The sequence below is a fragment of the Gorilla gorilla genome, chromosome 12 (genome assembly GCF_029281585.2).
Source record: "Gorilla gorilla gorilla isolate KB3781 chromosome 12, NHGRI_mGorGor1-v2.1_pri, whole genome shotgun sequence".
NCBI lineage: Eukaryota > Metazoa > Chordata > Mammalia > Primates > Hominidae > Gorilla > Gorilla gorilla.
This window is the reverse complement of record NC_073236.2, coordinates 42,392,718-42,536,896: the sequence shown is the minus strand read 5'-3', so window position 1 is coordinate 42,536,896 and position 144,179 is coordinate 42,392,718. Positions and strand designations below refer to the sequence as shown.

The 144,179-nt window shown below is 40.4% G+C and overlaps 2 long non-coding RNA genes across 2 annotated transcripts; both read right to left on the bottom strand.

Moving 5' to 3' along the window:
• Positions 1–8,613: 8,613 nt before the first annotated feature.
• Positions 8,614–14,324, bottom strand: LOC129531736 (uncharacterized). Its single transcript, XR_008677119.2, has 4 exons — positions 14,192–14,324; positions 12,946–13,098; positions 9,946–10,122; positions 8,614–9,180 (listed from the first exon to the last, which is right to left on the bottom strand). It is a non-coding gene; the product is annotated as an uncharacterized lncRNA (long non-coding RNA).
• Positions 14,325–53,993: 39,669 nt separating this feature from the next.
• Positions 53,994–92,448, bottom strand: LOC134756707 (uncharacterized). Its single transcript, XR_010129797.1, has 3 exons — positions 92,220–92,448; positions 90,341–90,473; positions 53,994–55,447 (listed from the first exon to the last, which is right to left on the bottom strand). It is a non-coding gene; the product is annotated as an uncharacterized lncRNA (long non-coding RNA).
• Between the last annotated feature and the right edge of the window lie 51,731 nt (positions 92,449–144,179).

Genomic DNA, 144,179 nt, shown 5'->3' with positions numbered 1-144,179 from the left:
AACCTATCCATCTTCAGCCAGACATCCCATCTTCCACCCACCATGCAAGTGCTCGCAAACCTGGAGGCTTCTCCCTGTTCATGTGTCCTTTGTCATCATCATTAAAAACCATAATATTCCATCCTTTATTTACTTCTTATTGTTCACATCATGGCAATTATTTCAGATCTTTTACTCTCCATAATTTTAATTTCCACCCCTGCTCGACTCACTCCTAGAAGCTTACCTTACCTTCTATTAGGAAGATTGAAGACACCTAGAAAATCCATGTCTGTATTTTTACTTATCTTTTAAGAAATCCCCACTTCAGTTCTCCCCTTCTGCTTCACAAAATGCCATATTAAGCATAAAAGTGCCAAAACTTATGAAAGGCAAAGCAAGTGGTACATTTTCAGAATCTAAATAATTAATGAATAGAGTTAAAAAAAAACAAAACTGTTTTCTGCTTTTAACAAATCAAAAATACCCTGTTCATTTCAGTTAAGAATATGAATTTAATTTCAGTACTTATGCTAATCACTCTCACTTTGCACACTATTAAGAACCTTTTAAAAACTGGTTATAAAAGTAATATGTTTATTGAAAAAATTGGAAAAATACACAAATAACGCAAGGGAGAAAATAACCCATAGAACAACACAATGGATAGTGTTATGTAGGACAGATCGTCTAGGATCAAACACTGGCTACCCAATGTATTAGCTGAGTGATCTTTGACAACTTAATCTCTCTTTGCTCTGGTTTTCTCACTGTCAAAATAGAGATCAAAATAGTTCATTCTGTGAATTATTATGATGAGTGAATAAAATAATTATGTAAAGGTTTTATTGCATTCCTTGGCACTTAGTAAACTTCAATGTAGTTTCTCTTTCTTCCAAATTTTATATACACATATTACATGTCATATGCATATGTAATATTTATAAAACTGGGGTCACGTTGCATTTAACATGCAGTAGCCTACTTTTTTAACTTAACATTATCTTGTCAGCATTTCCCTGAGCCATTTTGCATTCTTTGAACACATGGTTTTTAATGCCTGAATAGCATTCTGTTCTATGGATTTACTATAATTTACTTAACTAAATCCCTATTGTTGCTTAATTAGGCAGTGGCAATTTTTTGCTATTATAAATAGCATTGCAATGAACATCCTTGTACATAATTCTTTGTTTGCTTCTCTGATAATTTCCTTGGGATAAATTCCAAGAACTGTAATTATTAGGTCAAAGGATAAGAACATTTGTAAGAATCTTGATCTATGTGGTCAATCTACTCTCCAGAAAGTTTGCCCTCATTTATATTCTCTGCTTCAATATGGGAGAGAGTTTTTGTTTCACCAGACCTTGGCCACTGGTGGATAATGTATAAGAGCTTGTTTTGGAAACTGCTGGTTTCTTAGATGAAGGAGACCTTACGCACTTTTCATTGGCAGGTTTTGGTTGCATGAGTGATTTGTGGGCGATGTTAGGAGAGTAAACCTGAAGAGCAGATTTCCCTTAGGCAGCTACCCCAGAGTATGGAAATGAACTTGAAACTTCAAGATACAAATATGAAAGGTGAAATGCAGCTCTCGACCATCATTTTATAGACAAATATTATACCTCCTTGAAAATATTTATAAAAATAATGCCATTTATTTAAGGTAATTAATCTGGAGTCCTCGGCCACCCAGTAATCGTTTAGCAGCCTCACCTTTCCTGTAATGAGGGTGATGACAGTGTGTCACCTGGAAGTGAAAGGGGTCCACGGCTTTTTCCACACCAAGACCTTCTTCTAATCTCTTTCATGTTTGGGCACCAACTCTGGGTACCGACTACTGGGTACTTATAAGGGCTTACTCTTGACATTTAAAAAGGGATCAAAGGGAGGCCTTTTTTGTTTAAAATGCACTGCTTCCCAACAGTCAGTGGCGGAGAAAAAGGTTGGTTGTAGGATCAGATGAGAAAACAGAGTTCAGGAATGCTGACCCCCATCTGAAGTGTTGGACTTACCCTGATGCTCTAACTCGTATTTTTGAATCCCTTTTACCACTTACTCTTTAGCTAGTAAGGTCAATGTAATAAGTTATATCCATCATTGCAATGGTGCGCTTCCTATGTTTGTATGTTAATTGTGTATGTGCATGTTTAAGCTGTGGGGATTTTTTGTTTGAAAGAATGTGTGCTGTTTAGAGAAGAGGGGGCTTGTCCTTGGGTGAGATGGAGATTGTAGTTTGTGTTGCATCCAGGCGGGTGGACTGAGGAGGGTAAAAAGACAGTCCTTCATTCTGCCTGTGAGTGTGATGGCAATTAACATGTTTGTCTGTAAAAACAAGAAGTAGTCTCTGTGCTATGGAGAACTGATTAGAGCCCTGCATGCTCAGAGTAAAAAGCAGATGGGGTGAGGGGGGTAGGGAGGTGGTCGGTATTAGTGAGTTCTGCGAGCACTTGTGCAGGGCCAGACAGCTGAGAACAGACTGGAATAGAAAGCAAATCATTCCGGATGGTGAGAGTCCACAAGACAATCCATAGCTGAACTACGGAGAAAGAGAAAAAGGCAAAGCTGATATAAACAGAGCTTAGTAACAGTTTGCTCTAGTAAAATGGTGGTTTCATATCAGATTTAACTGGTTCTCCTCATAGCTTGATTAACTGGTTTATCACTTTGTTTTTGGTTAGAAGTTTGAGTTTGTTCAGTCTACGTATTTCTTTTTTTTTTTTTTCTTAAAAAAAGGCTCCAGTTTGATATTGTCTTCTATATTGACAGGGATTAATTTTAACTTAGATCCTTTGCTGATGAGCATGATGACTTGTAAAGCATAATAACTGGTGTTTTCATATCACACTGTCATCATTTAGGTGTAAGGGGTGACTAGATTAAGACTGCAGTTTTTAAAGTTTTTGGTAGCTTTGTTCAGCAAATCCGCTGGAAGTTGTGATGCTTTGCCAGACACAGTCTTTGATTTTGGTTTAGACTGTGCTTTGATTCACTGGCTGCTTGAGATAATCGTCTCTGTTAGCACAGAGTATATCACTGACTCAGATGAGAGCCCGGTGTGGAGATGGCTCTGTCACTACAATCATCTAGTAAGTCATTCCAAGTTGGGGCTTAGGACTCTGATTTCCTCTCCCAGGCTTGAATGTGTGCTTTTGGCACATGAATCCTTCTTGATTCTTATCTTAGTCTGTAAATAGCATAGAAATTACACATGGAAAAATGGAACAAATCATACTTTCTTTCAAAGGGCAAATTAAACATTCCATAGAATAAGGAAAGAGTTGTTAGTGAGGGGAAAAAAATGCAACCTTGCTAGCTCCAGTGTGAAAAAAGAACAGCATAAATTGGACTCAAACGCAACCTTAAAGAACATTTTGAGCATTTGCACTTTTTTTCTTTAACCGCCCTCTTAGCCCTCCTGCCAAATACCAAATCCTAAGTTTTCCAAAGGTTTGAAAATATTCCCATTAATTTTTTTTTTCTCTTATAGCCCTGTATTTACCAGGGCTTGAAATGGAAATACTGAAACCTAGTAATGAAGGGCACTATAGAATTCCTGGTCCGTCGGAGGCCAAGTGCTCCTGGCAAAATGCTCAGGAAGTCCCCTTCCTACCAGGCTACAGTGCGGTTTTCAGTTACAGACTTTTGAAAATTCAGGTAAATTAGGAATAAGCAGTTTACCTAAAAAAAAAATGAAGTGAGCTGTTTCTTTGATTCAATAAATAAATAAATTTGCAGATGAAATTATGAAACCATCTTCCTGAAAAGGGAGAGGATGAATGTCCTGTGAGAATGACACAGAATGGTAAGATTCTGCCCATCTTCTGGAGGAGACACTGGGTATGTCAACTCTGAGTTGGACAGAGTTCAACAACACACGTGGATTGTCATTCATTCGTGGAATTCTGGAATGCAACATCTCTTATTCCATCCATACTGCTTTCAAGAGGCAGCTGTTATGTGAGCACCTCTAGGACAGTGAGGGGGGATCCTGATTCATTCAATTACAATTGTTCAAGGGATGACCGGACAAATTTGAACAAGGGCAAGAAGTGAGTAAAAAGTGAGTGAGAACAAGGCAGGCTCTCTCATTTATTAGAGAGCTACTGGCTCTGGCTCTGAAGAGGCTGCAGGCAGGGAGGACTGTCTTGATCACATTTGCACAGTTGGTGAATGGCCTGTTAGGACTAGAATCCGGATGCTGCTTTCCAATTCTGCATCCGTTGGCCAACCATGCTGGCCCAAGGCACAACCAGCTCCATCACGTTACATCCTGGCCCCGAATATTAAACTCATGCTCTCTCCTGGTTCAATTTTTCATTTATAACTGTGGCACCACTCAAGTTTCCACTCTGCCCTTCTCTGTCTCCTGGCTCAGGTGCATATTTATTCAGCTTCCCCACTCTGCACCTCTAGGCAGAGCATCTTCACCCATCTGTCCTCTCTCTCTCTCTGGGAAGGCCATCACTATTCCTTTATCGGAGAGATACCTTCAGCTAGGCTCTCAATCCCATCCTCTTCCAGCCGTCAAAGGTGATGGATCTTTCCATCCCTTGTGACGCTGAGACTGAGCCATTCTCTGGGCAGGCTGTACCCCGTGCTGTGCCAAGGCTGCTCCAGCCTCCATCCTCTGCCTGGATAGCTCTGCTGGGGCTTCCCTCTTCTTTTGTGTGTCTATTGTCATTCATTGACATTTGCTCTTAATATGTTAATGTACATATAGTCAATTTTAGGAATGGTAAAATCTCCTTTTAGAAAACACAAGAAAATAGGCCAGGCACGGTGGCTTATGCCTGTAATCCCAGCTCTTTGGGAGGCCGAGGTGGGAGGATCACCTGAGGTCAGGAGACCAGCCTGGCCAACATGGTGAGACCCTGTCTCTACTAAAAATACAAAACATTAGCCGGGCGTGGTGGCGCGTGCCTGTAATCCCAGCTACTTTGGAGGCTGAGGCAAGAGAATCGCTTGATTCAGGGAGGCAGAGGTTGCAGTGAACTGAGAAGGTGCCACTGTACTACTGTACCCCAGCCTGGGACACAGAGTGAGACTCCATCTCAAAAAAAAAAAAAAAAGAAAAAAGAAAGGAAAGAAAATACGAGAAAACAAATCATGCAATAAAGCAGAAATCACTATAGTTCCCAATGTATCTTAGGCTGCTATCCCTCCCCCCACCCAGGTTTTTAAAAAGCAAAATCGTAATCCTATAGTTTTTTTTTTTTTTTTTTTTTTTTTTGTTAGATGGACTCTCGCTCTGTCACCCAGGCTGGAGTGCAGTGGTGCGATCTCGGCTCACTGCAATCTCCACCTCCTGAGTTCAAATAATTCTCTGCCTCAGCCTCCTGAGTAGCTGGGATTACAGGCATGTGCCACCATGCCCAGCTAATTTTTTTGCATTTTTAGTAGAGATGGGGTTTCACCATCTTGGCCAGGCTGATCTTGAACTCCTCACCCCATGATCCACCTGCCTCGGCCTCCCAAAGTGGTGGGATTACAGGCATGAGCCACCACACCCGGCCGTAATCCTACAGAATTTTTAAAAATCCCCAACTGCATATGATATTTCTTTGATTGATTTTAAAAGTATTTTCTTGGTAGAATATTTAAAATATATAGAAAGGTCCAAAGGAAAACATTTCCTAGAGTTTCACCCTAAATTTCAATGTACTTCCTTAGGACATTTTTTTCCAAGCTCATCTAAAGGGCATACTTTCGGCATGATTTTTGGGAATACCTGGCACAAGAATAGTCACAGCTTCTATATGGAAGAGCATGTAAAGGGGGAGTTTAGCAGTAGATAACAGCTGCTTCTGGGTGCCTTAGTAGTCTTTATTGATTAAAAGAAAACAATCCTAAATGGTTTAGATCATTCCTCTAAAGATGCAGTAAAACATTAGCCAAGTTTTTGGCAATAAAAATGCCATAATGCCAAAAATATCATATTATTTTATTTACATACTTCTTGGAAGAAAAAATGCTTTTTTAATTTAATAGTTCTCTTAGTGTCTCAATTGTGTAATAAGCTTAGCTGGAACAGGATGCTATCATTTATTAGACTGAGGCAGCTTAGTTTCCTGGTTAAAAGTAGGATGCCCCGGCCGGGCGCGGTGGCTCACGCCTGTAATCCCGGCACTTTGGGAGGCCAAGGCGGGCGGATCATGAGGTCAGGAGATCAAGACCATCCTGGCTAACACGGTGAAACCTCGTCTCTACTAAAAATACAAAAAAATTAGCCAGGCGTGGTGGCGGGCGCCTGTAGTCCCAGATGCTCAGGAGGCTGAGGCAGGAGAATGGCGTGAACTCGGAAAGCGGAGCTTGCAGTAAGCCGAGATCGCACCACTGCACTCCAGCCTGGGCGACAGAGCGAGACTCCGTTCCCCCCTCCCCCCGCCAAAAAAAGTAGGATGATCCTGGCTTGATGGGCTCTGCAACTTACTATCTGTAACTTATTAGCTGGTGATAGTATGAATTCTTGTCTTCTCCATCTTCATAATTATCTTAGCAAGAAGCTGGGTGAATCAAGGCTAGCAGCCACTACTAGTCAAATGCCTGACCGCTTTTTCCTCTTTCAGAATCCTCTCAGGCTTCCCCAACTTGCACCCACCCTCCCAGGAGTAAAATTAGTTTCTCCATTTCTTGTGCTCTCATAGAATACGTACTCAAGTCTCTCACAGTATTGATTGAAATGTGTACTGTATTTTTTAAATGTCCATCATCTCTCACTTCCCTCTTGCCAATACTGTAAGCCTGTGAGCTTATTACGTATTGGGACTTTTAAAAAAAATCTTTGTGTCATCAGAGCCCAGCCTGGACCTTGTGGGTGCTTAATACAAATGCCTCTCAGATGTATAAATAATGTACTCTGGAACTGATTTTCAAACTAAAATGCATCGCCTCCTATTTATTTCTACTGCATTTGGGCCTCAACATCCCAGTGGTGTTTATTTTTACTTGGTTGTAAGATACAACCAAAAAAAAAAAAAATCAAAACAAAACATAACAAAACTGTGCATCAGCAGAATGCAGTGATATAACTTCCTTGTCTGAATATTCCATGTGCATTTAGTCATTTACGCAAAAATTACTCGTGAGTGTAGGAGGTGCAGTGGAATTTACAAAAGTAATAATGGCCAAACAACAAGGAAGATGTTACTTATTATTATAATGTATTCATGTTTTACAAATGAGCAAACTGAGGCTCAGAAAGACCACATGATGAAGGGCAACACAGATTTACTGGCAGAAATAAGACTACAACATGTTATTCAGGGGAAATGATAGCTGTCCTTGAAATGCAGTGGTTAAGTATGGGATAATAGACAAGGCAGCCCCGATGGAGGAGGTATCTCTAACTGAGTCTTGTAGGGAACGGACTAGAGAATAGAAAGATTCCAGGGTAGAGAGCCATAGTCACTGAGGACGTCATGGTGCAAGCACCAAAGCAGAGTAAGACCCTCCAGAGTGACCAGATGTGCGGCAGAGTAGCACACAGTCATTTTTTCTGTGTAACTTGTAATTCCTTTTCCTCCAAAAGGCAGCAACTGGCTCTTGTGTTGAAGCAGCCTACCATTTTACTCACTTTCCCTGCAAAACCTATCGCCTTCCTCAAATACCTCCAAATTCAGAGGGACCAGAATACAGTTGAAGGAATAACAGATGTGATAAAGAAACAGTCTGAAAAGAAATTGAGTTGTCTATGGATACTATGGTCTGAGTTTTAATAATTCATAATCCCATTAAAATACTAATTCATAATCCAGTTAACATGTGCAGAAACATGAAACATTACTTAAACTATTTTTAAAAGATCTGGGAAAATATTATACATTATTTTAAGTTATTTACTTTGAAGGTATTTAGCATACTAGATATGACAGAACTTTTGACTTTTTCAATGAGACAGAATATGAGAAGACAAAGGTTTTATTAAGAGTGCAGCAATACTCATTATCAGAACAATTTCAAAGTTAGTATAATAAAAGGAATTTGGAGAAATTGAATATTGTAAATGAAAAAACTTTTAAGGCTTGTGTTCAAGAATTGTGCATGTCGTGTGTTTTTGGCATGCTTTAAATTCATGAGCCACAGTCTGCTATAAAAATTCTGCAAACTTTTTAAGGCTTTTGCATCCCTAATCAGTTTCTAAGTGTTATCAATTAATAAAATATATTTCATAACAAACGTTTGGTAAATATTTAGCATCATTATTGATTTGCACTTACCGCAGGTTTTTTATTCTTTTTTCCTCCACTTCTAAAAAAGCATGCTACAGATTTCAGTAGAAGTTGGCAGCCACACAGATGTTGAAGTGTGAATTTGGGATGTTTGCAGGTTGTAAATATGTGGAATTTTGATCGTGAATGGGAATTTAACATTACAACCTTACATGGTTGGAAAGATTCTGCAATAGCAACAATTTCACATTTGCATAAACAGCTTTATTATAGTTGGAGTAATATATAGAAAGAACACAAATTACTCTGACCAGAGTTAAACCTATAAAGCAATCACATTTGAATGAGGATTTTACTTAAAATCATAGACTCATCAACTTTAAAGTGTTTTTATCTTTCACAAGAGACAAATTTAGCCTGTTATGAATAAAATCCCTTAATATCTGCATTTTCTGCCTGGCATATGTATATTGCCTCAGTGGAACTTTAAAATAAAACCATACATAAGAAAAAATTAAAAAGAGGCAAAGAACTAAAGCACTAGACAAAAAAATCTATTTTTTACATCAAATAGTAAAATAATTGTCAAAGTGTTTGCTTTAATTGAATTTTAAGCCTAGAATCTTTTTCAGCGCTTGATTTCACTGTAAGAGTACAGAGAGTACAGAAACAGCTAGAACCTTTTGAAATTTACCATTCTCTTACCTTTTTGTTGATGTTAGTACCATCTCTGTCACTTTGCTCGGTGGAGGTATAGTTTTGATTGTGTAATTTTACAGGTATTTTATTAAAATATTCAGGAAGTTAGGTTGCTACATTCCAAATGCAACAAATTACAACGTGTTCTTGATAAATCAGAATGCTTTATGACACATATTTTCAAGCCTCAGGTTGAAACAATTTGTATATCCCCATCGAAGGTGTGATATTCATTTGAAGAATTATGCAAGTTAGTTCAGCATTTCAGATAAATGTTGGATTAATTATTTGGCTCCTAGGAAACTTCACTCAGGCATGTCTTAGTTGCATACTGTTTGAAAATAAAAAGCAATTGAACTGAGAAATACAAATATAGCATTGCATGATATTGCTATTTTTATTGTAACTCTAAGTCAGTTTTAGATAGCAAAGCTCCGACCTTCAATTGCGGAAGACTTTATAGTTTTTAACTGGTTATTAACTCCATCTCTTAAAAATATTAATTTGTAAATTTGAAGGGAATGAAACAAAATTGTCTGATCACTTGAAAGTTGGTAAGACGATTTAGAAGAAAAGCACTCATGTACAGAATGTTATTTCTCTAGTCTCATTCACATTGATGCTAACTTGTCAAAGCTATTCTCATTTCTATATATTTTACCCACTCTTAAAACACTGAATGGAGTTTTGCTGCCTTAAATTCAGAAGTGGAGTATTAATTCAGGAGAGAGAGCAGCAAAAATGTGAAAGTATTTCTATTTCTCTCCTGGCAAATCAATGGCTTGTACAGATATGAGGGAAATAAATGCATGTTCCCAGTTAGAGTTCTTTAAAAGGAGGGGATGAAGAAAGACGAAGGGAATACTACTAATGCTTCTCCAAACATTAGCTGGAGATTGCAGTATATCTCAGCTGATTTTAGTCTTTACTTTAAATTTGAAAACTGAAAGAAAGCTAGAATTTAATAATAATAGGTAGCATTTATGGAAAGGTTTCTGTGGGTTCTCACTTCTTTACACCTATAATCTCATGAGATTTTTACGCACAACCCTATGAGGGAGGAGCAGATATTACCCCATTTTACAGGTTGATTAACCTGGGAAGAGATAAGTTATGGAAGCTGTCAATGGTTATACTGCAAGCATTTTGATCCCACGCAGTCTGCCTCTAGAGTACACACTCCATTGAAATCTGTGCGACTGCATCTTGTTTTCAGCCCCAAGCAAAGGGCATGACAAGTAATTCTGAACATCATTCATGTCTTGTAGATGATCTGAAAATAAAGATAAGGAAAAAGAATTTAAAATCACATGGGATTCCGGTATCCAGTGACAATGATGGTGTAGTTTTTGGAGTGTGTATTTCAGGGTTTTCAATACTTACGGACATACCTGCACATTTGCGTACATTTGCCGACCTCTCAGCTTTTCTCAGGAGAACAATACTCATTGACTGATCAATCAATAAATCCCTGTTGCTTCTCACCACGGAGTGTACTACACAGAGTAGCCCAGATAAGAAGCAGCTCAATAGCAAATCAAAGTGTGCGAATGTCTGCCTGTGTATGTGTGTGTGTGCGTGTGTGTGTGTGTTTGTATGTGTGTGTGTGTATTTGTATGTGTATGTGTGTATTTTGCCCAAATATTTGCTTGGTATCCTAGAGTGTACTATGTAGAATTGCCCAGATAAGAAGCAGCTCAATAGCAAACCAAAGTTAGCGAATGTCTGTCTTTGTGTGTGTATGTGTGTATGTATTTTGCCCAGATTTTTGCTGATCTTCTTCATTGTCCACACTATTGTGATATGCGAGACATTTCTTTCTCCACAAGCTGTTATAGGGCAGTCTCATGACTCCATTTTATTAATGGTTGATTTAGAGGTTGACTGCTTAGATCCTGGAGGTATTCTCAAGGGCTTTCCAAGTAAATTTTTGGATGTCAGGTAACATGTATTTAACCCAGATGATCTTAAATATACTTTCCAAAATTTGTTCTGGCCTCTGCCGGCCCCCTGCCTCTTTCTCTTTCTGTGGCATTTCTTAGGACTTCTCAGCATTGATTTCCAGTTAGCTGTCTTCCAGCTGCATTGTGGGATTGCATTTTCTGGCCTTCCTGAGATTGGGTGTGGTCATGTGACTGATTCTAGCCAATGAGGTGCAGCATTCAATTGCCAGTGCAAGACCCTCTACAGCACTGTGGCTCCCACAGACTTAAGTCAGATGTGTAATTTTCAAGTTTCTAGTAACACATTAAAAATGTACAAGAAACAGGTGAAATTAATTTTAACAATATATCTTCTTTAACATAAGATATTTAAAATACAATTTCAACATGAAATCAATATAAAATTATTGAGGTTATTTTATATCCTTTTATAATTACTATTGTTATTTGGACAAAGTCTTGGCAATCAGATATGTATTTAGCACTTATAGCAATCTCAATTCACCCAAGCCCCATTCCAAGTACTCAATAGCAACATGCGCCAAGTGGCTACTGGGTTAGGGAGGCCAGCTTGGAGCGCTCTTTGACTCTGCTGCAGTGCAGCCTTGTTTGAGATGGTGGCTGTTGTATTCTTGGGTCACACAGTGAGGGGATGCGGAGCAGAGCTCCCTGCTGCCAAGAGGGACCTGGAATATGATGAGCACTAAACCTTGGTTGTTATAAGCCTCTAACATTTTTGTGTTTTTGTTATGTTACAGCATACGCTACCCTAGCCTGCCTGACATTTCATTCCTCTCCATCACAGCATCTTTTCTATCAGCTTTATAACATTGCATGGTATACATATATCATAGTGTATTTAACCAACTGCTCCAGTGTCGCACACTTAGAATTGTTCCCATTTGCTCAATTTAATGATGCTGTAATATTTATCCCTATAGTTAAATCTTAGGGTACAATAATAATAATAATAATGATTTTTTAAACCACAAATTCCAAGAAATGAAGTGGTTGAGATAAAGGCACAGCACTTTTTATAGTGTATGATAGTTACTTCTGGTTGTTTCTTCAGAAAGTATCAATGTATTCATCTACTACCTGATGTATCGCTTAGAGTATTTATGTTAGTTTATTATTTAGATTAAATACTTTTTCATGTGAGTTAGACATTGTATTTATTATTTTTTCTAATTGCTTGTTCATTCCAACTGTCTTTTCCTACTGACTTGTTTGTCTTATTGATTTGTAATAATTCTGTCTGTGTGTAGGTTATTAAACTTTTGCTGTCATATTATATGCTCTTCATTTGTCATTTTTTCATCTTTGAGATTCAATTAAAGAGAATATATGACTGTATACGACTTTAAGTGTGCTTTTAGATATAACTTGTTTTTAAAACTGAAAATTTTGATTCTTCAGAAGTAAATGTGGATGCAAAAGCATAGGTTATTGCATGTCAAGTATTCAATTTTATTAAAAAATACAGTACAAATAAACACTGCTCCACTTAGGTCCAAACTAAAGTAAAGCATTACTGAATACTTTTAGTTAATCATTACATGTTCTTTCATTCTTTTAAAAAGCTACCTGTGAAATCTTCCTGCATTACAGAACAAGATACGCATTATAAATCCTAAACAAGACATCCTGGTTGTTTTTTACATGAAATACCTTCTCTAAGTTGTGTATTTGCTTTCCACATAGAAAACATGTAACGCTCAATCAATATTTCTAGAAGAATTTTAGACTAACTCAAACTAAGTATATGTTATGGTTTGTTACCCCAACATTACTTCTGATAATAATTTAAATTAAAAAATGAGAGTTAATTCTCCTTTCCCACTTGGCCATTTTGGTCCAGTGACTCAAGAATTTTTTCTAAAGGATTCCCTTGGTTGTAACTGGCTTGGTGGTCCCTAATTCTTGTTATCATTCTATGCTTGCAACATCTGCCTGTTGTTTCTGGAAAAGTGTATTGTGAACTACAAGCTTATGCTATTTCTTAGCACTTGTATGTCATTCTTAACACACACAAGATGATTTGCATTCATTTGTAATCATTGTTCTTTGCAAAATACTGGTAAGAGGGTTATTATAATAACCACCATTTTGCCCATGGGGAAACTGAGACCCAGAAAGGTTAAGTGACTTACCCAAAGGCATACAGTGAATTGATGGCAGAGCCGGAATTGCAGGCGAGCATCCTTAGAGGTTGTCTATTGTTCAGCACACTCAGCAACAAGGCCTCTCGGCAGTGTGTTTTTTCTTCCAAGCATCACATTTTCTTATTCCTTCGCTAAACAATTCTTTAAGAACATGTGACATGCTTATAATACAAGGTTAGAATAATAATATCTTTTCTTCTATTTTTTTCCTTCTCTTACTTAAATGTATTATTCCAACAACTTGGAAATAGGTGGGAAACAGAGAAATCACTCAAGTTTTTACATGGAAAACAATTGAATGGCATCATTGAAGAATCCAAAAGTGTATCTTGTCTTTTCCCTTAAGGGATGGGAAATGCACTCAAGTGAAAAGGAAAACTATGTACTTTTGTACACTCACTTATATTTACATAATAAGAGGTGAAGAAGAAATATTAGTAGTATCACAAATAAGTGCTGTGATTTCAAAGTCTTTGTAATTGTTGAGAGTGACTAAACAGTATACAGTGCAAAGTCTGTAGGGATATTAATTCCAGGTGATCCTTCAAATTTATTTTGGCACTACGATTTTTTTAACTACCCCAGGTACTACAAAACTATTAAATAGTATAACACTATACTAATTCAACTGTTGAAATAACAGGTTATTAGTGGAAAAGGATTTTCCAGCTTTAAGTAATCAAACAACAGAATGAATTATCCTTTGCAATGTTTTCTTAAAGTGTAGACTAGTATTGCTTTCAAGATAAGATTTTGGGGGGAGTTTGGGAACTTTGCATGTGTGTATGTTTCCATATTGATTTTGTGGATGTCAAAATCAGTACTGTATTCAGAAAGAATAACATGCTGTAACTTAGAAATTCCTATCTCCTCCTTCTCTCATGCCCCCATTTTCCATTTTAAAGAAATTTTGTATTTGTCCTATTTAGAATACTGTTTGTGGATAGTTTCCCTACATTTTAAAATATATAGTTTTAGCTTCTCTTTTATGTAAATTATTTAAAAATGTAATTTTAATAGGGATCTTTGGAAAGAACATGAAGGATATGAACAGAATTGTTGTTCAACTTAATTTAGGACCCTAATTTAGAACATATACCATGTTCTTTTTGCCTCCGAATGGTTTTTTAGTAACTCTCTGCTCCAAGAAGTTATCAATTCTTACCCACCCTCAGAAGCAAGTCACGTGTATTCAAACGTAATCAGATTAACAGAGAAACTTAATCCGACTTACCTTAGAAGTAAGATTTCTTTCTCCAGCTTTCAGGAATAACACTTAAATACATATTTATCTAATTTTGTGGTTTTGTATAAAAAGTATTCAGTCACATTCTTCCTGGAGAGGCTACTTGTATCTCCTTTCTCCTTATTCCATGGTGTTCTTCCTACCTCAGGAAAAATTGGAGATAAGAAGAACTCACCATCTTTTAGGCAACCCTAGACTTCAGATTTCAGAGAATAATCAAAAAGGAAAATCAATCAGACAAACAAAAGATCCTTCAGATTACCCTAAGTCGAGTGGCTCATGCCTTTTATATGAAAGCATAACTTTTCTCTCTCGCATCATGTCCTCTCTGCCTTTCTAGCCACCTCTTTGGATTATTTATAGTTCCCCCTTCCCTACCTACCCACCACCCCTTTTTTTGTGTGTGGCTACCTCCTCTCTACCCAACAAAGGAGGAAGCCTGAGAGATGTTATCACTGTGGGTTGGTGGGGGATGGGGGTTCTGCTGCCTCTGGGAGGGTGGAGGGAATCAGGTTGAACAAGCAACATCACAGAGCATCCCTTCTGCTCACTTCTTGTCACTGAGGCTGGGGACCAATCAACCACCTTAACTCTTGCACCTTGTACCTTGGAGCTGTGGAAATCGAACTATCCAGCCCCAGTGGGGTAGACCAGGAAGGCAGGCTTTATAAACACTGTCTTTCTTCTCTCTCTCTCTTTTTTTTTTTTTTTTTTTTGAGATGGAGTCTCCCTCTATTGCCCAGGCTGGAGTGCAGTGGTGCAATCTCGGCTCACTGCAACCTCTGCCTCCTCGGTTCAAGTGATTCTCCTGCCACAGCCTCCTGAGTAGCTGGTACTATAGGCGTGCACCACCATGCCTGGCTAATTTTTGTATTTTTAGTAGAGACAGGGTTTCACCATGTTGACCAGGATGATCTCGAACTCCTGACCTCATGATGCGCCCACCTCGGCCTCCCAAAGTGCCGGGATTACAGGCGTGAGCCACCGCGCCCGGCTCTTCTCATTTTTAACAGCATAGCTTGGGCCTTGTGCGAGTCCTTGTGTGATGTGATTTGGAAATCTAAAAGAGGATATGGGGCGCGGGGTGCCCTCAAAGGCTCAGCACCCAGCAGAATGTGTTCTTGCTTAGGGTAGTAGTAAATCACCCACACTGTCATCACCTGTCCTGTGTTCAACTCTTTGTCCTCTACATGGTCATATTCTGACTTCCAAAATAATTAAGAAAAAGAGAACTTCCTTCAACCTCAGCATGTGCAAACACAATTTCAGAGGTAAATAATTACCATGTCTAGCAATCAACTCTTTGGGCTCATTTGATTGAAATTCATGAGTTTGGGGAGAACATGACTGGCTAAGGAGTTTGGCAGCTCCAAGCCTGCAATAAACAGAAACTCCTGAATCACCCTATGAAAACCAGATATCTGGCTACGTTTATCGATATTATTTTGTCTAACTCTTTTTAACATACATTTTTTCCAGTTAAAAGCTCTCTGAAAGCCTCATATAAGAATCCCTGTCTCTCCAGCCCTCCCTCTCCCTCTATTTCTCTGTCTGTTCCCTGGAGAAATTAAAAAAAAAAAAAAAAGAGCATATTGACGCTAAATAAAAACCAGAAAGAGCAACCTTATGTCATTTATTTCTCTGAAATTGAAAAAAAAAATCATTTTTCCCCTTAGAAAACTGTTCTGGTTTAAAATAAAAACACTTCAAAAGGTACTTTGCATTATATGTATGTCTTCCATGAGAAACAACACCCACATCTAGTGATTTTCTCATCTTGTCCCCGTCTGACAAGATCTGTACTAAAATATATTAAAAAAGAAAAAAAAGATAAAGAAGAAAGAAACAAAGTGGGGGAAAAGCTGACTGGGAGCAGCAGAAATCTCTCCCTCAGGCCGGGGGCCTTTCCTTTCTCTCCTGGGCATGGGTGGGGGCCTCGACCTGGGCTTCCTGGGGCTCCAGCTCTGAGACCCCGCGACCTTCTGACTCTGGGGCCCCCCCTGGGTTCCCCGACTTCAGCTCCCACCCCATTCATTCAGCTCGACCTGGGAGCCGGGCTCAGCTTCCCTCCTGGAATTCACCCAGGGACCCTGCTATTGTCCCTGTCGTCTGACCTCTGCTACGCTAAGTTCCAACAAGGTGATCTGGAAAACGCGCCACTCGCTCCCTGGCGGGCTCCCGGACTCGCCTTTTCGCGCCCTCGGCGGCGGCTCTTTTCTCCAGGGGGGACCACCTAGCGCTCGGCTTTGCACGGCCAATTTATGGCGCTGTCAGGGGCTCGGGCGCCGCGCCCATTGTGCGGAACGCCGCGCCTGACCCCGCCGCCAGCGCTGTGTAGCCCGATTGTTCCCTCATTAGGGCGGCCGGGAGCGGCGGAAAGGCTCGCGGCCCTTTCCCACAATCGCTGACAATGTGCGGCCGCAGGCTTGTCACAGTCGCAGGCGAGGAGAAATGGAGAGGATGTGCCACCGAGTGGGGCGCAAGGGACATCGCATTCCCACGCGAGGAAGTGGGAGAAAGCCACCACTCAAACAGCCAAACCCAAACTCCAGACCCTGCACCGCCTGGGGTAGTTTCTTCTGGGGTTTTGGTGGCGGCTGTCAAGACCCATAGGAAATACGCTGGGGGAAGACTCCACAGCGCCTTACAGAGAACTAAAACAACGCTTGAGCCCAGGAGTTCGAGGCTCCAGTGAGCTGTGATCGAGCCACTGCACCCAGGCCTGGGCCACAGAGTGAGACCCTGTCTCAAAACAACAAGGACAACAAAAAACAAACCAAACCAACACACACACACACACACACACACACACACACACACACACACACACACACACACTCCTAAATCAAGAGTTACAAAGAGCCAGACAGCCGGCGAACTTGGGCACAGGAGAGCTCTGCGCATAGGGGCAAGAAGCGCCCTGATGCAAGCGGGGCTGAACTGTGCACTCCCGGGGGCCAGGGCTGCGGCCACGTGGAGAAAGCGGGAAGGAAGCGGGCGGGGCTGTCAAGCAGGCCTAGGGCGATCAGCCCTGGCACAGGCTGCCTTCATAAGCAGGAGCCATCCGCAGTGTGGCAATCTCTTCTCCAGCCTGGCTCCTAGAAGGAGCCAGCTGATCTTTTTCCCTTTCGTGTTCTTTGCCCCACTGTGCCTGTTGCTGCTATTCTTTCCCAGTGAAAATGCCTCCCAGAGAGGTGAGGCAGCCTGAACACCACACTTCCACGCTCTCACTTTTCCTCCTGGCCAACAAAGTGAGGACACTGCCCAGACAGCCCTTCTCTCTCCCCCTCCTCCACCGGCCTGTTGCGTTGAAAGGGCCTTCTCTAAAACTGCAAATAAAGAGCACAGCTTCAGAGAAACCGGGCAAAGGCTCAAGGGGAAGGCACAAAAAGGACTATCTCTGTCCTGACGCTTAGATGTATACAAAAAGCTACGCTCAGATTCTTAGGTCTGTGAAATGCTATTTGAGTTGAAACACAATACCCGCCTACAGGGCATGCATAGAAAGTGATTTTAGGCGGCAATAACTTAGGGTAATTCTCTCTATTTTATAAACATCATTAACTCCTCTTATGAGATGATGCAAAAAGATTCAACGTTTCTTTGCACTTTCTCAAAAAAGTGAATTCTGGGGCTAAGGCCGTAAGCGACCACATTTATTAGCAGGTGATTCAAAATTGCGCACCCAAAGGGAAACTTCAAGAAGTTTCAGGGATACTATACACAGACTTTTAACTTGAAAACTCTTCTCAAAACAGTGTTTTTGAATTGAAAATGTGTTTAATCCTTTAATAGAATATAAAGCTAGAATTGAAAAGAAAGTTTACATTCCAATATATGATTTGTATAAAATATGTTGAAAGATATTAATTGTCTATATTTAAACTACATTTGAAAAATTCTAAGTACTCCAGAATTTTAAATTATTCTTAAAACAGAACTAAAGATATTTTCATGATGGAAAAATAATGTGAATTAAGCTTCTTAAAAAAAGAACAAGTCTCATCTTTGGGGTGCATGTTGTCCTATTATTTTGTCCAAAGCTTTCTTGACAGGCTAAAAAGGACTTTAGGTTCTTGTGTTTAATATTTTAACAAGAACTAGGATACAGTTCGTATTCGTTTCTAAAATCCATTGCAAAGTTGATTTTGGTTGTGGTAGTTTTCCTTTCATGTTTTTAGCAGATGGCTTTCTATTGACTGTTAACCTTAAAATCAAATGTGTAAAGCTTTTTATTTAAAAGAAAATAGTAATCTTAATTTGAGGTACATTGTATGTAGTCTTAAAGTTTGTGATGGCTGGTTTATGGTGGTGGGGAGTGTTTCTTTGTAACTTTTAGTTTTCTCTGAGTCTTTAAATTTCACTGTTCTCGTAGTTATGAGCTAGTATATCTGCACTTGATCTGGGCCCAGACATATTTTGATTGTAAATAAAAAGTCTTCTTTTATGAGGATGTTCACTTCACAGCTTGAGCAGTGTAATTTTTATACAGGTCTCAGCAATCAATAAAAAAGCCACAGGAGGAATGATTTATCTTGTTGGTTACAGAGACTGTCACCGAGAGAAATTGTAAAAGATCAATTTACACAACCTGGTGTGAGAATGTTATTGATATAACACGGTTGATCGGTTTCTGGTTGTCTGTGCGCAGGCACTGCGGAGGGAGCACCACCACCACTCGCCAAGGTCTTAATAGACTCCGCGCTCCATAAAGTGGACACCGAGCCAGTGACGGCGGAGATGGCCCGGCGGGCGCCCACCGGCATTGGCTGCGCTCCGATTACTTCGTTAAGCAGTGTCATGCTTCTTCTTCTTTTTTTCTTTTTCTTTTTTTTTTTTTTTTAATTTTTCCCTCCTACTGTGAGAACTGTTCACTTGGAGACTCCCTGTGTTAATTACAAAGAGCCCTTTTAACCATAGGTCACAGGACTTGGCTGTCTTGACAGGAAATAAGGAAACAAGCTACCTTCCTGGAAAAAAAAAATTCAAACTTCTACTTCTCAAATTAGTTAAATGAAGCTTGTCGACGGTTGGGAGTTGAGCCTTATGACAGTTGGCTAATTGCAGTTGGTACATTAACTATGTTTTAACCAGAGCTGTTTGGGATCTAAGTAGATTAAAAAAATAAAGCAAGCCTGGGCATTTCCAACGAAAAACGCTTAAAATAACCACAAAGTTAATATTGGTTTTACTTGCTATGTGTATTACAATACAAAATGGATTCCTGTATCTTTAACATTGTAATTAAGTAAATTTACAAATATTAACATTTTTTAAATGACACTAAAGCTACTTTAAATCCTAGGAAGGCCTCTCTCTCTCTCTCTCTGCTCTTTCTTTTTTGATTCTGCCTTCAAAATGTCCTCTGTCTGTATTTTTTATATTAAATATTCTCTGCAAAGTCTATCTAGTAAATATCTGGTTCCAAGTCTGTGTACACCATTCTCAAATATAAAACTTTTCAAATGAAGATAAACCTTTAGTTGAATTGGTTTATTTTCTGATTTGATTCTTTAATGTTATTATAGAAGATGGAATATCATTTACAGTAACATTAAAAAAACTCTAGTGGTTTTCTTATTGAAAGGCTTATAATAACAAGCAGAAATAAAGCAACCAAGATTTAGAAAAATATCATAGTGTTTTTGCGTGTTTAATTTATTATTTACACTAACATATAATGTCAGAATGATAATTATAATGTGGCCTGAGTTACAAGAATATAAAAGAATAAAAAGTCTAAGAAGAAAAACTTACAGTGTAGACTTTCAGTTATAATTTTAGTCAATTTTTTCATGTTGGTTGTCTTTCTAACAGATTCCACATTTCTGTGTGTGTGCGTGTGCATGTGTGTGTGTGTGCACACACACCAAGTCTTTTATATTTAAACCCTGTTGTTGCCATTTTCATTTCCTTGGGAAACACACACACATACACAAAAACACACACATCTTTTACTTGGAAAATGGATGAATCCCGTGCTTTCTGAACACCTACTTAAAAGGTAAGAATCAACTAGTTTTATGCATGCTGTTAGATTGAATTTTAATTGCTAAATGTCCAATTAGTATTTATTTGCTTTTGTTTACAGAAGAGTGAATAAATGTGATTTTGCTTTCATATTTCTGTATATTAAAATTACCTAATAGCTCTCATTGTCTTTTCATTAGCTAAAATTAGTCCTCAAATCTCTCACCACATTCATTATAAACTGAACACAAACAAAAGACTGCTCACAAAATATGCTTTCCTTTCATTTTCCCCCTACCCAGGCTCTTTCATGGCATGTAGATATTCCTATCTCAATATCAATGATGCCTGTAATCTGGCATCAGAAAACTTTGCACTTATTTCCTCTTCAGGGCTTTAACTGAATCAGCACTTATATTATGTAGCTGGGAAGGATGCTACAACTCTATAGTGGGAGCAATGTTCCCACCAGATCAGAGAAATAACTCCTCGATTTTTTTCACATCTGGAAAAGACAAACTTGCTCTTATCTTCAACTCGTGTCTTTTTTTCTCCCTAAATGCAGTTTCCATTCTGGCCAATCTCCTTATGGCCGCGGGCCCTATGATGGTCTAGTACTGACTGTTCTCTGCCCCTGTCCTCCTCCCAGCTCCACCCTCCTAACCAGATCAGCCCCTCCCCAGCATCCTACAGATCCAAGTTAAAATGCAATTTCCTGCTTTTGATAAGTAGACACTATCCAGCCAGAACAAAACAGAACACTCTGATACAATTGTCTCATGGCCAAAGGCGAGGGCAACTCCCACCCTTCAAGTTTCCCCTCATTTAATCCAGGCAGAAAATGCAATTCTGATTTTTATTCTGGTATTTTTTAGAATTTTTTTTTTTTTTTTTTTTTTACTATACTCTCTGGGAACATATTGACAGGGTCTGCGCATGCAAATCATCAAGGGATGCGAGGCCAAGATCCTAATTACAGGAACATTTCCAACAATCCCACCCACCCTATCAATGCAAATATTTATAGATACTTCTGATCTTGAATTCGCAAATAATCAGAAGTACCCTACTTCCAAGCTTCAAAAATGTGTTTTCATTACGGATGATAGTCTACCAGAGTGCACCTTATTTTGGGAGAGTGCCAAACTTCCTAGAAATATGGCCAAATGACTTTCCGTGGGAGCTAGCTGGCTGCATTCTCTCTCCTTAAGACAATCGGTTCCTATTCAATAACCATTAACCTTATTTGTTTGTCTCCGCTTTTCTTGAAGTAGCTAAAGTACATATAGTTATGAATAAAGCCCTCTAGGTTGTTTCATAGTGCATACAGTAGGCAGATGGAAGGGAGCTATGTAATTAATCAACGAACATGTTTCTTCAGCATGTAAAGCACTCTAATCACCCCCAAAGGGGTAACAGAAGAATGGAAGATATGGACTTTCACTGGAAAGAGCTCATAAATTGGTAGGCAAGAAATTGTGCTCAAGAGTAAAGAGTAAATATGAAATTGGATGAACTGACTATATGTTTTTCAGGAGAGTTGTTGATGTCGAAGACAGAAATAATTTTGTCTGAAGGAAATCAGAATGGAGAGGATTAGAGATGAAGAAAGAGCATAGGAGATGGTGTGAATGAAGGAATGATTCTGCCATGGTCATGGGATGGACCCATATTATGCACTGTGTAGTGATGGGAACAGGGTGGAAGGATAGGCAGCCAGCTTGTGAAGAGTCTTAATGGGTATATCAGATGTTTAATAAATGTCTAGTGATTAAGTAAATGAGCTGAGATTTGAGGCAGTAGAATGTAAACCAATGAGTATTTCTGGGCAGCAGCATGGTTTAATGAAGGAGACCTTTTCAAGATACTGCTTAGACAGCTGTGGGCTTGCTGTCTATTGGGGTGTATATATGTGGCCAGAAGGAGCAGGGGCTGGAGAGTGCAAAAAAGTCAATGGTTGCAGTTATCAGGTGACAGATAATGAGAACCTGAAATAGAATAACAGCAGAAATGAGAAAAAGGAATGTTTCAGAAATTTCAGAGACAAAAAGAGCCTGGCTCTCAGTGGGCAGTCAAAACAAGGTTAATGACAGACTAACGTGAGTACTGGAGATGAGATGGCCCCAGATGTGGAGACTAGCATCATGGTTGTGCCACTGGCAGGGAGGGATTTTCTGATTTGGTTGGGGAAGAAGTACACAATTTGGGGCAAGTATGAGGAAGAAATTGTAAACATTTCAAGTAAAACATCCGATAGAAAGTTAGACATTGACTAGATTTTGGTTAAAAGAGTAGAATTGGAGATAACTGTGTGAAGTCATGAAGATCTTATATTGGCTGGGCGTGGTGGCTCATGCCTGTAATCCCAGCACTTTGGGAGGCCAAGGCGGGTGGATCACCTGAGACTGGGAGTTCAAAACCAACCTGACCAACATGGAGAAACCCGCCTCTACTAAAAATACCAAATTAGCTGGGCAAGGTCGCACATGCCTGTAATCCCAGCTACTTAGGAGGCTGAGGCAGGAGAGTCACTTGAACCTGGGAGGCAGAGGTTGAAGTGAGCTGAGATCACAACATTGCACTCCAGCCTGGGCAACAAGAGTGAAACTCCGTCTCAAAAAAAAAAAAAAAAAAAAAAATAGAAGATCTTATATTAATCAGTAAATCCTGTAAGCCATGCATGTAGCCTGTATCTACATGCATTTAATCTGGGTTTGAAGAGGAACAGGCTATATTTAGTCACATAACTTTTTATTTTTAATTATGAAAGTAGTATATGCAGATTAAAGTAGCATAGAAATAGCATACAAATATAATGTATGTAATCTAAAATAAGCAAAATGAAATCTTTTTAGACTGAAGTAGGTTCTATTATTATATTTTTGGGAGTAAAAGACTCATCCCATTTTAGCATTTTTAAAATAAACCATAAAGATATGTGGACAGAGAAATGTGAAAAATGCAACGTCTCATCCTGCTAAACAAAGTGCCCTATAATGAAAGTTCTCCACACTCACTCGTGTTTCACAACTAGGAATTTATGAACACTGAAAAAAATCTTTTGAGGAAAAAAGGAGTTGAGTGAGTGATTGATGTAATAAAAGCAGGACTCAGGGTCAAATGACCAGGCAACAAATTTCAGGCATGTAACTAGGCACCATGGTGCTTCTCAAAGCCTGGCTTGTTTAGGAGAGCTATGTTGTTTCAAACAGTACCTTTACTTCAGTCTTTGCCAAAATTAACAGTAGGAAATGAAGAAAAAAAAAGAAGTTATTTATGTGACAAACATTCTAATGACAATGAAAATTTAACTATTGACAGCATCACCAGCTCAATTGTGAAGAGCATTTCATATAAAGAATATTTTAATTTTAATTTGAACTGACACCACTTAATACTGAAATAATTGATATTGAGTAAAACTGAAAAATAGCAACAAACTAGTTATAATAATAACACCTTGAAACTCTTTTAAAGGCAAATGCATAGAGTCGTAAGTGACAGTTCTCTCCTTTCCAGAAGGCCTGATCTGATCTTGGGTGAAAGAACTCTAAATTATTTGTGAATTAATGATAGGAAAACTAAAGTTATAATAGGCGGGACCTACCAGAAAGAGACACAAGAACAAAATAAAAAGGAAAGAAAAATATATTTGTGACAAAATGCTCATGGCTCATTTAAAATTCTACGACACAGTAAATGAGGACATCCGACCTGCTGAGATTAATTGAAAACACTTTCAAATTATTAAACCTCGAGCTTATTTTAAGTGTGAGATCATACGAATATCCTAAAAATCTTTGTAATCAAAAAACAAAGTTATATGAAGCCAAAGAATACTGATATCCTCAAAGAAAAACAAACAAATTTGATCCATGAATGTAATAGAAGAAACTATTCATGCTTAATAAGAATTCATAGGAAATTAAGAATAGAAGAAAATGTCCCAGACATAAGGGGGAGCTTATTAGAAACCGGTCCCTGTGAACTTCTAGACACATCTGTTTCAGAGTCAAGAACAAGACTAGAAGCCCTCTCTCACTGCTAGGTCTAGGCAAAACAATAGGATGAACACAACAGAAAAGAGAATACAAAACAGAAGATAAGGCAGCAATAGTATTAAATAAGGCTTATCATTTTGGGTGCACTTTTATTAACATGAATGGAAAGATCTGCTCATATTGGATTTATGGATTTTTTATCAGGAGATTCCAGTGAGTAGTGGTACTGGTCCTTATTTTTAAAATGTGGTTATGTACACATAACACAAAATTTACATTTTTAGCTATTTTTAAGTTCACAGTTCAGTGGCATTCACATTGTACATTCAAATTGTTGGGCAACCATCGCCATCATCTATCTCTAGAACTATTTCATCTTTCCAAACCAAACTCTACCTGTTAAATACTAACTCCCCATTCCTTCCTCCTTCCCTCCCTCCCTTCGCAAACCCTGTTCTATTTTCTGTCTCTACGAATCTGACTACTCTAGGAACTTCATATAAGTGGAATCATATGGTATTTCTCTTTTTGTGACTGTCTTATTTCACTTAGAATAATGTCTCAAAGATTTATCCATGTTGTAGCCTGTGTCAGAATCTTCCTTTTTACGGATAACATTTGATTGTATGTATAGCCCACGTTTTGTTTATCCATTCAGCTGTCGACATATGGGTTACTTCCACCTTTTGGTTATTGCAAATAATGCTGTTATGAGCACGGGTGTGTAAATATCTTTTTGAGGTCCTGCTTTCAATTTCTGGCGTATGTACCAGAAGTGGGATTGTTGGATCATATGGTAGTTCTATGGTGAATTTTTTGAGGCTGCCATACTGTTTTCCACATTAGCTGTACCATTTTACATTCACATCAGCAATAAAAAGGGTCCTGATTTTTCTACAGCCTCACATCTTTCTTTCTTTCTTTTTCTTTCTTTCTTTCTTTCTCTTTCTTTCTCTTTCTCTCTCTTTCTTTCTTTCCTTCTTTTCCTTTCTCTTTCTTCTCTTTCTTTCCTTCTTTCTCTTTCGTTCCTTCTTTCTCTCTTTCTTTCTTTCTTCTTTCTCTTTCTTTCCTTCATTCTCTTTCTTCTTTCTCTCTTTCTTTCTTTCTTTCTCTTTCTTCTTTCTCTTTCTTTCCTTCCTTCCTTCTCTCTTTCTTTCTTACTTCTCTCTCTCTCTGTCTCTCTCTGTCTCTCTCCCCTTCTATCCTCATTCCCTCCTCTCCTGCCCTTCCCTCCCCTCCCCTCCTGTCCCTCCTCTCCCTTCCCCTCCCCTTCCCTTCTCTTCCTTATTTCCTTTTTTCCTTTCTTTCTTTCTTTTTTTTTTAAATAACAGCCATCCTCATCTGTATAGGTCCCAGTCCTTTAGAATCCTCTTTTCTGTGTGAATCAGGGAACACATCATTTATTTTCAGCCAATTGCTTCCTAAAGATAAAAATCTAAATATATGTTGAGGAAGCACAAATCCCAATTGGTGAAGACTAGCCCTGATTCTTTCCTTTTGCAAGAGAGTAAGATGTAGTCATGCAAGCATGATGTCATATGTGCCCGTGCATGGAGAAAAGAGCCCATAGGCAGGACTTTCCACTGCCTTGAAGGTACTAACACACTAGATTAGCATGGTCTTGTTTCATTTCAGAGCTTCTCTGAGCAGCTTTTTGAAATCTAGGGAAATGAGGATATTTATTATTAAGGACAATTGCATTACCTGGTGCTTGGTGAATTCTCCTTTCTTCAGACACTGAGATATACACTCACTTTTTTTTTCAGCGATTTCTCTTCCTCCCTCTCAAACCCTCCACTTTCATACTAAGTTGAGAAACAGAGAAGTTACTTCTCTTATTTATACACACGATATTTTATACATACTTTTTTTTGCATCAATTCTATACCAACCTCCCAATACTCTTGAGTCAGGTGGCTTCCAAATCAAGCTGAAGGACTAGGTCATTATCAACTGCCACTTGTGTTTCACCACTTCAAGATAAGAACTCTTTCCCCATCTTTTGGGAACTCCATATCTATGTCTTTATCCAAAAGCCCTGAGAATCCAGCCCCTGTGATTGGCCATAGTGCCCAGTACATGTGGAAGGAAAGAAGGCTACTCAGAAGGGAGCACACAGGCTTGTGATGTGACTGAGAGGAGGCAGAGGGAGTGGATGGGGTGTCATGGGGATGGAACTCATGGAAACAAAGAAATCTGGAGTGTGGGGTTCCTAGTAAGAGAATGTTGAAAAGTAGGATCAAGAATTATGGGAAATTTACTTTCCCATAATTAGGAAATGGTTTACTTGGGAGGGGCTTTATAAGCATCACTAGTCATGTCTGATGTTTGAGTCAGGGTAACGTTTTCTAACAATGAATACTTTTAATCATCTATTGGGCACAAAGGGTGAATTGGCTTCCTAGGAAACACGATAAAGATCAGATATAACCGTTTACCTTCACAAGCCTACAGTGCAATAAAGTAATGCCCAAATGCAAGTGAGGCTATGCTAGATACACACACACACACACACACACACACACACACGGATAGTAGAGACATAATTTCAATGTATGCTCTTAAGACACAGAATTTATAACGTGCTCATAAAAATCCTCTTACCTGAGCTAGATTATTTGAACACATTATCTTAGGTAAATATAACAATAGAGATGAATTTTTCCCAGAGTTTCATCATAAAAATATCGTAGAGAGCTGTGTTTTCAAGTATGTCCTAATGATTTTGATAATAATGTTACAAAATGTAAATCCTTTGTATTGCTTGTACATTTTTTTAACATAGAGAGACATACTGGGGAACATTCACTATGCTATGCTTTTATTATAAAATAGATTTGGCCAATAAAATTATTTAATAAGTATATTTGAAAACAAATTCAAAAAAACAAACACTTTAAATAATATCTTGCTCTTTTCTCTATGAAACTTCAGAAGAATTGCACTAAACACAGCAGATAAAAGACACAGCTCTTATCTAAAATGAAATGTCTTACATTAATAGGATATGCTGATTCACTGTTCCTTTATTTTAACCGCGTGAACATTTAAACCTTCTTTCAAAACAAAATGAAGAAAGAGAGAGAGAGACTTTGGATGGGGGAAGGTAGTCAAGAAAAGGGGCTACCAAAAAAATCCTTTTGCTTCCAATAGGTCTTAATGTTTAAAACCTCTGAAGTTTTCCAGTATGTTATGAAAAACTACAGATTTATCTTTTGCCATTTTCCCAAAGGAGGCTGACCCAAATCCAGCAGCAGCAGTTGAAAAATTTCTCTAAGCTTTATCAAATGGCCCCTACAGAGTCCAGCTTAAAATTAAAAGCTCCCCCACCAGAGGGAATATATGTGACTTTAATAACTGAAATGTGTTTTTACTTTCTATTACAGAGGTCAAAAGGTTTCTAAACAAACCAAATTTATCAATTATTTAGAGCTGATTTCTTCTGAAGTGGTATTTCTGAGATATTATTTGGTGGATAAATTCAATGTTCTAGGGCCAACAGCAGCATTTTATTCATAACAAATTTCCACTAAACTGAATTTTCTGGGGCAACTTAATTTCCACTATCGTGTTTGCACTGTAGAAATATCAACTGAACTGTTATAATGCCTAACTAGTGGGCTTTTCAAGAGAAAAATTCCGTATGAGAATGCTTGTTCAGCACCCCCCACCCCGGCTTTCTGTTTATTGCCTAAGAAATGAACTGGCTTCTCTATCTACTGGGATTTAATTTTTTTTAAACAATTTTTTTTAGCTCCTGGAACATTTTTCAAAACCACAGAGACACCTTTAAAGTTAAAAACAATATCTAAAACTACGTTGTCATCCTAGCGGCCGAGGAAAATGAGATTGTTGTCAAGATTTTGATTAAAGAGATATTTTTAAATGAAAGAGGCATAGGTTTGCACAACCACGTATATGTGCCAACAAACACACATGTGCGTGTGTGCACTGGGAGGAGGTCAGGGCCTCTTCTCAAGAATTCTTCTAGAATCTTGATGGACCCCTTGGTTTAGGGCTGTATGTTAGAGAATTCAATAACAGTTTATAGAGCAACTGCTCTTGATTCTTCACACAGTGCATAGCCCATGTAAATATTATGTTTATTATATACTAACTAAACATATATTGGGTTTCTGCCTAAAGTCTGCCATTTGGTGTATGCAGAAAACATTATAGAACAGTTCATAAATTCATTTGAAGCTGTGTTAAATGAAAGCAGCCATCCAGAAGCTGAAATTTTTTCATCTTTAAAATAGCAGCCTTCCCAGCTCTAACGCGGTAGGTTTATTTACGCCGGTGAATGCAACGCACCAAAGTAGTCAAGGAGCTGGGCTGCATATTCTGTTTAAATGAAAGCAAATTTTGTTAAGGTGAAAGACTGAGTTATATTTCCCTTATCAATATGGGCTTTTATCGTATTGTTGTTGTTATTATTATTATTATTATTATAAATTCAGAAGAAAAAAAAGCCTTTCCTTCTCTGACTCTCTGATACCTATTAGCCTGTTCAAGATGGAAATAACAGCAATTAGGTTTTCCAGACGTCCGCTGATAAAGACAAATGAAAAATGAAGGAGGAAGACAGGAACGGGGCAGGCACAGGCAAGCCATTTACCTTGCAGGGAGTTGGATGGCTGTGGGTTGTCAGAGCCGGACAACTTTTACTCTGAGTGACTGGCTGACATCCAACCAGAACCTGCAAAGCCCCCCAAGAGACACTTTTCACCCTTGCATGGGTGTGGACTGTGAGGTGAGTTGGTGGGCTCAGGTCGAATTCCCAAGGGGACAGACTTCTCCTTCAGGACTGTGACCCATGTGAGGACTGACTGAAGGGTTTTGAACTCTGACCTGTACACTTCATTCCTAGAATTGGTCCAAGGTAGGATTGGCTGAATACAACTACAAACATAACACTGGGATTTTTACTAGTTCACTGCATCAACAATTTCAACCCTGCAGAAACAGATGACTTTAGTGTTCTATGCCACTGCTCCCATTTTTATTACCTCATCAAAGTGTATGTATTAAAGTGTCTTTGATTGTAAGTGAAGCTTAGAAATTAATACTCCACAAAAACAAAATTGGGTTGTCTTGGTAACACTCTTTGTGGGGATATTTGAGGGTGGGGATGTTTTTATCAAATCAATACACGACATTTTTTGCTCCATGAAGGCAGAGATTTTTGTCTGTTTTGTTTACTGACGTATCTTTAAATCCCAGAACAGTAGCAGGCACATGGTATATGCTCAACAAAGATCTGTTGGCTGAAGGGAAGGATCAGTTGTTTGAACAGTGATTTTAAACCTAAAATGTGCATTGCTTTTCCCAAGCAACCATCATTGAGCTGGAAATTGGAGGCTTCTGGTTCAATACTTTAAAGCAGTTGAGCCTTTACTCCTTGTCCATAAAAAGAAACTTGAGGCTACATAGGCAGATCCTATTTTGACTCTTTGACCCTGCTTATGTAAAATATTCTTTTTTTAAAGTTTTTTATTATACTTTAAGCTTTAGGGTTCATGTGCACAACGTGCAGGTTAGTTACATATGTATACATGTGCCATGTTGGTGTGCTGCACCCATTAACTCATCATTTAACCTTAGGTATATCTCCTAATGCTATCCTTCCCCCATCCCCCCACCCCACAACAGGCCCTGGTTTGTGATGTTCCCCTTCCTGTGTCCATGTGTTCTCATTGTCCAATTCCCACCTATGACTGAGAACATGTGGTGTTTGGTTTTTTGTCCTTGCGACAGTTTGCTGAGAATGATGGCTTCCAGCTTCATCCATGTCCCTACAAAGGACATGAACTCATCATTTTTTGTGGCTGCATAGTATTCCATGGTGTATATGTGCCACATTTTCTTAATCCAGTCTATCATTGATGGACATTTGGGTTGGTTCCAAGTCTTTGTTATTGTGAATAGTGCCTCAATAAACATACATGTGCATGTGTCTTTATAGCAGTATGTTTTATAATCCTTTGGGTATATACCCAGTAACGGGATGGCTGGGTCAAATGGTATTTCTAGTTCTAGATCCCTGAGGTATCGCCACACTGACTTCCACAAGGGTTGAACTAGTTTACAGTCCCACCAACAGTGTAAAAGTGTTCCTATTTCTCCACATCCTCTCCAGCACCTGTTGTTTCCTGACTTTTTAATGATCACCGTTCTAACTGGTGTGAGATGGTATCTCATTGTGGTTTTGATTTACATTTCTCTGATGGCCAGTGATGATGAGCATTTTTTCATGTGCCTTTGGCTGCATAAATGTCTTCTTTTGAGAAGTGTCTGTTCATATCCTTTGCCCACTTTTTGATGAGGTTGTTAGATTTTTTCTTGTAAATTTATTTGAGTTCATTGTAGATTCTGGATATTAGCCCTTTGTCAGATGAGTAGACTGAAAAAATTTGCTCCCATTCTGTAGGTTGCCTGTTCACTCTGATGATTTTTTCTTTTGCTGTGCAGAAGCTCTTTAGTTTAATTAGATCCCATTTGTCAATTTTGGCTTTTGTTGCCATTGCTTTTGGTGTTTTAGACATGAAGTCCTTGCCCATGCCTATGTCCTGAATGTTATTGCCTAGGTTTTCTTCTAGGGTATTTATGGTTTTAGGTCTAACACTTAAGTATTAAAATATTCTTTTGAGAGCAGCAGGTTCCTTCGGTTGCTCAAACATCAGGTCAATGTTTGATAAATTCTCCCTATGAAGAATCAAGTGCTAACACAAGGAAGGCTTCTTTTCTTTCTGGTTGTAAACTTTTTAGGAATTGGTATTTGCAGCTGCTTAGGTATCTTGGAGCCCCATGGTGACATTTCATTATGAGGTTATAGCAATCAGGTCCATAAAAATATTGACTAAAACTCAGAGATGCCAGAATGTTTACTTCTTTCACTGATGCTCTTTCTACACATCATTTGAATGGCTTGGCTAGACTGAAATTCCTGCTGAAGCCTGTAGACTTTAGGTCTCTAGCTGGGTACTTAGTGAGTAAAGAATGCACCCTCTCACCCTCAGAAGGTATACCCAAGGCCTGGATCTTAATGCTGTTAAAATATCATGTGACCCCATGTCCTTTCTTTTTCCAGTCTGTTTTCAATGGCTGCACTATGCGGGTGTTTGATTTTGGAGATGTAAACACAGATCATGGATATAATGATTTTTTTCCATCCTCAGCTGCTCTTATATCTGTGGTTGACAATCACATGCAGGGTATGGGTCGTGCCAGTGCTTTGGAAATCTCAGTAGAAAGGTGAGGTGTCGGATCAATGCCTGCCTTCTTTTGCTGCCTAGCAGGAAAAGCTACATTCCAAACAAGGACAAATGGGGACTGAGCACCCACCTTGGTTTCTGAACCTAACCAAAGGACCCTCTTGCCAAGCACGTGATTCGAAAAGGCAGAAGAAAGTTTAAGTGTGGCTGGCAAGTAGGATTCTGCCCAGGCTCTTCCCCTGCCCACCAAGTTTGTCCTGGGGTAAAGCATAGTCTGAGAAGTAGTTTTGAATATTGTCAACTGCTAAGGCAGCACCTCTGATTTAAATCCCCTGGAGCTTCCATATGCTGCCCTTCACCTTTGGAAGTCTCAGCCAGGCTCTGGTAGAAAGCACAAAGGAAAACAGAACCTGAAAACTAGAGGGTGTTATAAGTTCCTGCCTGGTCAATCAGTCAGTTCTTATGGTCCATCTTGATTCTGGGTAAGGAGAGAATGGAACCCTTTAGGCTTTGGCTAAACCGTACCATTTACCAAGCTGGATAAAAATTTGAAACTATGTATGACCCACTTTTAAGAAATTTGACTGTAATAGAACATGACATTATGTAAAGATAAAATTAAGATGTCAGCTTTTGGAATGATGCTTATTATTTTTATTATTACTGTTAATGTAATTTTCCACTTAGAGAACAGTTTTCCTAAGTAGAGGAAAAAAGTCAATAATATGTGGCCAATTGGGCTTTAAACATCATCTTTCGTTGTCTAATCAATAAATAATTAGCCAATTAGCATACTCGTGTCTTTGCATGAATAACACATACTCTTCTCTTCCTTCTCTCTCTGTCCCTCTCACACACACACCCCCCTACTGACAGGACAAATATATTGTCACATCAGTATATATAAAGAGGTTCACAGAAACATACAGAACCTATGAATGTGCCGGGCCCTGGCAGTGCTGTCTCTGTCCATGTGAATTCTTTCTCTCTATTTTTGTCTTCAGATCCAACATAGCAACCTAGTCTCCAATATTTATCATGTAGGATGCTGTCACCATTAGCGGAGGTCTTACACCTAGTTTCGACTGGCTTGTAAAATTTAGTCAGTGAATTTTTTAGTGTATTTGGATTCAAGTTTCTATTGATAAATATTTTACCTGGTTGTCATGATTATCTTAGCATAGAGACAAATAGATACTAGATTAATCCACGTGTTATTAGAGACAAGCCAATAACTTCTAGAGAGAAGTGTTAATTTTACTTGCAAACATAGAACTAGTAAGCCATTCAGCATCCTAAGACTTAGATGGTGGAAACAATAAGGACTTCTCTTTCAACACAAATGGCAGCCAAGAGCCCCTGGGCCACTCTCTGTTTTGCACATACTTTAAAAAATAATAGAAGTTATGAGGTCATGTAACTCTATCTTTCATTATTGCCAATCCTTTCATGGCATACAAAATTTATTCAAAAAATCAAAAACTCCCCAATGTGAGACAACCGTGGAGTGAGGTGGGGCAGCTTCACCGAGGACCACCACCTACATATCCCTGTGTTGCAGTCCTGAGGGTCACCCTCATTTAGTCACTCGGAAGGGATGAATTCTTTGTAGTCCATTTTCTTTGGAAAACCTTCTGTTATAAGATCATCGTGGGCTGGGTGTGGTGGCTCACACCTGTAATCCCAGCACTTTGGGAGGCTGAGGCAGGCAGATCACTTGAGGTTAGGAGTTGAAGATCAGCCTGGCTAACATGGTGAAACCCCATCTCTACTAAAAATACAAAAAATTAGCCAGGCGTGGTGGTGCGTGCCTGTAGTCCCAGCTACTTGGGAGGCTGAGGTGGGAGAATCGCTTGAACCTGGGGGGCAGAGGTTGAAGTGAGCTGAGATTGTGCCACTGCACTCCAGCCTGGGTGACAGAGCAATACTTAGTCTTATAAAAGAAACACACACACACACACACACACACACACACACAAAGATCATTACGGTCATAGTCACTGTTGGATCCTGAGTACCTAGTAGGTGTCAGGTGCTCCAGACCCACTTCTGCATCTAGTCTCCCAGCCCCCAACTTACCACCTCTGAGGAGTTGTTATTTGTTGGTTTTACTGCAGAATGCTATTTTTCCAGTGGGTAAAGCTACTGTAAGTTCAAATTAGGCTCCTAGGTTTGCTTCCCTCTGGTACTGTATTCATCCTTTCCTGCTGGCTGCAGAAGGGGTAATCAGACTGCTGGTCTACCTCTCCCTCCAACAGCCCCATCGCCACTCCATCACACGCAACCCCTGGCCCTGTCTCCATCTCCTGTGGCTGGTGTGATGTCAAGCAGGGAACTCTGCCTTCTCTTCTCTTGGTTGTGCCCAGACACTCTTGTCTCTTTTATCCACTGCTCTACTTGGAGGAAGTCTAAACCAACAGATGGTTTTGGGGCCTTGCCACTGTTCCAGACTCATGGTGGGGGCGGCTGCTTTCATTTTATTTGCCATTGCCATTGAGGTTTATCTGCCCCACAGGGATCTGTGTGTAAGACTTCCTATGTTTTGGGCAGGATTCAGGTGTTCTTGGGGCCCTTGGCCTGGTACTGTCAAGGGCTCATCTTAGCCTGTATCTGATTCTTTACCTTTCCTATCTTCTAGTGGTCCTGCTGGGTCTCAGCATCTTTATTTGACAGGTGAGGCAGCAGGTTCAAGATTTGCTGGATTTCCCTAAATGGGAAAAGAAAAAACAAAAATGTAAACAAAACAAAATATGTAATTTCAGCATTTATCAGCACTATAACAACTATGAGGCGGCCTGGGGCAGAGTTAATGATGCGGCAGGGTTGTGAGTTTGGATTGTTGGGGGAGGCTTAGAAGCAGCAAAGATCATTCTGGCTCCAAGTTTATTGCATCCTGTGTTGAGGGCACAACAAACTGATTTAACTCTCAGCAGTGTGATTCAATCGAGGAATATTTCTAAGAAATTGTATCCACCCACTATACAAACCATGCTTGCACTTATGAAAACCTTCTCATTCCAAGGACATTTATATTCTTGTGAATTAAAAATTCAGGCTACATTTGCATGGGCTAAATAAAAAAGAATCATGTCGTTTACCCAAGGTGTAGTTTTGCAAGATATTACAGCTTGATGTCAGAGCCCAGTGTAGATTGTAATAGGAGCAAGTGGAGGCCTGAGCACTTACAGCTTACGGAAATGCTCAGTGATGGAATGGCTCCAAGAATTGCTTTGACATACTTTGCACATTTGCACACACTGTTACTAGCCCATTTGGTGCCTTTGCGCAAATTAGGAAAACATGCTCCTTTCTCCAGTGACGTCCCAGGCCCATGCCCAATCACAGGGTTTGATGAGCCCAGAGTGGGCTGTATTTCAGGTGTCCTTGGACAGGGCATGTCCACAACTCTATGACAACCTCTTACCTTCCAGGCAATAATAATAATTCCCTATCTTCCCATGGTGCATCAAAGCAATTGCACAAATGCCATGTCATTAGTTCCCGGAGCAATCTTGAGTGATGAATGGAGCAAAGATCCTTATCCTCATTTTAGAGTTATGGGAGCAAGGTATAGAGAAATTGAGTGACTTCCCCAAAGCCACACCCATCCTAGGTGCTTCTGACTAGAAACAGAGGCTTCTTGACCTTTCACTGTATTTTTCTAATACACTGAGCATTGTGCAGGCCAGAGGCATGCATCCATTCATTCATTTAGTCATTAGCCATTCAGGATTGCAAGTTCTTAAGGGAAGGAGCTTTGCCTCATTCATCTGTGTGTTCTGCAAACCTATCATAGTATTTGACATATACTAAGCATGCAATGAGTGTTTGTTACATGAATGACAGAAAGCATTGGTTGTTCTGCTTGTGTTGTTACAAAACGTGTCCTGTTAATACATGTGGCTGCAAATGAGGACTGTAATGCTTCGCCACGTTTTTTGCTGCCAGAGCTGTGGGTGTGGTCAGCATCATCTAAGCCCATTTGTTGTGCTGCAAAAGCCAGTTCCCGGCTGAACTGGTCAAAGCTCCATGGAAAAGGGAAGAAGGCAGGTGAGCGCCTAGACTGCTAAATAGACCTGCAGTTCTGAGAGGCTGCTTGGAAAGTAATGAATTACACTTTCTGCCACCTTCAGAAAACTGATGTTATTGAAAGAATGAAACCACGGAGGCAGTATCTGAGAACTTGGGCTCCTTTTATTGAAGATGTATGATCACTGAGGTTTTAGGCAGCATTCCCCACTGCTTATTGCCTGATAATTTACCTATCATATCTGTCAGGTCCTTCAGAAAACAGAAAAATAACCTTAGAAGTCTCAGAATAAGACCTCTCAGAACCCTCCCCCTGCCATTGGTTGGGTTATTAATAATGTTTAGTTAGAATCTTTGGAGTTTCAAAGAGGAGGAGACTTGACTTTTCCGAGTGTCCTCAACAGTATGAGTTCTTCTCTGAAGATGCTTGCAAGATCAAAGGTGAAGCATCAGAGTTCGTTAGCCAAATGGGTGCAGTCAGTTCTTCCAAAAATGAAGGGCCTTTTGTGACTAAGTCGCAGTCAAAATAGCGAAAATCGCACCCAAGTTTATTTTCCATAGGTCTAAAAATATGGGGAACCAGTGAGTTACTCTTATGCAGCTCATAATAATGTCATAATTGAACGATCTATAAACGGCATTATGCAAAGGAACATGGAACAAATGCAGCTGAATGCTCTTCTATTGGAATCTTTTCTTTCTCACAATTAAATGTCATTATGAGGGATTCTACTCTATTTTATACGTAATCAGGACTTGTAAAGTCTCAATATAAACAACATTTTTATTTGATCAGAGTTCATTATGAGAAGCACTACTGTATAGAAAAATGTCTGAAATTACACTCTGGACTAGAAGTCGGAATTCACTAAATGGAAGGGAAAAAAATGGCTGCCTTGCCAAGCATGCATACCTTTGCAATCTGGTGCATTTCCTTATGTGGCCTTGCTCAGGCTTATAAACTACTGGAATCAATTTCTTTTAAAAACACGTTTTTCAGAAACTTATTACGCACTTTAGAGATATATTATATACCTTCAGCAGCAAAAGAAGAAAAATTACAGGTGGAAAAGCAGCTCATTTTTCTAGCAGCTGAAAATGATGCTGTGTACTAGTCACAGGGGAACAGTAAAAATTACACTCCGACAGCAACAGGGCAGAAGCCCACAAAGGCACAGCCAAGCGAGTGGCACAGCTAGGGAGTGCACTAATAAATCAAGATAATTCTCTGCCTGCCTTGAACTTAGACCCGGCTACAATTCACTGGTACAGCTGGAAAAAAAAAAAAAAAAGTCTGTTAGTGGAATTCAGCTTTACTGGGGGGACGTGATTAGTCACTGGGCAGATTGAGCCTCGATTGCATCTAAATGGTCCACTTTATGAACCATTTATCTTCTGCTCAGACCATTTTCATTACACCAAAAACTGATGCTGAGCCACCAGCTGTAAGATACAGCCTGGTGAAAATTAATAACCTTTTTTTTCCCCCCCTTCTGCAGGACTCCTGCATATGTGAGCAGGAGCATTTATCCCTGTTTTGTTGCTATTTGCATCCCAGCATCCTGGCAGTCTTTCAATTTTCTCAAGTCTCTTAGCCTTTGCCCCCTGTTTCGCTTTTGCAACACAAACAATCCATCCTGTGCATTTAAAATTCTCTTAGCGCCCTGACATCACGATATAGCCTTAGAGCAGGGAGCAGTTTACACAGAAAGGGCTCTTATTAATTCCTCTGTCCTGCCTTCCTGCTAAAATATAGGGATCTTGAGATTACTGCTGGGTCCCTTAAAGACCATTTAGAGCTGTGCAATTTAAAAAAGGAGACCTTTATTAATACCTGCTTAGGCTACTGACTGCGGGGAGGGCAAAGGAGGTCTGGCTGTGATGGAAGATAGTCTCTTAGTGAAGCAGAGTCATGTGACTGATAATTCAAGGCAGCCTATTGAGCTTTGCGTAGCCACTGAGATATACGCTGATATGATTACAATAACATACAATGAAATTATGGAGTATTAATGGTGCTTAACCACTGTTAGGCATTAAGCAGAATTAACATGAATCTTTTTCTGGGCAGACATAGTTTTGATAGGACTGATTAAGAATTTGGCTATCTAAGGAAACTCATTATAGTATTAATTAGGATACAATGAGCCCAAACTGTGTTGTTTTGGCATATTTCTGCAGGGGCCCACATGTTTGGTGAGAAGCTTGGAGCTCATCGCATCAGCCCTGGAGTTGTTGGATGCCATACAACTTTTGTTTTCTCAAACAGATTTTGAAGTGTCGTCTGTCTTTTTCCTCTTTTGAAACATGCTGAAACTATTTTGATAACTAGTTTTCTTTATTCATCATGAAGGCCAGCCTGTCACTAGAAGTGCTAATAAGTTTATAGAAAAATATTTTATGTCTGCAGGCTGATTATGTGCTGTTTTTAACTCTTCAAAAGAGATTTTTTTTTTAAATCTTGTAAATTTTAGGCAGTAGAGGGAATGGGCACCTTAGTTGTTTTAGAGGGAATGGGCACCTTGATTGTTCTACATGTGTGACTGTATTATGTTTTACAAGTTTTTTTCTTCAATATTTAACATGTGATGGAGCAAATAGGGTAAATACTCCTTTTCCACTACAGCCTGCATTTGGTAAGGAAAGAGACTCAAGGTCTCTTGAAATCTCTCTGGAGTCTCGAGTTGGTTTCCTCTGCTGGACCAGATGCTCAGCAATGACATTTTAGGAAATGCTTCTTGAGAGAGACTTTGGTGGTGGGGACTTGAGGTCACAATGAGTCCCTGACTAAAAGGAAGATGAACAACAACAGTTGTGGAGCAGGTCTTCCCCTTTCTCAGCACAGGTGTGTGGAGACTGCCCTGCAGCCAGGACTGTGGTGTGGCTGTCTGCTTCACTTTGATGAGCTCCAGGCTCCCTCGCTCATCTCTGTAGTTGCAATGAGCCCAGCTGATCTGCATCAATTGCTGTGATGGCCAAATGGAACTGATGGGCTGTGTCCATTCATTTTGTCTAAACATGGCTTCAATTGACCAGCTGGGTGTGCGCGGCCTGTTCACCTGACAGCTGCTAACTGTCAATGGGCCATATGTAGCCATGGGAAGTTGCAGCCTTTGGAATGCTCAAAGGCACAGACCAAACTCCTTAGGGAGAGAGTTCTTCCACAAGGATGAGTGGAGGCTCTGATGAACCCACTCTCAGCAGTCTTCCTTTTCAAAAACTTCTGGCCGAAAGGGCAGTGGCTAACTCCAGTTAAATACCTTTGTGGCCAAACATCCATTGTCAAAACTCTACGAAGTATTAATATCTCACAGCGAAGGAAAGCCCAGGAGACTTGACATGCGTTCCTAAAATCCTTGGTGCCTCTTGCCTCGGAGGCCTCTCCTCAAGTGTCTGGATCTGGCTTTAAGTTTAGAAGTTGAAAGAGTGAAAGACAGCTTCCTGGCCTCTTAACACAATAAGCTACTTGAAGTTGTCCCCAGGGAGAGAATGTAAAAGTACAGCCATTCTTTAAAAAATAGATAATTACAGCATGAAATTTGGGGATGCGAAGTAAGCATTAACATTGATCTTGCTTTTTTGTGCTGATATTTTTCTTTAGATAAACTTGACGAAACATGAGGGCACTTCCAAAGAATGCCTCCTCTTTGTATCATAAAATATGGCGATTGAGGAATTGTCTTTGAGGAGAAATGTTTATCACGTTTTAATATTTGTATTAAAATAGTGCATAGTTATGATGTGGCATTTAGAAATCTATATAGCAGCAACACTAGAGGTGCCAGAAAATAATGCTTTTTCAGGTAATGACTTTCTTTGCTCCCGCCACCAATAGGAGATTTCTACCCATGCTAGGAGCAGTTAGCTGGTAGTAATTTTGGTAGCCAGACCTTGGTGAATACCTTGGTGAATAACAAAGTGATAAGAAGGACCCAGGGAGATATAGTAGAAGCAAATTAAAAACAATAAATTGAGCCCAGTGTGGTGGCTCACGCCTGTAATCCCAGTACTTTGGGAGGCTAAGGTGGGCGGATCACTTGAGGTCAGGAGTTTGAGACCAGCCTGGCCAAAATGGCAAAACCCTATCTCTACTAAAAAAAAAAAACAACACACAAAAATTAGCCAGTCGTGGTGGTGGGCACCTGTAGTCCCAGCTATTCAGGAGGCTAAGGCAGGAAAATCACTTGAACCCAGGAGGCAGAGATTGCAGTGAGCCGAGGTCGCACCACTGCACTCCAGCCTGGGCAACAGAGAAGGACTCCATCTCAAAAAAAAAAAAAAAAAAAAACAACCAACCAACGAACAAAAAAAAAAAACCCAAATGAACTGGACATGGCTTCATCTGACACAGAATATGTAGATAACAAAAGCAGGCTGGGGATGGTAGGTGGGGCAGGATGGTGGTGTTTTCCTCTTTCCGTATTTATGCATGGGTGTTCCACTTGTTCTTCCACAGAGGCATATGCCATTTCAGCAGGGTCCAGGGGCCATCATGAGCAAGGGCTGGACTACTAGAGACATCACGGAAGGTGACCAAACACTCCCTCAGAGGCGTGGCCGGTTCAACATAGAAGCTGCAAGTAAAGCAAAGTTCTTTGCTGGGGAAATGTTGGGGGTGGCCAAGAGCACTTAAAGGGGGTGAAGTAGGAGAAGTTTCTTCCTTTTGCTTCTGGAAAAGTGTCATTTTATTCCCTCCATGCAAGCATTAGGGTGAGGGCTCCTACCTGTTATTTATAGAAGTCCATTTGAGAACTAGATCTTTACAGTCATTCTTGGAAACCGTGTGTGAGTTAGAGGCGACTCTCTGAGATTATGAATCAAATAAAATTAAAGCCTTCCTATGACAGGCATCAACTCAGTAGCTCGGTAGGCAAATGCCACTTTGGTCAATGTTTACTGAGTTCTTGCTACATTTCAGACACAAGGCTATGGTCTGGAGATACAGAGAACAGGCAAAAAATTTATTGTTCTCAAAGTGATCAGTCTAATAGGAGAAGAGATCCCTGTATCACTAATCACTACACAATAGAGAAAGTACCACAAGAGAGTTAAGTAGAGGGGCTCCCTGAGCACACCTGGCAGACAATCGGTGAGGCCGTAGGGTCAGGATGGGCTTCCAGGAGGCCGCAGGTGGGCTGAGGCAGAATCTGTTAGGATTACTAAGAAGGACCCAGGCAGAAGGACCAGCATGTGCACAGGCAGAGTGCTGGGGCTCTGTCACCCTGATAGGAGCCAACAGTTCTGGGTTGTGGAGGGAAGCAAAGCTCATAAACGGTGTTCACCCAGAGGAGATGGGAGTCATGAGGAATTTTACAAAGTGGAGAGACATGCTGAGATGAACGTGTTAGCTTTCTGGGAGCTGCGGGCTAGAGAAGGCAGTGCGCTGGAAGGATGCAGTTGCATTTCTTAACTCCCTGTTGCCACCAGGACTCCTGTAAAATGCTGTCCTTTGAAAATCATGCTATCAGCTCAGCCCTCTCCATCCCTTAGCTTTTACGTCCTCCTCCCCTTGTCCATTGACGGCTTTCATCCCTGCTCTCAGCCTTCTTTTCATCTCTGTTTCTCCCAGCATACTGGGGGACTATAATAGTCATACTATTTAACATTCCTTCCATCAACCCAAGCTTCTGTCCGATCTCATGATCCTCCTGCTCAAACCTTTCAGTGGATCCCACAGTTTGCAGAATGGCACTGGCAGGATATCCACAGATGTTCATGATTTCGTCCCTACCAACCTCTCTGATGGTGTCTTCTGCTTCCCCAGTGCAGCAGGTCAAGATGCTGGGACCCTGGGTCAGGTGGAAGCAAGAGTCATGGCTGAGCAGAGGCTTTCTGTTGTGTACATTATCTGATAATAAACACGTATGGGTTAGTAGGTTTTTAGGCAGAGTCAAAATGTTCTTGAATCTAAATTATCCTCATCAAAATTTTAGATACTCATGCCTAGGAAATACAGGGTCAACAGATTAAAAAAAAAAAGCAGTGTGAATAAATAAATGATGGCAACATTGCTCTTAAAAAATAAATGTTGAATGAATGAGTAAATAAATGAGGTCCTTAATAAAAGAGGGGAGTCCAGTTAAGAGTCATTTAATAGCCTAAGAGAGAAAGAACGAGGACCTGAATTTAATTTGTGTCAATAAAGTGACATGAAATTAAAGTGGGGATTAATTTGGATTTGAAAATTTCTTGTAGATCATTCTGGGCATGGCTCTATCACTGTGAATTTTTTTTGCTTATCCATACTGATACTGGACTCGATGGGCTGGTGGTGTGGACTTCTTATCATCATGTACTATATTGCTATGAGACCGTCTGGAAGATTTCTGCCCCTTGTGCAAAGCACACTGTTTCAGTCTAGGCAGGCTCTCTGGCCTGTGGAACACAGAAGCAGTGCTCTGCAGAGGTTACAGTTGAGTTTGTGGAAGGCCAAGGCTGCTGAAGGAAAGAACCATTTCCCATTGCTTTTAAAATTTAAGCATCATGTCTGCAAGAGCATAGGCTATACATCAGCTCTAAAGATGGAATAGAGTATATTACAAAAACTAACCTTGAAAGGAAAAGGAAAAAAATAGAAGTTGAGAAGACAGTTACATTTACACAGACAAGAGGGGAAAAGCAATTTTGGTTTCCAAAAGCCTGAGGATTTCTGAAAGTTCTTTGAGACCAGAGACCATCTCCCACTTGGTATTTGGCATACTGTAGGTACTTGGTAAATGTGTGTGTGTGTGTTTTGTTTTTAAAGAAAAACATTTAAAAGAATCGAGAAATTAAGATATAAAAAGTTCAGAAAATCAACCAGGCGCATGGCTTACTGCCCTGCCCAAATTTTGGGAGGCAAAGGTGGGTGGATCACTTAAGGCCAGGAGTTCAAGATTAGCCTGGGCAACATGTCAAAACCTGTCTCTATTAAAAGTTCAAAAATTAGTTACGCATGGTGGTGCGTGCCTGTAGTCCCAGCCACTTGGGAGGCTGAGGTGGGAGAATTGCTTGAACACAAGAGGCAGAGGTTGCAGTAAGCCAATATCGTGCCATTGCACTCCAGCCTGGGTGACACAGCAAGACTCTATCTCAAAAAAAAAAAAAAACCAGAAAATTATACATTATTTAACTTGTAGGTAATTTTTAGATTAGTCTGACACAAAGTATGCCTCCTTCTTCAAAATCTAAATTGAATAGTTTTACATTTTAAGTTTATTCCATAATATAAGGAAAATAAAAATATTTGTGGCCATTCACTTATCAAACATTAATGTGCCAAGTAGTGTTTTGGACACTGGGTGGAGAGAAAGCAAATAACAGATCAGCATAGGCCTGAGGCCTGTCCCTCTAAAGTTCACCATCCATCACATCTATGGTGACGGTGAATGTGAAGAAGCTAATATCCCCCTTGAAGCCAAAGCATAGCGTGAGGAAGGTGGTTTAATACAGGAGCACGGCATATATTTTGCTTACTCTACTGTTTACTTCTCCTTAGGTTTATAACTGCAACAGTCTACCCTTGTAGATCATACCAGCATTTATTTCAAATCAATGTTGAAAATTAAATGGTAATCCTCAAGGGGAGGGGGGGCTCCTCCGTAACTATCACTTCCTATTGGAAATCTTTCTTTCATGTTTCTGCTTAGTACTCAATCCAGGGTTTGAAATTAATTAAAAGATATCCTTTCTCTAATCTTTAGATAATTAGCTTCAAAGATTTTCCTCAAAATGTTGTAATAACTTCATCTTTTATGTGTAAATTCAGAACTGTTCCTATCTGGACAATAATAATTCAGTAGTAGTTAGCCATTGAAGGAAAGGAGTGTTTTGTCAGTAATTTGAGTGGTTGGGTTTCAGTCATGAAAAATAACTGTTTATTGTGAAACATTTTTAGACTCTTTGTACAAGACTAAAGTTTGGGTAAAGAGCTCCATATAAATAGGAATGTGCCATATAATTTCTAGATGCCCATACTATGGAAGGAAAACTCCAGTCCCAGATAGGATATAAATGTCTTAAATTATAGAAATTATTGCTACCAAAGGAAAGCTTTCTAGTTATCTCTTGTCTATCTTTAAGAAGACAAAATAAGAAAAATAGCTTATGATTACAAGAAAGATTTCACAGAGGTATAAGTTCAGCCTCTACAAGGCATTTTTTCTTAGGGGAGAAATGAGGAACTAAATATGGCTCAAAATTCTTTGACATTCCTTCCCTTGAGAGGCAGAGTGTAATTCCTTCCCCTTGAATCTGCCCTGGCCTGATGGACCAAATAGAATGTGGTAGAGGTGACACTTTGGAACTTCTGAGGCTAAGTCATAAGAAACCTGCCTGCTTCTGCTTGGGTCTCTGAGAACAGTCATTTTTGGAGCTTGAGTTTTCAAAAGCCTGGTTCTCCCAACAGCAACATGCTGTGAAGAAGCCCAAGCTAGCCTTGGAGAGAAATTGTGTGGAGAGATGCCAGACTGTGAGAAAGAAGCCTTCAGATGATCCTCCCTGATATGGTCTGGCTCTGTGTGTCCCCACACAAATCTCATCTCAAATCGTAATCCACATAATCCCCGTGTGTCAAGGGAGGGATCTGGTGGGAGGTGATTGGATCATGGTGAAGGTTTCCCCCATGCTGTTCTCGTGATAGTGGGTGCGTTCTCACGAGATATGATGGTTTTATAAGTGTTTGACAGTTCCTCCTTCACATGTTCTCTCTCACCTGCCACCATGTAAGACATGCCTGCTTTCCCTTTCACCATATTGTAAGTTTCCTGAGGCTTCCCCAGCCATGCAGAACTGTGAGTGAGTGAGGACATTAAACCTCTTTCCTTTATAAATTTACCAGTCTTGGGTATTTCTTTAGAGCAGTGTGAAAATGGACTGATCCCCTCCCCCAGTCACATCTACCTACAACTGTATGGGACCCAAGTGAGAATCACCTAATTGAGCTGGTCAGAGCTGAGAGATAACAGCTAATTGATGGCTCATACCACCAAATTTTGTGGTGATTAGTTATACAATGATAGATAACTGGAATAGTAGGTACTTAAAAAACTTGGAAAAATTCTCTTGGCAGTGGCATTGTAAAATATTATTATCTGGAGATTATGAATATGAGAAACAATATCTGACTCAAATAGTTAACATAATTTTTCTTATCTGGGGTCACTTGGATAGAGTGCTCATGACCTAAGGTGACAGCCAGCCCTCATTCTTGCTCTTCTGTGCTATTTTTCTCCAGCTGACTGAGTTCCTCTCCTCCATTCTCAGATCATTAATTTGTTATGTTTATTTTGATTTTATGAGAACTATTTCTGAAAAAAGTGTACTACAGACTTATTCATATTAAGTCAAATGCTTGCTTGGGCTTATTGCTTTGATCTCTGTTCATCTGTTGTGTCACTAGGAAAATTTTTATTTATTGTCTGCCAGGTGCTAATCACATGTGAATCACTATCAGAATACAACAATACACAAGGCAGTCAGAGTTTCTGCCAGTCTTATAGGGACTTGCAGTCTAGAAGGGATAGAGCTAGTTAAATAGGCAGATGGCTTTTGCCCAGGTTAAAGTCTAAAGCCAAAGGAATGTATATGTAGCTGTGGAAGTTTAGATACTTGAAACTTAGACACTAAAAATTTTATTTTGGACCCAGACAGCTATCCTAAAATCTGAATATTGCACCTCCTCCTAATATTTGCTCTGTGGAAAGGCTCCTACTTTTCTTAAATTTCTTCCCAACCTGAGATGCTATAGTTTTGCTTCTGAAACCCATTCTATAGCCCCCAAGGAGAGAAAAGCTGGAAGGCTTTGATTCTCCCACCTCATCCAGTCTACTTAGCTCTTTGACTGTCAGTGGGGTCTAGAATTGTCACCTAGTCATCAAAACCTGTTTAACAGCTGCTGCGGAACCACCACCATAATGGATCCAGAACAAAAAGAAAATCAGAAAGCTCAGAATCTAATAGGAGACAAAGAAAAAGCAAATGGTTATAATATAGAACAACAAATGCTGTGGTAGAAATCAGGTAAAAATGCTAAGGTAACATCTGATATAACAACAATAGGATGGCAAATCATGCAGCCATTAAGGTGACATTTACATATAAAGATTTGATAAGTGACAAAGATGGTCTTCTAAGTCAAGGGGAAAGGAAGGTTAATAAAAGATACTAGGAAGATGGCCGAATAGGAACAGCTCCAGTATGCAGCTCCCAGCGAGATCAAGGCAGAAGGTGGGTGATTTCTTTCTTTCCAACTAAGGTACACGGCTAATCACATAATCACATTGGGACTGGTTAGGCAGTGGGAGCAGCCCACAGAGGGGGAGCCAAAGCAGGTGGGGTGTTGCTTCACCTGGGAAGTGCAAGGAGTCAGGGAACTCCCTCCTCTACCCAAGGGAAGCCATAAGGGGCTGTGCCATGAGAAATGGTGCGCTCTAGTCCAGATACTATGCTTTTCCCAAGGTCTTCACAACCCACAGACCAGGAGATTCCCTCGGGAGCCTACACCACCAGGGCCCTGGGTTTCAAGCACAAAACTGAGCAGCTGTTTGGGCAGACACTGCCCACATCAAGCTAGCTGCAGGAGTTTTTTTTCATACCCCAGTGGCACATGGAATGCCAGCAAGAGAGAACATTTCATGCCCCTGGAAAAGGGGCTGAAGGCAGGGAGCCAAGTGATCTAGCTCAGCAGATCCTACCCCCACGGATCCTAGCAAGCTAAGATCCACTGGCTTGAAATTCTCGCTGCCAGCACAGAAGTCTGAAATTGACTTGAGACACTCTAGCTTGGTGGGGGGAGGGGAGTCTGCCATTACTGAGACTTGAGTAGGCAGTTTTCCCCTCACAGTGTAAACAAAGCCACCAGGAAGTTGGAACTGGGCAGAGCCAACTGCAGCTTGGCAAAGCCGCTGTAGCCAGACTGCCTCTCTAGATTTCTCCTCTCTGGGCAGAGCATCTCTGAAAGAAGGCCAGCAGCCCCAGTCAGGGGTTTACAGATACAACTTCCATCTCCCTGGGACAGAGCACCTGGGGGAAAGGGTGGCTATGGGTGCAGCTTCAGTGGACTTACACATTCCTGCCTGCTGGCTCTGAAGAGAACAGCAGATCTCCCAGCACAGCACTCGAGTTCTGCTAAGGGACAGACTGCCTCTTCAAGTGGGTCCCTGACCCCTGTGCCTCCTGACTGGGAGACACCTCCCAGCAGTGGTTGACAGATACCTCATACAGGAGAGCTCTGGCTTGCATCTGGTGGGTGTCCCTCTGGGATGAAGCTTCCAGAGGAAGGAACAGGCAGTGATCTTTGTTGTTCTGCAGCTTCCACTGGTGATACTCAGGCAAACAGGGTCTGGAGTGGACCTCCATCAAACTCCAGCAGATCTGCAGCACAGGGGCCTGACTATTGAAAGGAAAACTAACAAACAGAAGGGAATAGCATCAACATCAACAAAAAGGACGTCCACACAGAAACCCCATCTGAAGGTCACCAACATCAAAGACCAAAGGTAGATAAATCCATGAAGATGAGGAAAAACCAGCACAAAAAGGCTGAAAATTCCAAAAACCAGAACGCCTTTTCTCCTTCAAAGGATCACAACTCCTCACCAGCAAGAGAACAAAACTGGACAGAGAATGAGTTTGACGAATTGACAGCAGTAGGCTTCAGAAGGTGGGTAATAACAAGCTCTTCTGAGCTAAAGGAGCATGTTCTAACCCAATGCAAGGAAGCTAAGAACCTTGAAAAAATGTTAGACAAATTGCTAACTAGAATAATCAGTTTAGAGAAGAACATGAATGACCTGATGGAGCTAAAAAACACAGCACGAGAACTTCGTGAAGCATACACAAGCATCAGTAGCCAAATTGATCAAGTGGAAGAAAGGATATCAAGAGATTGAAGATCAACTCAATGAAATAAAGTGTGAAGACAAGATTAGAGAAAAAAGAACGAAGAGGAATGAACAAAGCATCCAAGAAATATGGGACTATGTGAAAAGACCAAACCTATGTTTGATTGGTGTACCTGAAAGTGATGGGGAAAATGGAACCAAGTTGGAAAACACTCTTCAGGATATTATCCAGGAGAATTTCCCCAACCTAGCAAGACAGCCCAACATTCAAATTCAGGAAATACAGAGAATACCACAAAGATACTCCTCAAGAAGAGCAACCCCAAGACACATAATTGTCGGATTCACCAAGGTTGAAATGAAGGAAAAAATGGGCATCCACAGAGAAAGGTCAGGTTACCACAAAGGGAAGCCAATCAGACTAACAGTGGATCTCTCTGCAGAAACCCTATGCCAGAAGACAGTGGGGGCCAATATTCAACATTCTTAAAGAAAAGAATTTTCAACCCAGAATTTCATATCCAGCCAAACTAAGCTTCGTAAGTAAAGGAGAAAAAAAATCCTTTACAGACAAGCAAATGCTGAGAGATTTTGTCACCACCAGGCCTGCCTTACAAGAGCTCCTGAAGGAAGCACTAAACATGGGAAGGAACAACCAGTACCAGCCACTGCAAAAACATACCAAATTGTAAAGACCGTCAACACTATGAGGAAACTACATCAACTAACAGGCAAAATAACCAGCTAGCATCATAATGACAGCATCAAATTCACACATAACAATATTAACCTTAAATGTAAATGGGCTAAATGCCCCAATTAAAAGATGCAGACTGGCAAATTGGATAGAGTCAAGATCTATCGGTGTGCTGTATTCAGGAGACTCATCTCATTTGCAAAGACACACATAAAGGAATGGCGGAATATGTACCAAGCAAAAGGAAAGCAAAAAGAAAAAAAGACAGGGGTTGCAACCCTAAACAGACGTTAAACCAACAAAGATCAAAAAAGACGACAAAGATGGGCATTACATAATGGTAGAGGGATCAATGCAACAAGAAGAGCTAACTATCCTAAATACGTATGCACCCAATACAGGAGCACCCAGATTTATAAAGCAAGTTCTTAGAGACCTACAGAGAGACTTAGGCTCCCAAACAATAATAGTGGGAGACTTTAACACCCTACTATCAATATTAGACAGATCAATGAGACAGAAAATTAACAACGATATTCAGGACTTGAACTCAGCTCCGGACCAACTGGACCTAATAGACATCTACAGAACTCTCTACCCCAAATCCACAGAATATACATTCTTCTCAGCACCACATTGCACTTATTATAAAGTTGACCACATAATTGCAAGTAAAGCACTCCTCAGCAAACGCAAAAGAATAGAAATCATAACAAACAGTCTCTCAGACCACAGTGCAATCACCTTAGAATTCAGGATTAAGAAACTCATTCTAAATTGCACAACTACGTGGAAACTGAACAACCTGCTCCTGAATGACTAGTGGGTAAATAACGAAATGAAGGCAGAAATAAATAAATTCTTTGAAACCAATGAGAACAAAGACACAACGTACCAGAATCTCTGGAACACAGCTAAAGTAGTGTTTAGAGGGAAATTTATAGCACTAAATGCCCACAGGAGAAAGTGGGAAACATCTAAAATCAACACCCTAACATCACAATTAAGAGAACTAGAGAAGCAAGAGCAAACAAATTCAAAAGCTAGCAGAAGACAAGAAATAACTAAGATCAGAGCAGAATTGAAGGAGACAGAGACAAAAAACCCTTCAAAAAATCAATGAATCCAGGAGGTGGTTTTTTGAAAAGATTAACAAAATAGACTGCTAGCCAGACAAATAAAGAAAACAGAGAAGAATCCAATAGATACAATAAAAAATGATAAAGGGGATATCACCTCTGATCCCACAGAAATACAAACTACCATCAGAGAATACTATAAACACTTCTACGCAAATAAACTAGAGAATCGAGAAGAAATGGACAAATTCCTGGACACAAACACCTTCCCAAGACTAAACCACGAAGAAGTCGAATTTCTGAATAGACCAATGACAAGTTCTGAAATTGAGGCAGTAATTACTAGCCTACCAAACAAAAAAAGCCCAGGACCAGACAGATTCACAGCTGAATTCTACCAGAGGTACAAAGAGGAGTTGGTACCATTCCTTCTGAAATTATTCCAAACAATAGAAAAAAAGGGACTCCTCCCTAACTCATTTTATGAGGCCAGTATCACCCTGATACCAAAACCTGGCAGAGACACAACAAAAAAAGATAATTTCAGGCCAATATCCCTGATGAACATCGCTGCAAAAATCCTTAATAAAATACTGGCAAACCAAATCCAGCAGCACATCAAAAAGTTTATCCACCACGATCAAGTCAGCTTCTTCATCCCTGGGATGCAAGCCAGGTTCAACATACACAAATCAATAAACGCAATCCATCACATAAACAGAACCAATGACAAAAACCACGTGATTATCTCAATAGATGCAGAAAAGGACTTTGATAAAATTCAACACTTCTTTATGCTAAAAACTCTCAATAAACTAGGTATTGATGGAATGTATCTCAAAATAATAAGAGCTATTTATGACAAACCCATGGCTAATGTCACACTGAACTGGCAAAATCTGGAAGCATTCCCTTTGAAAATCAGCAAAAGACAAGCATGCCCTCTCTCACCACTCCTATTCAACATAGTATTGGAAGTTCTGACCAGGGCAATCAGGCAAGAGAAAGAAATAAAGGTATTTAAATAGGAAGAGAGGAAGTTAAATTGTCTCTGTTTGCAGATGTCATTATTGTATATTTAGAAAACCCCATCATCTGCTTAAGCTGATAAGCAACTTCAGCAAAGTCTCAGGATACAAAATCAATGTGCAAAAATCACAAGCATTCCTATACACCAATAATAGACAAACAGCCAAATCATGAGTGAACTCCCATTCATGAATGCTACGAAGAGAGTAAAATACCTAGGAATACAACTTACAAGGGATGTGAAGGACCTCTTCAAGGAGAACTACAAACCACTGCTCAAGGAAATAAGAGAGAACACAAACAAATGGAAAAACATTCCATGCTCATGGATAGGAATAATCAATATCATGAAAATGGCCATTCTGCCCAAAGTAATTTATAGATTCAGTGCTATCCCCATCAAGCTACCATTGACTTTCTTCATAGAATTAGAAAGAACTACTTTAAATTTCATATGGAACCAAAAAAGAGCCTGTATAGCCAAGACAATCCTGGGCAAGAAGAACAAAGCTGGAGGCATCAAGCTACCTGACTTCAAACTATGCTACAGGACTGCAGTAACCAAAACAGCATGGTACTTGTACCAAAGCAGATATATAGACCAATGGAACAGAACAGGGGCCCCAGAAATAATACCACACATCTACAACCATCTGATCTTTGACAAAACTGACAAAAACAAGCAATGGAGAAAGGATTCCCTATTTAATAAATGGTTTTGGGAAAATTGGCTAGCCATGTGCAGAAAAATGAAACTAGACCCCTTCCTTACACCTTATACAAAAATTAACTCAAGATGTATTAAAGACTTAAACCTAAGACCTAAAACCATAAAAACCCTAGAAGAAAACTTAGGTAATACCATTCAAGACATGGGCATAGGCAAAGACTTCATGACTAAAACACCAAAAGCAATTGCAGCAAAACCCAAAACAGACAAACGGGATCTAATTAAACTAAAGAGCTTCTGCACAGCAAAAGAAACTATCATCATAGTGAACAGGCAACCTACAGAATGGGAGGAGACTTCTTTAATCTATCCATCTGACAAAGGGCTAATATCCAGAATCTACAAAGAACTTAAACAAATTTACAAGAAAAAAACAAACAACCCCATCAAAATTGGGTGAAGGATATGAACAGACACTTCTCAAAAGGAGACATTTATGTGGCCATCAAACATATGAAAAAAAGCTCATCATCACTGGTCATTAGAGAAATGCAAATCAAAACCACAATGAGATACCATCTCATGCCAGTTAGAATGGTGATCATTAAAAAGTCAGGAAACAACAGATGCTGGAGAGGATGTGGAGAAATCGGAACACTTTTACACTGTTAGTGGGAGTGTAAATTAGTTCAACCATTGTGGAAGACAGTGTGGCAATTCCTCAAGGATCCAGAACCAGAAATACCACTTGACCCAGCAATTCCATTACAGGGTATATACCCAAAAGATTATAAATCATTCTACTATGAAGACACATGCATACATGTATTTACAGCAGCACTTTTCACAATAGCAAAGACTTGGAACTAACCCAAATGCCCATCAATGATAGACAGGATAAAGAAAATGTGGCATATATACACCATGGAATATTACGCAGCCATTAAAAAGGATGAGTTCATGTCGTTTGCAGGGACATGGTTGAAGCTGGAAATCATCATTCGCAGCAAACTAACACAGGAACAGAAAACCAAACACTGCATGTTCTCACTCATAAGTGGGAGTTGAACAATGAGAACACATGGACACAGGGAGGGGAACATCACACACTGGAGCCTGTCAGTGGGGTGAGCTAGGGGAGGGATAGTATTAGGAGAAACACCTAACACAGATGACAGGTTGATGGGTGCCACAAACCACCATGGCACATGTATACCTATGTAACAAACCTGCACGTTCATGCATGTATCCCAGAACTTACAGTATAATTTATTTAAAAAAAAAGATACTATGATAATTAGGTACTCTTTTTGGGAAAAATCACATTGAAGTCTCAAGTCACATTATATCAACAGACAAATTCTGGAGGAATTAAACAGTGGAACTTACACAAATATCATTATGAACATCTACTTGATCTTTGAATGGAGAAGGGCTTAAAAACAAAAAGGATCACTAAGGAAAATATTAATAAATTTAGCTACATAAAGACTGAATAATTGCATGGCAAAAATATATCTTAAGAAAAGAAAACACTGGAAAATCTTTGTAACAAATATAAAAGGTGAAAGTTTAGTACCTCTAATATATGAAGAGCTCATTGAAATGAAAAAAGAAAACTTCAGTAGATGATTGGCAAAGAAAATGGAAAGATAACACTCAAAAGAAAAATATAAAGAGTTAATAGCAAGTAATGTTCAGTTTTACTGGAAATCAGGCAATCATGAGATTATAGTTTTAATTATCTAAAGTTAGCAAAGTTAGTAAACATCAAATAATTTATTTTTTAAGAGACAGGGTCTCACTCTCGCCCAGGCTGGAGTGCAGTGGTGGGATCATACTCACCGAAATCTCAAACTCCTGGCATCCAGCAATCCTCTTGCCTCAGCCTCTGGAGTAAGTGGGACTACGAGCATGCACTGTTTCCATGGCTAATTTTTAAATTTTTATGTAGAGATGAGGTCACTTGGTTGCCTGTGCTAGTCTTGAACTCCTGGCCTCAAGCAATCCTCCCACTTCAGCCTCCCAAAGTACTGGGATTACAAGTGTGAGCCACCGTGCCCACCCTATAGAATATTTTTTAAAAATTTATTTGTAAGTATAGTAAAAACACATAAAATTGATCATCTTAATCAGTAATTGATCAGTAGTGTTAAGTATCTTTACATTTTTTGTGAAACAGATCTCCAGAACATTTTCATCTTGCAAAACTGAAACACTATACCCATTAAACAGCTCCCCCTTCTCCTCTTTCCCAGTCTCTGGTAATCACTATTCTAATATCTGCTCCTATGAATTTCAGTACTTTAGGTGCCTCATGTAAGTGGAATAATACAGTATTTGTCTTATTGTGGATTGGCCTATTTCACTTAGCATAATGTCATTGATGTTCATCTATGTTGTTGCATGTGAGAGATTTTTCTTCCTTTTTAAGGCTGAATAATATTCCATTGCAGGTATATATCACATTTTGTTTATCTTCTTATCCATCAGTGGACATATGGTTACTTTCACCTCTTGGCTATTGTGAATAATGCTGCTGTGAACATGGTTATGCATATATCTCTTGGAGATACTGCTTTCAAGTCTTTTGGATATATACCTAGAAGTGGGATTATTGGAATATATGGAAATTCTATTTATAATTTTTTGAGGAAAAAAGTAAGGAATTTTATGATGTTTAATTCTATTATAACCTCTCATTGGTACAGATATGCTGCTGGTGGAAGTACAAATTTGCATCCCCTTTCTGAAAGGCAAATTAGCTGCATATATAAATATCCTTAAAACTATTCATGCCATTTGTCTCCCTTCTCAATGAATTAGTCACAAGGAAAAATCATATATGTGGATAAGGACTCTCCACAACAATGTTCAGTGCAACTGCAAATAATATGAAATACATGAAAACAATCTAAATGACTACAGTTAAATGAAACATCGTAACGTGCCTGATGGGATATTACACAGCTATTTGGAAAAGATGTTTTGATACATTCTTCATGTAATGGAAATGATTCTGATATAATATTTAACAAAAGAGTAATATATATAACAGTGTTTACAATATGATCTAAACATTTATAGAAAAATGGACTAAAAAGTTAACTTTTTTAACTGATTGTTGAACTTATTGATGATTTTTATTTATATCTTCTTTACATTAATGTGTGATGCATTTTCAAAAATTTCCAAATGGATTTGTATTACTTTAATTGTCAGGGAAATACAAAATAAAAGTTTCATATTTACAAATAATTGTTATGGATGGTGAAATGCTTAGTGTAAGCATTTATTATAAAACATTTATTCACTTCCATTATATATCAGACATTGTTCCATGTGCTTAGGGTTTGTCAATGAACAAACTAAAGCCCCCCCCACCCCACCCCCCACCAATGTGGGGCTTATATTGTAGCAGTGGGAGACAGAAAATTAACAGTAAGCATATCAAATAAGTGAGTTATATAGTATATTAGGATGATAAGAGTGTTATAGTAAAAAGAAAAATAGGATAAGAAGGATCAAAAATCAAATAAAGCAGGGGTGTAGGGGTAAGGGAGACAGGTTGAGGTGTTAAGTGGTTGCAATTGGCCTCACTGGGAAAGTGACATAGGAGCAACGACTTGCCAGTGCGGAAATTAACCATGTGGATATCTGGGGAAAAGGGCCTCTTTTTACTGCCAGAAAGAACTGCCAGAGCAAAAGCCCTCGGACTAGGGGTTGCAGCTGGGGGAGAACAGGGAAGCCGGGAGGGGTAGTGCAGGGTGAGTGATGGACAGTGTAGTAGACAAGATCAGAGCGACCCTTGCAGGGGCCTGGGATAGGTATTAGCAAGGTTTGGTGGCCATTGCAAGCACTTTGGTTTTTACTCTGAATAGAAATAGGACCCAGGAAAGGGTTTTGAACAGATGATTGACTTCTGCTTTTAAAGGCTTCCTGCAGCCATTGAGGGGCTTTTAGATGGCAGTGGCAGGGACAGACACCGGATGTCTAGCAGGAAGCCCGATGTGGTGATGTGGGCAAGTGTATGGCAGCTCTGCCATGGGGGAAGACGTAGAAGCTATGAGAAACTGGGTCATGAATACATTTTAAAGGCAGTGTGGCAGAATCCCTGATGGGTTGGATGTGGATGTGAGAGAAAGGGAAGAGTCAAGGATAGCTAAGAGTTGAGCAGTTGGGAGGACAGAGTTGATGTCACATGTAATAGGGAGAACAGCATTTGGGCAAGTGCTGCCCAGGTCACCCCAGAAGTGAGAGTAGAAGCAGAAAAAGGGAAATGACTGTGCCTGGAGAAGTCACACATGGAGACATCTGGGGAAAGAGATGAAGAAGTGTGTGACTGAGAAAGAGTCACAGGGAGGTGGAAACCCAAGAGAGGGCAGGGAAGCATGTGTATCAAGGAGGAGTGAGTGATCCACTGTGCTCCACGCAGTTACACCAAGTACAGTTGGATTTAACCATCTGGAGAGCATCTATGGTGGTAGGAATCTGTGGAAGCTCTCCTCTGACAGCTTCAGTTTTCTCAGGGAAGTAGGATGGGGAAGCAGGGAGTGCCGGCTGCAGTGATTTTCTTCTCAGGCGTTCCAGTTAGCATGGTGAGAAGAGCCATCAAACAACTTTTTGTGTCTTAATTCAATGGAAGTAACATGTCTTAGGGATTGCCATGGGCTGAATCACCATGTAACATTCTTCAGATGTGGAGAGGCACTGATACGTTGCTTGGCTTGAAGCTGGACAGTAAACAAAATGGAAAGTCATAAACTCCTTTCTCTAAGTTTAAACTTAGTTTTCATGTAAGTGTCCTGTTATTTCTTTGTTTGTTTAGTTTGTTTGTTTTTGTTTTTTTTAAGACCAGGTCTCACTCTATCACCCAATCTGGAGTGCAGTGGAATGATCATAGCTCACTGCAGCCCCGATCTCCTGGGCTCAAGCAATCCTCCCACCTCTGCCTCCCAAGTACCTGGGTCTACTTGTAGCTGGGACTACAAGCACGTGCTACTGTGATTGACTATTTTTTGTGGAGATGGGGTCTTGCTGTATTGCCCAGGCTGTTCTTGAAATCCTGGCCTCAAGTGATTCTCTTGCCTCAGCCTCCCAAAGTGTTAGTATTACAGGTAAGTGCCAGCATGCCTGGGCCATCCCTTTGTATTAACCCAAAGTTGTCCCAGAGTAATAACATTCTTGACTTCATTCCTAAGAGACAGGGAACACAGGCCACCAAATATCTCCTTTATCATTAATCTGACATAGGGGGATAAATGATATCAACCATTCAATATAAGCAAAACCACAATTTTCTCATACTTAATAAAAATAAGATATTTATAGTACATTAGTTTAAACCAAATTTGCTAATCTGATTGGTAGAAAGGAACTGTGTAAGAGATTAATATAATGGACTAACGCCTCTAATATAATTGAAGACTAGGATTTCCACGTCATATTAGTGACTTCCATGCTCTTTGTGCAGTTTTCTGATGGAATTAATGTCAAACGCAACACACAAACTGCTTCCCTGTACTGGCCGGAGGAACTTTCGTAAAATATTAATACGTAATGAGTTTATCATCTTTAAACATTGTTTCAACACATTAAGTGTTCTGTTTTCCCATGTTTAAAAGAAGTCACTCCACAAAAGACAATGATTTTGCCTTTTTCTTCACCAACAACGTTGATGTCCCTTCAAAGTTGAGAGCACATGCAGTTTGAAGACCCCTGTCATTTTCCACCAGCCAGGAACGGTGCTCACTGTGCTGGCTCTCACATTCCTTTACCCCGCCCTCTGACAGTCAGACCTGTGAGCCTGCGAGCTTTATGGCCAGGGTCATGATGGAATTTTTGGTCTTCAAAAAGTATTGCTTTTTAAGAACAGAGCTTATTTGTCCAAATAGTGGTGAAAGCTCTGTTTGGGGAATTTGATGGGTTTGCTCAATGAGTGGCTTCCTATTATCGTTAGGCTCAAGCCTCAAGTCCCCGGCAGAGCCCAGGAGGCAACTGGTATGCTGGGCGTGGCTCATCATCCAGTCTCTTTTTTTTTTTTTTTTTTGAGACAGAATCTCGCTCTGTTGCCCAGGCTGGAGTGCAGTGGCGTGACCTTGGCTCACTGCAACCTCCGCCTCCCCGGTCCAAGCAATCTCCTTCCTCAGCCTCCCGAGTACCTGGAACTACTAGCCTACCACCACGCCCGGCTAATATTTTGTATTTTTAGTAGAGACAGGATTTCACCATGTTGGCCAGGCTAATCTCAAACTCCTGACCTCAGGTGATCCACCTGCCTCAGCCTCCCAAAGTGCTGGGATTACAGGCATGAGCCACCGTGCCCAGCCTGAGTTTCCTATCTGGTCACCCTTCTTCTACCATGCTTCCCCACTCCCCACCCCCTGTCTATGTCTTCCCTGAACTATCTGCAGAACAACCTCAGGCTGTTTCAGAACTCTGTGAGTTTGCCATGCTGTTCTTTTAGGCTGTGAGAGGTTTTTTTAAAAAACTCACCTTCATCTCCCTAGCAATCCACCTTCTCTGATTCTCACTCTCGTGTTCCATGTGAGTCTCACTCCCAGGACCCACTGTCTCACTGTGGCCATCATCATGCTCACCACATTGCAAGATAATTATACTCTTGCATATCTTTCTCCCATTCTCGATCGCGAGCTACTTGAAGACAGGGACTAAGTCTTACATCCCTGAATTCCTCTTCAGTTTCTGATACAATAAATGTGTGACAAATAAATGAATGTATGGATGAATGCCAGGGTCACTAGAATTAAACTCTGTCAACTGAGAAGTTCCTTTCTCATTGGTATAAGTCCGCCTTGATCTATGCATATCGAGTTAGGACAACTTCCATTTTGTGCAGTTAAAAACAATGAAAGTTCTTCCACTTATCTATTTCTACCTATTATCTCTATCTATGTATCTATCTATCTTTATCTATCTATCTATCTATCATCTATCTATATTGTAGTTCAATTTGATAGTTATCTTGACTTTTCTGCTTGTTGCAGATAAACTTTGAAAAATTATAGAAATGATCTTTCAGGTTACTTCCCTGTCTCTTTTCTTTCTTCACCTTAGAAAGGCCATTGTAATTAACTCCTATATGAATGGGTCCTGGTATGGAAAACAATTAAAGGAAATATCCTGGTAACCAGATGGTGAGACACTTCCATTCTGTGCGGGTCTTTTAATAACTGTGTGATAAAAACAAGGTGGTCTAGCCTACCTTCAGTCTAAAGCAGCCTCCATGTGGTTGAATATCTGGAGCAATGGTGTGTACTTGTACACATAAGACTGATAGAGTATTTAAGACCTTCCAAACAAATGGATATTCACCGAGGGGTACATGGTAATATATGTTACATTTAGTGAGTGTGTCAAAATCTCACGGTCGTGTTTCTTTGACCAGCTCTTCTAGAAGAAGTGGCCTGAGGGGACTTTCTTTTACACAAAGCACGTGCCCATAAAGGCAAAACATGCTTTTGCATAGACAGCAAGATTCTACAAGGTGATTTGTATTGCATTTCAGATCAATTTCCCAAGAGTATTCAAATCAGAAATTATAATGGAAATCAAGGTGAGAATATATTTGTCTCTCTATATTTTGCTTTACATACGAATCCCTTACTATTGTGACATTTTCAGCTGTATGGCATCTAAGAATGATGATCTCACTTTTGCTCCTGGAATAGATTCCTTTTTCTATGCCGAGCAGCTCCATGAAGACTTTAAACATATAAAACTAAAAAAAGGTATTACATAATTAAATAAAGCTGTCTTCTAGCTTCTCCTGAAATGGGCAAGAAAGGGAATCAAAAGATAACAGAAATAAGGTTTGGTTTTGTGTTTTTCCCCCTCAGGCAGACCACTCTTCTTAGCTTAAGGTAGCAGCATGAATGAGAGTGATGGACTACTTGGCTGCAGTAATTTATGGTTTTCTATGTGACAGCCTATTTTTGAATGCTTCGGCTTTTTATAGTTTCCAGGATTAGTACTTGCTGCCAAAACAAGAGATCACTCTCCTTGGACAGACTGTAATTCAATAGCACAACCTGGGAGCAAGCCACCTTCCCCTGTGTTCTACCACCCACTTTGGTCACCCTGTGATACACAGAGGCGCCATATCACCTGTCCAGTGGGCACTGTGTATCCTGCTTGGATGCAGATAAAATGAGCCTGAAAAAGAATTGAAACCCTGTGAAATGTAACCAAGATTCACATTTACTTGCACTCTCCATACTACATTTGGGTGATTTGAGTAGAGAAGCATGTTCCGTTTTGTAAAAGAAAAGTCAAAATTTCAAAAATAGGCAAGGTGGGAGAATTTGGTCTGTATAAAGCTACGGAATTAGCATGTGTATTTCTGCTGGGTTTTCAAAGTACTTTCATGTCATCTTAAGCATCCCTCACTGTCTACTTGTGTGAGTGGGTAATATTATTTTTGCTTGAGGACAAATGACTTGTTTGTGATTACACAATCATTAAGTGTAAAAATTAAAGATTCAAACTTGGAGCTTATGATTCCAGATCACCGATTTTTCTCTTCTACATGTTTAACATGAAGTATACGAACGTAAATGTGTATATATACACAGTGCTAAATTCTCTGTTATTAAAGTGGCAGATTCAAAAGTGAAGGCTCCAGTGGACAACATCTTCTGTTACCCACACTCCTGTGCAGTGGTACCAATGAGGATCCTGAAAGATACAATCCTGGATGCCAAAATCCCAAATGCTGAAATCCCTAAAGATCAAAATCCCTGAAGTCTACAGTCTAAAATCCCTAATGTCCAGTTGAATCCCAAACTACAATGACAGATTTGGAATTAGGCATGATCAAGGCTTCTAAAAGTGAATATCAAGTTGCCACCAATGAAGTTTGTTTTTTTCCATTCAGTCCCATGCATTTGGTGGAAAATTCAGATGAGTGGCTTAGCCACAAGATATGGCAATGATGAAAACTTCACTTTAAAAATTCATCATTTGTCTACATTGGCATTCCTTCCACCTGATGAAATTCCAGACTTTTTAAATAAATTAAAGCTGCATTTGCTGGAAGAAGGCAGAGAAGTTATTGACTAGTTCAAAAATAATTATGGGCATGGTAGGATAAGAAGACACTTAAGCAATGGTGGTGCTTTTCAATCACGAGGATTGTTTCTGCCAAATTTGTGGTCTACACAGGCGTGCATGCAAAATGGATCTCCGCATGCCCAAAACAACTTAGAAGCACGGCACAGAAGATAGGAAAATTTAATAGGGAATGCTCATGTCGGTGTATATTGAATCATAAAAGAATTTCAGCCAGAGCAGAGCCACATAGAAAATGAATGTGAACATATTCTCCAAGGAGAGCCACGCCCTAAAAGAAGAAAAAAAGCAGCTGGCCAGGCATGGTGGCTCACTCCTTAATCCCAGCACTTTAGGAGGCCGAGGTGGGTGGATCACCTGAGGTCAGGAGTTCGAGACCAGCCTGACCAACATGGCAAACCCCATCTCTACTAAAAATACAAAAAAATTAGCTGGGGATGGTGGCATGTACCTGTAGTCCCAGCTACTTGGGAAGCTGAGGCAGGAGAATCGCTTGAACCCAGGAAGCAGAGGTTGCAGTGAGCCAAGAATCTTTCACTCCAGCCTGGGTGACAGAGCAAGAACAAGGCTCAGTCTCAAAAAAAAAAAAAAAAAAAAGCAGCTTTTCATCAAGATATAAAACTTCAAAATACAGTTAATGATAGTGAGAGTCAGCCAGCTCTTGTGGACTATCTCCATGCAATTGCCCATAATCTATCCCCATAACATACTCTTTCATATGTTAAATTTTCTTTTTCTTGTTCTTTTTTTCCCCACTATTTTAAATTATCAGCATTATTGTTTACAATTCACTGTCCCATATATTTTGTCTTTTCATCATTTCCAATACTAGAGGTACAAATTGTATAAAGACTTTTAGAGAGTTCTAGTTCGTTTTATGCATTTTTTTTGCAAACTTGACTCTGCATTGTCACAATGTTGACTTTGTAAGTGTTTTGTGTGTGCATGTAAAAATGTTGAAAATTCCCCAATAAATGAAGAGATGTCCTTTTTGTACATTTGCTTTTGTGAAAATTAAAATTTCTCAAAGACTCAGACCTTTGGGCAACTTACATATGCAGTGGTGACCCACTTCATTTTGGATCAATCTTTTAACTGTTATTAGTATGTTATTACTGTCTGTTTTATTGTATTAAGTGGCTTATAAAGTGTTCTGTTGTGTTTTTATGTTTCTCAAATAAATCCTCTTTTAAAATGTAAATAAACATCTTTTAAAGAATTTTAAAAATTATTTCTTCCAGAATTATATTTTTGGGATTTTGATCTTTCATAATTTTGATTTTCAGGATTTCGTTCTGTCAAGATTTCAAAATTTGGGATTATGGTGTTCAGGACTGTGTCTTTCAGGATTAAGACCTATCCCTTCCCAACCCTATGCAGCTTCCTCTTATCAAGAATTAGGCTGCCCTCTGTCACTAACCAAAGGAGATGGAAGTAATGCCACGTGACTTTCCTAGGCTAAATTCTAAGGATACTTGGCAGGTTGGGCCTTGCTCCTATGGAACTCTCATTGTTTAGTGAGCCAGCTACCATTCAGAAGTTTGACCACACTGAGATTACCATGCTGGGAGGAAGCCCAGCCACTTGAGTGGCCACAGATAGAGATGGCTGACAGGCCTCAGCTGTTCCAGTCATCTCAGGCCAGGTGTCAGAAATGGTGGTGAAGAAGCTTCCAGAAAACTCAGGCTTTGCCACTGTGTAATAGCAGCCACATGAGAGACCTCGAGCAACACCCACCCAGCCAAGCCAAGCTCTGTGAGAGAGCATAATACATTATTGTTTGAAATCATTAAGCTTTGGGTAGTGTGATAGGCAGCCATAGATAACTAGAATAGGGATGTATAAAGCTTTCTCTGTTTTCCTTTGAAAACATCATTACATTTCTATCTTATGTAATCTCAAAAGCTAAACAAATAAACAAACACCAAAACTGAAGTGATCATTTTCCTGGGCTCTCTTTTTCCTTTCCTTCCTTTTTCTTTCTTTTTTCTTTCTTTCTTCTTTCTTTCTTTCTTAAAAAACAATAACAACAATGACAACAACAACAACAACAACAAAACACCTTTCCACCCATAAAAGGTAAATAATTTGAACAATGTTTCAGAGCACAAGGAAACTTTAAGTTTCTGTATTCAGAATACCAGTGTTAGGATCAGTTCTCCACAGGTCTCTCATGCTTCTAAGCATCTTGTGAGCAGAGGCACTGGCTGCTTTTGTTCTGCACCATCTTTTCAAGGACATTGGATAGCAAAGCAGCTTTGGAAGACAGAGAGAGAAAAGAAGGAGATTTTACCCTACTTGCAAGCGGGCAAGTTAGTTTGCCATAGTTTCATGGATGTGGGTAGTATAATGAAGATCAGGACAGGCAGGCTTAGTGCCTGTTAAAAAAAGATTTACATTCCCTAAGCTCAGAGGTCCTCTCTTGTAGCAGTCCATGATGCATACAGGTGTTATGTTGTAGAAATTGAGGCTTAGAGAATCTGTCCAAATGCTGATAATCTGGCTACTTCTACCGTTGTGAGTAACACATTGCCCTTTGTTGCTGATCCAGGAATCTCATGTCTTATACTGGCATCCACGAAACTAAGGCAAACTAAGCAATGTATTTATGATCCAGTTTCTCTGCATCCTTATCAGCATTTGGTGTTGTCACTACTTTTTGTTTTAGCCATTTTGATAGCTGTATAGTGGTATCTCATTGTGGTTGTAATTGGAATTTCCTTAATAATTAATGATGCTGAAGATGCTTTCATGTGCTTATTTGCCATCTGTATACAGTCATGAGTTACTTAACAACATGGATACATTCTGAGGAATGCATCATTAGGTGATTTTGTCATTATGGGATTATTATAATGTACTTACACGAACCTAGATGGTATAGCCTACTACATACCTAGGCTATAAGTCTGGTACAGTCTAATTGTTCCTAGGCTACAAACCCATATATCACGTTACTCTACTGAATACTGTAAACAATTGTAACACAATGGCATTTGTGAATCTAAACATAGGAAATGTACAGCAAAAATATGGTATAGATTGGTGCAAAAGTAATTGCGGGTTTTGCCATTACTTTTAATGGCAAAAATTGGGAGTATATTAATATTATACTCTTATGGGAGCACCATCATATATGTGATCCAACATTGCCCCAAACATCTTTATGCAACACATGACTGTATCTTCTTTGGTAAAATGTCTTTTCACGTCTTTTGTTCATGACCTAATTGTTTCTTTTTAAATTGTTGAGTTTTGAGGGTTTTTTTAAAAAAAATTTCTAGATGTTTATTTTTTGTTATGTATGCAGTTTGCAAACAGTTTCTCCCACTCTGTAGTTTATCTTTTTATCTTCTTAAAAAATCTCTCACAGAGCAAAAGTTATAAATTTTGATGAAATCCAATTTTTCCAATGTTTCTTTCTTAGCTTGTGCTTTTGGTGTCAAGTCCAAGTACATTTTGCCTAGTCCTAGATCCTAAAGATTTCCTCTTATCTTTTTTCTAAAAGTTTTATATTTTTACATGTGACATTTAAGTCTATGATCCCCTAGTACCTCAGAATGTAATCATACTTTAAGATAATATAATCATACTTTGAGATAAGATCTTTAAAGGGGCAATTAAGTTAAAATGATGCTGTTAGGGTGGGATCCTAATCGGACTGATCCCTTCATAAGAGGAAGAGACATCAAGGATGAACACAAATAAATGAATGACCATGGGAAAAGGCAGGAAGAGGGTGGCCATCTGCAAACCAAGGAGAGAGGTGTCAGAGGAATTCAATCCTGCTGGCACCTTGATCTTGAATTTTTAGCCTTCAAAACTCTGAGAAAATAAATTTCTATGGTTTAAGCTATCCAGCCTGTGGTGTTTTGTTTTGGCAGCCCTATCCAACTATTATGGCTGTGTATCAATTTGGAAAGAATTGATACCTTCACCTGGTTCAGTCTTCCAATCCGTGAACTAAGTATATCTCTCCATTTTATGCAGATCTTTGTTTTCCATCATCAGCATTTGCAGTTTTCAGCATGCAAGATCTATACATGTTTCGTTAGGTTTATACCTAAGTATTTCATTTTAAGTAATCACTAATGGTCTTACATTTTTAACTTCTATTTTTAGTATTTATTACTAGTGGATTAAAATATAATTGATTTTTGTGTATTTATCTTGTATTCTGTGACCAAGCTTAGTTCACTTATTTGTTCTAGAAGTTTTTTGAGGGTGGATTCCTTGGGGTAGTCTACATAGGCAACCATGTTTCTACATATAGAGACAGTTTTATTTCTTCTTTTCTGATCAATATGCCTATTATTTCCTTTTCATGCCATACTGCACTGTTGAGATCTTTCAACATTATGTTCAATAGCAATGGTTAGACACATCCTTGCTGTGTTTCCAGTCTTTGCAGAAATAATTCAGTCTTTCACCTTTACGTGTAATGTTAACCATATATATTTTGTAGATGCTTTTTACTTGGCTTAGGAAATCCTCATCTATTTCTATTTTTTTCTGAGAGATTTTATCACAGGTGGATATTCAATTTTGTTGAATATTTTTTCTACATTAATTGGTGTGATCATGTGTTTTTTCTTCTTTACCCTGTTAATATATGGTAGACTACACTGATTAATATTCAAATACTAAACCAGTCTTGCATCCCTGGAATAAACCCACTTAATTGCCTTTTACAATATTAACAAATATTGTTTCGTTAATATTTGTTAAGATTAGTTAATATTTTGTTTGTTAATTATTTGTTAATATTTTATTAAGAACTTCTGCATCTACATTCATAAGGAATATTGGTCTATAATTTTTTGGTTTGTCTTTTTTTGGTACTGTCTTTATCTGGATTTGTTATCAGAGTAATATTAGTTTCATAAAGTGAATTAGGAAGCATTTTCTCAAATTCTGTTTTCTGGAAGAAATTGTGCAAAATCAATAGTCATCTTTTTCTTTTTTTTTTTTTTGAGATAGGGCCTTACTTTATTGCCCAGGCTGGAGTGCAATGTCTCCCTGCAGCCTCAATCTCCCGGGCTCAAGTGATCCTCCCATCTCAACCTGCCAGGTGGGCACCACCATGCCTGGCATTTTAAAAACTTTTTTTTTTTTTATAGAGATGGGAGTCTCACTATGTTGCCCAGGCTGGTCTCGAACTCCTGGGTTCAAGTGATCCTCCTATCTTGGCCACCCAAAATGTCGGGATTATAGGCGTGAGCCACTGTGCCCAGTGTTAATTCTTTAAATATTTGAAACAAAATCCCCAGTGAAACCATCTGGGCCTAGAGATTACTTTTTACAGAATTTAACATACAAATTTAATTTTCTTGAAAATTTTAAGGTTTTTAAAATTATGTATTTTATATAGGCAAGTTGTGATAATATGTAATTTTTGAAGAACTGTTCTATTTCATCTAAGTTGTCAAATTTACATATGTACAGTTTTTCTTACTGTTCCCACATTATCCTTTTTACATGGCAGTCTCTGTAGTGATATCACATTTTATTCTTAATGCTAGTAATTTGTATCTTCTCTCTTTGTTTTTGTCAGTCTTGTTAGAAGATTGATTGTATTGATCTTTTCAATTAACCAGCTCTTTGTTTCATTGATTCGTTTTATTGTTTTTCTGTTTTCAGTCTCATTGATTTCTGCTTTAATCTTTATTTTTTCTTCCTACTGCTTGCTTTGGATTTATTTTGCTCTCTTTTTCCAAGGTTCTTGAAGTGAGGAGTTGAATTGTTGATTTGAGACACTATATCTTTCCTAGTGGATGAAAATACAATTGATTTTTGTGTATTTATCTTGTATTCTGTGACCAAGTTTAGTTCACTTATTAGTTCTAGAAGTTTTTTGAGGGTGGATTCCTTGGGGTAGTCTACATAGGCAACCATGTTTCTGCATATAGAGACAGTTTTATTTCTTCTATAAATTTCCTTTTGAAAAGTACTTTACCTTTATTCTATAAATCTTGCTATATATTTTTTTATTTCAGTTTCTTGTATTTTTCAAGTACTGGATAGCCTTGTTAACCTTCTGTCTTGTTCATCTGTCTAATATTGACAGGGGGGTGTTAAAGTCTCCCATTATTATTGTGTGGGAGTCTAAGTCTCCTTGTAGGTCTCTAAGGGCTTGCTTTATGAATCTGGTTGCTCTGGTATTGGGTGCATATATATTTAGGATAGTTAGCCCTTCTTGTTGAATTGCTCCCTTTACCATTATGTAATGGCCTTCTTTGACTCTTTTGATCTTTGTTGGTTTAAAGTCTGTTTTATCAGAGACTAGGATTGCAACCCCTGCATTTTTTTGCTTTCCATTTGCTTGGTAGATCTTCCTCCATCCCTTTATTTTGAGCCTATGTGTGTCTCTGCATGTCAGATGGGTCTCCTGAATACCCTGATGGGTCTTGACTGTTTATCTGATTTGCCAGTCTGTGTCTTTTATTTGGGGCATTTAGCCCATTTACATTTAAGGTTAATATTGTTATGTGTGAATTTGATCCTGTCATTATGATGTTAGCTGGTTATTTTGCCCATTAGTTGATGCAGTTTCTTCCTAGCCTCGATGGTCTTTACAATTTGGCATGTTTTTGCAGTGGCTGGTACTGGTTGTTCCTTTCCATGTTTAGGAGCTCTTGTAAGGCAGGCCTGGTGGTGACAAAAATCTCTCAGCATTTGCTTGTCTGTAAAGGATTTTATTTCACCTTCACTTATGAAGCTTAGTTTGGCTGGATATGAAATTCTGGGTTGAAAATTCTTTTCTTTAAGAATGTTGAATATTAGCCTCCACTCTCTTCTGGCATAGGGTTTCTGCCTTGAGATCCACTGTTAGTCTGATGGGCTTCCCTTTGTGGGTAACCCGACCTTTCTCTCTGGCTGCTCTTAACATTTTTTCCTTCATTTCAACCTTGGTGAATCTGATGATTATGTGTCTTGGGGTTGCTCTTCTTGAGGAGTATCTTTGTGGTGTTCTCTGTATTTCCTGAATTTGAATGTTGGGCTGTCTTGCTAGGTTGGGGAAGTTCTCTTGGATAATACCCTGAAGAGTGTTTTCCAACTTGGTTCTATTTTCCCTGTCACTTTCAGGTTCACCAGTCAAACTAGATTTGGTCTTTCATGTAGTTCTTGTGCCATGGTTTTCAGCTCCATCAGGTCATTTAAGGTCTTCTCTACACTGTTTAGTTAGCCATTCATCTAATCTTTTTTCAAGGTTTTTATCTTCCTTGAGATGGGTTCGAACATCCTCCTTTAGCTGGGAGAAGTTTGTTATTACCAACCTTCTGAAGCCTACTTCTGTCATCTCATCAAAGTCATTCTCCATCCAGCTTTGTTCCGCCGCAGACGAGGAGCTGGGATCCTTTGGGGGAGAAGAAGCACCCTGGTTTTTAGAATTTTCAGCTTTTCTGCTCTGGTTTCTCCCCATGTTTGTGGTTTTATCTACCTTTGGTCTTTGATGTTGGTGACCTACAGATGGGGTATTGGTGTGGATGTCCTTTTTTTGATGTTGATGCTATTCCTTTCTGTTTGTTAGTTTTCCTTCTAACAGTCAGGTCCCTCAGCAGCAGATCTGTTGGAGTTTGCTGAAGGTCCAGTCCAGACCCTGTTTGCTTGGGTATCACCAGTGGAGGCTGCAGAACAGCAAATATTGCTGCGTGATCCTTCCTCTGGAAGTTCGTCCCAGAGGGGCATCTGCCTGTATGAGGTGTCAGTCGGCCCCTACTGGGAGGTGTCTCCCAGTTAGGCTACACGGGAGTCAGGGACCCACTTGAGGAGGCAGTCTGTTCATTCTCAGAGTTCAAACACTGTGCCGGGAGAACCACTGCTCTCTTCAGAGCTGTCAGACAGGGATGTTTAAGTCTGCAGAAGTTTCTGCTGCCTTTTGTTCAGCTATGCCCTACCCCCAGAGGTGGAATGTACAGAGGCAACAGGCCTTGTTGAGCTGCGGTGGGCTCCACCCAGTTTGAGCTTCCCTGGCCACTTTGTTTACCTACTCAAGTCTCAGCAATGGTGGACACCCCTCCCCCAGCCAGGCTGCCGCCTTGCAGTTCGATCTCAGACTGCTGCACTAGCAGTGAGCAAGGCTCTGTGGACGTGGGACCTGCCAAGCCATGCGCGGGATATAATCTCCTGGTGTGCTGTTTGCTAAGACTATTGGAAAAGCACAGTATTTGGGTGGGAGTGTCCCAATTTTCCAGGTACAGTCTGTCATAGCTTCCCTTGGCTAGGAAAGGGAAATCCCCCCACCCCTTGCACTTCCTGGGTGAGGCAATGCCTGACCCTGCTTCAGCTCACCCTCCGTGGGCTGCACCCACTGTCCAACCAGTCCTAATGAGATGAACCATGTACCTCAGTTGGAAATGCAGAAATCACCCATCTTCTGCATTGGTCGCACTGGAAGCTGCAGATTGGAGCTGTTCCTATTCAGCCATCTTGGAATGGAAGCAGTTTCTTGTATTTAAAAAATTTTCCTTGAGACTTTCACTTTGACCCACAGATTATTTAGAAGTATATTGTTTACTTTCCACGTGTCTGAAGATTTTTCCTGCTATCTTTCTGTTACTGATTTTAGTTTGAGATCATTGTTGTCAAAGAATACACTCTGCGTGATTTCAATCCTTTTACATTTATTGAGGTTTGTTTTGTCACCAAAGATATGTTGTATCTTGGTATATTTTCCATTCCACAGGCACTTGAAAAGAATATACTGCCTGCCTGCTGTTATTCACTGTAGTGTTCTATAAATGATAATTACACCCTGATGGTTGATGTGTGTATGTGTTTTTGTTTTTGTTTTTTTGAGTTCTATGTTCTTGTGATTTTCTGTATACTTTTGCATCAATTATTGAGAATGAGGTGTCAAAAAGTCTCCATCTGTTACAGTGGATTTGTATGTTTTTCCCTATAGTTTTACCAGGTTTTGCTTTACATATTTTGCAACTCTTTTGTTTGGGGCATACATATTTAGGATTGCTATGTCTTCTTTGTGGACTGACCTTTTATCATTATTTAGTATTATTTTCTGGTCCTTGTAATTTTCTTTGCTCTGAAGTTCACATTTTCATATATTCATTTCTGCTTTCCTTCAATAGTGTTTGCATGACTCTTTTCACGTGTTTTAACTTCCACTCTGCCTATTTTGTTATGTTTGAAATAAGTTTATTGTAGACAGCACATAGTTGGAGATGAGTTTTTGCCATGATGGCCAGGCTGGTCTCCAACTCCTGACCTTAAGTGATCTGCCTGCCACGGTCTCCCAAAGTGCTGCACCTGGCCCACATACAGTAATTTCTGATATGTTAGGACTTAAGTCTGCAATTTCATTTTTCGTTTTCTTTTGTTCTATTTTTCATTTTTCTATTTACCTTTTCCTGCTTTCCTGTGAATTACTTGAATACTTTCAGATTTCCATTTTGATTTATTTATAGTGTTTTTGAGTGTACAGCATACCTCAGAGATACTAGAGATTCAATTCCAAACCACAAAAAAAAGTGAGTATTGCAATGAAATGAGTCAGAAAAAATGTTTGGTTTCCCAGAGCACAGAAAAGTTGTGTCTACAGCATACCTTAGTCTATTAAGTGTGCAACAGCAGTATGTCTAAAAAAAGGTACATAACCATTTAAAAATACTTTAATTGTTAAAAACGCTGATAATTAGTTGAGTCTTCATCGGTCATAATCTTTTTGTTGGTGGAGGGTTTTGCATTCATGTTGATGGCTGCTGACTGATCAGTTGGTGGATGCTGGAGTTTGAAATGGCTGTAGTAATTCCTTTATCTTTTCTTTTTTTTTTTTTTTTTTTTTTTTTGAGGTGAAGTCTCATTCTGTCACCCAGGCTGGTGCGATCTTGGCTCACTGCAACTTCCGCCTTTCAGGTTTAAGCAATTCTCCTGCCTCAGCCTCATGCCTCAGGCTCCTAAGTAGCTGGGTTTACAAGTGCCCACCACTGCATCTGGCTAATTTTTTTGTATTTTTAGTAGAGATGGGGTTTCACCATGTTGGTCAGGCTGGACTCAAGCTCCTGACCTCAGGTGATCCACCCGCCTCGGCATCCCAAAATGCTGGGATTACAGGTGTGATCCACGCGCCTGGCCAGTAGTTTCTTAAAATAAGGCAACAACGAAGTTTGAAGTTTGCCACATTGTTCGTTATTGTTCAAGAAAGATTTATCTGTAGCTTGTGATGCTGTTTGATAGCATTTTATCCATGACAAAACTTCTTTCAAAATTGGAGTCAATTCTCCAAAACTTCCTGCTGCTTGATCAAATAAATTGATGCAATAGCCTAAATCCTTTGTTGGAATTTCAACAATGTTCATGGCATCTTCACCAGGAGTAGATTTCATCTTTTAAAAAAACCAGTTTCTTTGCTCATGCATATGAAGAACTTCTTATCTGTCCAAGTTTTGTCATGAGATTGCAGCAATTCAGTCATCTTCAGGCTCCATTTCTAATTCCAGTTTTTTTGTTTTGTTTTGTTTTGTTTTGTTTTGTTTTCTTGAGAGGGAGTCTCACTCTGTTGCCCAAGCTGGAGTGCATTGGTGAGATTTCTGCTCACTGCAACCTCCGCCTCCTGGGTTCAAGTGATTCTCCTGCCTCAGCCTCCCATGTAGCTGGGATTACAGGCCCCTGCCACCATGCCAAGCTAATTTTTTGATTTTAGTAGAGATGGGGTTTCACCATGTTGGTCAGGATGGTCTCAAACTCCTGACCTCAAATGATCTGCCCACCTCGGCCTCTCAAACTGCTGGGATTACAGGAGTGAGCCACTGTGCCCAGTGTAATTCTAGTTCTATTGCTATTTCCACTACATCCACCCAGATCCACCAGAGGAATCACTATCTATGGCAGCCATGGCTTATGAAATGTATTTCTTAAATAATAACACTTGAAAGTCAAGATTGCTGTTTGATATACAGGCTATAGAGTGCATGACATTCTATTAACAGACATAATAACAACATTAATCTTTTTGTACATGTCCATCAGAGTTCTTAGGTGACCAGGTGCATAGTCAGTGCACAGTGATATTTTGCAAGGAATCTGTTACCCTGAGCAGTAGGTCTCAAGAGTGGACTTCAAATATTCAGTGAACCATGCTATAAATAAATGTGCTATCATCCAAGCATTGTAGTTCCATTTATAGAGTACAGGCAGAGTAGATTTAGCATAATTATTAAGGGCTTTAGGATTTTTGGAATGGTAAATGAGCCTTGGCTCATCTTAGAGCTACATCAGCTACATTATCCTCTAACAAGAGAGTCAAGCCTATTTTTTTGAAGCTTTGAAGCTAGGCACTGACTTATCTTCTCTAGCTATGACAGTTTTAGATGGACTCTTTTTCCAAAATATGACTGCTTTGTCTGCATTAAAAATATGTAGCCACCTTCATCAATGATCTTAGCTAAATCTTCTGGATAAGTTGCTGCAGCTTCTACATCACCACTTGCTGTTTCACCTTGCACTTTTATGTTATAGAGACAGCTTCTTGCCTTAAACCTCATGAAGCAACTTCTGCAAGCTTCAAATTTTTCTTTTGCAGCTTCCTCACCTCTCTTAGGCTTCATAGAATTGAAAAAAGTTAGGATCTTGCTCTCGATTAGGCTTTGGCTTAATGGAATGTGGTAACTTATTTGATCTTCTGTCAAGACCAATAAAATTTTTCCTATACCAGCAATAGAGATATTTCTGTTTCACTTTCTTATAATCCATGTGTTCACTAGAGTAGTACATTTAATTTCCTTCAAGAAGTTTTCCTTTGCATTCACAACCTAAGAAACTCTTTGGTGCAAGAGGCCTAGCTTTTGACTTATCTCAGCTTTTGACATGCCTTTCTCACTAAACATAATCATGTTTAGCTTTTGATTTAAAGTGAGGAATGTGTAACCCTTTCTTTTACTTGAACCCATAGAGGCCATTGTGGAGTTATGTATTGGCCTAATGTTAAAATTATTGTTTCTCAAGGAACAGTGAAATGAGAGAGAGAGAGAGAGAGAGGAGAGACAGGGTAATGGTCAACCAGGGGAGCAGTCAGAACACACAACATTTGTGGATTAAGTTTGCCATTTCATATGGATGCATTTGTGGTAATATAAAACAATTACAAGAATAACATCAAAGATTACTGACAGCAGAACTCCACACAGATATAATAATATAATAAAGTTTGAAATATTATGAGAATTACCAAAATGTAATACAGAGACACGAATGAGTACATGTTGTTGGAAAAGATAGAACCAATAGATTTGCTTGACAAACCTTTTATTGTCACAAACCTTTAATTTGTAGAAAATGCAATATCTGCAAAGCTCAATAAAATGAAGCACAGTAAAACCAGGTATGCCCCTATCTCTTCATATACCTGTGTTAGTGGTTGTTCTAGGTCTTACATTATATATATAACTTATCTCACATTACTCTTGTCATCATTTTATCAGTTTATATAAACTATAGAAATCTTAACTCACTTTTGTTTATTTTCTCTCCCTATTTATTATATAATATACTTAAATATTTCCCTCACATAGATATGGAACAAAATCAGATAGTATCATAATTTTTGTTTCTACTTTTAAAAATTATTTAGAAAACTCACAAGGAGAAGGAAAGCCTGTTGTATTTACTCATGTTTTGCCTTACTATAATTTTGTTCCTTCTCAATATTCCAAATTTCCTTCTTTTATCTTTCTTTTTCTGTGTAGGAATTTTCCTTTGGCTATCCTTTTATGTGAGTTTGGCTGATGACAAATTATCTTAGTTTTCCTTCATCCAAGATATTTTGGTTTCTTCTTCATTTCTGAAGGATATTTTTGCTGAACATAGAATTCTGGGTTAACAGTTCTTTTCTTTTAGTACCCGAAAAATATCGTGCCATTTCTTTCAGCCTCTGTGGTTTCTATTGAGAAATGTGCTTTCATTCTCTTTGTCTCCTACTGTTAAGGTGTCATTTTTCTCTGACTGATTTCAGTACTTTTTCTATGTCTTTAGTTTTCAGAAATTTAATTATGATTTACCCTAGTGTAGATTTCTTTGGGTTTCTTCTGTTTGGGTTTCACTCAGCTTCTTGAATCTGTAGGTAAACGGCTCTTGGCAAATTTGGGATTTTCTGCCATTATTTCTTCACGAGCTTTTAAGCCCTATACTCTTCTAGAACTCTAATGACACAAATGTTAGAACTGTTGTTATACTACCACAGGTTCTTAAATTTCTGTTATTTTTTTCAGTCTATTTTCTCTCCATCTTCCAGATCAGACATTTTTTATTGTTCTATTTTCTAATTCACTGGTTCTTTCCTCTGTCCCTTCTATTCTGCTGTTGAGCTCATTCACTGGGCTTTTATTTCAGCTGTTGCATTTTTCAGTTTTATAATTTCCATTTGGACTGGGTTCAGTGGCTCACACCTACAGTTCCAGTTCTTAGGGAGGTCAAGGTGGGAGGATTGCTTGAGACCAGAAGTTTGAGACCAGTCTGGGTAACATAGTGAGACCCCATCTTTGCAAAAAACAAATAAATAAACAGACAAACAAAAAACAGAAAAAAACTAGCCAGATGTGGTGCCACATGCTTGTAGTCCTAGCTACTTGAATGGCTGAGGTGGGAGGATCACTTGAACCCAGGAATTCAAGGCTACAATGAGCTTTCATTGAGCCACTGCACTCCAGCCTGGGCAACAGAGTGAGATATCTTATCTCCAAAAACAAAAGGAAAAAAAAATCCAATTTGGTTCTTCTTGTCTTCTACTTTCTTACTTAGAGTTTCTATTTTTAATAATGTACTTCAATTATGCTCATATTTGCTCTTCAAAGCACTGTTATATAGCTGCTTTAAAATCATTGTCAGATAACTCTAACATCTTTACCATTCTTGGTTTTGGCGCCTATTGATGGTCTTTTTTCATTCATTTGAGATCCTGGTTCTTAGTTCATGTCAGGTTATGAGATTCTGGATCTTATTTAAATTTTCTGTTTTACTTGATGTTCTTGAGCATTACTCTGGCAAGAAAAAGTGGGGAGAAAGGAACATGCAGCCTTGTTACTTACAGATGGAAGCAGAAATCCAGGTTCTCCATGTGACCTCTATTGATCCCTAAGGGTGACGTCCTTGTCACTGCTGGTTATGGTTGAAATTTCTGGCTCCCCATGTGGTCTCTCCACTGATACTTCTGTGGGGAGTGACGCTGGGTAATAATACAAGTCCTGACTCTCCATCAGGCCTCCTCTAATATCACCCCAGTGAGACAAGTGAAAAGTGCCTCATTACTATCAGGTAGGTGTAGAAGTTCAGGCTCCCTAAGTAGTCACCACTGACTCTGCAGGAAGAGGTGCCCTGTTACTTGCTGGCAGAGTTTAAAGGCCCAGCTCCTTAATGGCCTTCTCTGATATCACCCTGGCAGAAGATTTAGGGCTTTCATTACAGCCTGTTCAGGGTGAAAGTCTGGGCTCCCCATTCAACATTTGCTGGTGTGGATAGGCCCGGGGATGTAGTTTCTTTTGTGGTGTTTGGCTGGAATAGAGTGGTTATTGTCTAAAATTTAGTCTTGATAGTGTTCACCTTTTCTGGTCATTTTGGCTAGAAAGAGCAGGCATTTTGGGGGGATTTTGTTTGTATCTATTGACTTTTCCATTTTCCCTGTTTCTTCAGCTCCAACTCTGGGGTATATGAGGCACAAAGAAAATCCAGAGGACTCATCATCATGTCTTTCCTCCAGTCCCAAGTTCACTTGCCATTCTGCATTCTTTCTGCAGTTTTCAGACTCTTCTGAGGTTGGTTTTACATCAAGGGTTTTTAGATGTACTTAGCAGAAAAATTAGAGAAAATGCGTTTATTCCATCTTTCCAAGCAGAAGCCCCATATCATTTAAAAATCTTTTCTCAGGTATACTTAATTTTGAGACTTTGGTTGCTTTTGTCAAGTGAGATTTAGTGTCAAAAGACTGCAAGGTGTCTTTTCTTCCTTTCTTTCTTTCTGTTTTTGTTGTTGTTGTTGTTGTTTGTTTGTTTTTTAATTTTCTTTTTAGAGACTGAGTCTTGCTCTGTCATTTAGGTTGGATCACAGTTCACTGTATTCTTGAACTCCTGGACTCAAGTGATCCTCCCACATCAGCCTCCTGGGTAGCCAGTACTACAAGCACACACCGCCACCCCTGCTAATTCTCTGCTTTTATTTATTTTTGTAGAGATAGAGTCTTGCTATGTTGCTCAGGCTGGTCTCAAACTTCTGCCTTCAAGTGATGCTCCTGCCTCGGCCTCTCAAAGGATAGGGATTACAAGTGTGAGCCATTGTACCTGGCCCTCTTTTCTTATCTTGGTTACAACAGTCAGCAGATCTGATAGGTACTTTCACTAGCAGACATTTTCAGGTGCCCACTCTCATCCCTCTGGCGTGCATTATGGCCATGGTGTGTCACTGATGACTTCTATTATAATTACCAACATCAGCATTCCACCAGGGTGCTTTCCCCATGTTATGGTCAGCTTCTCTACTTAGGAGTCCAGTGAATTAAAATCCATGGAAACAGCTCTCAAACAATAACTGACTGGAAGGGCTGTATAAATACCCCAGCTCCCTCACCCTATTGGAGTAACTCTGAAGCATTTCATTTTCCAGAGTTTTCATGCTGGGTTAAGTTTTATTTGTTCACAGTGATAGCTTGCCTGTTATTGCACAATGTATTGGCTGTCTTCCCTTCTCTGTCTCATTTCCCATGTTTCTCACACCTCTCAAATAAACTGCTTGCTCTGGGATACTTGCCTCAGGCTCTGCTTTTCATCCTTCTCCACACTAGTCCATTCCAATAGGGCTTATGCTGCACTCTGAGCAGTTCACACACTGGGATGGGCCTCTGCTGTACAGAAACCATATAAAGTCTTTCCGTTTCAAGCATAGCAATGTCACAGTTCCAAGTTAAGGCTAAAAGCATTTGAATCCTGGCTTCTTTGCTAGGTTGTTGTGTAACAGTCGAAATGACTCATAGCTTTTCTGAACCTCTATTTCTTCATTTTCAAAATGGACATAATAATACCTGCTTCTTAAGTTGAGAGGTTTAAATGAGATAATAAATTTAAAACGTGTCACATAATGCCTGGCACATAATTGCTCCATTTCTTTAAATATCAGCCAGTGTTATTAATAGTATTCATGCCTATTTCTACTTTTCCTTTTAACTTTCTGCACATCTTTTCCAGTCTTCTTAACAGCTTTGCATTATCTTGATCCTGTCTTTGGTGCTCTTCTCATCTAACCTTAAGTGTTCTCGTGGGTTTACCTCAACTGATCCCACAGCTTCCATTTCTAATGCATTAAGCATGAAAAGTTCTCATTCTCCAGCCTCTCCCTCTCTCCTGGTCTCTAAACCCAACATTTTCAACTCTCACTGTAACTCCAAATGCAGTGTGCACAAAATAAGACTTTGCTACACCAACAAATCAAAATGTGTGTACTCCCAGTTATTTATCTGTTCCTATTTTGGTTAAAGACATCCTTCATCATCCAGATGCCAAGCTAGAAATCCTAATTTTAATTTTTTCATTCTTTATATTTTTCATATTCAAGCAGTTACCAGATTCTCTGACTTCTACTTTCTAAGTTGGTGTTTCCAAACTGAAGAGTGCAACCTGTTAGTGATGGCAGCTCATGGGGACCAGTTAACTCTGATGCTGGCAGGCTCTTTCTGGTGGCCAGCTTTCACAGCTACTTTTCTCCAGCTGCCAGCTGGGGAATGTGCTAATTGAAAACAGAAATTCTCCCTTTTAGCCCTTAAATATAAATTTTAAGAGAGTAATCCTGCACAACAGGAATCCCTAACCCCTAGGCCATGGACCGGTACTGGTCTGTGGTCTGTTAGGAACCGGGACGTGGAGCAGGAGGGGAGCAGTGGGCAGCTGACTAAGCGAAGCTTTATCTGTATTTACAGCTGCTCCCCATCACTCGCACCACTGCCTGAGCTCTGCCTCCTGTCAGATCAGCATTCTCATAAGAGCGCAAAACCTACTGTGAACTGCGCATGTGAAGGACCTAGGTTGCATGCTCTTTATGAGAATCTAATGCCTGATGATCTGTCACTGTCTCCCATTACCCCCAGATAGGACTGCCTAGTTGCAGGAAAACAAGCTCAAGGCTCCCACTGATTCTACATTATGGTGAGTTGTATAATTATTTCCCTATATATTACAATGTAATAATAACGGAAATAAAATGCACAATAAATATAATGTGTTTGAATCATCCTGAAACCATCCTCCCTACCCAGTCTGTGGAAAAATTGTCTTCCATGAAACTGGTCCCTGGTGCCAAAAAGGTTGGAGACTGTTGCTGAACAAGAAGGGAGACCCCAGGATAATCTAATCATACAGATTTTTAGAAACTAAGAGGATAAGAATAAACATTTCTTATTTAAAGATAATGTAGTGTAAAATAAATAAATACACGTATTTATTATTTATATACTATTTATCCATATTATATATTTACATATATTTGTATATTACATACCTTTTATATGTGTATTTATTAATAAGAAATATAGCTATCTATGATTTATATATGTCATATATATTTGATCTTTGTCCGTGGTTCCTGGCACAGAGCTTCTGAAACCCTTGGAATCCCCTGAGTGATGAGTGTCTTTTGTATGCTAATGAGATGACTCAAGGCTAGGGACCTCTATAATTTCAGAATGCAGGTTGGTCACCAGAAAGACCAAGCCATGATGAGAGGATTGGAGCTTTCAACTTCAGTCTCCTACCTTTGAAGAGGGGAGTGGGGCTGGAGATTGAGTTTAATCACTAGTGGCCAATGATAGTTTCAATCATGCCTACAAAATGAAACCTCCATAAAAACCCCAATAATAATGGGGTTTGGAGATCTTTTAGGTTGATGAACACATAGAGGTGCTGAGAGGGTGGTGCACCCAGCAAGGGTGTGGAAACTCTGTTTCTCTGCTCCCCCAATGACCCATGCATCTCTTCCATTAGTTTCTTCCTGACTTGTAGCCTTTAGAATGATGCACTAATAATAATAAAGTGCTTTCCTGAGTTCTGTTAGTTGTTCTAGTGGATTACCAGACCTGAGAAATCTATAGGCAGTCAGTCAGAAGGATGGGTAACTCCTGGGACATCCGGCTATCATCTGAAGTTAGGGCAATCTTGCCGGACTGAGCCCTTTACCTGTGAGGTTTGCGCTAACTCTAGTGGTTACTGTCAGAATTGAATTGAATTAAATTGTTGAACATCAAGTTGGTGTCAGAGAATTGGAGAACTGGTGTGGAAAATGACAAGTATTTTATGTCTGAAAAAAGCCACACATTTGGTGTCAGAAGTGGTATGAGAAAAAAGATATTGCAGATGAGTAATTAGATTTTTTTAAAAGTTCCACAACCTTAAAGAAAAAGATCATAGAATATGCAAGAGATAGCTAAAGAGAAGATTTTTGAGGGAAAAAAGTTATTCCAAGAAACAGGTATAATTTGGATAGCAACAGCAAATTTAAAATGATAGTTCTATGAAGTAGGAAATGAAAAATGAGGTAATTTTAAAAATTGAAATAAAAATCAATACCGTTGAGATAAAGAAAATATTTAAGAAAAAATAAGAAAAATTTTCTACCATAGAAGAATGTAGAAGAGTTAAAAAGAACATTGACATTGCAGAAAATTGATCAGTCTTCTGGAAGATAAATCTGAGAAAGTTTCTGAAAATTCAGAGGTAAAGAACAACCAGGTGAAAATAATAAGTATAATGCACATGGATGGCCTGGTGCGGTGGCTCATGCCTGTAATCCCAGCACTTTGGGAGGCCGAGGTGGGTGGATCACCTGAGGTCAGGACTTTGAGACCAGGCTGGCCAACATGGCAAAACCCCGTCTCTACTAAAAATACAAAAATTAGCCAGCCATGGTGGCATGCGCCTGTAATTCCAGCTACTCGGGAGGCTGAGGCAGGAGAATTGCTTGAACCTGAGAGATGGAGGTTGCGGTGAGCTGAGATCATGCCACTGCACTCCAGCCTGGGTGACAGAGCAAGACTCCGTCTCAAAACAAAATAAATAATAAAATAAAATAATGCACATGGAGGCAAGGCAATAAAGAACCAACTTATGTATAAAAAGGCAGAACAAGAAATGTGGCAGAATAAATAGGAGAATTGGAAGAGAAACACTATTCAAAGTTATAATTGGAAAATGAAGGTAAAACATTTTTTTTCCAAAGTATGCATTTTCCCCCAGATGAGACAATACACAGATCCCCAAAAAGAATCTAATGATAAGAACAGAACTGTAATTACAGAAAAGGCGTTGGAGTTTCCTAAAGGCTATGATTTCTCTTCTTTGTTCTTTAGTCACCCTGATTAAAAAGACTCTCTGGGTAGGGAGTAAACACCAATACTTGGAAATATCTTGCTCAAACAGTTGAATTTTAAGTGTATACAAATCTCTCAGGCAGGCAAAAACATAAAATATGATTCAAATACAGGTTTGAAAAAATATTTACAAACTCAAGCTAGCCATTGTGTTTTACACAAATTACATGCCAGAAAACAATAAGGCATTATCTATAGAGTTTGGGGAAAAAGTGATATGTCCGTTAAATTCTATACCAAGCAGATGATGTTTATGTCTGAAAACCACAGAAAGATATCAGAGGTAGAAGGAACCTAGAAGGAAGTTAAGCAATTATATTTCATTTCTGAAAAAAATATTTGCAGATATAATAAAGTCAATTGAGGTACTAAGTGAACGATGCATTTTGAAACTCATGAGCTTGGAAGCCTAAATGTAAAAGAATCAGTAGTGAGCATAGTACCATTTGTGTTAGTTCATTTGTATTAGTATAAAGGAATACCTGAGACTGAGGAATTTATAAAGAAAAGAGGTTTATTTGACTCATGGTTTTGCGGGTTGTACAAGCATGGTGCCAGAACCTGCTGGCTTCTGGTGAGACCTCGGGAAGCTTACAATCATGGCAGAAGGTGAAGTGGGGCTGGCACATCACATGGTGGGAGAGGGAGCAAGATAGGGAAGGGGGAGGCGCCAGGCTGTTTTATCTTAAACAACCAGCTCTCCCGTGACCTCATAACTGTGAGGAAGTCATCAAGTCACTCTTGAGGAAGCTGCCCCCATGGCCCAAATACCTCCCACTAGGCCCCACTCTCAACATTGGGGATTACATTTCAACATGAGATTTGAAGGAGACAAATATACATACCACATTAACATTTAAACAAATCTGTTAGCAACAATTGTTGATTTGATTGGTGGAATGCAAATATTATAAAGCCTAAAAGAAGAAAGATACAATAATGCAATCATCGTAAGTCAGGATAAAATTCCCAGAAGAAAAATTATATAGAGAGGTCTGGGAAACATGGGAAATCCAGTCATGATGTCACTAGTATTCATTTGGAAAAAGCTGGTTCTAGGCCCAGCGGGATCCTTTACAACTTCAAGGAACAATTATTTTCCAAATTATATAAACATAAAAATAAAGCATATTTTGCAATATTTTTATCGAGGTAGAGAAATTCTGATAACAAATCTTGCCAAGAATTGGGCAGAAAAGAGGAAACCATTGATTGATATCACTTTTGAACATAAACACAAAATTCCTAAGTAAAGCATTACTGCAATGAATTCAGTAGTATTTAATCATTTTAATCCACCCTGCACAATTAAAGTTTATCTCAGAAATGTAAAGATGTCTTCAAATCTATTAGTATCATTTATTTTATCTGTAGAAAAAAGAAACTATCTCATTGAAGTTAATGAATCATTATGTAAAATTTAACCTCCATTCTTGATTATAACTTATAGCAAAATGGATATAGAATATCTCAAACCAAATAATAGCATCCTATTTTATAGTGAAGTAGTGAAAATATTTCTTTAAATGCAGGAGAAAGCAAGCACACACATCTTGTTATTTAATTTTTTAATTTATTTAATTCATTGTAAATTTATTTCTTCAGAAAAAGCCAGCCAATGCAATTAGATAAAAATGCAAAATATGGTATGTAAATATTAAGAAAAGAGAGATAAAATTATTATTTGTAGTTGATGTGACTATGGACCTGTGAAATAAAAAGGAGGCAACTGAATAACTATGTGGAATAATAGTAAGAAACTTCATCTGGTAAGAAAATAAATACAAAAAGTGATAACTTTCTTCCATAATTACAGTAATTCTTTAAAAAAATTAATTTCTTTAGAGATGAGGTCTTGCTTTGTTACCCAGGCTGGAAGGCAGTGGTGTGATCACAGCTCACTGCAGTTTCAAAATTTTGGGCTCAAGCAATCCTCCCTCCTCTGCCTCCCAAGTAGCTGGGACTATAGGTGTACACCACTATGCCCTGTTAATATCATTACAATAATTCTTAAAAAATGGTATAAAACCCTATAGTCAGGAGTATGTTTGGAAAGTAAAGTACCAGACTGATAATAAGATATGAAAACTCTAATGAATAATATAATAAAAAGGCCAGCATGAATAAAAAGATTGCAGTGTCCTGGATGGGAAGACTCAGTAATGGCAAAAACATTAACTTTTTTCAAGTAAAAAAACAAATTTCATAAAATTTTAGTAAAACTGTCAATCAGAATTTGGAATCTAACATTATTCTAAGTCATCTAATTGTAAGACTAAATACTCCAGAATGCAAAGGAAATCTTGAAAATATAAATGAGGAAAAATTTGTTTTAACAGATATCAAAATATACCACAAGGATGAAAAGTGCATGACAATTGTACAAAAATATTCAGATTATTGGAACCAAATACGAGAAGAAAATATAGGTGTGTGATGGGTAACACTGAATGTCAACTCGATTGGATTGAAAGGTACAAAGTATTGATCCTGGATGTGTCTGTGAGGGTGTTGCCAAAGGAGATTAACATTTGAGTCAGTGGGCTGTGAAAGGAGACTGACCCTTAATCTGGGTGGGCACCATCTAATCATCTGCCAATGCAACTAGAATAAAAGCAGGCAGAAAAATGTGAAAAGAGAGACTGGCCTAGCCTCCCAGCCTACATCTTTCTCCCGTGCAGGATGCTTCCTGCTCTCGAACATTGGACTCCAAGTTCTTCAGTTTTGGAATTGGACTGGCTCTCCTTGCTTCTCAGCCTGCAGATGGCCTACTGTGGGACCTTGTGATCATGAGAGCTGATACTTAATAAACTCTCCTTTATGTGTGTATGTGTGTATGTATATGTATTCCATTAGTTCTGTCTCTCTAGAGAACCCTAACTAATACAGATTTTGGTACCAGGAGTGGTTCTAGAGGAACAGAATATTAAGGATGGAGTTCTTTTGTTGGTTTTGGGGTTTCTGGAGTTGACTACTTAATATAATTAGACCCCTAAATGCTAAGGACTCATACTTCTAATAGTATGGAGAACACTTAGAGTCCTTGGCATGAACTGTTCAGAGTGTTATGCAAAATAAATGCATTTGACACTCCTGATTCATCACTCATGAGAGGCAAGGAGTTTAGTGACTCTATACATAATACCTTTGACCATATGTGGAGAACCAAGGAACATAATGAAGCTGGTTGGTTGTTCCTAAGTTCAGTGGACAAAGTGATGACAGAAAATGATGAACTCAGGAATTCTATCTTCCGGCTTCAGAAGCAGATACTAAGCCTCAAAGCTGCTAAGATTGCCCTGAGTGAGAGTTTTATCTCCTATAGAGAAAGAACTGAAATTGTGGAAAAACAGACAGAAGCTCTTATCATGTGAGTGGCTAACCTGCAACAAAAGGTTCATGCACGGCCTCGCCAGGTGTCTACTGTTAAAGTGAGGGCATTGATTGGAAAAGAATGAGACCCTGCAACTTGCAATGCAGATGTGTGGGAGGACCCTGATGAAGCTAGAGACACTGAGTTTGTAAACTCTGATGAACTCTTTTTGCCAGAAGGAGCAGCTTCCCCAACTCCAGTACTGGCAACGTCCCCTTCCCGAACCAAGCTGCCATCAGCCTTTACAACTTTGTCTGAGGAGATAAACCCTGTGCTGCCTGAGGCAACAATGATGGCCTCCCCTGAGACAGTTGCCAGGGAAGATAATGTTGATTCTCCTCAGGAGCCACCCATAACACCTGTGTTTGCTTCTAGACCTATAACTAAGCTAAAGTCCTGGTGGGCCCCTTGAGGTGGGGTTGAGAGTATGATCCATGAGGAGGTGTGCTACACTTGAAAAGAACTGCTTGAGTTTTCTAATTTATATGAACAGAAATCTGGAGAACAGTCATGGGAATAGATGTTAAGGATCTGGGATAATGGTGGAAGGAACATATAGTTGGATCAGGCTGAATTTATTGATTTGGGCCCACTAAGTAGGGACTCTGCATTTAATGTTGCAGTGTGGGGAGTTAAAAAAGGTTCTAATAGTTTATTTGCTTGGTTAGCTGAAATATGGATTAAATTATGGCCTACCGTGAGGGAGCTGGAAATGCCTGATCTCCCTTGGTTTAATGTAGAGGAAGGGATCCAAAGCCTTAGGGAGATTGGGATGGTGGAGTGGTTTAGTCACTTTAGACCTACTCATCCCAATGCCTTGCAAAATAGATTTGCAAGGGCAGAAACTGCATCTTTGAAGAGCCCTGTAATTGCTCTTCTCTGTATGTTAGATCTAACAGTAGGAACTACAGTCACACAACTATACAATTTAAATACAATGGGAATAATTGGATCTTGAGGTGGCAGGGGCCAAGTGATGGCACTCAACCATTAAAGGCAAGGTGGGCATAGCTACCATAATGGATAGCAGAAGCAAAGCAGCAATCAGAATAATCATAATAGTCTGACTCATGTAGAACTCTGGCATTGGCTAATTAATCACGGTGTTCTTAGAATTAAAATCAATAAGAAGTCTACTGCAATCCTACTTAATTTATACAAGCAGAAAACTTCTAGGTTGAATGGACAAAAGACTAATTCAAATTATAATGACACAGAATCACAGCGCCTCAATCAATTTCCAGACTTGAGCTAGAATCCCTTGAATGAAGGGGAGGCCAGGTCCCCTTGAGGAAGAACCCCACTACATTAGCCACAATTCATGCATTTAATTTTTCTCTCATCCTTCCCCAAGGAGACCTCTGGCCTTTTACCAGGGTATCTGTGCACTGGGGAAAGGGAAATGATCAGACATTTCTTGGACTACTGGATACTAACTCTGAGTTGTCATTGATTCCGGGGAACCCAAAACATCATTGTGGTCCTCCAGTTAAAGTAGGAGCTTATGGAGGTGAGGTAATTAATGGAGTTTAAGCTCAGGTCTGACTTACAGTGGGTCCAGTGTGTCCCTGGACTCATCCTATGGTCATTTCCTCAATGCCAGAATGCATAATTGGCATAGACATACTTAGCAGCTGGCAGAACCCCCACATCGGCTCCCTGACTGGTAGGTAGAGGGCTATTATGGTGAGAAAGGCCAAAAGGAAGCCATTAGAGCTGCCTCTACCTAGAAAAATAGTAAATCAAAAACAGTATTGCATCCCTGGAGGGATTACAGCGATTAGTGCCACCATCAAGGACTTGAAAGATGCAGGGGTGGTGATTCCCACCACATCCCCATTCAACTCTCCCATTTGGCCTGTGTAGAAGATAGATGGATCTTGGAGAATGACAGTGGATTATTGTAAGGTTAACCAAGTGGTGACTCCAATTGCAGCTGCTGTACCAGATGTGGTTTCATTGCTTCAGCAAATTAACACATCTCCTGGTACCTGGTATGCAGCCATTGACTTGGCAAATGCCTTTTTCTCCATTCCTGTCCATAAGGCCCACCAGAAGGGATTTGCCATCAGCTGGTAAGGCCAGCAATATACCTTTACTGTCCTACCTCAGGGGTATATCAACTCTCTAGCTTTGTGTCATAATCTTATTTGGAGAGGACTTGACTGCTTTTCGCTTCCACAAAATATCACACTGGTCTATTACACTGATGACATTATGCTGATTGGATCCAGTGAGCAAGAAGTAGCAGACACACTGGACTTATTGGTGAGACATTTGCATGCCAGAGGATAGGAAATAAATCCAACTAAAATTCAGGGACCTTCTACCTCAGGAAAATTTCTAGGTGTCCAGTGGTGTGGGGCCTGTTGAGATATTACTTCTAAGGCGAAGAATCAGTTGCTGCATTTGGCTCCTCCTACGACCAAGAAAGAGGCACAACGCCTGGTGGGCCTATTTGGATTTTGGAGGCAGCACATTCCTCATCTGGGTGTGTTGCTCCAGCCCATTTGTCAAGTGACCTGAAAGACTGCCAGTTTTGAGTGGGGTCCAGAGCAGGAGAAGGCTCTGCAACAGGTCCAGACTGCTGTGCAAGCTGCTCTGCCATGTGGGCCATATGACCCAGCAGATCCAATGGTGCTTGAGGTGTCAGTGGCAGATAGGGATGCTGTTTGGAGCCTTTGGCAGGCTCCCATAGGTGAGTCACAGCGTGGGCCTCTAGGATTTTGGATAAAGGCCCAGTCATCTTCTGCAGATAACTACTCTCCTTTTGAGAGACAGCTGTTGGCCTGTTACTGGGCTTTAGTGAAAACTGAACATTTGACTATGGATCATCAAGTCACCATGCGACCTGAACTGTTTATCATGAACTGGGTGCTTTCTGACCCATCTAGCCATAAAGTGGGTCATGCACAGCAGCATTCCATCACCAAATGGAGGTGGTATGCATGTGATCAGGCTCCAGCAGGTCCTGAAGGCACAAGTAAGCTACATGAGGAAATGGCTCAGATGCCCATGGTCTCCACTTCTGCCACCCTGCCTTCTCTCCCCCAGCCTGCACTGATGGCCTCAACGGTAGTTCTGTATGATCAGTTGACAGAGGAAGAGAAGGCTAGGGCCTGGTTTAGAGATGGTTCTGTACGATATGCAGGCACCACCCGAAAGTGGACAGCTGCAACACTACTGCCCCTTTCTAGGACATCCCTGAAGGGCAGTGGGGAAGGGAAATCTTTCCAGTGGGCAGAACTTCTTGCAGTGCACCTGGTTGTGCACTTTGCATGAAAGAAAAATGGTGCCAGATGAGCGATTATGTATTGATTCATGGGCTGTAGCCAATGGTTTGGCTGGGTGGTCAGGGACTTGGAAGAAGCATGATTGGAAAGTTGGTGACAAAGAAATCTGGGGAAGAGGTATGTGGATGGACCTCTCTGAGAGGTCAAAAACTGTGAAGATATTTGTATCCCATGTGAGTGCTCACCAACGGGTGACTTCAGCAGGGGAGGATTTTAATAATCAAGTGGATAGGATGACCCATTCTGTGGACACCACTCAGCCTCTTTCCCCAGCCACCCCTGTCATCCCCCAGTGGGCCCATGAACAAAGTGACCATGGTAGCAGGGATGGAGGTTATGTATGGTCTCAGCAACGTGGACTTGCGCTCATTATGGCTGACCTGGTTACAACCACTGCTGAGTGTTCAGTTTACCAGACCAACACTGATCCCTCGGTATGGCACCATTTCTTGGGGTGATCAGCCAGCTACCTGGTGGCAGGTTGATTATATTGGACCTCCTCCATCACGGAAAGGGCAGACACTTGTCCTCACTGGACTAGATACTTACTCCAGATATGGGTTTGCGTATCCTGCAGGCAATGCTTCTGCCAAGACTACCATCTGTGGATACATGGAATGCCTTATCCATGGTCATGGTATTCCACACAGCTTTGCCTCTGACCAAGGCATTCACTTTATGGCTAAAGAAGTGCAGCAGTGGGCTCATGCTCATAGAATTCAGTGGTCTTACCATGTTCTCCATCATCCTGAAGCAGCTGGATTGATAGAACAGTGGAATATCCTTTTGAAGTCACAATTACAATGTCAACTAGGTGACAATACTTTGCAGGGCTGGGGCAAAGTTCTCCAGAATGCCATGTATGCTCTGAATCAGTGTCCAATATATGGTACTCTTTCTCCCATAGCCAGGATTCACAGGTCCAGGAATCAAGGGGTGGACGTGGAAGTGGCACCACTCACCATCACCCCTAGTGATCCACTAGCAAAATTTTGCTTTCCGTTCCCACAACATTACGTTCTGCTGGCCTAGATGTCTTAGTTCCAGAGGGAGGAATATTGCTACCAGGAGACACAACAAGGATTCCATTAAACTGGAAGATAAGATTGCCACCTGGATGTTTTGGGTTCCTCCTACCTTTAAGTCAACAGGCTAAGAAGAGAGTTACAGTAATGGTTGGGGTGATCAACCCAACTATCAAGATGAAATCAGTCTACTACTCCACAACAGACGTAAGGAAGGGTATGCATGGAATACAGGAGATCCATTAGGGCGTCTTTTAGTATTATCATGCCCTGTGATTAAGGTCAATGGGGAACTACAACAGCTCAATCCAGCAGGACTATGAATGACCCAGACCCCTCAGGAATGAAGGTTTGGGTCACTCCACCAGGAAAAAAAACCATGACATGCTGAGGTGCTTGCTGAAGTCAAAGGGAATACAGAATGGGTAGAAGAAGGTAGTCATCAATAACAGCTACGACCACATGACCAGGTGCAGAAATGAGGACTGTAATTGTCAGGAGTATTTCTTCCTTCTTTTGTTAAAAACATGTTTGTGCATATATACACTTGGACTAAGAAACTATTTTATTTACTTTCTTCTTTATCATATGATACAAAATTTATTGAGCTCACATCAGCATTTAAGTATTGTTAACTTTATGTAATAATATTTGGGTTGGGGATTGGTACGTTTCTGGTTGTACAAAGCATAGCTGTATTATGTTAGGTGTAATTATGACCTTATTATTGTTTTTATTTGAAGATTATGTATGATCTCAGGAGATGTATATGGGTTCAAGTTGACAAGGGGTGGGCTTGTGATGGTTAATACTGGGTGTCAACTTGATTGGATTGAAGGATACAAAGTATTGATCCTGGATGTGTCTGTGAGAGTGTTGCCAAAGGAGATTAACATTTGAGTCAGTGGGCTGGGAAAGGCAGACCCACCCGTAATCTGGGTGGGCACCACCGAATCAACTGCCAGTGCAGCTAGAATAAAAGCAGGCAGAAAAACGTGAAAAGAGAGACTAGCCTAGCCTCCCAGGCTACATCTTTCTCCCGTGCTGGATGCTTCCTGCCCTTGAACATCAGACTCCACGTTCTTCAGTTTTGAAACTCAGACTGCTTCTCCTTGCTCCTCGGCCTGCAGACAGCCTATTGTGGGACCTTATAATTGTGTGAGTTGATACTTAATAAACTCCCATATATATATACACACACACACACATATATATATATATATACACACACACATATACACACACACACACACACACATATATATATAATATATGTTTATTATTACTACTTTTTGAGATGGAGTCTTGCTCTGTCGCCCAGGCTGGAGTGCAGTGGTGCAATCTTGGCTCACTGCAAGCTCCGCCTCCTGGGTTCATGCCATTCTCCTGCCTCAGCCTCCCGAGTAGCTGGGACTACAGGTGCCCACTATCATGCCCGGCTAATTTCTTTGTATTGTTAGTAGAGACGGGGTTTCACTGTGTTAGCCAGGACGGTCTCGATCTCATTACCTCGTGATCCACCCATCTCGGCCTCCCAAAGTGCTGGGATTATATATGTATTCCATTAGTTCTGTCCCTCTAGAGAACCCTGACTAATACAAGGTGAATATATAATGTTGAAGTGGATGGGAGAGCCTACACTGAATTACACTAGAGACAGAAAGTGTAAAGGAAAGTCTAATACATTCTACCATACTATAATATACAAAAATTAAGCAACTCCCACCCCTAGTTTCTATATTACAATAACAACTAACAAAGCAAAATTAATTCAAAAATAGAAGGCAAATAACAAACTTGGAGAACATTCTTGTAATTAAATGACAAAAGTTAACATTCATTCTTAAATATAAAGCAGCTTTTCTACATCAATAAGAAAAAAAATGAATATCCTAACAGACAAATAAAGTCATGAAGAAGGTCACTAGAGAAAAATACATGCAAAAAACTTCAAACATCAGAAATCAGTTAATTACAACTTAAAGCATGATACAATTTATCACAAATTTAAAATAATGAGAATAATCAGCATTTTTCATATTTGTGAAAGTGGGTGTTCTCTCCTAAATGGATATGAAGGGTATTATTTGGTACAACATTTTAGAGGGGCCACTAGATGTACGTAGACATATAGTAAATATTCAAAAACTATTTTTTCCTTTTCATCCACTAATTTTATCTATAAGGCTTTTTTTTCCCTAAGGACAACATTGAATAATGTAGTTTCTTTGTAAATTCTAAGGATCTTTATTTCTATGTCTGTTCTTTTCTTTAGCTTTTCATATATATACATTTTTAGTCATAGCATCATTACAATTCTAAATGATATTTTTTCCTTCATCATTGTTTCAGGACTGCAAATTCTCATCCATACAGCTCAAAAGCCGTTGTTTATAATTTCTTTTCTTTCTTTTTTTTTTTTTTTGAGACAGAGTCTCTCTCTGTCACCCAGGCTGAGTGCAGTGGCACGATCTCAGCTCACTGCAAGCTCCCCATCCCAGGTTCACGCCATTCTCCTGCCTCAGCCTCCCAAGTAGCTGGGACTACAGGCTCCCACCACCACTCCCGGCTAATTTTTTATATTTTTAGTAGAGACGGGGTTTCACTGTGTTAGCCAGGATGGTCTCAATCTCCTGACCTCGTGATCCACCTGCCTCGGCCCCCCAAAGTGCTGGGATTACAGGCGTGAGCCACCACGCCCGGCCTATAATTTCTAAATATATTCAGTGACATTGATTGAATGACAAATAAAACAAATCAAAAGACAATATTTAGAATGTACCAGGAAGGCTCTAAAGTTCTGTTCTAAAAAATAAAATCTACTGAAAAATACACCAGCATGTGACCTGGGTTTTAAGTTGAATTAAAAACAAAGCAAAACTTTAAACAATAAACGATTAGTTGCAACTTCATTTGACAGTAGGACTGGAGTAGGTTTTTGGATTAGAAACATTAAGTGCTGAGATCATGTCTTATCGGTTACAGGTTGACGCCAAGAGGGCGCATTCCAGGGAAGGGCCTTAGCAGAGGAGAGGTAGGCAAAAATCAAAAGTGGTACCTCTGACTTGAAGCACCAGGAGTTGCAAGATTTTGTGTGACACCTGTAATCGGGTTTCTCAGGATAGAACTGCAGAGATCGATGTTGTGGCCTGTTGAAAGCAACAGTGCTATGATATGCGGGAGTGTTATGTCCCTGATAGTGTAATATTAATGCATTGCCAGTAAACAGCCATTATCAAGACTCATAAAAGGAATAATTAATGATATTGTTAGCTTTTTAAAAAATTAGAAAATAAATGGCCACTTTGGTTTTGAAATGCTAATTAATTACCATGGGATCATTTCCAGTTAGTCAAGTTTATTCCCCGCAAAGCTAGTTCTGCAAATACAGTGCAGAACCTCAGTCAATATTGCTCACATGTAGATCTATTCAACTTATATGAAAAGAAAAAGGAAGACCCTTAATTGAAGAGACTCCCTTCAGGACCTACTCAGGCGGGGCTCTTGCTGGTAATCACAGCGCAAGGTGCACGTAAATCCCCGGAGATCCTGATTTCTCAGCAGATTTTTGAGGAACACATTCCACATTGAGAAACAGTTGACAAGATGATTTATTAATATAAGCTGGGGACAGGAGGGAAACAAAAAATAAAAATAAAATATCAGCTTGAAAAGAGAAATTAGCCTTTGGAATCTATTATGATATTTAGAAATCAGGACATCATTTTCCTTTCCTCGGTGGTCCCAATGCAATTTTCCTTCCCTGTCTGGTCAGTTTGGGAAAGACTGACGTGAGGAGGCTTTCTGTCATGGGATTTGAAGTTGCACGCCTTTAAAACCTTCCCAGCCCTGCACAACTTCTAGATCCTTGCCAGTTGGCTTAAATTCTTCTATGTTCACAATGTGTACATATGTATTTTAAAAAGAAAATAATCCCTGGCATAAGGAGGTGGTCTCTCTTTTCCTCTCTTCCCAGCGGTTTCTCTCAAACCCCCACCCTCAGCCGGCCCTGTTCACCTCTCCCCACAGAGGCAAACAAAGGAAATATTACTGCTCCTCCTGGAACCAGAGATTGCCAGCAAGTGGGCGGGCCAGTGCTGCCACAGCAGTAGACACATCTGTCACTCAAGAAATGTCACCCTGCCTTGACCAATCCATTGTATAGCTGGAATGGGGAAAGCGCTTATTTGGAAAGGTGCAGAGACAAACAGCTGTTGAACTCAGTGACATCTGGGCCAGTCTAGGAAGGGGTTGCGGGCCTGTCCAGCACATCTGCTTTCAAGAGAATGTTCATTTGTGGTAGGAAATCTTCTATTATAAATAGGCTCTTGCACACAAACACAAACACACACCTCCCCCTCCCCGCCCCCGCCTCCCCCACCAAACCACCCTACTCAATCCCCTCTCTCACCTGATTTTGGACTATTTCCCTCCAAATTCATATATGTTAAGAATCATAGCGTTTGTGTGAACCTATCTGCTAGTGCCAGTGCCTCACTATTCACCATTGAAAGAAGTTGAAATAAACAGCCTTGTCCCCAGCCCCCTCTGGCTCAGTAAAACCAATTACCAACTGAGCACAAAAGTGCCCAGTGAAAAACAAATAAACAAACACAAAACCTCAAACTGTGGAGCAGTCACATTTTAGGGGAGGTGACAGAAGCTTTTATTTGCGAAGGCCCAGAGCTGAAGAGATTTTTGAAATTAGCAAAGGCTCACCACTGCCTGGGAACACAGAGGATACCAGGAGCCCCTGGGACACCCGGTCACTTCCCTCACTTCATGGCGAGAGGAAAAAGCCGCTTTAATTGCCGAAGTTTATTTTTTCACAGCAGTCTTTGGAGGAAGACCCTTGGCAATCCGCACTTTGAAGATTTATACATGGCACTTACCAACTCTACTTTTATATATTTGAAATAAAAATAGCTCAGCAGCAATTTGCTTCTTTTTTTTACCCTTGTTTTAAAACTCATTCCTCTCCTACCTTTGAAGTGTAGAGAACTCTCTCAGTCACCAGCCTTTTTGGATGGTAGAATGTTAATCATAAGAATTTATTTTCTGTGCTAACAAACGTTTTCCTTGGAGATTTTTTTTTTTATCATTTTAGATGGAACTTCTAAAAAAGATATAAATTGAATCAGATTGTTGAGAAATTTCGCTGGGGAACAACGCCTTCATTTATAAGATTCTCCGGATCTCTGAAATGCTCAAAGAGGTTATACTTTCTCCAGAGAGAAGAAAATACTCACCACTAACACATTAAGTCAAAGAGCACTTTCTTCTAAGGAGATTTTATTCCAATGATATGAAAGACCAATAGGGATAATAATAATAAAGTAAAAAATTGAAAAACCAAAATATCCTATATACCTTCAGGAAGGTCTTCTTTCTGCCCAAACTTCCTGCAAGTGCTTGCTAAGGATTGTGAAGCATTTCTCTAGAGCTCTGATCAGCAGATTTGATATATGGATTTAGATCAATTTTTTCTTATGGCAAATCTATATGTTATTCTCCGTCTTCATTTGGTGCTATTTGCTGAGTGGCTGTTACTTGGGGGCAAAGGTCACCTCGCTCTCTGGCGGTTGAAGCAGCCGAATAATCTTTTACTCCTCATAAGAGGAGTGTGAGATATTAAATCACACTTGACGTACCTGAGGCACAGCAACTTCATCCATATTTTATCTGCTGTAAATTTAATACCACAGCACTTTTTAGGGTGATGTATTTATTAACTGGCTAGGGATGAGCAGTACAGAAATTCAGTTTGTTCAGGAAAATAAAATGAAGACAGTCTGACAAGTTTATGAAGTAAGCACAATAGCTATTTATTACTTTTTAAACACACAGTTTGCTGAAATGTCTTTAGCAGTGTTTGTTCAATAAATGCATAATGCTTTCTAAATCATCTCAGCTTATTTTTTTCTTTGAATTTTAATAAAGCCTTTTTCTCTTAAAGCAATCTGCTTTCCTCCCACTGACGGTGGCTGTTTCCGACGGCTTACCTGGCACTCTTAGGTGAAGAAGCGGAGCTTTGTTCTGTGTGAACCACCCTGTGGCATTGTGGGAAATGGAATCACATTTAGGCTTGCTGCAGTCAGCCTCCTGCCCCCGAATCAGTTGATAAACTATTTCAGAGACACAGGGCTGTCTTCGCCAGAGGACTGTTTCTCTCAATTACCCTGCTCAACTTTTCTTTCTTTCTCTCGCTTTTTCTCTCCTTATCTCTGTCTCTCTTTTTATTTTAACATCTCCTGTGTTTCACAGCATTTGTACTCTGAAATCTTTATTTTTAGTTGTAGATAAATTACAGGTTGCTTGTATGATCCATGTGCCACCTCTCTTGCTCTTTGGTGACATGAGGATACGTCAGCTATTTATTAAAAAAGGGAGAATGCGGTCCGCACCATTTACTTGTATGGTCATTACGTCTCATACAACTTTCTTTTCCCTTCCTTTCTTGAAAGATACAACCTTGAGAAACTCACAGCATTTTTGCGATTATAATAGTTGCCTTTTGTACTTATTTGCTGATCATTTTCATTTGTGATCTTTGGCCTTCAGTCAATTTGATCACCAGTTTGTAGCTGGTGTCTCTAAAGAAATCAGGGAGGCTCTACACCTTAATTTGATATTAACTTTAAGGTCCTAACTCCACAGAATGGGACCAGAGCATTGATTCTCAAAGTGTGTTCCAGAACACAGCAGGCGGCACCTAGTAATTGTTGAATATGCAAAGTCTCTGGCCCCACCCCAGACCCACTGAATCAGAACACTGGAGATGGGCTCAACAGTCTGGGGTTTCACAAGCCCTCCAGGTGTTTCTGATGCCTGTTCAAGTTTGAGAATCAATGGACTAAAGTCTTGATGAACCACAAACAGGTGATCTATTTGCAGTATTAGCAACTTTTGTTGGCCCCTCCCTGACTTACCCCAGGCTTCCAGGAAGATCCTCAGGGAGTGGAGCACACAAATTTGCCAGCTTTAGGAGCACTGCTCTGATAAAGTGGACTCAGTGCTGCATACAAATAAAGTGTTGGATGAGCCAGTGCTGGTAGAACCCTCTCTCGGCATGGCTCATCCAAAGACGACTGTAACTTACTTTAGGAAGAAAGAAGAGCAATGGAACTAACATTTTTTTGAGGGAAAGGAAACTGATATCAATGGGACTCTTTAAAAAGGAGCTCTCACAACTTTTAAATTCTGTGGTGATATGCTTACTTGTATGCCTCTGGTCTTCATAAAACATTTACTCCTCTAAATAAGATCTGAGTGTTTTCAGGAAACAACATTTCAGTTCAACTGGGTGTGCACTGGTTCCTTTTCTTTGGCATATTTAAAAATAATATATAAATAGGGAATGCTTCAAACCTATCTCTTTATCATCCTTTTTAATATATTAGCTCTTCCTAGGCTATTACTGTTCTATACCTGCCTGTTAATATATCTCCTTCCTGAGCACACCATTCCAAGACACATCTTAATTTATTCCTTTATTTATTCTTTTCTCCGCAGCATTGGAAGATCAAATCTTCCATGTCGCACTATTGCTTCTGACAATGTATCAAACCGCATCACTTTTTCAGCTTTGGATCTTACCCTCTGCAGAAGTTCATTATGTAATAGATTTCATGTTAAGAAAACAGGGTTTTCTGCAGTTCTGAACATTCACAGAAACTCGATTCACCACCAGAATCTTAGGAGGCATTTTGGCGTCTGATGCAATTTAGAACTTAAATGGAGACACAATCTGATGTCTGACCTGAATTGTTTAACTATAAAATATGTTCCTATTAGGAAAGTCACATCCAACAAAAGGAAACACACTGTGAGAGAAGACTGGGGAAAAATTAAATGACTTCCCAAAGCCTAAACCTCTGAAATATGTTAGTCCCTTTTACTTTAGGGTAACAACAAAGCATTTTTTAAAACATTCTGAAAGCTTTAAAATGTACACATATTATAACATCTTTATACTCCTGAATTTCAGCAGCTGAGGGAAAAAGAAAAATCTACTTATTAGGTGTATATATGCATGTGTATGTTGTTGAGAAAAATGTAATATGTATATACATATATAATATAGATGCTATATATGTAATACATAGATGCTGTATATACATAGTAGTGTTGTTTTTCAAACAGCTGACTGTGACTAGATTGTGGCTCTTGAAATCTCTACTTGGTTGGTCATGATCTGCATTAAAAACTTCAATAGATAAACTAAATAGACCAAAATAGAATACAAGAGAAAATAGCAGAGTACATTACTGTATATAGTAAGGCTAAGTATTATTTTTGGGAAACTTGTTTTAGTAAAAGTATGTATACTGGGTAATGATATAAATACACTGATATAAAGAGTTGAATACTTATAGTTAGTGACTTTATTATTAGTGTGATTTGCCTGGTATTCTCTTACCTTTAACAACAATAATCAAACAATAACAACTCCTAAATACATAAAAAATCTATATCCAAATATTGTAAATAAAATAAATGATATGGCTATGCAGTGTTGAAGCACAGAGCTTAGAGCAGTCTTTAAATATCTTGATCCATTCTCTCATGTATACATTAATGAAACGAATAAATTAATAAACTTCCCTGTGCTTTGATTTATTTTTTATTTTTTATTTTTTTTGAGACAGAATCTTGCTGTGTCGCCCAGGCTGGAGTGCAGTGGCGTGATCTTGGCTCACTGCAAGCTCCGCCTCCCGGGTTCATACCATTCTCCTGCCTCAGCTTCCCGAGTAGCTGGGACTACAGGCACCCGCCACCACGCCTGGCTAATTTTTTTTTTTTTTGTATTTTTGTATTTTTAGTAGAGACAGGGTTTCACCGTGTTAGCCAGGATGGTTCCATCTCCTGACCTCGTGATCTGCCCATCTCAGCCTCCTAAAATGCTGGGATTACAGGCGTGAGCCACCGTGCCCAGCCTCCTTGATTTTTTTATCTGCAAAATGCCACTTATACTAGAATCTATCTGTGAAATTATAGTGAGGATTAAATGACTTAATATATGTAAAGCACTTAGTATAAGTACTAAATACAATTTTGTTATTAATATTACTAGTATCTGTACTTATGCATGCCTACTCTGTGTAAGACCAGTGCTGGGTTCATGGGGAATCCAACATGGGTTATGCATTTCGTTTGGTTTCTGCCTCAAAGGAGACTGTAGCTCAAACTCCTATATATTGCCTTTAGGCATAAGTCAAAATGAAGGGGTTGTCGTCTATGTTTGCTTATTTAAGAGGTATTTATTTACTTTTCTGTGTTTTGAGAAGAGTAAAGAAAAAGGGAAAGTCAAAAGACTCAACTTGAGGCTCTAGCAGAGTGGAGGAGCATCAGGAACATGAGACCCTTTCCAACCGGAGAGACCTTTATCAAATCTCTGGACCTGGCAGAAAGGTCCTCATCTGCAATGACTTCCAAGGTTCTGTCTGCTATGACTGAATTGCATCCTCCCAAAACTCATATGTTGAAGTCCTAACCCCCATTGTGACTGTATTTGGAGACAGGGCTTTTAGGAGGTAATTCAGGTTAAATGGGATCAGAAGGGCAGGGCCCTAATCCTATAGGACTAGTGTACCTATAAGAAGAGAGGTACCAGGGATGGGCACTCACAGAGCAAAGGCCATGTGAGGACACAGCACAAAGTGGGCTGTCTGTGGAAAAGGAGAGGAGCCTCACCAGTAATGACCATTCTGGCACCCTCATCTTGTCCTTCCAGCCCTCAGAACTGTTGAGAAAATAAGTTTTCATTATTTAAGCCACGTGGCCCATGGTATTTTGTTATGGCAACTCAAGCTAACGAAGACACCTTCCAACTCTGAAATTTTAAAGGGGGTCACCAGGGTGTAGAGACCTAACCCTTTCTATCCTGTCCCTTTCCCTGACTGTCTTAGCTCCATGACTCAAGGGTCTTCTCTCTGTGATGAGACCCTCCTCCCAGTGCAGATGGACACACTCTTGAATGGTCATCACATTCATCTCCCACCCTAACACCTTCCTCCAATTAACTGTTAAGGTCAAGGCTTTTGGGAAATATAAAACTGCTTTTCCCCCATAAAAGAACTGGCTGAGGAAAATTTCAGCGTACTACACATTCACAGTTCTCAGGTCAAGAAGATATCTGTATTGGGTTGAATAGTGTTACAGTGTCCCTCAAACTTCATGTTCACTGGGAACCTGTGAATACGACCTTATTGGGAAATAGGGTCTTGCAGATATAATCAAGCTAAGAAGAGGTGTATTTGGAGACAAGGATTTTAGGAGGTAATTCAAGTTAAATGGGATCATAAGGGCGGGGCCCTACTTCCTGTAGGGCCCAAGATGTGCCCTGTTCCAATATGACTGGTGTTCTAAGAAGGAGGAAATTCGGACACAGACACACAGGAGAGAAGGCCACATGAAGATGGAGGCATAGATTGAAGTGCTGCATCTACAAGCCAGCCACTAGGGATTGCTGGCAACTACCAGAAGCTAGAAGCATCCAGGAAGTATTCTTTCCTAGAGACCTCAGAGACAGCATGGTCCCACCTGCATTTTAATTTCAGCCTTCCAGCTTCCAGAACCATGCAGAATACATTTCTGTTGTTTTAGACCACTCAGCTTGTGGCAATTCTTTATGGCAGCCCCAGGAAACAAATATAGTGTTCAAGAGTTAAATAAACCACAAATGCAAGTTATTTATATTTGGAATCAATATATAAAATTTCGCATAAATCAATTGCCCCCCATATTGCAAAAATTCCCAAACAACACCATGTAACCAATGACTGTGGCTTGGAAGGATACTAATAAAATGACAAATATGCATGGTTATTCATTTTATAAATATCTATTGGGTACCCATGGTGTGCTAAGGAATATCCTGGGCACTGAAATTGTGTATAGCAGGGACATAGGCCAGGCAAGGTTGCTTACGCCTGTAATGCCAGTACTTTAGGGGGCCGAGGCTGGTGGATCACCTGAGGTCAGGAGTTCGAGACCAGCCTGGCCAATACGGTAAAACCCTGTCTCTACTAAAAATCCAAAAACTAGCTGGGTGTGGTGGTGGCTGCCTGTAGTCCTAGCTACTTAGGAGGCTGAGGCAGGAAAACCGCTTGAACCCGGGAGGCAGAGGTTGCAGTGAGCCGAGATTGTGCCATTGTACTCCAGCCTGGGCGACAGAGTAAGACTCCGTCTCAAAAAAAAAACACACACACACACAAAAAAACACGGACACATTAGGCCTAGCTACATCTGGGGAGGTTGTTTCTACCTTTCATTTCCTGAGTCATTGAAGAGCTAGATTCTTCTCAGTCTGTACTGTAACTATGGGGGGAGTCAAGCATGCATTTGTAATTAAGCATTGCAACTGAAGCATTGACTGAAGTGGGAGGAGATGTGGCTAAAACCATGAAAGAAGAGTTGTTTTGTTTTTGTTTTATATATCAGGTGCCCTCATCCAAATGTTAGATAATTCCCCAGTACTTTTTTCATTTCTCACTTCTGATCCTAAGGAGTCAGAAGTTCAGGTCCTGTTTACACATCACTGAGGGTCTAATGCCCATCATGCTGCGGGTCAGAAGCTGGGGGTTGAGGGCTCCTGAGGACGTGTTTCCCGTCCAGAGAGTATAGAGAGAGTATGCTAGGTCCAGGGGATGAGATGGATATGTACCTTGACAAAAAAAAAATAAAAAAAAGACTAGAAAATGTGGGAAAAACACAAAGGAACCCAAAGTTATATAAAATTGTGGGGAAAAGAGCTACAGATAATATCTGTACAGGACATTTGAGCTGGGTATTGAGCACAAGGGGAAATGCATCTGGGAAGAAGACAGGTGGTGGGGGGTGGGGAATGGAGCTTAGCCAGATGAACTGAGGTCATTTCTTGGACTTTATTCCTTACATGATGAAGAAGATTAGAACTAAAGGCCAAATGCAAATGTATTATTGTCTTTAACAAAGACGAATCTTGCCCACATGGAAGAGTTGACAGAGAAAAGTGATGTTGGAAGTAGGAAGTGGTCAAAGGAAACCGTTTCCCTCATTAAAGTTCCCGAGTTTCAGGTCTGGCGCTTCATGGAAGAACATTGACGTTAAGGCAAAAGTTTAATTTCTTAGAGTTTTATTTTCTCTTGAAATCACACTCATCAGAAGCAATTACTTGATTTTTGAAAATGCGTGTAGAACAGCTGAGATGATAATAAAGCGGCTGCCTGTGCAGGCCAGGCCTTGTGTGGGTGCTTTATATGATGTTCTCATCTAGTCGGTATCCTGGCCCTGTGAGGTGGGTGTGACGGGAATCCTCACTGGACCAAAGCAGACATCGAGAGTTCAGAGCTGGTGGTTGAGCTTTTGGTACTAAGGTTGCAAACAGGAACCTGAGGGCTCTGGGACCACACCAGCCTTCTTTGATATCTATTCCTTGGGCTACCTGCATTATAATCCCTTTGTGTTCTGTGTTCTTTAAACCTTTGGGCACCCACCTTATACTCACTGAATCAAATTCTGTCCAGTGAAGCCTGGGGGTCTGCATTTCTACAAGCTATCCAAGGTGACTTTTTTTTTAGGTTTGCAGAAGTTTGAGAATCACCAAGGAATACTTTGTACAGGGAGTGGCCTGGATAGGACCTCAGGACAAAGCCACCTTTTTGAGTTTCCTGAAGGGTGGGTCCTTGACCTGCATCATGAAATACCAAGTGTCTGACATACAGTAGTTATTTTCATTTTTATCCAGGTGGATTTGAGTAGGGGAATGGGAAGGTGAGAGGGAAATGGGACCAAAAGCAGTCCGTAAAGGGGAAAAATCTATAAGATGAGAAAGGCAAATGAAGCAAAGAAATGACATGAATGAGCCATTGAAGCGGCAGGAGAGGAAACGTTACAGGGCTTCTATCAAAGACCTGGGGGAAAAGATCAAATATTTCAACTTCGTTGGCTTTCCTTTGTTCCTATATGAGCGCCCACCATTCTTCCACTTTCTGGCTCCTTTACTTAATCGAAGATTGTGAGGGTGCAGGGAATTCATATGACAAAATAAAAGTGAAAGGAGCAACCATCATTCATGAACAATTTGTGCTTTTTCCCTTTGCAGAAAATGACAATGATAAAAATAACCTCCTTCCGCCACCCACCCAAATAGTGAATGCAAAATACAGCATCCACTGGCAACATTTTAATTCCGTTAAAATCCAACTCGAATTAGTGAATCAGAATCTCTTGCTCAGGTTGAAAAACCTCCTCAGGTGATTTTGATGTCCGTCCCTACTTAATAATCCCTGGGCTAGGTCATCCCAAGGGCCCTTTTTAACTCTGACAATCGATTTTTACCAAGTATTCTTAGGATAAATGTCACAGGTGTGTGGGGAGGGATTTCATCCTGCTTAGATCTCAAATTGAAGGCTCCGAGAGTTTCTTAATATGTAGGCCACTGTTTTCCTCCCACGCTGTCTGCGACGCTGTTTGTTTTAAGCGTGGCCTAATTTCATGTGAAGAGCAGGTCTATGGCACACAGTAATTCTCACGAGGAACGTCGTGCATTTATAATAGGACGGGGTGGACACATCGATTTCAGCTCTGGGAATGAGGAGACTGATGCTGAATTCCCCAGACAACTTGCTCTCTGGTGAAATGGAGAATTACTGAATCAGTTAAACATAGGCTCCAAAGGAAAAAAAGTCAAAAAAGAAAGTGCCCAGGGAGGCACGAGTCATTTAGCTTTTGATCAGTGGGATGAACTGATATGCTTTAGGCCAGGGACCTGTCTGTCAGCCCCGCATGGGCTGAAAGGACCACACAGGCAAGCGAGTGGAAGAAAAGCAGAGAGGGAAAGTGGGTGGTGGGAAGGCAGGGCTCCTACTAGGCGTGGCTGGAGCTGCTCAGAGTGGACTCCCAGGGGCTTTGCTGTCCCAGTGCCCTGGGGGTATGTGCTGGGACCAGCAGGAGCCAAGAAGTGTGAGGATGGCAGTGAGGAGGCTGATTTTGTCAGGCATCACAGCAGCAGCTCCTTCCCAACTATTTCCCCCTGAGACCCTGCAAGAGACATTTTTACACTGGTTTATGTGTAGAAAAAGGAAGCAGTTTTGGCAAGGATGACTTCTGCCAAAATGGTCTCTTGAGGTTTTTTTTGCCAGCACAAGCTTGGGAAGGACACATGTGTGTGTGTGTGCATGCAGGCACGTGTGTGCACGCATGTGTGTGTATGTGCACACACATGTACTTGCTTGTATGTAAATGTAAAATTGCATGTATCAGACCAGGTGCCCACTGTGTGTCCATTCCTCATGCAGACTGACCCCTCAGTCCACCTCACCACAACTCTGAGAGACCCCATCTCAAAGATGAGCCCATTGAGGCCACGAGGCTTGCAGAGTGGGGATGGAATTGGAGTACAGCTTGGTCTTTAAAGCCCATGCACTTTCTACTTATCCATTCCAATGCTCCAGGGTGAGGCCAATCTTGTCATTTAGGAGGCACCTGTTTTATGCTGAGGGTGTTGAGGTCCATCAGAAATAGCACAAAACTTGGCCTTCAGCCTCTGAAAGAATTTTCATCTCACTCCCTTTTCTTGTCTCAGTGTCCCAGGTGTTTTGTTTTTTAACTCACCCACTAGCTAGCTGCCTTGTCAGTTGGGTGCTGTTTCCTGATCCTTATCTGACTGGGAAAGGGTAACAGGCCTGTGACCCTGCTGTTGTGCCATGACACTCTGTCACAGCTGCCCTCCAGCAACACAGATAATTCTCATTGTTCTCTAACTTTGCTGCATGTTATGGTCTCCTGGGGATCTCCAAGGAAAGCTCCCTGGGGGACAGCAATGTGCAGCCAACATTGAGAACCTGTGCACAACATCACAAACCTGTGCTTTCAAAACAACATTTGTTGAGCATCTACTCTGTGCTACGCACTTGGGAGGTAAAGATGAATAACTTTACTACTGTCTACACCAAGAGAGGGGAAAAGCTACAAAATGCAAATTGCAATGTTTCTCACCTACTTGTTTCACAGGAACACTTTGAATGAAAGCATTTTAATTTTATTAAATGTACATCCAGGTCTTGTTCATCCATGATGATGAGGAATAGGGGTGCCATAAATGAGTGATCCCCAGATAATTTAGGCATCTTATCGCACCATTACTTTTGACCTCCTCCCTTATCATAGCTTCAACAAAAGCTGGTGACATGCAGCAAAATGGGCTCATTTGAGCCTCATCTCTATTTTTCTTGCTCATCCTTTTGTGGAGATGCCAAGGAGGAAGGACTAGATTGCCCAAAAGGTGGGCAGCTGCTAAGGGCTCGCAGAGATTGATGGAGCTGCCATCTGTCAATCAAGATATCTTCTAAGTTCTATTTACTTCCAAGGAAATAATCACAATGATAAACAAAGGGCTGCTCGTGTGAGGGTTTACATTATATTATCACATAGCTCAATTAGACTACATTTTACTATTGATAAAGTCGAGCCACTGAGCTCAAAGAAGAATACTCAAGATTGATGGGAACTGACCATATTGTGAAGCTCAGGCTATCTGCACAACCCCTGTAAATGATGAGATCATGGACGGACACTCTGCTTCTGGTTTCAGTAATACTCTGACCGAGCTTCTCCATGCACTGGGCTTTTCACCTCTACCAATCTGTCTCCTTGCTTCTGCGTTTGTACAACTTGTTCTGACTCACACTGGCTCTGTGACCTTTACTTCCCCCTTTCGAAATTGAGTAAGTTTCCCTAATTCTCAGGATGATAAGTAGATTAAATGAGATGAAGCAATTAAAGTTGTTCAAGAAAGCACCCAGCCCCATGCCTGACATCTGAGCTCACAGGCAGCATAAGCTCCCATCTCTTCCTTGTGAGTTTTCTCCCTCTTGACTTTAAGAACTGAGGAAACTCAAGCTTCTGATTGTTTCAAATGGCAACAGATACATAACTTGTTCCACTTCTTTCCATTCCTTAAGACATCTATAGAAAAAAACAAAAGGCTGATTGGCAAAATTAATTAGCTTTTTGAGCATGATTACATTTAAGGAATTAAACTAAGGGCATCAACTCTTTTGTTCAAGACTTCAGCTGAGAGACTTAAGTCGTCCTTTATTTAATGTTCGGCGTGCTTCTGGGACAGAATTACAAAATGGCACCTCAACAAAAACATCAACATTTTGAATCTTGAGTTTTACAAACAGAAGCAATATTTCAACAGGATTTCCAGCTGGAAGGCAAATACCCAGAGACCAGGCTTCCGGAGAAGGAAAGGGGGGATGAGCTGAGAAAATTTCAGCAGAACCTTTATTCATGAGCTTTGAGGCTGGCAGGAAACGGAGCACTAGGACTGAGGAGACCTGCCATAGGTCTCCCATTTAACAGGTGAGCCAGTTGAGGCTCCACCCTGTGGCGCATGGCTGGGAGCACCCAGGGAAGAGTAGGCGGTTGGTCCAGGAGGCCCTCAGTCCAGAGGACAATGCAAGAGGAGCCTGGGTTTGTCCTTGGGCCGTCTTCTGGGGGTGCCTGAGGCATCAGCAGGACATGTGAGAGGGGATCTGTCTATTAATCTTTTGATCATGAGTCCACTCCACAGAGAAGAGCCTCTTCCAATTCCCAGGTCTACCTGAGTGGCTGCACATGTAAATAGAATGGCTATTTTTGTTAAACAGAGCTTAACTATTTCTGAAACAGCCATTTATTTGTGAAGACTATTTTATGTTAATTTAATTATAAGAAAATTGAAAAGTGTAATACATAGCTAAGCCCTTAAGGCCGGTTAATCTATTTGGATTGTAACAAATATAATTTTTATTAGCTCAGCCTATTTGGATGGTAACGAGTATAACCTTTTCATAGACATTACAGACTCTGAGTTATGGTCTATTTTTATGTAAAACCAGCCTTGAGTAGAATAAAAAAAGAGTTCTTTTATCTGTCATTGTGTTATGGAATCATTATATTAATGAGTAGAATCTGAGCCATTCCTATTATCTTAGAGTGGAGCTCATGTCTTCTCTAGGTGTGATTGGAAAAAAAAAAAAAAACCCAGGTAGTTATTAGAAAAATCATCAGCCTTATGGAGAGGTAGGATATTCTCAATCCTCCCTTGGGTAAAATATGTTGATTTTTTAAAAGGGAAAGTTAATCCTTTCTTCCAGCCAATCACACTACCTATCCAGAACCTAACTCTCTCAGAACACAGTTGAGTACTTGGAAAGAAACAACAAAAAGAGACCCCAAGGGGTCAAAACGGTGTTGCAAAGTCTGAGCTCCATAGAAGCACTTTTCGTTTGTTGAAGGGTGCCTTATTTTACCTGGTTTCCCAGCCCTTGACAGATAAGAAATGTTATAACCAATGGGGTAAGAGTTTCCTTGTTAACATATTCAGCAGAGTCAAAAGCACAGACTTCGGAGTCAGACTGATGATGTTCCAGTATTAGCTCTGCTGCTGACATGGATGACCTACGTGCCTCAGTTTCCCTTTCCATAAAATGATGACGATTCAAGTGCCTCCCATAGAGAGCTGCGTGAGAACTAGGAAGTGTTAATAAGTGTAAAGCACTTTGAACAGCTCCTGGCACATAGAAAGCCCAGTGTAGGTGTTAGTATTCCATCATTACCACACAAATGAAGATGGCATTATAGGTGCTTTCCTTTCCCAAAATGACATTTTATTTTACAGGCTCTGGTGCCCAAGTGGCATGACAACATGGCATATTCTTGAACTTTTTTGTGGTATCATTTTTTTGGCACTATGCTAAAATAATTTCAAAATGTATACATTTAAAAAATTAATGCAAAGTTTAGGAAAAGGTTAGTATATTAAGCTGTGGTACTTCATAGCTGTGTGTGAGGCCTGAAGCTAAGTACTTTCAGTATTGGGTGGGTGTATAGTATTTCATGCAAACCAGGAAAACTTTGAGAGTGAATGTGGGCTTACGGATAATTATTCCACAACTATCCTTAGGCTCACTAGGATATGGTATCATGTTGAATATTTACCCCACAATTCCAAAAGACAGGCAGTGCTATGTCTATTTTGTATGCGAGGAAACAAAAGGCTTAGTCTCAAATGCTATGCCCAATGTCACACCGCTAGAAGGAGTCCAAGTCAGAATTCGAATGCAAGTTTGCTCCACTTCATTGTGCCTGCCTTTAACTGCTGGACTTTACTGCCTGTCGTAGTAAACTCAGGCTTCTGTAACAGAAGACCACAGGCTTGGGGCTTCAACAACAGAAACTTATTTCTCACAGTTCTGAAGGCTGGGAAGTTCACGATCAAGGTGCTGGCCAGTTTAGTTCCTGCTGAGGCCACTCTTTCTGGCTTATAAACAGTTATCCTCGACCAGGTGTGGTAGCTCATACCTGTAATCCCAGCACTTTGGGAGGCTGAGGCAGGTGGATCACCTGAGGTCAGGAGTTCAAGACCAGCCTGGCCAACATGGCGAAACCCCTTGTCTACTAAATATATATATATATATATATTAGCCTGGTGTGGTGGTGCGTGCCTGTAGTCCCAGCTACTCAGGAAGATGAGGCAGGAGAATCGCTTGAACCTGGGAGGCAGAAGTTGCAGTGAGCCGAGATGCCAAGATCACACCACTGCACTCCAGCCTGGGTGACAGAGTGACACTGTGTCTCAAAAAAAAAAACAAAAAACAAAAAACCAAAAATCAAACAAAAAAAACTAACAAAAAAACCCAGTTATCGTCTCGCAGTGTCCTCACATAGTGGAAGGGACAAAGCAGCTCTCTGGTGTCTCATAAAGGCACTAATCTCATCCATGAGGGTGCCACCCTCATGGCCTAATCACTCTCCAAAGTATCTCCCTCCTAATACCACCCTCTTAGGGGTTAGAGTTTCACATGTGAATTTTGGGGAAACATAAACATGTAGTCCAAAGCACTGCCCTTCACCTTTATGAATCTCCTTTGATTTACTCAGAGCTTTAGTTGAGACTAAAATAGCTGCTTGTTTATTTACTTCCTTCCCTGATGTGTAATAATTCAGAAAGTCTAAGTTAAAGCAGTTAGGTCACATAAAACATGATTTTTTTCTTCCTTCATGAAAATGTTGAGTAAGAATTTTACTAACCATAACTTCAAGAGGATTATACAAGATTTTAGGAGACACTGTTTATGTAAGTAAAACTTGAGTTATTTGAATTAGACATTCAGGAGTCTTTTATATCAGTCACTTTGTCGGGTCCTTCTTGTTTTAGAAACAACCAGAAAGGCATATATCTCCTCAGTGTACACTAGGGGCGAACCCTGGGCCATATTTCTGGTATTTCTGGGTTTCCGTAGCTTTGCCCACCCACTTGGGAGGTAGGAATCAGGGCCACCTCTTCTGAACTAGATTCATTTATTCATGCTTATTTATTCAACAATTTTTTTTTTTTTTTTTTTTTTTGAGACGGAGTCTCCCTCTGTTGCCCAGGCTGGAGTGCAGTGGTGTGATCTCGGCGCACTGCAACCTCTGCCTCCTTGGTTCAAGCAATTCTCCTGTCTCAGCCTCCTGAGTAGCTGGGAATAGAGGTGCACGCCACCATGCCCAGCTAATTTTTGTATTTTTAGTAGAAACGGGGTTTCACCATGTTGGTCAGGCTGGTCTTGAACTCCTGACCTCGTGATCCACACACCTCGGCCTCCCAAAGTGCTGGGATTACAGGCATGAGCCACCGAGCCCCGTCCTCAACAAGTGTTTTATGATCTCTCACTTGGTGCCAAGCTCCATACTGGACTCAGATGTCAGAGTGGTGAACAAAATCGGTCAAGGAAGTCTTTTCTCATTCCATTAGTTGTTCAGGGACCAAATGTTTTCTGAGACTTGTAGGCAGAGAGCAGATCAGTCTAGTAACCAGGTGACCAACTATTCCAGTTTGCCCAGGACTGAGTGGTTCCCCAGGAGGACTTTCATGGCTGAAACTGAGAGAGTCCAGAACAAGGAAGGGCTAGTTATAACTAGTTAATCAAGCTTACTTGGACTTCTGATTCTCTGAAAGGGAACTAGTAACAAAGATTCTTTGCGTACCCAAACTTTAGGCAGACTGTAAATACCCATCGGTGCTCTTCCACGTAAAATCCAGTTTCAGCAAGAATCTTGCTAAGTCATTTTAACAAGAATCCCCCACCTTTGACACCTGATTAAAATTTTTCACTGTGCAGTTTTGCTGTCTGATCACCTTGGCCTGCCTTCAGCAGGAATCCTGTCAGGTCTGTTCAGTCAGTATTCTCCCCAGACTTGGTGCCATTTTCTATTAGTGTTTTTCCATCCTCTGACTCCTGCTCCTTGGCTATATAAATCCCTTCTCCCTGCTGTATTCAGAATGGAGCCCATTTCTATAGTGGGGTCTCTTTTCCGCTGTTGCAGTGATCCTGGATAACATTTGCCTTCACCACTTTAAGTTCGTTCTGGCTTTTGGGTCAGGTTTTTAGGGGGAAGGGGAACTAATGGACATAAGCTAACCATGAAATTACGCCACACTATTAGGTTGGTGCAAAAGTAATTGCGGTTTTTGCAATCAAAAGTAATGGCAAAAGCCACAATTACTTTTGCACCAACCTAATAGATTGGCACAATTTCATGGTTAGCCCACATCCATTAGCTCCCCCTCTGGGCACCTGGGCTGACTCAACTTGCTTGAAGAGAAGAACTTCCAGGCTGTTGGATTGTCCAGTTCTGGGCCCAACAGTCAGTCATGAGAGGAGACTGGCTTCATCCCTGACTCCTGGCAGGTCTGCACAGCCACAGTTGTTCTGAGTTCCAGGGCCCACACTCAGCGCTGTTGCATGGCAGATGGGCTCTTAGGCAGAGGGGTCATTTACCAAGCTCAGTCTGACCCTTGTGAGGTATATAACTGGTTGCAGAGACTGCAGTGTTGGCTGGGACAGGCATGGGATCCACAGACTGCTCAGCTTGTAATCCTGCTCCACTCCTTTGCAGCCTTAATCATGGGCAAGTTCCATAGCTTTCTTAAGTCTGAAAGATGAGAATAGCAATAGCATGGTAGTCACGCCTATTAATAGGGGACAGCGCAGTGTCTAACACCCAGCAAGGGAATCATGCTAGCGTATGAAAACATTCCTGGCATTTGGAAGGTGGTTGTGGTATGAAAGAAAAGAACCAAGGATGATGTAGGTGGAGAAAACACCAAATTCTGTCTTTTATGAGGCATCATCCTGAGCAAAAGCAGGGCCTTGGGTATGGCCGAGAACCCTTTGCCCCTCTTCCCACCAAGAGTCAGAGGCTACGTTGCCTCCACGTTGCCTCAGGGCTTGACCATGGGGCTTGCTTGGGTTTCTAGGACACTGTGAAGTGGGGCACAAATGGCAGCTTGGCAAATGCATGCCTGGAGGTCGCCTTGTGGCAGCCAAGGCAAAACCCAGGATTAAATAACCAGGAGAGAGACTGAGCAGTCCGTGGATGGGGCCCCCAGCCCGCTGAAGTTGACTGAAGAGGCCCATATGCGCTCAGGTGAGGCCAGCTGAACTATCCAGAAACCCATGCAATTGTCAGAAATTACACATTGTTCTTAGCCCCTCAGTTTTGATGTGGTTTGTTTCGTTTTTACTCCGGCCCAGACATTTTAATTTTTGTGTTTTTTATTTTATTTTATTTACTTGCTTTTAGAGGTAGGATCTCACTGTGTTGCCCAGGTGGGTCTCAAACTCCTGACCTCAAGTGATGCTCTTGCCTCAGCCTCCCAAAGTTCTGGGCTTACCCATTTGACCCACCGTGTTGGTTTGTGCCAGGCATTTTAATCCTCACAAAAGTCCTGGGAAGGTAGGTGTTCTTAGCCCTGCTCTACAGATCAGGATTGTTCTCAGAAGCAGCAGCACCCACTCTCAGGGGTTGCACCTGGTCAGTGGCTCCCCCTGCCAGGGCTTTCTGAGTCCAAATTAAGGTTTCATATTGACTCCCACTCTACAGAACTTAAGATGTTTTTACTTAAAGAATCTCCTGTAGGTCAAACCTGTTTTTATCCTGGTGAGTGTAATCTTTTTTTTTTCCCTTTTCTGAAAATACCAAAGCAATTTAAAGATAGTTTTCTCAGTAGTCATCCTAGGTACGATAAGGAGAAGTGAGTATTACTCCACAAAAGTCAATAGGATGTTTTTTAAAAAATCACTGCTAAATGAACATAGGGTGTCTTCACAAGGATCCCCAAAGGAGCACTGGCATGGGATGTGGACAGAGTCTGCCCATCAAGGTGGCCACTCCAGGGTGCCCATTTTATCATAGCCTGGGGCCCTCAGACTTCTCTGTCAAGGGCCAGATGGTAAATATATTAGGTTTTGCTAGTCATGTGGTCTCTGTCACAACTTCTCAACTCATGCTGTTTTATTTGTTTTCTACTGGGTGCCCTCTCAGTCACTTTTCTTTTTTCAACAAAGTACCACTTAGGAAAATATTATAGTCTGAAACCACTTCAATCAGTTCTGGCTTTGTATGCTTATAGAGGTAAGGTGATGAAAACCAAGACTTTCTGTTACCCCATAGGCAGGCTTAAGAACTTTCCAATCATATTTCATAAACCCTAAAGTAAATGTACTTCTATGGGATGGATAAAATAAACGATGGTCCTAATATTTTGTGGCTTAGGGTCATGGATTAAAAAGGCTGCATCTCAAGCAAATCACAGGCACACCCTGTTTTAGCGTGCTTCACTTTACTGCGCTGTGCAGATGCTGTGTTTTTGACAAATCTGAGGTTTGTGGCAACCTTGTGTCAACCAAGTCTATTGGCACCAATTTTTCCGATTTTTTTAGCAATGACGTATTTTTAAATTAAAGTATGTACTTTTTTTTGCTGTTTTCTATTTATTTTCACTTTTAACACTATTTTTTATTTTAAAAGTTCTGTGGATACATAGTAGGTGTATATATTTACGGGGTCCATGAGATACTTTGATACAGGCATGCAAAGAGTAATAATCTTATCAGGGTAAATGGGGTATCCATCCCCTCAAGCATTTATCCTTTGTGTTATAAACAATCCAGTTATACTTTTAGTTATTTAAAATTGTACAATTAAATTATTTTTGACTGTAGTCACCCTGTTGTGCTATCAAATACTAAGTCTTATTCATTGTTTCTATTTTTTGTACCCACTAACTATCCCTACCTCCCAGCTACTACCCTTCCCAGCTTCTGGTAATCATCCTTCTACTCTCTGTGTCCATGCATTTAATTGTTTTACTTTCTTTCTTGCTTGCTTGCTTTTCTTTTCTTTCTTTTTTTTTTTTTTTTTTTTTTTTTTTGCGACAGAGTCTTGCTTTGTCGCCCAGGCTGGAGTGCAGTGGCACGATCTCGGCTCACTGCAACCTCTGCCTCCTAGGTTCAAGCGACTCTCTTGCCTCAGCCTCTCGAGTAACTGGGATTACAGGCGCCCACCACCACGCCCAACTAATTTTTGTATTTTTAGTAGAGATGGGGTTTCTCCATGTTGGCCAGGCTGGTTTCGAACTCCTGACCTCCGGTGATCCCCTCTCCTTGGCCTCCCAAAGTGTTGGGATTACAGGCGTGAGCCACAGCACCCAGCCTAATTGTTTTAATTTTGTAGCTCCCACAAATAAGTGAAAATATCTGAAGTTTGTTTTTCTGCTCCTGGCTTGTTTCGCTTAACATAATGACCTCCAATTCCATCCATGTTGTTGTGAATGACAGGATCTTATTGTTTCTTATGGCTGCATAGTACTCCATTGTGTGTAGGTACCACATTTTCTTTTCTCTTTTCTGTTTTTTTTTGTTTTTTTTTTTTTTTTGAGACAGAGTCTCCCTGTGTCGCCCAGGCTGGAGGGCAGTGGTGTGATCTTGGCTCACTGCAAGCTCCGCCTCCAGGGTTCACGCCATTTTCCTGCCTCAGCCTCCCAAGTAGCTGGGAATACAGGTGCCCACCACCACGCCTGGCTAATTTTTTTTGTATTTTTAGTAGAGATGGGGTTTCACCTTGTTAGCCAGGATGGTCTCGATCTCCCGACCCTGTGATCTACCCGTCTCGGCCTCCCAAAGTGCTGGGATTACAGAGGTGAGCTACTGCGCCCGGCTGGTACCACATTTTCTTTAATCATTTGCCTGTTGAGGAACACTTAGGTTGCTTCCAAGTCTTGGCTACCGTGAACAGTGCTGCAACAAACATGGGAGTGCAGATGGCTCTTCGATACACTGATTTCCTTTCTTTGGGGTATATACCCAGCAGTGGGATTACTGGGTCATATGGTAGCTCTACTTTTAGATTTTTGAGGAACTTCCAAACTGTTTTCCATAGAGGGTGTACTAATTACATTCCTACCAACAGTGCAGGATGGTTCCCTGTTCTTCACATCCTTGCCAGCATTTGTTATTGCCTGTCTTACTGGATATAAGCCATTTTACCTGGGGTGAGATGATATCTCATTGTAGTTTTGATTTGCATTTGTCAGATGATCAATGATGTTGAGTGCCTTGTCATATACCTGTTTGCCATTACATGTCCATTCAAATCTTTTGCCCATTTCTAAATCAGATTATTAGTTTTTTTTCCTATAATGTGGTTTGAGCCCCTTATATATTTTGGTTATTAATCCCTTGTCAGATAGGTAGTTTGCAAATATTTTCTCCCATTCTGTTGGTTGTCTCTTCATTTTGTTGTTGATTATTTCCTTTGCTGTGCAGAAGCTTTTTAGCTTGATACTGTCTCATTTGTCCATTTTTGCTTTGGTTGCCTGTGCTTGTGGGGTATTGCTCAAGAAATCTCTCCCCAGACCAACATCCTGGAGAGTTTCCCCAATGTTTTCTTGTAGTAATTTCATAGTTTGAGGTCTTAGATTTAAGTCTTTAATTCATTTTGATTTGATTTTTGTGTATGGCAAGAGATTGAAGAGACAGTCCTTTCCCCTGTAGTACATTGTTTTTTGAGACATAGACTACAGTATAGTGTAAACATAAATTTTATATGCAGTGGGAAAGCAAAAAAATTTGGGTGACTCATTTTATTGCAATATTTACTTTATTGTGATGACCTGGAACCAAACCCACAATATCTCCTAGTGTGCCTGTGGATTTAAATGGAGGTGATGTGCATAGCCAGACGGATTTAGATTATTTGAAAAGTGGTCTGTCTAATGATGGCAAATACTTTGATGAAGAGCTTGAATCATTTTTTTTTTTTCACAAAATGTGAGGTTGAAAGTGTCATATTTCTAAATTAATATATCACTTCCTACAAGTGATGTGTCATATAAAGAATTCTGATAATGATACTATTTCATAAGGTTATAAGAATAAAGTGAGATAGTGAATATTGAGCAACTAGAGGTTATAGAATAAATATTAACATCTATTCTTTTTCCTTTAATAATGGAAGCAACTATCTGAGAGAGACATCAGTTCAATCTAGTGTTTCAGCCAAAGGATCAGTGTTCCATCAGACACAATTTGAGAATCCCTACCATGATGGTTCATTTTATGTGTCAACATATTTGAGCCACAATAAAGAAGGTTGCCATCCGTAACGTGGGTGGCCCTCATCCAATCAGCCAAAGTTCTGACGAAGAACAAACAATGACCTCACCAGAGTAAGCGGGAATTCTTCCAGCAGACTTGGATCATAGCTCTTCCCTGGGTCTTCAGCCTGCCAACCTACCCTGCAGACTTTAGATTTATCAAGCTTCTGAGACAGCCAAGTATAAAGGAGTCTCTGGGGAACCTCTGACCAGCCTGGGAACTGGGAGGAACATGCACTGGGGTGGAGCCTGGGGCAGTTCACACCGTTTGCAGGGAGGAGGAGCCTGACCCCTCCTCTCCCCCAGGTAGTACCTGGGATTCAATCTGCGAGGTGGGAAGTGCACTAGCAGTACTCTGGCTTTGTACAGAGTCCTTGTTTCCCTTTTTTTCCTTTTTGCCCAATAAATTCCATTTTTCTCATCCTTCAAAGTGTCTGCGAGCCTAATATTTTTCACGGTTGTGTAAAAGGGCTCCGTTTTCAGCTGAACTAAGGAGAAAGTCCTACACTTCCCTAATCATGCAAGCTAATTCTTTAAAATAAATCTCTTTATATATACAAGTCCTATTTGTTCTGTTTCTCTGGAGAAGCCTGACTATCGCAAATACCTTCTAGAAAACATTTTAAGAGCAGATTGGGCTAAAGAGAATTAGGAGGAAATAATGGAGAGAGTGAAGAGAAAAATCAAACTTTGGAGAAGGACATGATTTCTCTGTGTCAAACAGTCTTGATGAGATTCTTAATTCCTGTTAGAAATAATTAAATTATATTTGGCTGCGGCCTACGGGATCTATGTACTCTCTGTTGAGCTTGCCCATGGTGTCATTATGATAATCAGGGCGATGTGATGAAAAGACAGTTGTCTTTCTCTCTGAACCTGAGCTCCTGGCAGGAATTACTTGTGTGTGTGTAAGAGAGAAAGAGGGAGAGAGGTAGGCAGACAGAAAGAGAGAGATTATTTTAATATACACAGAAGGGAAGTAGAGAGGGTGAGGGGGGAAATGAAGGAAAGTTTTAAGTTTCGTCTTTCCAACTTGAAAACCATTGTGGGAAGTATCAGTGTCCTTCAAAGGAAAAAGAACACAAACTTGAAAGGGGACAGGATATGAAAAAGAAAGGGTGTGATGGGCTGTTGAGTGGAGGAGGAAGCTCACCATATGCAGAGCCCTGAGGGAGGGGTGGATAAACAAAGTGAGGGGAGGCTTCCCTTCCTGGAGGCTAGAAAGGACTTAGAAGGGGTGTCTGGGGAAGGTGAGTACAGACAGCACTCCATTCTTCAGGGCGCCAGGGACACAGTGAACTCTCCATAGATGCCCCAAATATGGAGGGGCCACATGTGGAAAGAAAGATAAACTATGAAAGCACTTTTTATTGGATTCACAAAGACCACAAGTTTTGAGGGTGGCTTGGGGGAGAAATGAGAAAAAAGACATTAAGGATTTAGATTTATAGAAAAAGCCACGTGAGGTGTTGAAAATCAACTGAAAGTCCGATATTACCACTGCCAGGCAGCTGCTCCAGTGGAACATTTAGAAATAAGACTAACTCTTTAAACAGACTTTGCATAAGGATGTGTTAAGGGAGTTTTGGATAGAAGCAAAAGAGGAAATAATACTTAAACTCAAGGTGGAAGACGGTGAGCGAGGGACATGCAGAATTAGAATCCTTTTAAGTTACTTGGCTTATGTTGATGTTGAGAGGTAATCTCCATGCCCATATTAACAGTTAAAAAATGGTCAATGGAGGCAATGGATAAATACGGAAGTACTATTAATCAAGGGGAGAATAGTGGGATTGGTGTGTGTTTCAAACAATGCTGACACCTTTCAATGAAATTATACATCAACCTTTAAAAATTATTTAAGTGTAATAAAAGTGAGTGGTTGATCATCTTTCCAAATTCTCCAAACGAATCTAACTCTATGAATCAATGCATTCTCATTGATTGTAAAATCCTGATATTACTGTATACAAGAAAGCCAGAACAGAACTACTGGGGAGCAGGCATGAATATCAAGAGGCTAAAACCTGTCACAAGGGTGAGTTAACACTGAAACGGGAAAAAAAATCCAGCTTTTTCCGTGCTTACTGATATTTAAAATTTTTAAATCTCAAAGTAGCACTGACATTTTATTTTTAAAGCAGCAAAGGTGATTTCAGCTTAACACTGCTGGGGGCAATCTGGCTCATCACTGTGCAAGTTTCAGAAAAGAAAGAAAGAGAAAAAAGGTGAGAATGAAAGGGTGGAGGAAATTTCTGCACTGGGTGCATCCTTTTATACTAAAGCCTCTGAAAACATGATAGGAACAGAATCTACTTTTGAAGGTGAGCAGCAGCATGCAGAAGCCGTCCCAGGAGACTTCCTTCCTTTCTCACTGAAGGTCCCGTGCGAGGGACATCCGTAATGCCATGTTTGCTTCAGGGCTGATGAGGAGAGCGGCATCCTGCTTGGTGGAGACAGTGCTCGCCTGTTACCCCCGGCATATATTGTGAGGCGATTTTAATTAAAGCATTTGAATGCTGGCAGGTCAGTATTGTTAGAAGGGATGTCTAATTAATTGCTTACTTCTTTGTCACAGCTATAAATGGGATGTCGGGAGGGTACATGTTAGAATCCAAACAATTCCCCCTAGAGTGGACGAGTAAATGGACTCAAGAGCAATCAGTTCCTTTCACTTGGAATGTGAGATAGCAGAAAAGCCAAAATTGCACTGGTCATCAAGTGATCCCATTTAAAGATGCTATAGGTTAAAACTGCTTCCTAGTGATGGATGGTGGGCCGGGGCAAGGCTTTATGTGGATGCCACCAGCTCCAAGGTACAGGGACGATTCAGCAGGTAGAGAACTCTGCTCTCAGCCAGCCAAATTAATAAATGTGCAAATTAAAAAGGATGTCAGAGCACTAAAGAAACATCTGCTAACCAAAGTGAAAAAGTAATGATGATGATGATAAATAGGGAGAGACAAAAGGGATTTCTGCTTCAGGCCAATTTCCATCCAGCTGCACCCCACCGTAAGGGGCCCCTGAGACTCTCTCATTGGTCATGCATTCAGAATGCTATCTTTCAGCGTCCAGGTGATAGACTTTTATTTGGACTATTGACATCTGAGAAATGTATTAGCAGACACTGGCAACTGTCCCAGTTCACTCTAACTCAGGGTTCCTCAAATTTGGCATCCTTGACATGTTGGGCCAGCGATTCTTGGTTGTGGGGACTGTCCAGTGCCTTGTAGGATGTTCAGCAGCACACCTGGTCTCTAGCTGCTGGATGCTGGTGTCCCCTCTACTTCCCCACCAGTCATTAAAATCAAAAGTGTTTCCAGACATTGACAAGTGTCACACAGGGGGCAAAATTGACCCTTGTTGAGGACCACTGCCCTAGGTCAACTTGCTGAAACACAGTATTTTCCATCGTAACATCCATGGCTGGACAAACAATATTTATAGCAGCACAATGATAGGGGATAGCTAGTAAAGGGTTTATTTGCAATATTTCCACATGGTAAGCAGTCAGGGTTGAATTGCATCTAGTGAGCCATACATTACATATTATAGTTGCAATTGATAAACCTCCTAGAAAATTCAAAATGTTTATCTTTTAGAAATTCAGGCTCCTGTGCACACTCCTACACACAGTTTTCTATTTGCAATGCTTCCTTTTTGCTTCCTTCTGCAGGAGATTTGGAACTGAAGTTATGTCTTCTTTTGCAATGAGATGCAGTTTTGGTTTTCACGAGGCAATCCATCAATGAGTTTTTTCATGATTTAAAGCAATGAAAAAAAATTTTGTAGCTAAATACTGTGAGCATCCCAAGATCTTCCCCTTGAACTTCCTGTTTAGAAACAATGTAGTAATTACTAATTGTAATTACGTCCCGAATCTCTGCAACCAGCTGTCTGTGCTTTTCGTTGTTCAAGGAGCAGGTGAAATCAATACTAATTTTTGGAATTTACACAAATCACCTGGGAAAATTTGGTGTGATTATTCTCCATGAGAGTTTGCTTTACCTAGGTATTCATTTTCAGAAAATGAATTTTTCTACATGACTTTGTTTATAATGGCACAAGTTATAATTGATGTCTAATGATAGAATTGTCACTTTATGAAACAAGAAGAAGGCCAGATGAAGTGCAGTGGTTGATAAATATTTGACATATTATATTTGTTATGTTTCCCATTGCCAAAATAAGGCTTGACCATTATTTCTATAAATAAGAGTAAGTCTATGGTCAAATTCATTTAATACAATAACTTCTTTAAAAATATACTGTAAGTACACCAATGGAATCCTTCTCTTTTGTATAGTTTTCTAGCTATTTTCAGCTTAGGTAGTCAACATTAGGAAGAATATTGATATGTCAAAACCCATGATGAATAGACACAACAATCCAGACCCAATCCTCCAAGACCCCACAACCCGGCACTCACACAGACACACATTAGGACTCTTCAGTAGATTTTAGAAGTTTCAGATGAAATCTTAAAGCCTATCAGAACCTTTCTCTAATCAGAATTTCCTTCCGCAAAATCATCCCCACCTCTTCAATATTAAATAGTTTCAGAAACATATCATACCTCCCCAAGATGAAGTTTTATATTTAGCATGTCCACTACAATATGCTTAATTCGAAATCAAACATGACCAATTTTGAATCAATCTTTTCTTCTACCTGGTCATGGGTGTGTTTCCCAGCATTTTCTCATTTCATTGAGCCACCTTAATATTTTTCTTATAATCTCGTAAGAAAAACAGCAGATGAAAACAGCCTGCCAAGGTCCATAATATTTGCAGGCTAATTCCTTGACCCAGACCAATTTAGCAGCTTATGGAAATTTGCACAAGATTTGAATAAGCAGCCAAACTTCAGGGTACTTGCCCAAATGCAATCTTGCCGTCTTTTTAAATTTATACAGCCTTAACAGAGACCAGACAGTTCTTCCATCTTAGATTACAGAGTAGTGAAGGATGCCAATGCCTTTATTAGTAAGATTCTGAGTACCCTTTGTATAGTATAGGGATACTAAAATTACACTCTTTTTTTTCAATGCACTGTGCATAGACACGTTGAATATTCATTCATGAATATAAATGTACATTCAGTGTCGAGATCACAAAAATTTGGGAGAAATTACAATTCAAAGGAACTGCTGAGGAAATCAAAGAGTCACAGAACTTAAAAGCACCTTGGAAGATCACCTAGAAAATTTCCCCTCCCATTTCAAAGGGAAAACTGTCCCCCGTTTTTAGATTCTCTGGTGAGGAAGAGCCACTGACCTCTTGACTGGCTCTGTGTCATTGGATGATCTGCTACTACTGTGATCTAGGAACATTCCTGTGACACTCATCCTCTTGTAAAGATGAAGAGAAATACCAGGTCTTCCACGGCTACTGTTACATTGTATTTATTGTAGAATAACTACACAGTCAAAAAGCATTTGCACTGATTGGTTATGGGCCATTACTGGCCAGATAGGGAGCTAGGCATTGCAAAGAGCACAGAAACAGCTGTACAGATGTGGGTCAGTGACCATATAACCTTCCATCATGCTGACTGACAAAGAAAACCATTTTTGTCTATTGTAATTAAATGATGATGTGAGGTTAAAAGAAAGGTATACTGTTCAATAAATGGATCCTAGGTCAGATAAATGCCTAGGAGAGGTGAGGTACACACCAAACATGAGATCTAATGTAATGAACTTAATGTTCTTACCAGAAAAAAAAAAAATACATGCAATGTTATATGAAAAGGAAGCACACAGTTCACACCTGAGCAACAAAAAAGGGGCAGAGGGTTCGAGGTTAGTAGGATGGGGACTATTAAAGATTATGGGATGGAAGACAGAAGTGAATGGACCTGGAGGGGGATCATGGGCATGTGCAGGCACATGAAAAATAAGCCTTTACTTAAGTTGCTTGTTCACACTTTTGACACAGGTGGCCAATTTGATGTGTTGGAAGGAGACCTGAGTGAGTGTGAGAACACCTGAGTTCCAGCAGGGCTCTCACACTAACAATGTGACTTTGAGGAAGTTCCTTTACCACTCAGCTCCTAACTTAATGCAGCGAACAATGTGATACCAGCTGTCCCTTTCTGCCGTAAGTCCCATTATTCCTTATACAGAATGTGTCTGACTTGGAATGAATATGCAATCATTAAAGACACGCATGCTCTCTCTAAAAAAACCCAGCTGTAGAAGGATCTATATAAAAATCCTATCAGTAAAAATCAGGACTGCAGTGGTGACCATCTATTTTTTTTCTTTCTTTTTTTTTTTTTTTTTTTTTGAGACGGAGTCTTACTCTGTCCCAGGCTGTAGTGCAGTGGTGCGATCTCAGTTCACTGCAGCCTCCACCTCCCCGGTTCCAGCGATTCTCCTGCCTCAGCCTGGGACTACAGGTGCATGCCACCATGCCCAGCTAATTTTTGTACTTTTTTAGTAGAGGCAAGTTTTCACCATATTGGCCAGACTGGTCTTGAACTCCTGACCTCGTGATCCACCCACCTCGGCCTTCCAAAGTGCTGGGAATACAGGCGTGAGCCACCACACCCGGCCCTAATTTTAAAAAATTCATATGCAAGAATGTATTATAACCACATCTCCAAGCACCGTGTTTGGATAATGTTGATTTATTAGTACAGTAGAATTCCACTAATTAGCACTAATGACAGGGGAACCCATTGTGGATTATAGAATTTTGCAAATTAGTGAGTACATGAATAAACAATAAAAATCAGGAGTCCTGAACTGCAAAAAATCCTTTTCCACTTATTTTGACAAGAAAGTATTTAATGTTGATTATTTATTATAATTCTTCATCATACATTGCTAATGTTGGATTTTGTTAAAAGGGGCATTTGTGAGGATTAATGGGATGATACATATAAAACATTTGGGCAAAAGGAGTAATACAAGTGTAAAACATTGGAACGATGGTAGCTAATGAGGTCGTAGAGATAAAGGAGGGAAACTTCGAAATTTAAATGAGAAATGCAGGAGGTAGCTGGAAATATTTGGAGGAGATTATTAGAATTGTGAGCTTGCTTGAGAATCAACAATACTTAAATATTAAATGACTATGAAAAACCAATCTCAGTTTGTGTTTTTCATTGAGGTATTCAGGTGATTAAATGCACTGTGTAAGCCACCGTGGGTCATCTGTTTTTTTAGGTGGCACTGTCTAGCAATAATAAATGTACTGAAATATGTAACAGACATGGAGTTCACAAATGAAATGGGGTAGAAACTATATTTAGAATTTTCTTCTATGAAGAATGTTTTACTACTCCTGGATTTAGATATTTTATATTTTCTATTTAATTACGGAAATCTCTAGTGCATTTGAGACAGTGACCAGAGTCGGGCGATATGCAGATTTTGTCTGGTAATGATTGATTGCATACGGAATCATGCTTTAGTGACCATGATTTAGGTACCAATATAATACCTGTGAATAAATACCAAAGCTGAAGAAGAGTCATTCTGCTAATTAAAAGCTAAAAGCATGCAGTTAGGAGTAAAATTTAAGGCTAAATCAGCCTTGAAATAGGTTTTGAAGGTATATGGTGGTAGGTTACAAAATTTGGCATCTCTAAGTAAATGCAATTAGATGATGAGAACGTAGCTCAAATTAAAGTCTTGCAACAAAAAGTTATTCAAACAGAGCTTGACCATGGTCAACTCTGTTCATTACTCAGGTTCATTCATTGGCATTCTGTGTAAGTTGTGGTAACTTACCTGCCAGTTGATGATGAAAGCGCTGTTTCTTAAAGTATCTAAAACCGTGCCGATCAAACTACACTTCAGGGACTCTATGATTACAATGGATATTCTCAGCTTCCTGCTAGTCCACAATCACGCAATTTATTTATTTATTTGAAATTTAGCAGCTGGTAGCCTTGATTTGCCAGGGAGGTAAATAGGCAAAAGAAAAGTTTCCAGAAATAATCGCAGTTGGGCATTCCTGAAGGGATGGGACTCAACGTTCAGAGTCAGGGCCCAGGGAACAGAAGGGTTCCTATCGTGTCTGTTGCTCTTTGCACCCAGAGAGGATGTCATGCATCCCACAAAACAGGGCAGGCAAGTTCACATATGCAAGCAGACTCATGAATACTTATTTTAAAATTTGACCACTTGTGTTTTGAAACAGAGAGGAGTCCATGTCTGTTTGATCTAAAATCCCAGTGAAAATCCTTGTTTGGTTTTGTGCCTCCCATTTTGAAGTGTTTGTCCTTACACAAAATTCAAAAAAAAGAAAAAGATGTAGACTGTGAAGAGCCTTAGGTTTTGGGCATTCCCAAAGTTCTTGTGGCTTCACATGTGCACACCTTGGATCCAGGAAAGGAAAGGTCTTCGCTTGCCCCATAGTCCACTTTGACTCTGAAATGAGGCTTTCTTTTGATGATGTATATAACCCTATTTATCTCCGTTTTAATGAGGGTACTAGTTTGCCAAAATTTTTGCATCTTTGATCTATTAAAAAAATCACTAAACATATTAAGATAAAAAATGTAATTAATACTACACAGGTCACTTTCATATTAATAGATACAATCTGGAAATTATACGTGGGCTCTCAGTTCCTTTCTAAGCCAACAAACAAAAACAAAGCAACCACCATACAGATAAACAAAACAATATTCCAAAAAATACCATGAAAAAAATCTTATACATGCTTAAAAAGTCTTTTCATAAATCAGAGTTCAGTTAGCAAAAGGATATCATTTAAGCATTATTATATCCTAAAAACTAATTGCTAATGAGTAAAAATGTAAATATTAGATGTCTTCAATAATTTTTTCACCTGCTTTGCCCATAAAGTCTTAAACTATTCTCTTTTTTGACTATGTGCAATGATTTATAGGGAGATATGACCGTGAGCCCTCAATTCATTTATATTTAACTCAACAAAGCGTTACCATGAAGTTTCATGGGATGCCCTGGATCTGTTTAAAATGCTTTTTTTTCTCCTAGAAATTAGAAAATTAGCAAGAATAAATGGAACTAAAACCCAAAGCATGTCAGGTCTGATATCAATGCTTTACGAATGTAAGATAGCATTGGAAAGTGGCAGAATTGATTTTTTATCCTTAATTTATGTGTTTCTCAGGCCAAGAACGTTTTCCTTGGAGATCCCTGGCTCTCAGCACCTATAAGCAAGCGATCGCAAGAGAGAAACATTGCCTCAAAATCTACTGATATCTTCAAATAAAGTGTTACATTTTGCTCATGAGTACTAATGCCATATTCCCAGGAAATGAGATGCCACGTTTTCCATTGCTTGGGCATTTTTGAAAGGGATTACCTCAGGGCCAATGCTGCTGTTTTCCTGGCATGCCACATTATCACTCTCTATTACTTTAACTGCAGTTGCAGTTCTTCACATCCCAAAAGGAGTCAGGGTTACCGAAGCATGTCATATTGTCTTAAGTGGAAAACATTGAAACAACAGCAAAGTTTACATATGTAGTACATGCATGCACATATAATAACACTCATGTGCAGAGTACACAAAAATGCACATGTATGTGCACAACAGGCAGCATCAGATGTGGAGTGTATATGCATGTGCCTTATGGTGGACACCCATAAGAGCATGCCGAGACCATGGGATGCCAGGAATTCTACCCCTCTATGAGCCCAACCTTCTACCCAAGGCCTTTGTCCTTCCGCTCCCATTTTCTCCTAAGCATTTCAGGCTCAATTCCCAAGTTTGAAAAGCTATAAATTTCTGAACAATGTTTGAGCTTTCAAAATAGTTGAGTTCCTTCTTTGCAGGTTTACCACTCAGTGTGAGCACCAAAAATGAATTCTTATTATGCAAAATTTTTGGCATTCTGAAAGCTACCGCTGTGAAACTCAGCACTCATTTCATTGGGGAGCTGCAAGCATTCTGTAAATGTGGGTTCTGCTTAATACCAACTTGACTTTTTTGGGTTAGGGTAATGTATTCAGGAATCCTTGAATATGAAGTTTGGGTTTTTGCAGGCAGACAGAGAGGAGATAAAGCCGTGATTAACTTGACTTTTTTAGGTCATGCAATTTTGTTGATTAGCAAAGCTGATGGTCTGCATGTGAAGAACCTGGACTGTTTTCTGGAATTCAGATTGTTGGGTGATCACCCACCTCACCATTTCTCTTCATTTGTGGACAAAACCATAGGCAGGTACATCTTCACTGGCAGTTCCCCTGTTTGAATTATTCTCCAGATCACTGTTGGAAGCTTTGGTAGGTTGGCTTCCCATGCCAGTAAAAAAGAGTGCTAGCTTCTTTGTGAACAATGCAATTTACAATGATTTCAGCTTAGACTTTTTCATCCAATGGTTTCAGGAAAAAAGAAAGGAAGTAGAAGAAAGACTACTCAAATCCTTCAGCTTCTGTTCCTGGCTATTTGGAGGAAAAAATCGCAGCGAGAAGCAGACACTTTATTTTCCAGGCACTTTATTTTAGAGCTTTCTTTCCCTCCTGGAGTAGGAATACATCTTCCATGACAGTAGTAATAACTGAATATAGGGTCCAATATGAATCCCTAATATTTAAATCTATACTTATGAAAGCCAAGTTTATTCAGTTGCTCATTCACTCATATAAACACACCAAAGCAGCACAAGAAGGAAAATTATTGTCCTATGTAGGATTTTTTGTATGCTTGTTAAAAATAGCATCTATGCAGAAACAGTATCTGTAATTTATACACATGAATAGATTCCTTTACTGAAAGAATATGTTCTCCAATTTCTGGAAATTGGATCATATTTTAAATGCACTTGAGGGTTTTAAAAGTGATTCTATATTCATACTTTTTTTTAGGTGAAATCTTACTGTTGAGTGAATATTCACTAGTTAATCTTTTTACTAGACCTGACTTTTCACATATTAAGGTTTGAAAGCACAGTTCACCTGTCCTGAGCCCTCCAAATTTCTCAGGTGCCAGAGCCCTAGAGTCATTAGCTCTGCACACCTGGGAGAGATTTTGAGAAGCATCTGGTCCACTTCTCCACCTTCAGAGGAGTCTGGGTTGATATTTCTCAATTTTCTTCTTATATGTCTTCAGGGACTTCCCTATATAGACACTCAATGATGTTAATGTGTTTACCTCTATTTGCAGACTAAAGAGTTTTATTTATGCCTTTTCCTCCTTGTGTTAGTCTGGATTTACTAATTAAATCAAATTCCCTTTAAAGACAAGGAGACGGAGTCTTACTCTGTCGCCCAGGCTGGAGGGCAGTGGCGTGATCTTTGCTCACTGCAACCTCCGCCTCCCGGGTTCAAGCAATTCTCCAGCCTCAGCCTCCTGTGTAGCTGGGGTTACAGGAGTGTGCCACTATGCCCGGTTAGCTTTTGTATTTTTTAGTAGACAAGGGGTTTTGCCACATTGGCCAGGCTGGTCTTGAACTCCTGACCTCAGGTGATCTGCCTGCCTCAGCCTCCCAGAGTTGTGGGATTACAGGCATGAGCCACCATACCCAGCAAGACAAGGTTTTATATCATCCATATGCCAAAAAGATTCCACGAGAGCTGGTCAGTAAGTCATTCAGTTATTGTAGTATTGTTGCTTACCAGTCTCTGCAGGATTGCTTTTGCTTGAGTCTACCAGGTTCTAGGTGATTAGAAGGGTTCATTCAATGAAACCTGATTATCTCATGTTCACTTAATTCCCTTTAAAAATATTTTTTCTCTGCTTCCAAATATGTAGTTATTTCATTTGTAACCATCCAGACTTGTAGGCAATATGTGTCTCAATGGAAGGGCTCACACAGACCTCCCTGGTTACCCTTTGCCTCTCCTCTTTTAGTTTTTACAGGAAAGGTTTCAACTTTTTTACACATCAAAGAGGTTAATCAAATCCAACAATCTGGCCTGGTGTGGTGGCTCATGCCTGTAATCCCACACTTTGGGAGGCCGAGGTGGGCCGATCACTTGAGGTCAGGAGTTTGAGATCAGCCTGGCCACCGTGGTGAAAGCCCGTTTCTACTAAAAATTAGTAAAGTAGCAGGACGTGGTGGTGCACACCTGTAATCCCAGCTACTTGGGAGGCTGAGGCAGGAGAATTTCTTGAACCCGCTGGGTTCAAGAATCTTGGGAGACCGAGATTGTGCCACTGCACTCTAGCCTGGACAACTCAGTCTCAAAAAAAAAAAAAAAAAATCCAAGAATGTGCCCACAACCACAGTGCAGATCTCAGGGCTGGAGCAAAAGGTTCAAACCACAGACAAGTGTGAAATGCTTTATTCTTTTCAGAAATTCCCATGGAGATAACTACCTTTTTTCCACCAAATATTTTTTTTTCAGTAAAACCTGTCTAGAGGAGCACTTTCTTTTTGAATTTCTCTGAGAAAGATCTTTCTCCTCTATAGTGTCTGACCAGGGTTACCAGTCCTAGGACTGAGACTCCCTGTGGACCTTTTCTCTACTTGTTGCTGGGAATGTGAGTAAAACATGAGATTTCTGGGATTTTCCAGATGTTCTCACCTGTGTGGATAACACTATACAGCACACGCTGACTGATTCCTTGTGCTAAGCCTCTGTGAGGCAAGAGGCCGGGGCTTCTCTGAAAGCATTCCTGGGTTTGCTCATGTCCAGTCTCAGCCACGCCCTCCCTAAATGGTCAAAAGCCAGCAGGGCTCAGGCTCCCTGAAGTGTAGGTTCATGAACCACAGAGGCCCTAGCAGCTTTGGGGACACCTTGCTTTCTGTGGTACCCTTTCTGCATTTTCTGTAAGTGGGATGAAGCTATGAGGGGGAGTGAAGACCCTCTGGCTTCACAATTATCAGTTCAGAGAATGAAACCAATTTCTGCCTTAGATTGGGCTGCTGTAACAAGAGTACCCTAGACTGGATGGCTTAAACGGTGAACGTTTATTTCTCATAGTTCCGGAGGCTGGAAGTCCAAGAACAAGGTATGGGCAGATCTGGTGTCTCATGAGGGACTACTTTCTGGTTTGCAAATGGCTACTGCTATGGTTTGAATGTGTCCCCTAAAGTTCATGTGTTGGAAACTTAATCCCCAATGCAACAGTGTTGAGAGGTGGGACCTTTAAGAGGCAATTAAGTAGGTGAGAGTTCTGTTCTCACGAATGGATTAATCCATTATCTTGGTAGTGGGTTTGTTATCATAGGAGTGGGTCCCTGATAAAAGGGTGAGTCTAAGTCCCTTCCTCTCTTGCATACATGCACTCTTGCCCTTCCACCTGCCACCATGGGATGATGCAGAAGAAGGCCCTTATTAGACAGGAGCCACTTGACCTTGGGCTCCCCAGCCTCCAGAACTGCAGTAAATAAATCCCTGCTCTTTATACATTCTTCAGTCTCAGACATTCTGTTATAGCAACACAAAATGGACTAAGAAAACTGGTACCAAGAAGTAGGGCTGTTGCTATAATTAATACCTGAAAATGTGGAAGTAGATTTTTAACTGGGTAATGGGGTAGAGACTGGAAAAATATGGAGAAGCAGGTGTGAAAAAGCCAAGACTGCAGTGAATGGAGCATTAAAGGCAATTCTGGTGATGGCTCAGAGATAAGATATGTGGGGAAAGTCTAGAACTTCTTGGAGATTTCTTAAGTGGTCACGATGAGAATGTTGGTAGATATACGGATGGTAAGGGCCATTCTGAAGAGGTCTCTGATGGAACTGAGGAACAAGGTATTGGAAACCGGAGTAAAGGCCATTCTTGCTATAATGTAGGAAAGAATTTGGTGGAATTGTGTCTGTGTCCTGGGATTTTTGGAAGGGGGATTTTAAGAGCAATGGACTAGGATGTGTGGCAGAAGAAATTTCCAGGCAAAATATTGAAGGAACTGCATGGCTGCTTTTAACCACGTGCAGTTAAGATGTGGGAGAAAAGAGACATAAAGATGGAATTTATAATGGAGGGAAAAGCAGAACTGCAGAGCTACCAGCCTGTGGCATCAGCCTTGGAAAGCCGCAGACATGAGGGTCCAACCCATGAGAACTTCAGGGTGGACTGAACCCAGGAAAGTCCAGTGTGCCCAGGATTTGAGACAGGGAATCAATGGAGATTATTCTCCAGCTTTGAGACTTAATGTTGTTTTCCCTGTTGGATTTTAGACTTACTTGGGACCAGCTACCCCTTTCTTCTTGCCAATTTCCCTCTTTTGGAATGGGAATGTATCGTATGCCTCGCCTACCACTGTATTTTGCCAGCAAATGACCTGTTAATTTCACAGGCTCACAGGTGGACAGGAATTTGCCTCAGGGTGAATTGTGCCTTGAGTCTCATCCACATTTGATTTAGATGAGACTGTAGACCTTTGAGTTGATACTGGAGAGAGTTAAGGCTTTTGAGACTATGGGGATGACATGAGTGTTCTTTGCATGTGAGAAAAACATGAATATTGGGGTCCATGGGTGAAATATTATGGTTTGAATGTGTCCCCCAAAGTTCTTATGTTGGAAACTTAATCCTTAATGCAACAGTGCTGAGAAGTGAGGCCTTTAAATGCTTTTTTTGGTGGCTATCCCTACTACAAACTGTACTCTTGATTTCTTCCTCCTCCTCCTCCTCTTCTTCTTCTTCGCCTCTTCCTCCTCCTCCTCCTCCCTCTCCTTCTTCTTTTTTTTTTTTTTGACATGGGGTCTCACCTATTGCCCAACTGGAGTGCAATGGTGCTATCTCAGCTCACTGCCACCTCCACCTCTTGGGCTCAGGTGACTCTCCTGCCTCTGTCTCCCAGGTAGTTGAGACTACAGGCTCATGCCACCATGTCCAGCTGGTTTTGTATTTTTTGTGGAGATGGGGTTTCTCCATGTTGCCCAGGCTGGTCTTGAACTTCCGAGCTCAAGCAATCTGCCTGCCTCAGCCTCCCAAAGTGCTGGGATTACAGGCGTGAGCCACCATGCCTGGCCTGATTTATCCCTTTTGAGTAAACAGATCTCATGACAAGTAGTCTGGTCTGGGCAGCAAAGGGTCACCAAAATTCATGCTTTTCCACCCCATCTTTCTAGTTTTTACACCCTGTCCTTCATGTGCAGTCACACATTTCATCCTTCCCTTCCTGAGCACTGTCAGTACAATGCCTGGGGAGGGAACAATGGGCTGCTGAGATCGAGGCCCTCAGTGCCACCTGGCCCAAGAGTAGGCACTACTGTTAACTCTCTCACACTTTTCTGTGAACTCTCATGTCCGTATATACATGAATAAAAATCTTTTTTCTTGCTAACTTGTGTTTGGTCAGTTTAGTTCACAGGCCCTGAGTACTTAACCTAAGAAGGTAAAAGTTTTCCTTCCCAATGGTATCCTCACCTAAGGAGAAGGAGGAGGGCTGCGGCTAGAAATTTTGAGAACACTCGCAGACCTTGTCCAGAGGAAAAGAAATTAGAAAACTTGGAAGAGACTGATGGAGTAGTCAAGAAAGGAGGAGGAGACTTGGAGGGTGCAGAGGAAGGGTTTCAGGATCGGAGTGGGGGACAGTGTAAAATCTCTCAGTTTGGAGGGAGTAAAGTTTACTGTGTATTTCCTGTTTTCTACACTACACCAAGCTTGTAAAACACCATTTCATTTAACCTGACAGCAAGCCAGCACCTGGGAGAAGGCCACAACCTCATTTTATAATTGTGGAAAGGGTGAGTGCCTTTGCCAAAGTCATTCATCTATGAGGAAAGGAGCAGAGGTCAGATCCAGAGGTGCAAACCCCTGTTTTTCTGCTATATGACGTGCTGTGTCATCTGTTTCTTCAAACCAGGACAAAATTCTGAAAACTATGCATTTAGCTTCCAGGTAATCTTCTTGTCCTAAACCAGGGTTCAAGAAACTACGGCTGGTGGGAGAAATCTGGCCCACTGCCTGTCTCTGTAAATAAAGTTTTGTTGGCACACAGCATGCCCATTCATTGATGCCATCTCAATACAGCAGCAGAGTTGAATCGTTGTGGAGACACACAAAGCCTAACAATTTACCATTGGCCCTTTGGAGGAAGTTTGCTGATCCCTGCCTTAAATCATGAGGCTACATAAAAAATATTATAGATTAGGAATCCTAATTCAGTTTAGTGTAAAATTCTTGCCTTATAATGAAAATGTATTTACAGAGAAAATCAGATCTAGTACCTAAGAATCTACCAGGGAATAATACCAGCTACTCCATACCATACTTAATTGGGCTGCTTTTTTTTTTTAAGATTTGGAAGAAACTCAGAAACTGAGAAGAGTCGAGTCTGGTGCCTCTCTGAAGAACACAGGAAGGGTAGGGATGGGGAGTTAGAAAAGATGAGGGGCATGATATTTAAAAGACAGCAAGCAATCCCCAAGGACCATGGATTTAGCACACAATAGGATACTGGCTAATTTGTCCCCCACCCATTAGCCAGGACCCCAGGACCTTGAGGAAGGACATATGTCTTCTTTTTCTGCTGTGTCTGGCAGTGCCATGGGCTCCTCGGAGGCAAGGGGGCGTCCCCTGGGCTGGCAGCCTCCTGTGTTGGGAGCACAGCGGGCTGTCTGAGGTGGCAGTCCTGCTGGGGCACATCTGTCCCTCTTGATATTCACACTGCTAATGTCTCACTGTGGTGACAAATGCAAATTGGGCTGCTTCGTCCAAACATGTCAGCCTATTTAGCAGGTGCATAGGGATTGGCACAAGGCACCGGCTGTCCCAGTTTCTTCTGTTCTTAACCTCCATCCGCTCAGCGGTATCCCGTCCTTCAGGATTGCTGATGGGGTAGTCTAGTTGTGGAGAACCGGCAGGAAAACCCTTTCTAAGAAAAGAAAGGTCTAGGGTTATTAGGAGAGGTTTATCATGGGCCATTCTCCATAAAAACGAATTGACTTCCTCTGGTCAAATATCGAGTAAAACCAGACAAGAATATATCTTGATCTTAAAGAAAATATATGGCACTTACTATGCCCCCAGGGAAGAATGGTATATACAATTACAACTCTGGAGATTCAAAAGAAGACAACTTGGATTTTTTATCTGTTTAAATGCATTCTTGTTGATTAAATGTATTTTTTTAATAAACAATATAATCAGATCAAAACTTTGCTTTTCCTTACATTTAATTGAATGTACACCCTTAAGTAATTTTCTCTCATAGACCACAAATTTAAAAGCATAGAAAAATTTTGAGTTTCTTATATATTTGATAGTGATATTGTGATATGAAAAGCTTGGAAATTCAATTAAGGATGACGTCACTCTCATTAACAAATGCCCCCACATTCCTGGGTCCCAGAAAGGCTTGAATTATATTTGTCATAATATAAATCCCTTTAAAGTTTTTTTGATGCCAATAATGTATTTGTTTAATAAACATAGGTTAATTTTGAAGGTGTAGGGTGGCAAAGAGGTTAAACAAAATATTATTTGATAACGATAAATGATTTCTACTTTGCATTCATTTGACTCTCAATATGTATTTTACAATGCCAAAAAAGTCATTTTTTTACTGCTAACATCTCACTGATGATTTCAAAGCATGATAAGGGGTGATATCAATTGCACTGTTCTCCTGGCTGGAAATTTTGTGTGGGACACAAGAGATATACTTTTCAAATTTAAGCTCATTATTATAACTTTTGTATAGAAACTTAATATATGTCTTCTTGAGTAAGGAAAATTTGGAATTCCCCCACACAGAATTTTATTATTAAGAAAAATCTAAACTCCTAAAATTTTTAGAACCTCTGCAATACATTCTTACTCTGCCTAAGTTTCTACAAAATAATCAATGAGAAAAAGTTTTAGAATTTGAATATGTAATTTTCTTATAGTTTGCTTTATGCTTTATTTTCATGAGATCAAATACTCAGATAAAAATTTGACCGACTACTTCGATGGCCAAACACAGGTGTTAGGCACCAGTGACAAACATCTGGATTTTCACCCTTACTTTTCTGCATGTGCCTGGTGCTGTGTAGTTCAGTCTATGTGTGCTAAGGGTTTCTGATGGATTTTAAGAAAGATTCTTTACCTTTCGATCGTAGCACAAATCCAGTATGGTTAGTGTTTAAATGTTTTTCTTCCCCAAAGGCCATTTAGTCCCTGAAATCAGGTCACTGTGCTCCTTCTGTTTGAGGGACTCAACTTGCCTATGTGAGGATTCACAGAACCCCCATGCTATGCACTTGCCTTGGGAGAACAAAGCTAAATGGAGAGAGAAGAGAGCTGTCTAAGAATCAGAGAGAGAAAGAGGGATGGGGTGGGAGTGCAGGGTGCCTGTGGCTGCTGAGAGCCTGAGAGCCTTGTCAATGGTCTGGAATAGTCCAAAGAGTCACCTTGGCCACATGGGCACCCCTTAGGCTCCAGGGCCTCTTTCCATCAGCGCAGCACTCACCACCGGCTCCATAACAAAAGTGACCAGCACTTACTTTTCTCTTCTTCTTGAAGCATTCACCTTCTTAGGGTGACAGCCAATGGGACCATCTCCTGTTCTGCCTGGTGAGGGCTCCTGTGGGCTACCTCAGCCCCTGCCTTCCCTTCTCTGCCTTGGGCCACATACCTGGCTGTCCGAAAATCCCAGCTCCTGTGCACCGTTGTTTATTTTTCTCCCACCACTTTCCCCAGAGTCCCAAATTTAAGAACTAAGCCTTTAGGACTTTGAAGTGCTAAGTGCCCTCATTTGCAGCTCTCTGCTCTGGACTAGTCAAAGCACAAACATGAAGTGCCGCCCAGTGAGAACTTTCCAGGTGCAGTGGACAGGCTCCAGGCCTCTGCTTCCCGCAGCCACACCTCTGCCTGGAGCCCAGCCTGCTCCACCCAAATCCTTGCAGAGGAGGGACTGTGGTCTGTGTAGTGGGCACCAGGGATGAGAAGGTGGCATAGGATTGGGCGCACAGACCTTCCGAGATGGCACGTGGACTTGGGCTGACAACTTTTACGTTTTGTTTTGTTTTTTTCTTTTTTGAGACAGTCTCGCTCTGTCACCCAGGCTGGAGTGTAGTGGAATGATCTCAGCTCACTGCAAGCTCTGTCTCCCGGGCTCCAGCAATTCTCCTGCCTCAGCCTCCCGAGTAGCTGGGATTATAGGTGTCCACCACCATGCCTGGCTAATTTTTGTATTTTTAGTAAAGACGGGGTTTCACCATATTGGCCTGGCTGGTCTTAAACTCCTGACTTCAGGTGATCTGCCCACCTTGGCCTCCCGAAGTGCTGGGATTACAGGCATGAGCCACTGCACCCAGCCAGCTTTTTCTAAGTGAACAAAGTTCATCTCATTTCTCGAAGAGGAAGAAGAAAAGGGGGAAGAAAACTGCAGGCATGTTCTGAGAATTGATTCCTTTTTTGTCTGTTAGTGGCATCACCTTATATAAATGTTCTACAATATCCGTGTGAAAAACTCTACGCCCATTTTTGAATGCCACAGACTCAATTCACCTGATTGAACACAGCATCAATATCACCCCAGGAACGTCTTCAATCTCCACAGAAACCTCAGCCTGTACTCAACATCGCACGGGTGTAGCTCCGGGCCCTTTTCTTAACTTGAGGTCAAATGTCTACTTTTTTTAAACCCTGAGTTTTATCTAACCCAGTTTCTTGGAGGTCTATCGGAAGAGTTGGGCCTGTTTACATGCCTCTTTGAAAGAGCTGAATACTTGGTGTATTAGCACAGGAAGTTAAAAAGAGTCTTCGGGAAGGTTTTGGGGGTTAAATTATTTCAGATGCTCCATTCAGAAGGAAGTGAGTACTTCAAGGTCTGAGTGCAAATGGATTTGGTGTATGTATTAGGGAGAAGAGCTGTCACTTGGAGTCTGTCTACCAAACTGTGGGATCCGGAAGGACTCAGCCTGTCCAGAGGCTGCAGACTTATGCGTCTTCAGGAGGTATGGGGAGGGCAGGCGGTGGTGGCCATGCCGTGTCCCATGTGTTGCAGGCCGTACCTAGGTCAGTTGGATGTAGTTTGTTCTAACACATCACGGTAGCCGAGGAAAAGGGCCTGCAGTCTGTCCACCTGGTAGACGAATCCACAAGGAACAGAAGCCAAGGGCCATCCCTTGACTTGCCAACCTCACCCAGCTCATCTACTAGACAGCCCACCAGAACCCGGGCTACTGACCCCAACCCAGGTGCTTCCCATCTCTGCCTCGAGCCCCACAGGTGGAAAATGCCCATTTACAGTTTTGTGCATGTTCATCATTCCCCTCTTCTTCATCTGAACCTCCGCCTCTCTCATGTGTAAATTGCTAGAGCACTTTGTACCCATACGGTTGGTGCAAGGATGAAAATAAATGACATGTTAAAAAACAACAAAAAAAAGGCCGGGCGCGGTGGCTCATGCCTGTAATCCCAGCACTTTGGGAGGCCGAGGCGGGTGGATCACGAGGTCAGGAGATCGAGACCATCCTAGCTAACACGTTGAAACCCTGTCTCTACTAAAAAATACAAAAAATTAGCCGGGCGTGGTGGCAGGCGCCTGTAGTCCCAGCTACTCGGGAGGCTGAGGCAGAAGAATGGCGTGAACCCAGGAGGCAGAGCTTGCAGTGAGGTGAGATCGTGCCACCGCACTCCAGCCTGGGCAACAGAGGGAGACTCCATCTCAAAAAAAAAAAAAAAAAAAAAAAAAATGCAGCAACTGTAATATAGTAGGTAGCAAACGTTCTCTGCCTCTTTCACTTTTTCTTTTCCTCCTTTCTTTCCCTGATACCTCATTCCTCTCTTTCCATTATCCCTTTCTCTCCTCTCTTCCCTCCCTCTCCTCCCCTCCTCTCTTCACTTTTTCTTACTTGTTTTTGTTGTTCTCGAGAGAAGTAGCATTGTGTTCTATATGTAACAGGTATTCAATAAATTTTGAGAATCTAAAATAAAAGTAGAAAATATTTTTTTAAAAATTTGAGTGAAAGGACTAATGCAAAGTGTGCTATAGTCAATGATAGAACAGATAGCTGTTACACACTGCAGGACAACAGAGGCCTAAGTCACAGTGTCATTTATACCCTTCTCTCTACAAGTAGTGGTCCTGAGTCTGTGCTCTGAAGGGTCTTTCTGGCAATGGCAATAGGTTATCCTTAACACACTTGTAAAGAGGCTGGCGGGGTCTGTGGAACCTGTGGCTGACTATGCAGAGCTAATTGAAGCGTTTGTGAACCAAAAATTCTGCTTGGCCTAGGTAGCACCGTGCTCCATCCAATTGACTTGTTTGTCATTTATGATGCTAGGTCTTGGTATTCAATGCTGGAAGGAAAACCAGCAGAAGACTGTGGCCCACCATTGTCAGAGGTGGGTGGCTCCTCTCATACTCTGTCTTGCAGGTGCAGGGATGCCAGTCATCTTGCCCTTGGGAGAACCCAGGAGACGCAGAGGCCAGGGGGCTTTGCAGCACTGCTGTTTCTTTCTCCTTGGCACCGTCCTGGAGCAGCGACTGGAGGTGGGGCAAGACACATCGCACCACCTCCCTCCATCCTCCCATTGCCGACGGTGAGCACCTACTGCACCTCCTGTTTGGTCATCTCATCTTCAGACTCTCCAGTTTGTTCCTCTACAAGAAACACTCGTGGGGTTGGTGGGCTGTGGCTGAGTGAGGCCCCTCTCCAGGAGGAGAGAGCTATGTCACAGCTCTTTGTTCACCATTCTCTCTCTTTTCTGAAAAATTCTAATTTCAATCCTAGCATTATTTCTCTTGCCAAAAGACATAATGAACATTTTAGGAAACTACTCAAAGTCATAATAGAAATTTTAAAAATGTGTATTTACATCATCCTTATTATATGTCAGTGCTTTATCCACTTAAGTTGTTCAATTCTCACAATGCTTGGAGAAAATTATCGTTATCATCATTCTCTGTTACACTTGAGAAAAAGGAAGTCTGGAGAGGTTAGGTCCTGCCCACGGTCACACAGCTGGGTTAATGGTGGGGTCCAGACTTGAAAGCCTGTGTAGTTTGGCTCCACAGCCAGGCCACTGAGCACCACACCAGGCTGCCTTCACCAGGGTATCAGAGCAATTGGAGTGTGAGTGTGCCAGGCCTCGTTTTTTTTTTCTTTTTTCTTTTTTGAGACAGAGTCACGCTCTGTCACGCAGGCTGGAGTACAACGGAGTGATCTCAGCTCACTGCAACCTCCACCTCCCAGGTTCAAGTTATTGTCCTGCCTCAGGCTCCCCGGTAGCTGGGATTACAGGCGCCCACCACCATGCCCGGCTAATTTTTGTATTTTTAGTAGAGACGAGGTTTTGCCATGTTGGCCAGGCTGGTTTTGAACTCCTGACCTCAGATGATCTGCCCACCTCGGCCTCCTAAAGTGCTGGGATTACAGGCATGAGCCACTGCGCCCAGCCTCAGGCCTCTTTTTTATACTCTGCAAGTTACAGCTCTCCTCATTTCAAATACTTTACGTTATGACATGCCACAGCATCCATGGTTCCACCTGCCACTCCCATGATACCCCATCATAGTCTGTTTGGGCTACTATAACAGCAACACTATGGCTGGGCATGGTGGCACATGCCTGTAATCCCAACACTTTGGGAGGCCAAGGCAGGTGGATCATTTGAGGTCAGGAGTTCAAGACCAGCCTGGCCAACATGGTGAAACCCCATCTCTACTAAAAATACAAAAATTAGCCAGGCGGTAGTGGTGTGCACTTTTAATCCCAGCTAATTTGTAGGTTGAGGCAGGAGAATCGCTTGAGCCTGGGAGGTGGAGGTTGTGGTGAGCTGAGATCACGCCACTGCACTCCAGCCTGGGTGACAGAGCAAGACTCCATCTCAGTCCCCCACCCCCGCCACAAAAAAATATTTCTCACAGTTCTGGAACCTGGAAGTCCAAGATCAAGGTGCTGGCCCATATGGTGTCTGGTGAGGATCATTTTCCTGGTTCATAGATGGTGCCTTCTTGCTGTGTCCTCACGTGGCAGCAGGGGTGAGGGAGATCTTTGGGGCCTCTTGTATAAGGGTAATAATCCCATTCATTAGGGTTCCACTCCCCATGAGTTAATCACCCCATAAAGGCCCCACCTCCTAATACCTCACTTTGGGGGTTAGGATTTCAACATATGAATTTGGGGGCAGGGGGTTTAAACATCTAGGTAATAGCATATTTTTTCTGTTCTTGCCTCAGAATCCTTAAAGTAGCACACCCAGTAGCCTGTATTGAACGGTAGCTGCTCACTTGTGAATTGAAATGTATTTGCCGCTTCTACAGTTCTCAGATATTACTATTGCCATTCTTTGACCCACTTATTTGAGAGAAGTTTGAAATACCTAAACTTCTGTTTAGAATAACTACATTTGAACATATATGTTGGGAACACTGTGTGTGTGTCTAAGGAAGGGTGTTTTTTCTCTTGGAATCTCCATAGAGTGATGCCCTTCAGAAAGTGTTTACTTTAGGGTCCCATCATGGGTGGCATCCCCTCTAGTGGATTTCATCCTCCAATCAAATACATGCATCAGTGTGCCAGGTGCCCAATGATGACATGGTCCCAATTAATATACTAGGTTCTCAAATAGAGGCACCTAAATCGAGTCTGAATTTAACTAAGAATTATTGGCAAAAAAGGAATTCATCATTTGAAACGTTAGATTTGGAAGTGTCTTAATATATGAAATTCTGGGTCTCATCGTGAAGAAATATTTTAACAGCAAATCTTCCGTGACTTCTCTGATGACCTCTCCTTTTTCTTCTTCTTGTTCTTTTTCTTCCCTTGTCGTCTATTCCTCAGACTTACCCCCACTTAAAAAGAATTCTTTCTTTTAGCTTCTCTTTTTCATATGATTAAAAGCAGATAAAAACAACTCTTTATTTCATTGCTTTTTCATAGCTACGAGGTACGTGAATAATTTTATTTTTATCTGCATTTGCAATAATGATGAAGATAGAACAGGTCAGAGAGTATATTTTGGTAGTGGGAGAGAGATAGGTAAATAGAATCTGTAGAGATTCTACTCACAAAATAGACATTTTTCAAGTTTTAATGAGGAAATACATTTTCTATTCTTAAGTTCAAAGGTAAATAAGGAAGAGATATGGTAATATTTGCCAGATTTTACATTTATTAAAAGCCAGGATAGACAGGGATAATAGCATAACTCAATATTTATGATGCAGCAGGTTCTACATAAATATTAAAATGAGGCAGTTATCATCAGAACTTTGTTGTTGATATTTGCTTTCAAATTTTAATGAACACAAATGCTACTTATGTGGTAAAGTTCAATACCTGAAAAAAATAACGCATTTGTCTATTAATACATCTAACCATAGAACAGCCATGGGTAAGTCTTTTTTAATACAATATATTAACTTAAGAAGACATTAAAAAAAGACTTTCACTTCCAGGAAGATGGAGTAGATGTCCTTTCCCCTTGTCCTCCCGCTGAGAGACACTAAAAGCCATGGACACTATGGAAGAAACAAACACAAGAACTCTGCAAAATGGACAGAGGTCAGACCAGCTCAGGACTATGGAAACCAAGAAATGACATGTCAGTGAGTTTTCTGAGTTTTCTTTTTGCCTAAGATATCCCAGACTGGATACTGGAGAAACCAGCAACCTGGAAACAAGAGTGGGGATAGACCAAAAAAACCCCAAGAAAAGCTAAAGGACCAAGAAAAGGGAAGCCCAGCCTAGTCAAACAGAAAACTTTTAGACAATAAATGTTCTGTTCCAAAAAGCCCCTCAGGGAAACTGTTGCCCCAGCCCTTCTGCCAGCAGAGTCTGGGTGAGGGGAGTCTAGACTTCCACCTTCACAAGGCTGTGGTAAGATGTCCGCTCCTCACTCAGCTCTGGTTGCATCACACAAGGCCAAGGGAGCTTGAAATTTCATCCCACTGGTGGTAATGAATCCCACCCACCCCAAGGGATAATGACCCACTCCCACCCCGTGTGCTGTCAGTGGAGACTACTCAGGGAGCCTGGACTTCCAGCACTCCCACCCAGCAAGAGGACCCCTCTTCCCCCTCCCTGGGGTAGTGTCAGGGAAGACGTGGCTGAGCATCAAGACTCTCACTGCTTGATGAGCAGCAAGGTGATCCTTCCACCTGCTTTGGTGTCAGTGGAGGATACGTGGGAAGTAGTAAACAGGCACCTGTGTCCCTCCCAGCCAGGATAGGGTCAAGATGGGCTAGTGGGTAGATCTCTCAGCATTAATACCCTTCCCAATAGTAAAAAGAAGTCCCCTCCTCTCAGATGTCAAAGGAGGCCAAGTGGAGAGCCTAGACTTTCATATCCACCTGGTAGTAACAAGGCAGTGCTCCCCTGTGCTCAGCCAGAGCCGTGTTAAGGAGGCCTGCTAAAACACGAAATTTAAATAAGAGGGGAAGTCATATAACATGATACCTAATGCTTCCAGGTTTTAATCTAAGGTCACATATAAAAGTATTAGAAAGATTATAAATTGAAAGAGAAAAGAAAATGAGCGTTCACTAATGTGGAGATGACACAAATTGTAGAATTATTTGACAAAAGTTTAAAAACAGCCATATACAACCGCTTCAGTGAGGAATTACAAACATGCTTGGAACAAATAAAAATAAGAAAGTCTCAGCAGAAAAAATAGAAATATAAAGAAGAAGAAAATGGATATTTTGGAACTGAAAAATATAATAACTGAAATTTAAAAACTCAGTGAATGAACTCAACAGCAAATGAAGAAGACCGATGAGTCTATTGACCTGAAAGATAGAGAGATAACTGGATATTACCCAAGCTGAAAAATAGAGATAAAATAGACTGTCTGGGGTTGGTTGGGGGGAGGGGGGCAGGGAGAGGGGTGGCCAGGAGCCTCAGGAAAATGTGCAACCATAGTAAAAAACTAACATTTCTGTCACTAAAGTCCCAGAAGAGAAGAAATAGTTGACGCCATTAGACTTTGATGAGTTATAAATGTGGTAATATCTAAAGCAACTACTAAAAAGTTACAAAGCTGTATATCCAAAAACAGTACAGATAAACCAAAATGGAATTCTAAAAACGTTCAAGTGATCCACAGGAAGGCAGGGAAAAAGCAAACAGGGAACAAACAGAAAACAGAACAGAAAACAGCAGACTTAAGCTTTACTCTATCAACAAATACATTAGATGTAAATGCTGTAAATACACAAACTAAAAGACAGAGGTTGGAGACTGAATAAAAATACAATCCAACTTTGTATAGGCAAAATAATGATATTCGAAATTGAAAACAAAACAAAACAAACATTACTGGTTGTTAATGAGTGACAGGGCCTGATATGACTGCAAAGAGGAAACAGGTTGGTGGTGATGGAATAGTTCTATATCTTGATCATGGTTACATGAATATCACAAGTACTGTGAAAAAATGACATTGAATCATACATTTATGTCGTGCCATGGTGAATTTCCTGTTGTGGTATAATTACATAAGATGTAACCATTGGAGGAAACTGGATAAAGGGTATATGAGACCTCTCTGTACTATTTTGAAACTTCCTGTGAATCTATAAGTGGAAATTTCATATATGAGCTTTCTTTTCTCATCTGAGAACCAGAATGGCTGAATGAATGATGGATGGATAGATGGATGGACTGATGGGAGAAGCATTAAGTTCTTAATTTGCTGGTTTTTAAAATTGCATGTTCTGAACATTCATTTTTCATTTGATGTCTGTTCTACTTTGATTTCACAGCAGCTACAGTTATCAAAACATTTGGTGGAGAACTACTCAAAGATAGAAAGAGGATTGTATCCGCCTCTGGCTAAATGCTCTAAGGGAACTTGCAGAAATGAGATGCACAAAAAGCACATAAAACACATTTGGAACTAGCACAAGTACAAAATAAGTAATCTGAAAACCAACCCATCTGATCACTGGTTTATCTATACATGAAGATTTACCAAAGAGATTGAGATACTGATGACATCTAAAATACACTCACATTAGAAAAACCTTTTCAAAATGTGGCTGTAAGGTAAGGCTTCTTCTTTTCTTCTTTTTTCTACACGGATCCTCTGAAGGCCAGATTAGATGATCGTTTTTTGCCACCTACACAAACTTGGCCACATGTGAGAATAGCAGCCTCAGCTCTAATTTCTCACCTTAGGAAAGGTTTTAAACTTTTCCCTGAGAAGCACCATGTCCTCTTCAATCTTGCCACTCTGGATTTGATACATAACCTCTTTCAAGGTGCCAGCCACATGGCCAATCCCCTTAGTCCACACATAAGTGCCCCCAGCTAACAAGAGAGTACATTCTCTCGGTCCTCAGTGCCACCTCCCCAGTACATCAAGGAAAGAGGCAAGTTCAAGGTCATGTGTTCACAGCCATATGGAAGCCTTCAAATTTTTTCCAAGTAAGACTCAGATCCTGTTTCCAATTGGTGAGTTTTAAAAAAAAAAATGCAATGGGTTCTCCAATATGATCAATTACGTCAGCGCTCAGGGCCAAAGTCATATATAACAGACAGTATGGAAAGGAGAAACAAAGGAAGACAAAGCAATTAGTATTGCTAACCACTGCGGTAATGATTATTATTGACAAGAAGGAACGACCATGGTGATGCCTGCAACTTCCATGAAAGTTAACCCTACCCAGACTAACCAGTGCAAACTTTAAAAAATTATTGTTGTTTATCAAGGACATGTCATACTTGGGAATATATCTGTGCCATGGAAAGAGATATGGCATCTTTAAATTATGGGTAACGTAGATAAAGGGCTGGAGCTCTGCCAAGGTAAAAGTTGTAAAACTGGATTGATTTTTGCTACAGCTTGCTAAGGGCTCCCCAGAGCCGGGATGAAATGTTCAAATATAATAATTGATAGCCTGAAAAAATATTTCTGATAAGTGTGCAGAGGTAACGCAGAGCTCTGCCTGAGATGAAGTGGGCCTTTGTGCTTCAGCAAACCCTACGACCAAAGTGACCCAGATGCCGGCACTGCCGTTGCCTTCTCTGATTAGAGCCACCCGGCTTCCTGCTCCCTTCTTCTTCCCTCCCCACTTCCACCCCTCCTGGCTTCCACCTCCTCCTGCCTGCGCTGCAGCTTCCTCCAGCTGCAGAGAAAATGGTCTTGGCCTTCAAATAGGGGCATTTGTTAAATGCTGTTGTGGAGAAGTAATTATCCAACCATCAGACCTGTATGTGTGGTGGGAAATCGCATTCATTAATATCACCTTGGTAATCCCAGGGGGCAGAGGGGTTCACGTTAATCTGACCCCTTTTCAGTCTTGCCTTGGTGAGCTGACCACCCCAAGCTGTGAGTGTGTATGTCTAAATTGCCCGGGATTCAATTGAACACATTAAAATTTAAAAAGGATTGAACTGAAATTTTTCAATAGCTTCTGAGAGGGGGGGATAATTTATTAGCTCGGAGTAAATTAAAATCTCAAGCGGGGGTAAAGACTCCAAAGATTGCTTTAATACATTTTATATGCTTTCAAAAGAAATGTTCTTTTAAATGGTCCAAAAATCAGCTAATTTTGTCCTATTTAGCAAATTACCTCCTAAGGCCACAATGTTGAAAAACTTAACAATTATTTTTTTTTAAAGCAAAAAATAGAGGGGGAGTGAAAAAATCACACACCTTCCATAGGAAACAACCAAATCCTAAATTGCTGTGTCTTTTATATGCCACAGTTAGGATTTTTTTTTTTTTTTACCTTTCTTAATTCAAAAGTCAGTGAAACATTTGTGTTACCTTCTGCCAGACCACACGGGGACCTTTTTTCCACATGGTGATTGCAGGCAGGAGGAGGGTGGAAGGTTAATGGAGGGGCATTGGAAGGCTAAGTCCCATGCACCATGCTGATAATTTATACCTTTATTTCAGGCCACATTCACCTGTGGAGCAGCAAGGCCGTGGAGGTGACCCGAACTTGTTGCCCTGTTCAGCCCAGAGGCTGTCCCTATCCTGACAGCAGATTTCTTGCTTTGAATTATCTGTGTAACAAAAGAGTCCTTCCGAGCTTCAACTGACATTCTGAGGCTGAGAGAGGAAGATCCATTTTTTTCCCCATCTAATTCTTGCTTTAACTTTTTTTTTCTGATGATGAAAAATTTTTTTTTTGATTTGCATTTTGGAGGATTTTCTTAATGTGCTGCATACAGCTCTCAGCTTGTGGTCCACTGGGGGCTGTCTCTCCTCAGACTGGAATGATTAGGCAGTGAAAGAGACTTCCCTTTTCCAAGGAGTACCTCTGTTTTAGAATTCAGGGTGGAGCATGCTGGCAACCTTTTGGGGGCACTTTAGATATGAATCAGTTTGAAGGCGTAGCTATGATCCTTTCAGAGGCCATTTAGTGCCAAACTGTATCCTGTGATTCATGTGTATATCCATCCGATTAAAGACAAGACGGGTGATAAACAGAAAATAAAAGAAAATGAAGAAGAAATAAAAGAAGTGTGAACTAGTCAGCCTGAGAAGCTTGTTCCTGTTCTTTCTAATCAAAAATTCATTATTTAAGTGTCATACCTCTATTCTGGGTACCTGTGAAACACAGCCCTGGGGAGCAGGCAATAAAAATATGATGCCCCCTACACAGCTGTGACTTCCAGTTTCTTATTGCCCAGTCTAAAAAGTATCTGCTTCTATCCAGGGCTCATCAAAAAGATAAAAGGTAACCCAGATCTCAGGATTTTGGACTGATATGAGGCCTGAAAGTATCACTCAATGGAAACAAGTAGAAATTATTTTTATGGTTGGTTGACTCAAGTTTGCAAATTTGCATGTGGGACAAAAGAGTTGTAAGATGTAAGATATATGAGGGAAGAAAAAATTAGAAGAATTTCAAACTTAACAAACTGTTCTTAATGTTTTGGCAACCCAGGAGGTGAGAGGCCTTGTTTGTGAAAATTATCCAATTCTCCTTAAATGTCAGGAATTTACTTAGAAAGAATGGTGACTAATCTCAGTTCTCTTCATACTCATTATTATTTCTGTATTTTCTAGTTCATTAATATCGGTTATCTTTTTATTTTTTTCCTTCTATTTCTTTGGACTTCTTTTCTAATTTTTCTAACTTATTAAGTTGAACATTTAGCTCATTAATTTTTTATTGTAATTACTGGTTTATTTGGAAATTTTATACTATGTTATTTTATGTTTTCAATTTTCAGTGACTTTACTTACTTTTTCTTTTCTTTTTTTTTTTTGATTTTATTAGTTTGATACCATTTCTTTATTTTTATCCTCTCACCTCCTTCTTGGATTGGAATGTGATTTAAGCATTTTATTTTGATTTTTCTAAAACTTACACTACAGCTAGATTTAGCTAAGGAAGTATAGCCTTCTAGCCCCTTACATGCATGGTCCTCCTCTAAGCCATAGCAATGTGGCTCAGATGTTTTTGTAAAATTTGAAAAATTTAAATTAGTTTTTAATTCTTAAGAGAAAATAATGTAAGTTCCCCAGATTATATAGGATTCAGGTCCCCAAAATCCTGGTTCTGCAATGCCCTTATTATATTATCATTATTATTATTGAGACGGAGTCTCACTCTGTTGCCTAGGCTGGAGAGCTTGATCTTGGCTCACTGCAACCTCCGCCTCCTGGGTTCAAGTGATTCTTCTGCCTCAGCCTCCTGAGTAGCTGGGATTACAGGCTGGGATTACACCCAGCTAATTTTTTTTGTACTTTTAGTGGAGATGGGGTTTCACCATGTTTGCCAGGCTGGTCTTGAACTCCTGACCTCAGGTGATCTGCCTGCCTTGGTCTCTCAAAATGCTGGGGTTACAGGTGTGAGCCACCACACCTGGCCAATACCCTTATACTTTAACAAGCACTTTTGATGTGAAGAGTCTAAACTTATCAGCATTTCTACTCTTTCCAAGAGGAACTAAATCCTTTAGCTCTTATTGTCCCCTCTTTTTTTTTTTCTATGCTATTGTTGAATGGGATTTTGAGTCCTTGTTTTTAAGCTTTCCAAGTTTAGATATACTTTTAATTTTTCTTAATAAGTCAGTTTAGATTCATTTATATTTATAAATTATCAAAATCATCAGTCTCTTGCAATTCACTTTTCATTCTTCTGTATTTAGTTTCTTTCTTTCTCTTTCTTTCTTTCTTTCTTTCTTTCTTTCTTTCTTTCTTTCTTTCTTTCTTTTTCTTTCTTTTGATGGAATTTTGCTGTTGTTACCCAGGCTGGAGTGCAGTGGCGAGATCCCAGGTCACTGCAACCTCCGCCTCCCAGGCCTAAGTGATTCTCCTGCCTTAGCTTCCTGAGTAGCTGGGATTAGAGGTGTGTGCCATCACGCCCAGCTAATTTTTTGTATTTTTAGTAGAGACGGGGTTTCACCATGTTGGCCAGGCTGGACTAGAACTTGTGACCTCAGGTGATCCACCCACCTTGACCTCCCAAAGTGCTGGGATTAAAGGCATGAACCACTGTGTCCAGCCTATTCAGTTTCTGTTCAACATCTTTTTTTAGTATTTCTTGACTAACAGTCTATGAATGCTATACTCTCTAAACTCATCTTTATTTTACTTTTACTTGTAAATAACAGTTTAACTGCCTGTATGTTAAAAAGTTCTACTTTTTTCTGGCCTTTATGATAGATGAAGAGATGCCTGCAGTCAGCACCATGTGCTTCCTTTGTGAGCAATCTTAATTTTTTTCTAATTATCTTTAAGATATTTCCTTTGTTTTTAGGTTTTCTAATTTTATTTTGATGGATCTAGGTATAAATTTATTTTTACTTGTTTGGGAATTGGGGTGCTTCTCTAATCTGATTTTTTTCAGCTCTGCAAAATTATCAATTATTTTTTTCTTCAAATATTCTTCTTGGTGGATTTCTTATTAGATGAATATGGGACATTATTTCTGTTGCTTAACTCTTTTGACCCTTTACATTTTTTATTTATTTGTACTGCATTTTGAGGGACTTTTCTCAGAATTGTTTTCCAGTTTATTGAGTCTTTTGTCAGCTTTATCTAATCTGCTGTTTAACCTATCCAATGTTTTTAAACATATTAATGACCACAATTTTATTTGTTATTAAAAGTGCTAGCTTTTTTGCATATT